The sequence below is a fragment of the Mesoplodon mirus genome (genome assembly GCF_964341445.2).
Source record: "Mesoplodon mirus genome assembly, chromosome: 7".
NCBI lineage: Eukaryota > Metazoa > Chordata > Mammalia > Artiodactyla > Ziphiidae > Mesoplodon > Mesoplodon mirus.
In genome coordinates, this window is record NC_138983.1 from 82195182 (window position 1) to 82326941 (window position 131760).

At 46.0% G+C, this 131760-nt stretch overlaps 1 protein-coding gene across 1 annotated transcript; it reads right to left on the reverse strand.

Annotated features, from left to right (window-relative positions):
- Positions 1-37536: 37536 nt before the first annotated feature.
- Positions 37537-117678, reverse strand: LOC309808833 (forkhead-associated domain-containing protein 1-like; the record flags this gene model as incomplete). Its single annotated transcript, XM_082629406.1, has 15 exons — positions 37537-37735; positions 38272-38492; positions 38916-39011; positions 41933-42057; positions 42743-42866; positions 44753-44854; positions 48620-48724; positions 49752-49841; positions 52093-52223; positions 55889-55997; positions 68470-68706; positions 71789-71898; positions 81057-81327; positions 97411-97617; positions 117586-117678. The coding sequence occupies 15 exons, from the start codon at positions 117676-117678 to the stop codon at positions 37537-37539; spliced, it is 2220 nt and encodes a 739-aa protein (XP_082485532.1).
- Positions 117679-131760: the final 14082 nt, after the last annotated feature.

Below are 131760 nucleotides of genomic sequence, written 5' to 3' on the forward strand. Positions count from 1 at the left end.
TTAAATGTGAAGCATCTAGAATGGTGACTGCTACACTAAACACCCATTTGTCCTACTGTGATTGTGACTGTTATTAATCTTGGGCTTCTGAACTTTGACTCAAGAAACCCCAACTTCTACAGAGCTTCTTAAAGTGTGGAAGAGTCAGTCATCGAGGAAATGGGCATTAGAAGATACTTTCTTTTTAAGTCACTGCATTCCTTCATATATTTAGGTTGAAAAAAAAATGATTTCCAAAGACAAAATATCAAGATTATAGCTTGGCTGTACGGTCAAGACTCTGTACGTATCTTTTGCTGGCATTTTATTACGAAAGTGTCAAACACACAGAAAAGTTGAAAGAAGTGGATGGTGAACTTCTATAGAACCACCACCCAGATTCTACAATCAACATTTTGTTCTATTTGCTTTATCACATATCTACCCATCTATACATTTTATATTTTAATGCATTTCAAAGTAAATCCTATACATGTTTTTAAATTTTATTTATTTATTTTTGGCTGTGTTGGGTCTTCGTTTCTGTGCGAGGGCTTTCTCTAGTTGTGGCAAGTGGGGGCCACTCTTCATCGCGGTGCACGGGCCTCTCACTATCACGGCGTCTCATGTTGTGGAGCACAGGCTCCAGATGCGCAGGCTCAGTAGTTGTGGCTCACGGGCCTAGTTGCTCCGCAGCACATGGGATCTTCCCAGACCAGGGCTCGAACCCATGTCCCCTGTATTAGAAGGCAGATTCTCAACCACTGTGCCACCAGGGAAGCCCTATACATGTTTTTTATTTTTTTTATTTTTATTTATTTATTATTATTATTATTTTTTTAGCGGTACTCGGGCCTCTCACTGTTTTGGCCTCTCCCGTTGCGGAGCACAGGCTCCGGATGCACAGGCTCAGAGGCCATGGCTTACGGGCCCAGCCGCTCCGTGGCATGTGGGAACCTCCTGGACCAGGGCACGAACCTGTGTCCCCTGCATCGGCAGGTGGACTCTCAACCACTGTGCCACCAGGGAAGCCCATATATACATGTGTTTTAAAACATAAAAATTTCAGTGACTTCAGCTGGTTCCAAGATGTTGATGATAATTCACATGATATTGGAATTCTGATCCATCTCAGTGCCATGTCAAACATAGTCTCTTTTCTTTTTTTTCCTTTTTTTTTTTTTTTTTTGGCTGTGTTGGGTCTTCGTTGCTGCATGCGGGCTTTCTCTAGTTGCGGCGAGCGGAGGCTACTCTTCCTCACGGTGCGCAGGCTTCTCACTGCGGTGGCTTCTCCTGTTGTGGAGCACGGGCTCTAGGTGTGCAGGCTTCAGTAGTTGGAGCACGTGGGCTCAGTAGTTGCGGCACACGGGCCCTAGTTGTGGCTCGCAGGCTCTAGAGTGCAGGCTCAGTAGTTGTGGTGCACTGGCTTAGTTGCTCCGAGGCATGTGGGATCTTCCTGGACCAGGGCTTGAACCCGTGTCCCCTGCATTGGCAGGCGGATTCTTAACCGCTGAGCCACCAAGAAAGTCCCCAAAGTCTCTTTTCAACTGAAAGGTCACTGAAGTGTGAAGTTGTTAGACTGTGGATAAAAACAAAAATCATCTAGGTCTGACCGTAGAGGGTCTCCGGTCTGGCTCTGCTTTCCATCAACATCTCCATCATCATTCCATCACTGAATCCCTACTAAGTGCCAGGCACTGGGCTATCCTTTTACACACATGGCCTCTTTTCATCCTCAGAACCACCCTGCGAGGCAGGTGTCAGTATTGTCCCGCTTTACAAATGAGGAAACTGAGACTCAGAGAAGTTAAGGTCACACAATAGTAAGTGTGTGACAACTCTGAGCCTTTGCATGTAACCAGTGTACAAACCTCCATTGCTGCTGGTGGGGCAGAGTAGGGGTGGGGGATTTGCACTGTCTGCTGACACTTGGGACATGTAGTAAAAGAAAGTCCTTGAAACCAGCATTCTATCCTCTGAAAGGAAGACGAGACCCTACCTGGGGGTAAGAGAAATAAAAATAAGCAGGATAGTTTATATTTGTAAACTTTGAGGCCTGTGGATGTCCCACAAATATTGATGCTTTCAGATAATGAGAAATACATTTGATTAAGTTCGCTGTCATGTATACAGGGGAAAAGACATTTCCTCTTCCCAAAGAACCATGCTCTGCTGCCTTCAGTTATTAATCTTCAATTGCAGAGGACCATGTTAGCACGCAACACATTCAAGTCTAATTAAGCTAAAATGGAAACTTCCAAGAAATGTCTCTTCTGCAGGAAAACCACAGGAAACGCCACTAATCGAAAACTTAAACTTGGATCATGTGCATATTTGTTTTTTAGCTCTCACCCCAGACGTCCCCAAGGCTGGGGTCTTCTCTCTGCTCAGACGTCCCCCCTCGGGGCAACCACCTAACTGACCACTCTGGCTAAAGGCACCCTCAGTCATGTTATTCCCCTGCTAGTTTTCCCCTGCTGTGTTTCCTTCCTTGTACTTATCATTCTCTGACATGTTCTTGTTCCTTTCATTAGTTATGCTTGCTGTTGGTTTCTCTTTCACTAACATATATGTTCCTGGAAAACCAGGACTGTGTTCATTTTGTTCAGAAGCGATTCTTCATGGGTATTTTGTGTTTGTACCCATCTTCAGAGCAAAGGCATTGAAAGATTTTGTCCTGCACTCACTTTCCGAGGATGCTTGTATGGCAAACAGCCTGGGAGGATAGAGGTAATGTTTCTAATAAAGATAACGGCTCCTTCTGGGGCAAAAGTTGGGCAGGTTTGCTAGCAGCCCCTTTCAAAGATTGCAGTTTCCTGAGTTTGGAGTTCCTTACCTGGGACACAGACCCACTGTGCGCACAGCATCCACACTGGCTGCTCTGCACCACCCCGAGGGACTTTCAGGGCAACAGGAACCAATGTGCATATGCAGATCTGCTGCCTGTTATGTCAGCTGTGCTGTGAGTCATCGAGTTCTTTGTTTCTGGCCCAGGAGTCTCTTGTCTTCTGCCAGGAACTATAAGCTGGGCAGGCTAACTTACTAACTTTCAAACAGGGTCAAATGTCAGACCCTTTGCAGTTCCTGCCAGTTCTGTGCATTACCCCTTCTCCAGGGCAGGGGGTGGCGGGGGGGCAGAACCTGACACATAGTAGGTGCTTGGGAAACACTTGCTGAGTGAATGAAAATACAAAGGACACCTCAAAGCAAGTCAGTACAGCCAGCTGGCTAGGAAGCTTTGATAGTAACTACCTTTCATTTTTCCTGTCAGTATCTAGCTTAGATGACTCCTTGGAAAACCTAAATTCTATCTCTTTAGCTTTTGGATTGGACAATATTTCTCCACCTTCATTTTGCCCTGTGCATCACTTCCTTGCGTGAAAACACTGTCAAAGTAATTTGAATGTGTGGAGCTCTGTGAATTCGTTCTTACTCAGCGCCATGGAGCACCAGCCACAGGAAAGGGCAAAAAGGGCTTCAGTCATCTGCGTTCCCCCGACCACTTTGGATGGCTCAGAATTGGGCTATAGGAGCAAACTTTCTTTTGAGGTTTACAGTGGCCTCAAAGTTCCTTAAAGAAGGGGAGTTCAGGTAAGGGGCGGGTGTGTGTGTGTGTGTGTCTCTGACCATTGGGTGGGTGTTGTCCATAAATCAGGGGAAACAGGGGTTCCTCTCTTAATCCCAGCTATACCCACAGGACATCCAAGAGCTGGTGCCCAGGAGAGGCTTAAAGCTCCCGTGCCGCCTCCCTTGGGGGGCGAGGTAGGGGCTGCACTTAGGAAGGAACGGCTGGTGTTGGGGCACTTTTTCTGGGGTGCTCCTGGCGACCCGAGCCTGGATCAGAGAGTTCGGACTCGGCTGGCGCCGGGTCCCCTGCCTATCCCAACACCCTTGACCTCGCAGGGCTGGCCTCCTCCGGCCCAGGTTTCCTCCCGCCGCCTCCTCGCGCGCCGCTCTCACCTGGCCTGAGGAAGAAGCCCACACCTCGTCCTCTGCCAAGAAGCCCTGACCTCCGCCCTGCCGCCCTCCCGCGGAGTCTCCAGGCGACAGCCCGCAGCCCGTGCGCCCGCCCGGCCTTTGTACGAACGTCGCCACGGCAACGCCATTCTGACGGCCGAGCTGGGGAGGGGCGTGGCGTGCGCGGCGCCCGAGGATGAGGGGGAGGTGCGCTGGCAGCACCCGGCCAATTACAGCCCGCTGCAGCGCTGCGAGCCCTCCCCGACCTGCCCCCTAGAGGTCCCCAGCCCCGTTTCCAGGATGGGGAAACAGGCTCAGTGTTCACAGAAGTAGCTCCAAGTCTTACAGCGGGGAAGGAGCAGACTCGAGAATCCTTCCTACTGACCTTAGCTCTAGGCTCGGTGCGTTGAGGAGGGGGTGGTCAGGCGTGGGAGGGTAATGGAGCTGAACCACGAGAAGCCTGGAGGTTGGTCCCCCCCGTCCCACCCGAATCTCTAGTTCTCTCTGTTGTGGAGGAGAAAACAGAGTAAGCTGGGGGACCATCACTTCTGGGGATGGGGGTGGAGATGGGAGATGGGTGCGGTGGAGGGAACGCTTCTGAAAGAATGGAAGATTCTCCCACGTGCTAGGGAAGGGGTATTTACAAGCCCACAGCCTTACTGTTCCTGTCCTTCCCTGTCAAAACTCGCGTTTATTCATTCATGTGTTCTTTACTTCTACAAACATCACCTGAGTCCCTACAAGGTCAGACGGTGGCCCCAGTGTTGACCTGGATCAGATCCTTAAGAAATCCCCCCGCACCCCCCATGGGCACGGGGCTGGGGGGATGGAGCGTGTGGAGAAGACATGCAAATGCCAACTATCTCCCCTCACCCCATGTCACCTCTTTTCAGATCAGCCCCTTCTGTCTGGGAGCAGAACAGACCTGCTGACTACCTACAGAATGCCTCATTTCCCTGCCAGGAAATGACTGACAAGGTGCCCCAAGACAAACTCAAAATATTCATCTGAGAAAGATGAAAGATGGCAGACTCCACTCTAGTCAATTAGAAGAAGATATAAGAGAGAAAAATCATGGAAATCGATATGGGATGGAATATATGGTAAAGATGCTCCCACATGCCTAGAGGCTCTTAGAAATGCACATTTCCTGGCACAGACCTCAGAGATTCTGATTAAGCAGCTCTGGAGCATGGTCCAGGAATGAATTTGTTGCATTCTTGCAAATTCCTTGTGCATTTGTTAAAAGCTTGGCAAAACCTCAGGACTTATTCAACCCTGCAGTTGAATGGCAGAGCCCTCCCAGAACTTTTCCCTAGAAATCTCTTCCAGGCCCTCAGTCAGCCTGGAAGGTTCTGCCATTCGACCAGAAAGACCTTAGGAATGTATGAGGAGTGACCACAGAGGCCGGGGCCCTGAGTGGTAACTTCAGAGGAACAGAGAGGGTCAGGCTCAACTCTCCAGGCACATTTCTGCCTCAGGGCCTTTGCAGTTACTGTTTCTTCTCCCTACCAGGCACTTCCCCCAGGGATCTCCTTCAGCTCCTTTAGATTTTTACTCAAGTATCACCCTATTTAAAAGGGTCTTGGAATTCCCTGGCGATCCAGTGTTTAGGACTCGGTGCTTTCACTGCCCGGTTCGATCCCTGGTCAATCCTGCAAGCCCCATGATGCCACCCAAAAAAACAAAACAAAACAAAAAACACCCCCCCAAAAACATGAATAACAAAACAAACACCTCACTCTATTGCTCTTCCCTTCATCTTACCACTCCTCTAACATGCTATTTATTTAGTTTTCTTCTCTTATTTGTTGTCAGTCTCCCCACTCCCAACTCCCCCCTGCCCCCAACTTAAGCTCCATGAGGGCAGGGATTTTTTTCTCTTTTGTTCACTGCTGTATCACCAGTACCTAGAACAGTGCCTGAATGAACGAATGAGTGAATGAACAGGGGCAGCCCTTGCCACCTGCCCACAGCCTTGCCTCCTACTCTTGAGCTGCTGAGCTGAACTGTCCTTACCCCAGGACCTAGGCTTCTGTAGCCTTGGCCCTCCCCAGCCCCACCCCCATCTCCATGCTTGTCTTCAGTCTCATCAACATGAGCACAGAACGCAACCCTGCTCACTGCCAGCCAGACCCTATGGAGCCCATCCAGGCCAGCCTGGAGCCGGAGCCGCTCATGGCCCCCTGATAGGCTTGGGAGAGCATATGTTGCCATTAGTCCATCTCTCCATGAGGAAATACTAAACGGAGAACAAAGCTGACATTCAGGCTCACTGGAGCAGAAATTGCCAAATCTTGATTGGATCCTGCCGCTCCCCACAGGATGCCACAGTCATCTCAAAGGGTGTGTGAAAGTCTAAAAACCCAGTTCCATGTCATCCACTTAAATTTCAAAAACAGAAACTAAAATACCCCAATAACTCATGCCTTTATCATAGCATGTCCTGGGCTGAGTGAGAGTTGTACTTTGCAATGATAGGGTGATCAAAATACTGCACCTGGGGAATTCCCTGGCGGTCCACTGGTTCGGACTTGGTGCTTTCACTGCCATGGCCCGGGTTCAATCCCTGGTGGGGAAATTAAGATCCCGCAAGCCACACGGCATGGCCAAAAAAAAAAAAAGAGGTTTCTAGCTTATATGGGCTCCTTGGTGATGCCTGTAATCAATCAATCTTATTGAGCTCTGGGTGGCTACCAAGGCTGTACTGTATCTCAATCAACATCAGGATGCTGGTGTCTGAAAGGCCTGGGTCCATGTCCCAGCTTTGTCATTCCCAGCTGTCCTAATACTGGAGCGAGTGATGTTAACTCCGGGCTTTCCACCCGCAGGGCACTGTCCCAGTCCTTCCTGTGGATCATCTCATTTAATCCTCACCATAACCTGGGGCAGTAGGTGTGTATGAAACACCTGGAACAGGGAGCTCTGCAGAGAAATGCTCAAAAATGTCGTGATGGGTATTATTTCTATCACATCACTCCCACTTGAACAGGAAAATAAGGCTCAAGAGACATGGAGGTATGTGACCAAGGTGACACAGCCAGAAAAGGATTTGAATCTAGATGACTGTGATGGGAAGGTATTTTCCCCGGGGACCACAGGTGACAGGTGTCACAGCCACGAGACACCCATGCTCACCACCTGCTTTCCCTCAGCCCTGAACAATCTGGGCTTCTGGCTGTCCTGAAGTTTGGGCAGTGCCTGCAGCAAGAGAGGGAGGGAGCTGAGGCCAGGAGGGGGTAGCTGGGGCTTGCCAGGGACCTCTCCTGCCACCCACTGGGCTTCTTTCCTGCAGGACCTCTGCCCCATAAAATCTCATTGGGCCGCAGTTACCTTCCCTGGGCTGTCCTTGACTGGGAGAGCCCATCCACTGTGCCCCCTCCCCAGATCTGCTTGTTGTCCCCTGCATTCCAACAAGAAATGAATGCTGGCCTCCTGCCTGGAAGAGGTAGGGGGCTTGCCCAGCCTTTAAGGGGTAAGAGAGAGCCAGGGAAAGAGCTGGAACAGGAGAAAGGGAGTGTAAAAGAGAGAGAGAGCGCTCAAAGATCAGGAAGTAGCTAAGCTGTTGAGTAGGTGTCAGATGGGAGAGCAAAGGGCCATTGGAGGCTCCACAGTCCATTCATAACCTGACGCTATGGGCTAAGGAAATGCAGGTTTTTATACACACACACACACACAGGTTCACAAAAATAAATTCAAACCACAAAATCACAGCTGGTCACTGAGGCCTTCTGCAGCCGTGCTCACCCCCTTCCCCTGTCAGTAAATGAGAAATCACCCAGGTGTTTTCTCAGATAGAGACAAGGCTGGTTGGGACATTCATCTCTTGCAAATCAGAGCTTTGCCAGGGGGCTTCCCTGGTGGCGCAGTGGTTGAGAATCTGCCTGCCAATGCAGGGGACGTGGGTTCGAGCCCTTGTCTGGGAGGATCCCACATGCCGCGGAGCAACTAGGCCCGTGAGCCACAACTACTGAGCCTGCGCGTCTGGAGCTTGTGCTCTGCAACAAGAGAGGCCGCGATAGTGAGAGGCCTGTGCACCGTGATGAAGAGTGACCCCCGCTTGCCACAACTGGAGAAAGCCCTCGCACAGAAACGAAGACCCAACACAGCCAAAAATAAATTAATTAATTAATTTTAAAAAATTAAAACAAAAACAAAAAACAACTCTCTCTAAAAAAAAACAACAACACAGAAAAAAAGCTTTGCCAGGGAGGTCAGTCTGTATGTTCTGTTTGAAAACTGCAGATGAAGGGTGCTGATCCCACCTCTGATCGGCCTGGTTTCGTTTGTTTGTTTGTTTTATTCTGTCTGTACCTCACTTCTCTCACCTGTAAAATGGAGGTAATAACAGCATTGACTGTAAAGACCACATGGGTTAATATGTGTGAAGTAGTAAACTGTGCCCGATACCACAGACTCCTTCTGTGAATGTCCGCGTTGCTGTCTGTCTCTTTGCTTGTTTTTGTTGTTTTCTTGATGATGTGGGAGGACAGCACCATCTCAACCCGATCACAGCCATCCTGGGGAGAGCTTTGATTTGCATCGTCTCAGTCCCAACCCAGAGCAAACTTGACCTCAGAACACTCGCATATCATCTTGCTTGTTGCCCAGGGACCTTTCTGGGTGTGGGTGTCAGAGGCAGGCTGAGCTCCCCTGATCGCTGCTAGAGGGATTCTGAGAATCCAGCTGGTCTCTGTGGGGTGGCACCTGCAGGACAACTCCATAAATTCGACTTGCAGGCATCCAGGCAAATCAACCTCCACTACTTCTTTTTTTTTGAGATTAACAATGAACCATTATGAATGAGGTGAACCAAACTAGCTAATATTTATTGAGGCTTGTTAGGTACCAGCCACTATGCCATGCACTGTTTTATTTAATTCTTAGCCCAACCCATTTTACAGAAGCGGGCTCAGAAAAGTCAAGTAACTTGAGCAGTTACAAATCTTGTAAGTGATAGGTCCAAGATTCGAACCCTAGCTGTTGGACTCCAGCATATTGTCTTTTTTGTAAACTTTTGTTTTCAAAACATAATATACATCTCGAAAAGAACACAACTGATAAGTGTACGCTTGAAGAATTTTCACAAAGTGTATGCACCCACCCTAACCAGAACCCAGAACAAGAAGCAGAACATCACCACCCGCCCCCGCCCCTCCGAGAAGACTCCCTGTGCTCACTTCTGGTTACCCCCTCCCGCTTGTCTGACTTCCAATCATAGATTAGTTCTGCTTGGTTTTGAACTTCATGGAAATGGAATCTTACAGATTCCATTTGCTGCCTGGTTTCTTTCACTCAACTATGTGAGGTTCAACCACGTTGTCTGATGTAGCTGTGGTTCATTCATTCTCACTGCTGCATTGCATTACACTCTGTTATCTATTCCTGCAGAACAAATTATGGCAAACTTAACGGATCCAAAAAACACACACTTATGTCACAGTCTGTGCGGGTCAGGAATCCGGGCACTGCTTAGCTGGGTTCTCTGCTCAGGCCCTCTCCCAGGCTGCAATGAGGGAGGTGGCCAGGGCTGGGGTCTCATCTGAGGGTCAGCTGGGGAAGGATCCTCTTTCCAGTTCATGTGGTGGTTGGCAGGATACAGTTTCCTGAGGGTTGTTAGTTAGTCTGAGGGCCTCACCACCTTGCTGGCTGTTAGCCAGAGATTCTGCACTGTTTCTTGCCATGTGGGCCTCTCCATAAGGTGGCTTGCTTCATCAAAGCCAGTGAGAGTCCATAGAGAGAGTCTCCAGGCAAGATGGAAGTTACAAACTTCTGTAACATAATCACAGAAATGACATGCCCATCACCTTTGCAGCATCTACTGATTAGAAATAAGGTACAGTTCTGCCTATTCTCAAGGGGAGGGGACACAGAGGTGTGAACACCAGGGATAATTGGGGGCCGTTGTGTATGCCTTTTGGTATGCACATGTGCACATATCTCTTGGGTATATATCTAGGAGTAGAATTTCTGGGTCCCACATACGTCCCGCTTTACGAGATTCTGCCAAACATTTTTCCAGAGTGCAGGTACCCTCTACACTCCCTCAGCAGGCTATGAGCTTCCCAGTTAGAGCACATGATTTTAATACACTCCTCCCCTCTCTCCTTACAGAAGGGGTGTTTGAGCTGGGGCTCTTTGGGACGACAGGTCCTAATTCTAGCCCCATGTCAGAATCACTGAATTCCCGGGCCGCTTCGCCAGACATTCTGATCATTTGAGGGCTCAGATACAAACTGGAAGGTCCACTCCATGAAGCGAGGATCCCTGTATCCTTGGTGACCGGAGCAGTACCCGGCAGCAGTACCTGGCAGGTACCAGGGAGCTGGCACTCAATAAATGTTTTTTTGATTAAGTGAATGAGTTTAGGAAATATTGTTCAAGAGATGGGCCCCAGGGCGGGTATAAGCTGCTTAAACGGGAAGGAAACTTTGTTGTGTCTGAGGCTGTGTGCATTTTTCTGGGAAGAGGGCTCAGAACCTCAACCAGGTATGTCCCCAACAAAGGTTAAAGGCCGCTGTGATTGGCTACTGTCCGGCTTAGGTATTTTATCACATGAAGAAAAAACTGGTCCCACGGTAGGAGGCATGGTAACTGTGGACAAGGTCCCATGGTCCTTAGAAGTAAAAAGCGAGACAGTGCTTGCCTGGGGTGGCTCATAAACTGAGACCTTGCTTGTTTTGACCTTTGACCCATGGTAGGTCTTTTGGTACATCTAGCCACTGCCTGGCCTCCTGGGACCCTCCCTGTGTCTGTCTGTTGAACAGAAAATTCCAGAAGGCCTCGGTGCCCTGAGTTTCCATCAGGGGCAAGCCAACATGAGCCCTAGCTTTTGAAAAACCCCTTTCAATCCATAGAAAGCCTCCCAGTTTATCTGGTTTGAAATAACCTCATCCTTTGTCACCTTCTCTCTTGTTTTCTGGAGGTTGCTCAGCGTCTTCCTGCTGTCTGCATTCTTTTCTCATGTGAACAGTGCATCTATTTTGGGCATTTTGTCGTTGTTGTTTTGGGTCATTCCCTTCACACATTTTTTGTATTCCTTTACAGTCAGATCAATCTCATGCCTCTCTAGACATTTCTTCTCAGGTTTCCTCTGAATCATTTCGTTTGGTCTAAATATGTCCAGTGGTTCCTCCTTCCTCACTACACTCCACATAGACCCTCTCTTTTCCCCGGAACAACTGTTCTTTTCTTTCGAATCCCTGACCCAAATCCTCATCTTTCACCATGTTTTCTGACTTCTCCTAAGAACTGATTGTTTTTTGAAACTTAAGCCTCAAATATCATCCCTTCTAATCTGCGTCTGAATTTGGATCACGGTCAAGAAGTAGGGGAGACAGGAACGTGGCTGCGTAATTAGGATCCTCAGCAGAAGGGCTGAGTGTTCATCGGGGGGGTCAGAGGGGCCTGGGGATGGAGGGAGAGGTATCTTCTTCTGCCTCGGGTAGGGCTTAGGGTGGGGTTGTCAGGAAAGCGCTAAGAAAAAAGGACCCATTTGACTTGAGTTCTGAAGGATGAGTAGGATTTCCGGAGGCAGAGCAGGGAGAGAAGAGGATGGTCCAGGGCAGGAGCAGTGGGAATGGAGGCTAGAAGATGAGTCATCAGAGAAGCTAGGGACAGGAGTACAGAAGGAGAGGGGTGGCCAGGTGCTGAGACCGCAGACTGAAGGTCCATGGTTAGCCCTCAGATATGTTTGTCTAGCTTTCCCAGCGTGTTAAAAGACTTTTAATTAGTTGCTGAATGGAGAGGCCTCTTTCTGTGGAGTGACAGAGAAACCTATTCAAATTGTCTTCAGCATGAATGCAAATTCACTGGTTACCAAAAATGAAAAGTCTAGAGGGAACCTCTGGGTTCAGGCTCAGATGATTTCATGAGGCCTTGGCCTCTCTCCAGCTCTCAGGGTATCTTTGAACCATGTGGATCCAACCTTAGACAGAATCTCTGTATAATGGTCACAAAAAGGCGGCCGAAGCTCCAGCCCTTACATCTTCTCAGCTTTGAATTCCATAGGGAAGGATAAGAGTCTTTTTCCTAAGCTTCCCCCAATGGCCTCACTGCTTCTCATTTTCTCTGGATGGGTCACAAGCCCATTCCTGAGCCAATTATTGTGGCCCAGGAGACTGCTCTGATTGGCTGAGCTTGAGCCAACGTGCCCATCCCTGAAGCCAGAGGTGGAATCAACACCATCTCTGAGAAACTGGACTGAGACTAGGAGAAAGGTGTTGTCCCCAAAGGGGGATCATAATACCATAATATTTTAGAAGAGAGGTGAATTGTTATTAGGTGACAAAAACCAGATGTCTACCACAGTAGCCAACATGTACAGATCATTGACATCTGGATTTATGCCTTTTTTTGGGAAAATGGGAATATCTGGCAATACCTGGACTCTCTTCTTGTATATAGATCAATAATCTGCTGGCGTTGAGAAGAGGCTCCCTCTTTAGATACAGCCTATGTTCTGCCTGCCCAATGCACTGCTCATATTTCCTCTCTGGCTCCTGGAAGCACTTGAATTTTTATTGCCAGCATAATTTGATTCTGTAAAGAAATCTGTTTTTCCCACCAGAATGGAAGAGGCAAATGTACAGGGGTCAAATAGCTCTCCTGTGCTCCCACAAACTCCTGAGGACAAATGCCTGGCCATTTTGATAGTCTCATTCCTTGCTCATTTTAAAAGCCTTCTTTAAAAAAAATATTGAATACATAGTGATTTTAGAATCTGTTATCTGATAATTCCAACATCTGAAGTCTTTGGGTGGGAGTGGCGGGGGGCGGGTCTCAATGTCTTGTTTGTTGTGTCTGCTTACTCTGGCTCATACTGACTTATTGCTTGGATGTTTAGTAATTTGACTGTGATCTCCTTCTTGATTGAACTTAATCTGTGGGAATCCTGAGGGGTCTGATTCCTGGCTGCTTTGCTCTCGGAAGTCTTTTTTGTTTGTTTCAGCTGGATGCCAGGGATGCTAATAACCTCTGAACACTGACATTTATTTCCTCAACTTGGAGTTTTCCCACTGAATACATGGAGTGTAAACTTGAGCCCCAGACCCACGTGGTTACAAACCTTCAGGGTGATCATCATCATCATCAGTATTGTGGCCATTATTAGTTTTCCCCTCCAGAGCCACATTGAAAACTTCAGGTTTTCATAGGCTCCGCTTTCTGAAAGACCAGAAAAAAAAAATTTTAAGCCCTCCTCTTGCCAGGGTGTGGAGCATCTTTGAGGGTGCCAGCTTAATACAGGCATCTTAGACTTGGTTAGCTCACTTTGCAAGGCCCAAGGCTTAATCTCCCGTTTCCTGCACTTATTAAACGCAAATGGCTTCCTCATTTGCTTACGCTTTGGTTGTAGCTCACTCTGTTTGTGTGTGTGTCTGTATGTTCCTTTGAGATTGCCTACATAAAAATTGTTTTTTATTATGGGATTTTGGAAACACACACAAAACTAGAGAAGCCTGCGATTAACTCCATGTATTCATCATCCAGCTTCAACATTTTCTCAGTGTTCTTTCATTCTTTTTTCTTCCTTTATGAGTTTTTTTCTAGGTTAATTTAAAGCAAGTTGTGTCATTTCACCCATAAAGACATCCTAACTGAAAGGACTTTTTTTCCTTTACATTATCCCCGCCTTGACATGATCACAGCTAAAAATACTTATAATCATTCCTGAATATCATCTAATATTCAGTCCATGCTCACATTTCCTTGATTCTCTCAGAAATATCTTTTTTACTGTTGGTTTGTTAGAATCAGGATCCAGACAATGTCCACACATTACACTTGGTTGTTATGTCTCTGACATGTCTTTAATTCTGTAACAGCAACTCCCCGCCCCTGACCTTTTTTATCCCCCAGCCACTGATTTGTTGGAGAAACTGGGTCTTGTGTCCTGGAGAATATTCACATCCTGGATTTGGCTGATCACTTCCTCTTGGTTTCAGTTAACTTGTTCCTCTTTTCCCCATGTTTCCTGTAAACTAATAGTTAGATCTAGAGGACTGAGGAGATCAAAGTCTTTTTGTTGTCCAGACGCCTTCATAGGCGGTACTGTGTGATCCATCCTGCATCACACAGTGAGCACATAATGTCTGGTCATCCTGTTTTTAACGATATTGAGATTGAATGGTAGGTCCAATGCTAACAGACTGAGCCATCCATTACAACGTCTCCAACGGCTTTTTTTCCCCCAATAATTAACATTTTTAATTTTTCATTATGGTAAAATATACATAACATAACATTTACCATCTTAACCATTTAAAAATATACAGTTCACTAACGTTAAGGATATTCACATTGTTGCTTAACCAACCTCCAAAAACTTTTCATCATGTAAAACCGAAACTGTGTACCCCTTAAACAACTACTCTGCATTTTCCCCTTACCCCAGCCCCTGGCAGCCACCCATCTATTTTCTACTTCTATGAATCTGGCTATGCTAGGGACCTCATATAAGTGGAATCATATGGTATTTGTCTTTTTAGTGACCGGCTTCTTTCACTTAGCATAATATCCTCAAGGTTCATCCATGTTGTAGCATGTGTCAGAATTTCCTTCCTTTTTAAGGCTGAATAATATTTCCTTGTGTGTATATACCTTGTTTTATCCATTCATTTGTAAATGGGCACTGGAGCTCATCCATCAACTTTTTACCTAATAGGTTTAGCATCCTTTGAGGATCATTCCCTGGATCCGTATTTCTTGTGGGGTCACAGAGTTGTGATTTTTTTCTGATTGTTATTCCTTTGGTAATTATTAGCTAGAATCCTTCATCAACCATTTGTTTATTTGTTTATCATAAAATACAGTTGGTTCAGGGAAGGCAGAATAAGAGATTGGTTCTTTCCTCCTATGTGTCATTATTCAAAGAAGCAACTGCCAAAGTGACCAGTGAGTTTTAAAAAATATCATTAGGAGTCTTTGATGTAAACAGTGTAGATGTGTTTTAATCCACTGAACTCATTATGTGGTTTGAGGCTCGTACTATGCCACCTCAGGGGTTCATGCAGGTTGGCTCCCGTGTTTTTGTTTTTCCAGGTGGAAACTACGCAGTATTTACTTGGAACCACCTATGTTTGTATTGCATTGGTGTGGTCTTTAGACAAACAACTCTGCCTCTCAGTTTTCCTTCGCTGTACAAGGAAGTTGGACAAAATGAGCTCGAGCACCATTCCTGTTCAAAACTCTCCCTTTTGTAGCATTTTCATTACATAGAACAGTATGGTTTAGTCATTGGATTCTTCCAGTTCTGTGACTGAATGCAGTTACCAACACCTTCCTTTCAGAAACATGAAAATTGCCACCCTGCTGATACTGCTTTTAGTCTACTTCTCCATACTGCATTTTCCCCCAGTAGACTTAAAGCTGTATCTCTCAGTTAGGGATATTTTGCCTCCCAGAGGACTTTTGACAATGTCTAGAGACATGTTGGATTGTCACACCAGGGAGGAGCTACTGGTATCCAGTAGGTAGAGGCCAGGGATGCTGCTAAACATCCTACAGTGCACAGGACGGCCCCCCTCACATAAATGCTCTCCGGCACCAAATATCATTAGTGCCAAAGCTGAGAAACCCTGACTTGAAGAAATCCATAGAGATAAAATCATATTCCTCTTACTTATATGTTTCAGTGAAAGGAAGTACATATAAAAATGTACACATCTGAGAATTCGGCTTTCCATGACGTAGGACAATGAGATCGTCTGTTTTTAACCTACCCTTAGAATTTAGTCATTTGATGTGCATCTCCTTACTGTTTCCCCTTCAATCTTATTTCTGGCTCCTATTCTACCCCTTGAGACCTTTCTATTATTGGCCTGAGGGAAGGTTAATGGACAATTTTTACTGCTTTCAGGTCAATGGAAAAATCTTAGGTCTTAAATTTTTTTTTTAGACTCGGGAAATAAACATCAAAATCAACTTTTATCGTAAATAGCAGTTAGATATTTTTGGTCCCAATTCCTCTTTGCCATTTTAATTCATTGAGTGGATATTTTCAATAAACTTAGCATTACCTTTCAAATTATTGCTCTCTTCTGCTCACAGCATCTCCTGTGAGATGTGTATTCCTGAATCTTTCTCTCTCATGCTTTTGTGCTGATTTAAAAGAACCCACTTGGTGCTAAAATGAATTTATCATTGGCAACTGCTAGAATGGTGTGTCCTTTCCTAATCAAAAAGTCAATTTGTGGGCTCATACTTTGAATCTGATTTTCAAAACAGACAACTAATTTGTCAGAAACAAAAAAAAATGCAGCTTTTATCTTTTTTGTGGTTGTTGTTCAGCTTTGAAAGAGGCAGCATTTAGATAAGGCAGGTACATTTATTTTTATTTTTGGCTGCGTTGGGTCTTTTTTGCTGCACACTGGCTTTCTCTAGTTGCGGCGAGCGGGGGCTACTCTTCGTTGTAGTGCGCGGGCTTCTCATTGCAGTGGCTTCTCTTGTTGCGAAGCATGGGCTCTAGGCACATGGGCTTCAGTAGTTGTGGCACGCGGGCTCAGTAGTTGTGGCTCACGGACTCTAGAGCACAGGCTCGGTAGTTGTCGCACATGGGCTTAGTTGCTCCGCGGCATGTGAGATCTTCCCAGACCAGGGCTCGAACCCATGCCCCCTTCATTGGCAGGCGGATTCTTAACCACTGTGCCACCAGGGAAGCCCAGGCAGGTACATTTATTCACTTGTTTATATCAAGTATTCACACAATTTCTCTTACCAACACATATATTCACAGCTTGTCAAGTTTTACCCAAAAAGTGAAGGAAAAAGCTTGCTATCCCATTATTATATGATTTTTCTCTCTTTTGTGTTTTGTTAAAGTAGATGCTGATGATTTTTCTTGACTGGACATATCATCAAGGATGCTTTCTGAAATAAGTCATCTTGATGATAAACACTAAGGACATTTTCTTGCATTTAAAGTTCCCATGCACCTCTCCAATTTTATACAGTATTGAGCCTAGGTGATCTCTGAGATGCATGCTGTATTGTTTGACATTGGTTCTTTTTTCTGATAAGGAAGACCTATAGCCCAGAAGGCATTTTGCCATAACTTTTGCTTCCCAAATTGTATTCTAGTTGGTTTTGTTGTGGTTATTCACCCTCCATTAGTTCCAAGTATGCTTTTAAATAATCTAAAATTTCTCCAAATCAATTTGAGTTTCTAACTACTACTGACTCTTTTCTTTCCCACAGTTTTTATATTACAATTAAATTCCAGGTTTTAATGCACAGAGTTGGGACTGGAGATAGAGCAAAGGAGAAAGGGAAGAGAAGTCTGTTTATATCATGCCATGGAGAATTTGATTTATAGTTCTGGACTGGGGAGGGATAGGAAAACAGTCTTTGTAAAAGGCTGTTTCTTTAAAGGAAAATGGTAAGTACCACACTCAGACTGGTCTCCAAGAATGATTGTTTCCTGCTTCTTTCTTATGGAACTGACACCGGGTGGCCAGGCTCTCTGATGGGAATCCTCACTGCCCAAGACAATGGATTTTCCTTTGTTCAGGGCAGCATTTTTCAAACTCGGCCCCATTGACTGTGGGGTAGAACAGTTCTTTGCTGTGGGGACTGTCCTATGCATTGGTGGGTGTTTAGCAGAATCCCTGCTCTCCTAGATGCCAGCAGCAGCTCCCCCTCCAGCCACTGTGACTTTGCCAAATGTCCACTGGGGGGCAAACCCAATCCTGGTTGAGAACCACTGATCTGAGGTGAGAACATTCAGTTCTGGCGTTGGCTTGAATCCTTAACAGTGTCACCGCAAGCTGAGAACGTTTTGTCACATGTTGCATCTGGGAGCTGGTCGGCTTGTATCAGCATGTCATCCACCTAACTGCCTTCCTGGAAAGTGCAGAGTTCCAGGGGTCTGATGAGACAGACACATGGCAATCAGGCGGGTTGGTCCCAAGGAAACTCCTGTTGCCAGGGCTACGTTTTAAAGGTGTCTGGTGCACGTGTATACATGTTCTCTCTAGTGGCTTTTCTGGAGAAATTTGCATCTGTGTATTGTGTGCTCGTATTTCCCTATCTTTCCCTCCCTCTCTGGGTCAGCTTGCTTCGCAATGTCCAAGGAGAGCAGGTTTCCTGACGACTACTCTCCTTCAGTTATTGGAGGATCTGAGCCTGATGTGCTGTGGCTCGCTGTCACGTACCATCCCATCTTCAGGCACTCTGGGACATCGCTTCCTAGGCCAGCTGCATTGCTACAAAGACACCGGGGAATGGCTTTCTCCTGTCGGCTCAGCATGAAAGGTGCTTCTGAATGGTCTGACGGTGCCTTGCGAACCACCACCCACACAGGTGGCAAGAACTTTGGAAAGCATCCACCCCTCTGCCATGAGGCTGTCATGAGGGGGTGCAGGCTTCCCATCAGAGGCACACGCTTCCCTGTCGGGGAGTGGACACAGGGGGGTCTGAGCTGGAGGTTCCAGGCGCCTGTGCCTGGCTCATCCTGCACCCATGAACTTGGTTTTACCCCGCTGCCCACCGCCACCACTGCCAGGCGCTGCTGGGCCATCTTAGTGGCTTGCCCTTACTGGTGATCTGCGATCTGAATGCCACCTAGCGAGAAAGCTGATGGACGACTTCATCAATGAGCTGTAGGACTATGGGCAACCCTTGTCTGCTCTGGGCCCGTTTCTCCCCCTGCAGAATATCACATTTGACTCCATTACCATTCCCTGCAGGGTGTTCTGTGAAAGCTGACCCTGGAAGATGCTCTGTGGGGAAAAAGAGTTTTGTGGCCAAATGGGTTTGGGAAATGTGACGTCATACAGCAACTGTTTGGAGATTCATAATGTGCACAAACATTTGAGACATTTTCTGGAATTCTCTGCACCCAGATGTCCATGTGGCTCACTCTTCACTTTTCTGCAATGTGATTTCCCTCGAGACTTTTCCTGATCACCCAGATCTGTGATCCCTTCTCATCTGTCCTTTACCCTGCCTCATTTGTCTTCACAGCACTTCTCATTTTCTGACATTGCATCATATTTTTATTTATTGGTTTATTTTATGTCCCCCCTCCACCCAAGATGTGCCCTCTGTGTCAGCAGGGACTTGATCCATTTGTTTGCAGATTATCCCTAGCATGTGACCCATAGTAGGTGCTCAATAAAAATGTGTTGAATGAATAGACTGTTTAACTTGGAGATTCCCAAATGGAGCTCATCAGGGACGTTGTCCCATTAAAATCCTGGGAAATGTGCTTGGGGACTCACCAGGAAGAGGGTGGCTAAACTCCTGATGGCCGTGGTTCCTAGTACCAGCCACTTAGTTCTGAGTACACAGACAACTCGGCGTTAGACTGAAAACAAACAAAACGGACGTCATGAGAGTTGCCATCACATGCCTTGAGGAACCAAGCCTTGTGCAAGGCTGACCCCAGGGCTGCCTCAACTGGTCTTACCTAGGTGGCCCTGCTGCCGTTTTCCTGAGATGGCTTTATGTGAAGTTTCCTTGCAAACTATTGGTGGCGCCTGGTGAATTTTCCCAAAACACGGTTTCAGAAATGAGTGTGAGGCTCACACTTGGAGAAGTGCTTGAATCTTCAAGTTCTCCATCAGGAGACTGTGGTCTAGTCACAGCCACCACGTGGCAACTCCCCCCCGCACCCCCGCCTCCACTCTGTGTCAGGTGTAGCTTAGGCACTTTGCCTGTGGTTTCCTCAGGGGCTCAAAATTAGGAAACTCCAGGGCTTCCCTGGTGGCGCAGTGGTTGGAGTCCACCTGCGGATGCAGGGGACGCGGGTTCGTGCCCCGGTCCGGGAGGATCCCACATGCCACGGAGCAGCGGGGCCCATGAGCCATGGCTGCTGGACCTGCACATCTGGAGCCTGTGCTCCACAACGGGAGAGACCACAACAGTGAGAGGCCTGCGTACCACACACACACACACAAAAATTAGGAAACTCCATTTTGGTGGTGTAGAGAGGAAGGCTCAGAGGGATCCAATTATTTGCTCACGATCATCCTTCTAGGAAGCAGCAGTGCTTGGATTAAAACAAAGTCCTCCCCAGTTGAAAGCCCATCTCTCGCCCTCTGCGCTTGCATACAGAACAGGGGCTGTCCTTTTGTACCTCCACACTTAAATACTCAGCACAATTTGTCCTAGGAGCTAAATGGGCCTGGCCAGGGCCCTTAAGGCCACAAATGAGACCAGTAATCCTCAGAAGGGCTCTTCGTGTACTGCCCATTTATGGCCTGTGGTCTGATTGATCCATCCATTTCCAGGGATAAAGCTGTGTCCCATTTTCAGTTTTGCTCCACAGTTGTGGGTTTAGTTTAGAGTTCCCATCTCACACGTGTTCATCCAGAGCCAAGGCGTCTCAGAACATTGGGCATCAAGCAACAGAAACCCACTGCAACTCGTTTAAGCCTAAGATAGGACTTTATTGAAAGTAGCCTGGGGCATCCTATAGGACAGTGAGTGAGGCCAGGCTAAGGAGAGCCCAGAACTGCCTCTTTCTCTGAAGGACTGTTTTCTCCGTGAACCTCTGCTTCGTGAGTCTCCTCTTGCAGAGCAGCTTTCTCTGTGCACGTGGCTCCCTGGTGGCTTTCAAGTTGATTAGATCCAGTGCAAGTAGCCAGTCCACAATGACCATGGTCATGGTCACCCAAGGCCACGGGACCCACTTTGGGAAACACTGTTCAAGCAAGGACCCTTCCCATGGAGAGCGGGGCTTCATGCTTTGTCCCCAGAACCCAGAACAGTACCCTGGCACATATCTGTGGAGCTCCATACTTACCTGTGGGTGGAAGCAGCTGACTTAGCTGCACACACACACCAGGCAGCGCTCTGCACTGCAGTCACAGTTGTGCTCCAACACGATCTTGATCTCAATCATCTGCTTGTGGCTCCCCTTTTCAGAACTGTAACTGGTCTGAGAAAAGTGAAAATCAAAATTGAGACCAGGTGGAGTATCCACTGTGGGCCCAGCACTGCCTGATATGATGTAAAGACAGGGCCCGCCTTCAAGGACATGGACTACATTTAGGATCCGACCTTAAAAGGGGAAGTTATTGGGAGGACACAGCATTTCTTGTGGAACCCAGGGGCAGAAGTACAGCTGGGCTTTCCAAGGCATCAGGACCAAAGACCAGAAAGTCATCAGGACACAGCTATGTCTGAGGTCTCATCCTCATGTCGGCCTCTTTCAGCAGTCAGCTTCTCTCTGTGCTGAGGTACGTCCCCTGCTTCACTCACCTGTGGCCCCTTAATCCCTGATACCACATTGCCCAACCCAGGACCTGGGAGAGATGAGCCTAGCACAGCCCAGCTTCTGATTGGTTCTCCTGGGTCAGGTGAACACATACCTATCAGCTGTGACTTGAGAGGGTGGAGGTCACATGGCACCAATATGGCTGCTGAGATTCCTCCTTTTGGGTGGGGTGGGAGTGCTGGGGGGAATTTTCTTTGCTCTTTCATAGCCCTGGGGCCAGTTAGGGCCCAAGAACAGGTGAGGTGGGTGGCTTTTGATTTTTCTCCCCTGTCTCTGCCTTTCTTATATTTAGTCTAAGAACAAAAACACGGCGGAGAGGAAAGGAAGGGCCAGGGTCTTCTGGTTTTTACCTTTTTAGCTTTTTCTGTAGTGAAAAGATAGAGAGCTCTGAGAAGTCTGAACCAGTGAACAAGCAGGACGAGTGTGCCTTCGGGAATTTTGAGGTGAAAGTGACCTCCTGCTTTGGTTTTAATTTACTCTTGCAGATAACTTCCTTGTCTTCCTAGGCACTATTCAGGGCTCCAGCCTATTGCTACCATTCCCAGCTACCATTCTCCCTGCCTTCCTTTTAGACGGAGGTGCATCCATGCTCCATATTTTACGTACTAAACATCCATGAGCTAGTCTCTGAACAACGTGAATAATTTTCTACTTGATTGTTTCCACACATACAAAACAACTAAGGTCCTTTGTGCAATTCCCACAGCACTCCTGCCGTATAGGAAGAGTCCAGAAGTGTTCAGATCAAAGTGGGGGGCTGGTCTCTAATGAGTTGAAGATTGAGCCCCGTGTTGGTTTGCTAAACACAGTGATGAATTCCCACAAGCTTAGTGGCCTAAAACAACAAACGTATTCTCTCATGGGTCTGGGGGCTGGAAGCGCCAAATCAGCATCAGCTGGGCTGCAATCAAGGTTTTTCAGAAGGACCAAACTCCCTTGGATGTTCTAGGGAGGAGTCCATCCCTTGCCTCTTCCAGCTCTGGTGGCTGCTGGCATCCCTTTTTTCTTTTTCTTTTTTTTCTTGCTATGTAGGATTCCCATCTAGGGAAATACAATAATTTATATGTGCATTTTCCTGTTGATGGACATTTAAATTGTTTCCAATTTTCAATATGATTTCTTTTAAAAAAAATTATATACTTTTTCAAGGTTACTTTACATTTACAGTTATTACAAAATATTGGCTATATTCCCTGTGTTGTACAATACATCCTTGAGCCTATCGTACACCCAGAAGTTTACATCTCTCACCTCCCCACCCTGTATTGTACCCTCCTCCCCCTCCGCGCTGGCAACCATTAGTTTGTTCTCTGTATCTGTGACTCTCCTTCTTTTTTGGTATATTCGGTAGTTTGTTGTATTTTTTACATTCCATATATAGGTGATATCCTACAGTATTTGTTTTTGTTTGACTTATTTCACTTACCACAATGCCCTCCAAGTCCACCCATGTTGCTGCAAATGGCAAAATTTCATTCTTTTTTAAGGCTGAGTAGTGTTCCATTGGTTATATGTACCACATCTTCTTTATCCATTCATCTCTTTTAAATTTTTTTTTTTTTTTGCGGTACGCGGGCCTCTCCCTGTTGTGGCCTCCCACGTTGCAGAGCACAGGCTCCAGATGCACAGGCTCAACGGCCATGGCTCACGGGCCCAGCCTCACCGCGGCATGTGGGATCTTCCTGGACTGGGGCACAAACCCGTGTCCCCTGCATCGGCAGGCAGACTCTCAACCACTGCACCACCAGGGAAGCCCCTATCCATTCATCTCTTGATGACACTTAGGTTGCTTCCATATCTTGGTAATTGTAAATAATGATGCTCTGAACATTGGGGTGCATGTATCTTTTCAAATACATGTTTTTGAAAACACGTGTTTTTGTTTTTTTCGGATTTATACCCAGGAGTTGAGTTTCGAGGTCATATGGTAGTTCTATTTTTAGTTTTCTGAGAACCCTCCATACTGTTTTCCACAGTGGCTGTGCCAGTTTACATTCCTACCAACACTGTACCAGGGTTCCATTTTCTCTAAAAATTGTAAATTTTCTTCCTAGGGGTAATTGAGATGGTAGTTCAATAATAACATAAGATCAGGTGAAGTCTAAAGAAATTTTAGAAAACCTGGATAAAGTAAGAAAACATCTGTTCTCTGGCATCTGAATGTTAGAGAGACACCAAGACATGTGGGCCAAGTTCTGGAGAGAAGGGAAACACAGACACAAGCTTGACATTGGGTGCAGCTTTTCTCCTTGGGGCATTTGCGGATTCAAATCTAACAGCCTAGGAGCTGAAAAGCCAAGGAGTTCAAAAGACTCTAACCACAGAAGCTGCTGGCATCCCTTGACTTGTAGGTGCAGCACTCTAGTCCTGCCTCTGTGGTCACTGCCTCCGCCTCTTCTTTGTATATAATCTCCTCCTGTCTCTCACTTATAAGTACACTTACAGATGGCACTTAGGGCGAGGATAGTCTCAACTCAAAATCCTTATATCCGCAAAACTTTACCTTGTAAGGTAACATTCTCAGGTCCCAGGGATTAGAGCCTGAGATCTTTGGGGCCACCAGTCAGCCCACTGTAAGCCCTAAACGTCTTCTCTCCTGAGGAGGGTCTAGGCTGGGCAGAAACCCCGACAGACATCTACCAGAGGCCAGATTGAGAGCCCTTTTAGAAGGTCAATTCTCAGCTCATTTGGAACCTTGCTATTGCCCTTTTTTTTTTTTCTTTTCTTTTCGGTACGTGGGTCTCTCACTGTTGCGGCCTCTACCGCTGCGGAGCACAGGCTCTGGACGCACAGGCTCAGCAGCCATGGCTCACGGGCCCAGCCACTCAGTGGCATGTGGGATCCTCCCGGACCGGAGCACGAACCCGTGTCCCCTGCACTGGCAGGCAGACTCTCAACCACTGCGCCACCAAGGAAGCCCTGCCCTTTCTTTTTTCCTCCTGTTTGTCCTCAACAGGGGGAAGCATTAAGAGTACATGAGGGGCTTCCCTGGTGGAGCAGTGGTTAAGAATCCGCCTGCCAATGCAGGGGACACGGGCTCAAGCCCTAGTCCAGGAAGATCCCACATGCCGCGGAGCAACTAAGCCCGTGCCCCACAACTACTGAGTCTGCGTTCTTGAGCCTGCGAGCCACAACTACTGAAGCCTCCATGCCTAGAGCCTGTGCTCCGCAACAAGAGAAGGCCATGGAATGAGAAGCCCGCACAACACAACAAAGAGTAACCCCTGCTCGCCACAACTAGAGAAAGCCCGGGCGCAGCAACGAAGACCCAATGCAGCCATAAATTTAAAAATAATAATAATAAAAAAATAGATGCATTAGCAGATTTTGTGTTTCCTCTCATCGTTAGTGTATTGCTTTCATTCCTAAGACCCTAAAAAATTGGAAACCACTCCACTTACCAGGAACACACTTTGCAACACGGTTCCAGGGGAAGCTGTTTTCTTCCGTAGACACTTCATGACCCCGGTTTCCACAACAGCAGGCACTGCTGGCTCTGCCAAGTTGCTGGAGAAGGGCACCTTATCTGCAAAGTCACGAATCCAAATGGGCCCCCACTGGCAAGGGTGGAAGGAAGTTGTTTGGCTTAGCTTCTTGGGGGATCAGAAGATTGGGAGTTCTGGGGGGGAACTGCAGGTACCTTGCTGTCCCTTGGTACAACGTCAGGGGAAAGAAAGGTCGCTGGTAGCTTCTCAGAGCTACCAGTTGGGGCTGTGCAGAGCGTCTTAGTAAATGCCATTTTGGTTGCAAATAACAGAAACTCAAACCAGCTGAAGCAAAAAAGGGGACATCTACGGGGAAGAAAAGATGGCTCCTGCCTGTCCAGACTCCTCCGCTTTGCTTGCCCGTTGATTCTCTAACCTTCCGCATTTCCTTTCAGTAAACTCCTTTTCTGTTTAAGTTAGCCACAGGAGATTTCTGTTGGTTGCAACCAGAGAATCTTGAGTGATACAAAAAGTCCTAGTGAACCCAAGGGCAGGCATTGGAATGGGCCTTTCCAAGGAAAGAAACCAGGAACCAGAAAGTCATCAGGAATCAGGGCAACTTTCTGCATCAGTTGGAATGCCTTCAGCTTTTTTTTTTTCCTTCATGGAGCTCATAATCCATTCATTTATTCAATAAACAATTATTGAGTATCTATCCTGTGCCAGGCACCATGGTAGGTCTTAGAGTTCCATACAGGTATAAAATATGCCAGGACCCCTGCTCTCAAGTAGCTCACATTCTAGTGAATATAAGACATGGAGCACATAGAGTATATTCACAACACAGAATAAGAAGAGCTATGCCATGGACACATATACACCAGCAAACATAAAATAGATAGCTAGTGGGAAGCAGCCGCACAGCACAGGGAGATCAGCTCGGCGCCCCGCGACCACCTAGAGGGGTGGGACAGGGAGGGCGGGAGGGAGGGAGACGTAAGAGGGAAGAGACATGGGAACACATGCACATGCATAACTGATTCACCCTGCCACAAAGCAGAAACCAACACACCATTGTAAAGCAACTACACTCCAACAAAGATGCAAAAAAGACGAACAAACAAAAAAAAACAAGAGCTATGCCAGAGGGATGAAGCATGACTGTCTTCATAGACCTAGAAAGCACAGATGCAATTATCCTGGTAGAGAGGGCCTGGGCAGAGAATCGCAGGTAGGTGAACCTGTGTGCACAGAGAACATGGTATGTATGAGAAGCTGCAAGTTTTCAACATCCGTGGAGCAAAAGAGTTCTTGCAAAAGTAGTGGGAGACGTGGCTGAAGAAATTGGTTGAGGATGAAGCATAAAAACCCCACTGAAGTGTGATCTTTTTTTCCTGAGGAGGCATGGGGGAGCCATGGAAGATTTTTAAGCTGTTTGAGGACATGGTCAATTCTCTGGGTTTCAGAAAAGTCTCTCTGGAGTCTGGGATGTGGTGAAAGCTGGGCTGGACCTTTCACCACCGGGCATGCTCAGTCGCTCAGGAAAGGTTTTCGCTCTGCCTTGGGAAATTTTTCACGCCACTCTGGCAGTGGAGCTCGCCCCGCCCACGGCTTCTCCTCACTGGATTGGTTGAACTCAGGGAGGCTACCAGGAGGCCCAGTTGACCTCCCAACTCCACACCCCCGCCCCCGCCCGTTAACGCTCTGGGCGCGCGCTGCCTTCAGCTTTAAATAACAGAAACCTGGATGTGGGTAGATGGTAAAAATTTGGAGCCCCTCCCAAATGAACTCTAGCCATGTGGCTTGCTTTGTCTGATGAGATGTTGGCAAACACATGGCAGGTGGAGACTTGAAAAGTGTGCTTTGGGGCTTTCTCTCTCCTCTTGCTCTTGGAAACCTGTACCCACCACACGTGGCCTGGTCTGGCCTGCTGGGTGATGAGGGACCACACCAGGCAGAATCCGACGTCCCAGCTGAGGCCTTTCTAGACCAGGGTTTCTCATTCTCGGTACTATTGACATATTGGATCAAATAAGTCTTGGTTGTGGGCAGCTGTTCTGTGCACTGCAGGGTGTTTAGCAGCATCCCTGGCCTCTACCCCTAGATGATAGGATCACCCCCACCCCAGTTTAACAACCAAAGTGTGTCCAGACATTGCCAAATGCCCCCTGGGTGGCAAAATCGCCCCCAGTTGAGAACCACTGTCCTAACCCAGCTTGCCTGGCAATGACCAGGCAGGCATGTACACGAAGCCACCCTAAACTAGCCCCAGCCAAACCAACCAGACCAGTACAAGTGGCCAGCTTGACGCCTGGAATCATGAGAACTAATAGTCGCCATTTTAAGTCACTAACTTTTGAGTGCTTGGCTCCACAGCACAAACAGGTACATCTGACTACAGTGGCTGAAACTGATAGGACTGATTTATTTCTACAACAGGATGTACAGAGGTAGGCAGTTCAGGTACAGTGCAGAGCACAGTGATGCCACTAGGCTCCCACCCAGGCTTTTCATGTCTTTCCACTCCACTGTCCTTTGAGGTGGGCTTTGGTCTCTGGCTTGTTACCTGGTGATCCCCAACATGGCTGTTCCAGCTCCAAGACCGAGCTCCAGGAGAGGAAAAGGAGACAAGGCAAGGGGACAAAGAGAAAAACTTTCTCCTAGCAAAGCCTTGCCTTTAATTCCAGAAGGGAAGCCCTGCCCAGGGCCTTCACCTGCATGTCACTGGCCAGAACTGAACAACACAGCCAGGTCTAGCTGCAAGGGAGGCTGGGAAATGAGGGCATTTCGCGTGCTGCTTATACAGTAGAGGGAGGCAATGACTAAGGGGCTTGTAGTGTCTGCTGCACTGTCTCTCTGGGGGTCGTCTTGGTTTCTTCTTCTTTTTTTTTTTTTGCCACACGGTGTGGCTTATGGGATCCTAGCTCCCTGATCAGGGATTGAGTCCAGGTCCTTGGCAGTGAAAGCGCAGGGTGGACTGCCAGGGAATTCCCTGGGTCTTGGTTTCTTGTCTCTACCTGTTGCTTATCTATCCTGGCCATCTCTTTTTAAGACTGGCTTTGTTTCTCCAAACACAGTGGGAGAAATGGCCACCCCAGCTGGGAACTGCATCAAGACTTTCAGCTCCGGGCCATTAATGACCTGTGTGGTAACTCCGTGTCCCACTTCCAAATATCAAGGGCACAGGTGCTGATTGGCCCAGCTTGGGTTAGAAGAGAAACCTGATTGGTCTGGCTTGGGTAGACTATCTACTGATCAGCCAGTCAGGTGTGGCCAAGAGAGCAGCAGTAGGTAGGGTAAACCTGGTTGGGGAATGTGCATTCTCAGAGAAAGGGGTGTGTGGCTGAGGAGACACCTAAAGAACCATCTAGTTCAAGGAGTGAAGAAAGGACATTGCCATTGTGGGTTGCAATGTTGATATGATAAAGATTAACACGTCCTTTGAAAGACCTCAAATACAGTGGAGTCACATAGGCATTACATTTAACTTATGCAAATTCAAATATTTGTATTCAACCAAAGTATTTTTTTCCCCACACAATTTGGCTTCCAAACATGAGCCAGCTACTTAACTACTGCCTGACCAAGTGATCTTTTCTGGTGCTGGAGATTGCTGTTTTGGATTTTGGGGATATGGTACAGTATAAGTAATATGTTCTTTATGGAAAACTGCTGGGATTTTCAAGATTATTTTTAAGGTCAGGTGATGCTCCCCCTTCTCACTGTGTAAGAAGTACCTTTAGTGGAAGATCATGCCAATCATTTTTCCCATTTCCTTCTAGTTTTAATCAGTATAAAGAATGCATTTGGTTTTAAAATATCAAAATACTTTTATTGTGCCTTTTTAAAAATAAAAAATAAATGATATTCATGGCTTCTGGCTCTTCCTCCTGTTTTGTTTGGTGGTCTCTGGCCATACAAGAAAGGCAGGGAGAGAACAGATGGCTGGAGAGAAGGCAAAAATGAGGGTCTCTTCAAACACCACGGGAAAGGGGTGTGTCCACCTGGGCAGTGTGTGTTCTTTGATGACTGGGTACTTGGTCTGTCCTGATGGCCTGGGACTTGACCTACTGGGCTGTCTTGGTGCGGCAGAATGGGCAGCGTGAGACGGAGTTAGAAACCTGGGTTCCAGACCCAATTCTTGAATTTACTAGCTGTGTGACTTTAGGCGGGCCATTTAACCTCTCTGGGCCTCAGCTTCCTCATTTGTAAAATGGGGAACATAATGCTATTTACCTCCCAGGGCTTGAGAGAGGATTAGACGAGAAGTGTTTTGAACACCGCAGAGCGCCCTATAAACATGACTCACTGTTATGGAAGCGATAAAACTGGTTGCTGTTCACACTTATTATAATCAATTCAGATATAAATGCACTATACCATGGCCCCAACAGCCCTGAGGTTACCATTCTGTCCTGTGGCCCCAGTACACGCCCTGGGTTTTCTCCACTGCGGGCTTCTCAGAGCTCCTTGGAGGTGTGACATTTGGGTTTGTCACTACCCAAACACATAATTGCATCTACCAGGCCTAGGAGTCTGAATTTCAAACTTATTCTTCATATGCCTGCGTATATTTACATTCATAATATCTGTGAAAAGAACCCCTCTCCTCACACACTCCAAAATACAGTATTGTGCAAAATACCAGTCTAGGAAGCAACACACTAGGGTAGCAACCTTTAATGTCCTAACAAAGCATCTTAGTAGTTTGACGCAGAAGAGTTACACTGACTCACGGAGGATCACGCGAGGCCCAGCGGGACGACGTTTCTAGTTCCTTCCACCAGGTTTAGAAAACAGAAGGCTCTGGCTGGATTTGCTGGACATTTCTCTCTTCAGCATCTCCCTTCCTTGGTCCATCTTTGGGGTGCCTTTTCTGGCTCCAACCTACAACAAGCAAGAGCAACAAATGCCCAAACTCTATAATTGTAGGGAGATCCCCAAATATTTCTCAAATGGCATTTTTTTTTTACTCAAAATAAAATCTTTGTTGTAAAAAATATTTATATACACACATAGACGTGAGCAAAATGAAGGAAAAATGATCCACCATTATCACACTACCCACAAGTAACCTTATTCACATTTTGGTGTACACTCTTCCAGATACACAGATAATGTTTTCTTCTGACATTTGCATCTCTTTTTGAACCAGCAGTTTCTGATTATAGGCAATTTCATTGGGATGGACTTTCTCTCGAAAAGCTGTTACTGAATTGAATGCCTTATGTCTCTGATGTCTTAGGAGGGTAAAATGCAGCATACTCTAGGGGGTCTGTCTCACCCTTTTCTGAGCACTACTCCTGGATCCAGGCAGCCATGTGTGTGACTCTGTCCCTGGTCATAGCTGATCGGGCACTTGGCACGGGCTGGGCTTTTAAGATGGTCACTCCCAGGATTTGGGGTTATGGGCTCTAAGATGCCACTTGCTTCCTGGGCTGGTCTTTTGAACTGGGGGACCATGAGGTCATTCCTTCCTGTCACATGACTGGAGAGAGCAGAGATCAGGGGAGCCACACAGAGACACAGAGAGGAGATACGGCCTGTGTGTGCGTGTGCGCATGCTTGTGTGTGTGTAAAAGAGATGATGCCTGAGATCTGATGGCTTACCAGTTCTATTTCGAGGCCAGGCTCTCTTTCAGCTCCCAGTTTTTATGAGGCACTCACCCCTATATCCTTAAAAAAGCCCCCTCCCCCCCTTTTTAATTTTTTGCGGTACGCGGGCCTCTCAGTGTTGTGGCCTCTCCCGTTGCGGAGCACAGGCTCCGGACGCGCAGGCTCAGTGGCCATGGCTCACAGGCCCAGCCGCTCCGCGGCATGTGGGATCTTCCCAGACCGGGGCAAGAACCCGTGTCCCCTGCATCGGCAGGCGTACTCTCAACCACTGCGCCACCAGGGAAGCCCAAGGCCCACTCTTGGGGAAGGAGTCGCCCAAGGTACACTTGGCAAGGAACCTGGAGGAAACCTTTCTGTACTGAGGAGATCCTAGACACCAAACTTCTAAGCTCAGGCTGGAGGGCAGGGAGAATGGGAAGCTGGCTCTTTGCTCTTAGCCGAAGCACCATCTGCCCCGCTTCTGTTAAAGCCAGAGGCAGCGTGAAGTTCCAGGGCGTCTCACATCTCAGAGAAGCACAATGTTCCCACAACATCCGGGACCCATCCCAATATCTCCTCTGCCATTTCACATCCGCAGGTGGTCCTCAGACAAAACCTAGATGTAGGGCAGTTTCTGCCTCCTCCCAGCTCAGTCATATATGTGAGTGAATAAGTAACAAACTTCCAGTCGTTTCCACTTTGCAGGGTGGCAAACGTCTCAGATCAAGTGGGGCCCTCAGGATGCTCTCTATCCTCTTAACAGCCTGCTCTGGGGAGTAACCACCTTCTGGTCTTAGCACAAGGATGCTGGTTGAGAAGCTTCTATTTTTCAAATATATCCCTCACCTAGAATATCTTCGTTTCTTCCCATGATAATTTGGTTGCCTCAGCATGACTGTGGCCTTTTATCAAACTTGAATGTCTCCTCTCTCATATTCAACCAAAATGTGTTTGGCTTTCTAGCTTCCTGAGAGCTCGCCTCTACTGTCTGCAAAGTGGGAACGTGGACTGGCTTAATTCCAGTTCCAGGGCTGATTTGTCAATGGCAATGTTTCAACATGTTCAAGATTTCATAGTCTTAATTCTCAACTTTGAAGAGAATTCTAGAGGATGCTTCCTTGAAATTTAAGAGAAATGCCATTGGAAATGTATCAGGTTTATTACCTGGAGGTTTCTAACCTAAAGGAAGAAAAGCTAGCACTCACCTGGGTGTCAGATCTGCACTGATTCCCAGCTCTCCTACTGAGCTGTGTGGCTCTGGACAAAGAAAGTCTCTGAGCCTCAGACACCTCATCTGTAAATTGGGTATAATAACAACACCCACCCCATAGGGTTGTTGTGAAGCTTAAAAGAGATACTGCACGTCGAGAGTTTGGCTCTGTGCCCGGCACATGCCAAATGCTCAGTACATAATAGATGTGGGATAACTGTCAACTGGGCTTCCTGTTGACGTTCTAGGGTTTTCTCTCTTCTCTCTTCTGGCTCACCTGGAAATGTGAGTTCTGCATCTTTGAGTTCTTCATCAGCTCTCCAAACATTTGTCTCTTTAACACAGAAAGAATATTGACAAAATTTAGCGTATGTTCTTCTTTGCCTTTTGCATCAGAGAAAAATGGATTTTTCTCAACTTTCAGATGCTACCCATTTGGATGGAATGTTGAGCCTTCCTAGGTGAGGAGGTGAGGATAGAGGTCTGCAGAAGGGGGTGTGGCTTTGGGGCAACGCTACACTGTCCTGCTGCACCTTTTAGGGAATCTCTGTTCCAGATTCCAGCAGAGAAGGAGGTGGTCAACCAAGAAGGCTACGAAGGATACTGTATTCTTCTTGGAGGACAGATCTGCTTTAGCTGGAAGCAGAGCCTCCTAGATCAGTGGAAGAGGCTGTAGATGTCCAGTGGCTTTCCACCCAGTGGAAATGTTGAAAGCCCCAGTGGCTAACCTCCCTGGCAGGGACTACAGGGGCCTGTTGGGAAGCCAGCATCACTGAAAACCTGGAGCTTGCCGCTCCCCTGGGGTTTGATTACTATTGCTGACCCTGATCTGCTCAAGACCCTGCACCTCAGGGGCAGCTCGTCAAAGAAAGAGCATCCCCTAGGCACTGGAGACACAAAAGTGAGAGGGAACTGGGGTCTCCCTTGCAGACTGACACTCCGCAGGTGAATGTGCAGTGGTGTCAGGAAGGAGACGTTCTCCTAGAGCCCTGAGCATCCACTGGGGTCGCCAACCTGATTCCTACAGCGGCCAGGAAAGGAAAAGAAGTGGGTGAAGTGAGCTGGGGTGGTGGTGGACAGCAGCAAACACACGAGCCCAGGGCCTTTCTAAGGGGCCTGGAAGATGGAGGCTTGTGATGGTGGCTTGTGGGTCTGTGGGCCTAGGGTCGCCAGATCTTCCAAGTTTCCCAGAGAAGCTGGAAATCCAGAGTATTCCAGGAAACTGCCCTATTTTGAAATGTAACTTAAAAAAAAATCCCATGAGCCAAATGGAATATATCTGTGGGCTGCCATCTTGCGACACCTGGTTCAGAACCTCCCTGCTTGGTGTCTAGTTGGTGCTCAGTAAATGTTGGAGGGGTTGCCAGATAAAATACAGGATGCCCAGTTAAATCTGAATTTCAGAATGAAGCCAACAAATTTGTGAGTGTGAATATGCCCCGTGTAATAGTTAGGACATTTATACTGAATAGCTTTTGTTGTTTATCTGAAATTAAAATTTAACTGGGCATCGTGTTTTTGGTTTGTTTGTTTTCCCCTAAATCTGGCAACCCTACCGGGTAGTCACAAAACTCAGGGAGGAAATAAGGCTGTCTTTTGGGACAGGGCATAGGTGCTTACAAGACTCTTCCATTCTCCCAGAAGGATGCTAACTCTACCCTCAGAGGACTGTCTGTGAAGGCTGATGGGCCCGTATTGAACTGACAGTTGCCCTCCAGGCATTTTCCGTGGAGAAGGCCTCGAGCCTGCAGCCACTCAGTATTTATCACAAACTCAGTTGAGACAATCACTATCCAAATTCCCAGATATTATAAAGCAGGGGTTAGTTTTAAACCAACAGCCTTCTTCTCTCCCACCCCATCCCCCGCCTTTTTTTTTGCAGAACCGTTTATCCAAGCAAAATCCCATGAGGAACTTGGGGTATAAGATAATGGAGAGCTTCTCTGGCGGGAGAAAGGTGTGTGTGCTTTGAGAGTCACACCTTTCCATGGCACCCAAAGGCTTCAGGGAACCCCCGTTTGAACATTGCTGCAAAATTCCTTCCTGGATTAAGTTCCGTCAGTGGGCAACTGGGCACTGAAGGGCAGAGCCTGGCCCCTGTGCACCTGCTTTTCCTGAACTTTACTGAACACACTGGGATGTGATGAAGGGGGTGCGGGAGGGTCTTTTTCTTTAGCCTTCTTCTATCCGTATGCTGCATAGGCCTGGCCACATGGTTCTACTTCATCATTGTGGGCGGAAGAGCACCACCCCAAGCCCCTCCCATCCCACGCTCCTCCTACACAACATCTACCAATTGTGGGGCTTCCCTGGTGGAGCAGAGGTTGAGAGTCCGCCTGCCGACGCAGGGCACACGGGTTCGTGTCCCGGTCAAGGAGGATCCCACATGCCGCGGAGCGGCTGGGCCCGTGAGCCATGGCCGCTGAGCCTGCGCGTCTGGAGCCTGTGCTCCGCAACGGGAGAGGCCACAACAGTGAGAGGCCTGCGTACCGCAAAAACAAACAAACAAACAAACAAAACACAGAAGTGGCACGGAGGAAGCCAGAATCTTGAGAATACCTGGGCCCAAGGAAATCTTGGAAGATAGTGAGTTAAAGAGAATAGTGAGGATAATGAGGATGGTAGGAGAGGGTGAATGCTTTGTGGTCCTATGTGCTAAGGCTTTTGTATACAAGCTCCCATTGGGAAGGCTACGAGCTAGGTGCCATTTTTATTCTCATCTTAAAGAAGAGGGATCTGAGCTAATTAAGCAGAGGGAAGGTTAGGGGCTTTTCCTGGCTGAGACCACAAGACAAAGCGGTGGTCACGCCCCCTAGCCAGGACTTGATTGGCTGCAGATTTGATTGGCAGGAGAGCTGAGCGGCTTCTCCTGCCAGAAGCAGCCGCTGCCCTTCAGCCTTTCTTACACTTCAAGCCCTGAGAAAGGGCTTGCGTGCTTCCCAAGTGGCAACTTCTGTGCATTTAAAAATTTCCTCTTGAAAATCCCAGCCTTAGCCCATTCACAAAAGGTATCTGGGTCCTTTCTTGGCCGTGGCCTAGTCGTATTCACCAAAGAGAAGAGCGCGTCCCATAAGAGCTGGCGGCTTTGGGAGGACCGGGGAAGGCGTCAGCTGGCAGGAAGCTCCCTGAAAGAAATAGAGGAATCCCCACCCATCCATGAGCTGCCTATTCTTCACCCTTAGAAACGGGGCTTGTGATGTGCCAGGCACTGCAGGCATTTTGCCATTTAACCCTCCCACTGCCCCACGGAGTAGGCCCCTTGCTAACAGTTTTGGTTGCTTTTGTTGAGGAACCTGCGATACAGAGGTCAAGCCACTTACTCAGGGTCATTCGGGGCAGTGGTGGGGCTTGACCCCTATTTGTTTGACTCCAAATCTGGCCTCTGAACTCTGAGAGACACTGCCGGCTTCTCGAGGGATGTGGGATGTGGATTCGAGTGAGCACGGCCTGGGCCGCGTTTCCCGTTCCTCTGCCACATGGACAGAGCCACAGGCCCAGTTCGCTGTGAAGGCCCAGCATCTTATACCAAGTCTCATTTTCACAGCCAAAGATATTAGTGTGGATATAGGACTTTTGATTCTTGAAAGGTCTGCTTGGTGAAGAGATGATCAAACATTAAAACTACAAACTCCATTTTTTTTGGGGGGGGGGCAATTCTGAAGCTTAAGATGTGTAATTTCATCTCAGTGCTTCAACCTTGCCACCTCTGTGAACGGGTGAAGAGTTTCAAAGTTTTATACAGGAGGCTAAAAAACTAAGGCTCCTTGTGAAAATACTAAGTGTAAAACTTAGAAAGAGGAATTCTACTTTCTGTTCATTTCTGCTTAAAGACAACGAAGATATACTCCCTGGAAGGAATGGATGCCAAGACAGATGTATACAAGTGCCCTTTAGGATCCAGCAAAACTTTAAAATGTATTATTGTTTTCTTCCTGACAAACAGGCTGGCATGTCCCTTGCATTGTGTATGAATGAGGCAGCCCATGAATAATGCATGTGAAGCCTGATTATGTAAATCCTCAGGTTTTCAGTACATGACAATGGCTTTTTTTGGGCCCTTCTCTGTCCCATTCTGTGGTCTGGTGTCTCTGCTTTGGGGCCTAGTCTGCCAAGCTCTGTGGGCGGGGGGGGGGCATTTCGGGGAGGGGTGAGCTCTCCAGAGGGCACATCAAAGGGAAAGTCACAACTCTGTCACTGGCCCAGCTCTCCCTGGCATTGCTTGGTGTGAAAGGAAACTGTCCTCTGCCTGAGGCAGCCCCATGACACATGCAGACTAAGGCCTGTGATGTTTAATTCACAGTGGTGAGCACTGGAAACACCGCATCCAGGCTCCCTCAGAGCAGGACAGCCACTTTTCATTTCTAGGGCTCTAAGTCAGAGAGCCTGCTGTCTGGAAACCTGTTGCCTGGAAGGTTCGCAGGATGGAGGGCAGGCTTCTGCAAGGAACTATCTGGCCATCACCTCCTGGTTGAGGAGAAGGGCACCCTTCTATGACCTTGGCCTCCTTAGAGCCCATGCAGGCAACAAACACACACATGCAAATACACACACATGCAAACACACAGCACATACTCACATGTACACACATACACGCAAGCATGCGTGTACAAATACACAGCCCCAAGTCAGAAAGACTGGAGTACTATTCTGGCTACTCAGAATAGCAAACCCAAATCTTTATTCTCAGAGAGCTTATTCCTCGGTGTATCCCTGGCACCTGGCAGAACAATGAAAATCAGAAGCGCCGCCTTTAAAAACACTCGGGCTGTTCACTCAACTGATTGTGGTCATCATTGCAGGAGGCAGGGAAGTCAGATCATGATGCTGGACACCCTTAAGCTCAGTACAGTGCTGTGTGTCACTTATGTCTCAATAAAACTGGTAGAAAAAATAGTTATCTGGATAGAAAAAACAAGATAAAATACACGAATTATCAAAAGTTAAAAAAATACAGATGAGCTAGACTATGAGTCTCAGAAAGCACTGTTCACAACAGCCAGGACATGGAAGCAGCGTAAATGTCGATGGAGGAGTGGATAAAGAAGATGTGGTACAAATATACAGTGGAATACTACTCAGCCATAAAAAAGAGTGAAGTAATGCCATTTGCAGCAACATGGATGGACCTAAAGACTATACTATGTGAAGTAGGTCAGACAAAGACAAATATCATATGATATCACTTATATGTGGAATCTAAAAAAAATGATACAAATGAGCTTATTTACAAAACAGAAACAGACTCACAGACTTTGAAAACAAACTTATGGTTACCAAAGTGGAAATGTGGTGGGGAGGGATAAATTAGAAGTTTGGGTTTAACATATACACAGTATTATATATAAAATATGTAATCAACAAGGCCCTACTGTATAGCACAGGGAACCCTACTCAATATTCTGTAATAACTTATATGGGAAAAGAATCTGAAAAAGAATAGATATATGTATATGTATAACTGAGTCACTTTGCTGTACACGTGAAACTAACACAACACTGTAAATCAACTATACTCCAATATAAAATAAAAATTAAATTTAAAAAAAGAAAGTTAAAAAAAATAGAGGCAAGCTAGACTATGAGTCTCAGAGAGGTTAAGCTAACACATATATATGGAATCTAAAAAAAAAAAAAAAAAGAATGTTCTGATGAACCTAGGGGCAGCCAGGAATAAAGACACAGATGTAGAGAATGGACTTGAGGACATGGGGAGGGGGAAGGGCAAGCTGGGACGAAGTGAGAGAGTAGCTTGGACATATATACACTACCAAAGGTAAAACAGATAGCAGCCGCATGGCACAGGGAGATCAGCTCAGTGCTTTGCGACCATCTAGAGGGGTGGGATAAGGAGGGTGGGAGGGAGACACAAGAGGGAGGGATGTGAGGATATACGTATGCATATAGCTGATTCACTTTGTTATACAGCAGAAACGAACACCACACTGTAAAGCAATTATACTCCAATAAAGATGTTAAAAAAAAAAGCTGCCTGAAGTCACACAGTAAATGGCAGAACAAGAGTCTAAACCTAAGTCTGCCTAACGCTAAAGCTATTCTGCCACCTTCCTTTGCAATGAGCGAATGCATTCTGTGCTGCCTGGATCCCACTGGGACCTCAGTTGGCTGTTTCTAAAGGGAGCTGAGGGGCAGCCTCAGAGGCTCTGCTCCGAGCAGGGACCTCTCACCTTCTGCTGCCTGATCGCCCTGGTGACCCTCTTCTCCTGGTGCAGCCGCTCTTCCATGTGCGCCAGGGCCTCCTTCAGCAGCGCCTTTTCTTCGGCCTCTTTGCAGATGTCGTCCTTCAGCTTTGCCACCTGTGACTGGTACATCTGAACCGACACTTTGCTCTGCCTGAGCACACAGGAGAGACAAAGTCTCTTTTCTCCTCAGCTTTCTCACTCACCACCAATGCTCCTGACCTGGGAGATCCTCAGAACACTTCCATATATGCCTGGCTTCGCGGTTTCCTTACAAGTGGGGGGAAGGCTGAAGATGTGGGGACTAGAGGGCAGAATAAATAGCCCATTGGCTGTGGACGTGCAGCATGAAGGGGGCAACGGTTATGCTACCAGCCCCTCCCAATTTCCCAGAGAGGGTGGGGGAATGGATACCACTGAAAATAGGATGGAATTATGAAAAGCACACACATGGTGAAACATCAGACACATTTATAAAAGGTGCACCTTATTCCTTAACAGTAGGGTACTTTAACTGCTGCTTTCTTGCCCAGAGACTTGGGTCCATCAGGCCCTGAGTCACCATCCCGCCTCCCCCCTCCACACCCAGGCCTCTGTCCTCTTGTCCTGGTCCCTACGGGTCTGCAGCTGCACCGAGGTTTAGCCTGGAGAATGGAGGCCTGGGCCTTTTGCCGGAGACATGGGCCATATTTGAGCTGTTCAATGTCCTTCTCGTATCGTCTCAAAAGCTCCTCTTTTCTCTGCAGCTGGTTCTTGAGTAGGGTGATCTTATCAAACACCAGGTACAGGTCTCTTTGTCGAAGCTGGTAGACTCTCTCCCTCTCTTTTGGGGAGAGGTGTTTCATGGACACGTGACCTGACATACCTTTGATGTTCATCAAAGTCCCGAGGGTGTTGCTCATGTCCATGTACTACGAGAAAGCATTTCGCAGGTAAGAGGCCTGGCCCAAGACCGCTGGTGGCCCCTTTGAGGAGGCAAACGTCTAATTCTGTTTCATTCGTTTTCTGCAGTTGCAGAGAAGAAACACATGCTTTGCAAATGAGTGCATTTGGGGTTTTTAGTACGACTTTCATTTTCCCCCGCATCCATTTACACTATGCCTTTTTGAGAATTGGGGGGAAGTGGGGAGGGGGAATGACAACAGACATAAACATTCATTCTTACTACCCAGTCTTGCAAGGAATTGGGCTCTGCAATTTCCAGCCCATGCTGGGATAGGAGATGGGTCTCGTGGAGCTACTGTAACAACTAAAATGTATGTGGAGTTGATGTTTAAACTACCTGCAGGGCACGCAGGTTTGGACAGGAGGGGACTGATGCTGGGTATACCTACCAGCTTTTCACTAAGATCTAAAGCGTCAGCCACATCCATTTTCCTTAACTTCTCAGAGACCATGATGGACCCTGGGCTGGAAAGGCCATTTTGAGGCTGAAATAAAAAAAAAGAAGAAAAACTCTCTTGGCATTCCATTATGATTTTCTACATCCAGAAGAATAACCCAAAGAATAATGGAAGAACTGGAAAGATACTAAAGAATAATTTGAGAGAGTTAATTTTTTTAACATCTTTATTGGAGTATAATTGCTTTACAATGGTGTGTTAGTTTCTGCTGTATCAAAAAGTGAATCAGCTATACGTATCCATATATCCCCATATCCCCTGCCTCTTGCGTCTCCCTCCCACCCTCCCTATCCCACCCCTCTAGGTAGACACACAGCACCGACCTGCTCTCCCTGTGTGATGCAGCTCCTTCCCACGAGCTATCTATTTTACCTTTGGTAGCGTGTGTGTGTATATATGTCCATGCCAAGAGAGTTGGTTTTAAATCCAGTCTGACTCTGTGAACTGCTTTCTTTATGACTGTGTTCCTACCCCTTCAGAGCACGACTGCCTTTGAAATGATGCATCACTTGTGCCGTCCTTTGGCCACCGTCTCGTCTGTCTTCCCTTTAGGCCAGTGGTTCTCAACCGGGGGTGACTCTGGACACCCTACCCCCTCCAGGACATTTAGCAATGCCTGGACACATTTGTGGTTGTCATAATTGCTGCTGGCGTCTAGTGGGTAGAGGACAAGGATGCTGCTAAACACCCCACGATGCATAGGGCAGTCTCCCAAACAAAGAGTTACCTGGCTCAAAAAATCAGTACCGCCGATGTTGAGAAGACAAGCTCCAGAAAAATGGGGACCATGCGGCTTTTGCTCACTATCTCCCTCCTTGTGCCCAGCATGGCACCTGGCACCGAGTGGTGCATAGTGGGCATGTTTGTGGAATGAACGAATGAAGGTTAAGTGGAAAATAGCCTCCCTCCTTTTTATTAAAGGAATCTCATTTCTGTGCAGCAGAAACCATACCCTCACAAAATTTGGCCCAACCTTCTCCTAGCTCTGGAACCTGGTGGGTGGGCATCACTTCAGACCCTTTCCAGAGACAATGCAGATAGTGTTTGCGGCTGCATCTCCCTAAGACCCCAACCAGCCAGCTGGCTGCTGGAAGCCCAAATGACTGCATGGAATGGCCACCAGTCTGAATAGGTTACCCGATCTGAACGACTACAAATAACCCTAATAAGCCTCCTTAAAAAATAAATTGGCTTTTAATGCTTGCCATGAGCATCTCTTAGCCCTAGCATTTGTTGGCACTACCCTGAAAACCTCTGAGATTAAAAACAAAACAACTAAAAAACTATAATGGCCCCCAAAGTGACTGTGATAGATAAGAGTGGACATATTTGTCTATGTATCTATGGAGATGAGAATAAAAGAGGGTATCTGAAGATGACAATAAACCGGGCAGATCTGCTGCAAAAAGAACCTGAGATGCTGCTCAGTGTCTTCAGCTACCCTGAGCTGCATCCTCTGTACCTCTCCAGACGCCCCCTCTTTTCCTGAGGGGAGGGTCACTAAGGAAGAGCCTGGGCTACAGGATCCAAGCACACAGTCCCCACCCAGTCTCTGCAGGCTAGCAGACACACCACCAGGGACACACCCCTGGTGTGTCTTCAATCATTATTCTGTGACCTTGGGTGAGGTACTTGACCTCCTGAAGCCTTGCTTTTTCTTATCTGTTAAATGGGGACAATAATAGTAACTATGACACAAGGCTGCTACGATCGTTCAATGACATAAGGCATGGAGCCGGCTGAGCTCAACGCCTGGCACACAGTAAGCAGTTCACAGATGTCAGCTATTCTTCCTCCTGCTCTTTCCTTTAATTACTGCCAACCTTGGAGGATTGAGAGTTGGGAGGTTTCCTGCTCTGTGGTGTCAGTGGTGGGATGAGGGCTTGTTGCCAAGGGGAAGGTCAATCTTGGAAGCAGGACCATCAGGACGTGAGATCCAGCTGAGCTCCCCACCTGGAGACGGTCCCTCTACTCCCAACCTCAGAGAAGGAAGGTTCGATTTTATCAGGAAGACCAACACGTTTCTGAAGACTCACACCTCTAGACGTGTGAGCAAATGTCTAGAAAAATTGTAGGAGAAAATGCTGGTACAGATAGGATGGCTTTATTATGTTTTCCCAAACCTGGTTTAGACCAGCTGCCACAGCAAGCCACGCTGACCTGAGCTGTCCATTGTCATGTTTCAGTCAAACACCCGATCAAACATCCATTTAGATTACAGGGCACCTTCAACCTAACAATCAAATTACTTCTGAAAATCCTGGAAAACACAAACTATGCTCCCTAAGAAAGGAAGGTTTTCTTGGATAATACTCTTTAAATACTGTTTGACAATAATAACTATCATCTATTAAAGTGCTCGCTATGAGCTAGGCACTGGGATAAGCACTTTACATAATGATCTCCTTTAATTTTTCCATCATCATTTTACAGCTGGGAAATTGAAGTCCCAGAAAGGTTAGGAGGCTGCCCAAGGTCACAGAGCTTGCAGAGCTGGGATTAGGACACAGGTCTCTGATTCTAGAACTTGTGTCTTCTTAATCATCATGGCTCCCTTCTGCTGCCCTTTATGTGTTCATGTTTTTCAGTTTATAGCAAAAAGCAAATGTTAGGCAAGCTCATGGCATAATGTTGTACATTAGCTTGTTGAATCTTTTCTGCAGAATACAACATGTGATGTGAAAAGGAGGGCCCAGAGATTGTCCGGGCCAGCATCAGTGCAATGTTATATCATGCTGTACACGATGGGAAGCCGCCTTTCTATTCAAACATTGGATCACTGGTACGGCCAGGCACCAACCAGTCAATACAGGTGTTAGCCCATCAGGGAGGACCTGGCCTCGAACCAATGATGTATACAGTGGTGCCAGGGCACACGGCTCGTGTCTGTCCTCATGCCCACCCTCCCCACGTGTCAGTCAATGCAGAGACAAAGTTTCTTTGGTTACCGTTCGGATCTCTACTCTTGAAAAAGTTGGCAAGTCAGGTTTTGCATCCAATATTTTCCGAACATTTTTTTCCATCCCGAGGGTCTTTAAGTCTAGAAATGATTCATCCATGTGGTCCTTGTGATCTATAAAAGAAATAATTTACACTCAAAAGAAAGGCTCAGGAAGAAGTTACTGCATGTAAAAGTCACAGCTGCTATTTACTGGACACTTACCCCAGGCCAGTACTAATTAGCTCACCATCCTCCCTTGGCAGGTGAGGCATCGAGGCCCAGAGAGGTGACATGACTTGTCCAAGGCCACACAGCTCATATGAGGCTGCAGCCTCCCAGGGCGGGGGCACTGAGGGGGAACCTTCGGCCACAGGTGTGAGGATGGACTTGAACCCAGGCTTCTGTGTCCTAGCCCAGGGCTCCACCCAGCAGCAAGCTTGGTTTCTTGAAAGCCCTATTCCCTCTAAACAGGGTATTTATCCTGGGAAGTTCCCCAAGGTTGGTCCTTGCACAGCATGCGTCTATGAAAAAGTTTCCACTGGGCCACAGTGAAATAAGAAAAAGAAGGACAAGGTTCTGAGTTTTTCATGAAATCCTGTTTATTTAATATCAAGGCCTGCTCTTGACTCTGAGCTCATGCCTACACATCTATTTTTTTCCTGCCCATCTTTTTTTTATAACTATGTTTCTTTAGTTATGAAATGATGGGGATAGAAGATGGTGGTCCTGGCAAATTGGTTAGTCCCTAAAGTGAACCCTCAAGTCTGGGGCCCATGGTTCTCAGCACAGAGGGGTGACTAGGCAGGAGGAAACTTACTTGACAAGCTGGCCTTCTCAAGTTCTTTAATTCGTGCACGAAGCTCAGATAAGGCCTTTTTCTGACACTGAATGACTTCCTCATGTCGGGACCCTTTGCACTTGGCTCCTAGATCACTGAAGGACTGCTCCTGTGGCCAGAATGGTGAGGACAGCAGCTTTATCAGTGATCACAATCTCCCTCTCTTGTATTTGAAGAAACATGAACAAATCATGGATTAGCAGAAACCCTGTCACTTACTTAGTACCTTGGAAAATATCATTACAGGGCTTCAGCAGAGAAGGAATTTAAAAATTTCATTTCGAATACAAAGTCACATCTAGGAAGATTTCCAACTTTCCTACCTACTTAGCATCATTATAAATAAGAGATCCCCCCATGTTCCCTCCCCATGTTTTATTTCTTTTTTTCTTCTAATGTTCTTCTAAGCTTGGGTTTCCACTTGTTGTCATTCTGGTCTCATCTCTGAACAATCACACCAAATTTGCTCCTGGAGGGGCTTTTTTTTTTTTTGCCTGCACCATGCGGCATGCGGGATCTTAGTTCCCTGACCTGGGATCGAAACCGCGCCCCCTGCAGCGGAAGCACAGAGTCTTAACAACTGGAACACCAGGGAAGTCCCTGGAGGGGCTTTATTTATTTATTTTTTTTCTGCGTTACGCGGGCCTCTCACTCTTGTGGCCTCTCCGGTTGCGGAGCACAGTCTCCGGACACGCAGGCTCAGTGGCCATGGCTCACGGGCCCAGCCGCTCCGCGGCATGTGGGATCCTCCCGGACCGAGGCATGAACCGGTGTCCCCTGCATCGGCAGGCAGACTCTCAACCACTGCGCCACCAGGGAAGCCCCAGGTGGTTCTTATCGGCCAACTTGGGGAAAACCTTCTTCTAAGACTTTGTGGCTGAAAATGTAGTCTGCAGAGCTGTGCTATCGGTACCAGCTGGGAGCTGTTCAGAAATGCAGAATCCCAGGCTCCCCCCACCCGAGACCTGCTGAGTCACAATCTGCATTTCAACAACATCCCCATATGATCCGTGGACACCTTTGAGTTGAGAGGTGCCACTGTAAAGTATCCTCTAATTGGCTGGTTTCTGGAAAAGTAAGTAGCCGTTTTGGCCATGTGTTTCCCCTGATATGCATGAAGAGAAAGCAAAAGACTGAAATACTATTGGTTGGTCTTGCACTCACTGAGACACAAACCAGGACCCGCAGTAACGACTGGGATTTGTATCAGTAAAATCAGCTGCGGTATATAAACAAAGTACCATTTCTAGACATTTCAATAACCTTGCCTCTTCAAGTTGATCTTCAAGTTGATCTCTGAGTTTTAGGATTCAAGCTTCATGTTAATTCCTCCTACATCATTCACCCTCTTTAATTAATTTAGTTCCCAACAAGGAGTTGCTGAGATTCCTCCATCTAAGTACGTGCCCTCTGTTTCTCATAGGAAAGCCCATTTCATCAGTTTCCAGTAGTAAAGAGAAGGACGGGGACCACCTTACCGATTTCTCTGCCATTAGCCGCTTGACTCTGGCTTTCAGCTTCTCCTCTTGCTGTAGCCTTTCTTCGGTCAGCTTCTCCTTCTCTGCCAGATGCTGGGGTAACTCTTCTTGCAGCAAATACTGCTGAGTTTCCCGAGAACTGTTGATCTTCATCTGAAATGAGGGGAAGGGGAACTGCAGCTGATGGGGGACAGGACTAACACAGGAGTCATTTCCACTACCTTTGGGGGCGGGACAAAGGTTCACGAAACTTTCTTCAAAACACAGAAAAATGATGCTTAGCTTAGTAACTAATAGCGAAGTAGTAGAGCATCGTGGTTAAAAGCTCAGGCTCTAGTTCTAGATAGAATCTCAGCTCTAGTTCTTTCTAGACACTTCTTCGTATAGAAAATAAGCGGGTGAACTAAGGCAGGCCGTCTTCCTCCTCATTCATCCCTGCCGGCCGCTTGGGTGCGGGATTCCGTGGAGAGCACGGGCTCGTGAAGGGGCTCTGCAGCACGCCTACCTGACCTACTGCCCTTTCCAAATTGGCTTTAATGAGGTTTGCTCTGTTCCTCATTTCTTGCAGCTGAAGCAATTTCCTTCTGGAATCCTCCCGAAGCTTCTCTTCAACCTGAAAGGATGATGAAACCGAGGGCTTGCTGCTAATGTGATCATCATGCCCTCTGGGGAAACTCTTCTGGGGGGGCTAATGGCAGTGGGGGAGTCCCTGAGGGGTAGGGACAGCTGCAGCCCAGCAGCAGGGGTCACAGGCATGCACAGGGTGGAGGCAAACTCACAGGGAGTTGCCCCCTACGGGAAAGGGCCGAGCTCTGCACCCGGGGCTCAACTATGTTCTACCGCACACTCCCATCCCAGCTCGGTCCCTAACAAGCCGTACGACACTCGGAAAGTTATTTCACTGCTCCGTGACTCAGTGTCCTCATGTGTCAAATGGGGATGATGATACTAGTATCACTGCATAGAGTTATTGTGGGGATTCGATGTTTGGAGTAGTGCTTAAGGGCTCTGTGAGAGTGTTAAGTACTGTTGTAACCTATGAAAGGTGGACGGGAATGTCCGCCGTACAGTCTCGTTCTAATAACTCGTGATGGGTACTTGGAAATGTTATGATTGGGTTTATTATCATAACTGTTTGTCGTCACCACTTTGAGCACACTCACTGGTGGTAACCTCTCTGGAGGCTTGCCAAAGCAATGTCTATTAAGAATAGCAGCCTGCAAACGAAGGCATTTAAAGTGGAGAAGCTTGCCTACTTTTCCCCCCTTGCTTGGGTAACAGTCAACGCACGGTAAGCTTGGGCGTGCTCCACGCTACCCTTGGCTGGCCAGTGTAGGCCTCGCAGCTGCTCAATTCTTGGATGCACCTGCTGAGCCCTGGGCCCTGGCACTAACAGGAAATGAGGCAAACTCTCATAAATAAATGGAACGTTTTTGTGCTGAAACAAATTCACAGGCTGTGTTTTTACGGATCTGAAGAGGGGGATCACAGGGATGTAATAAAAGACCCAGAAAAGCCCTTAAGAGCTTTCTTCTGAGTAGTGTGGTCCAGTGGAAGAGCCTCTACCCAGCTCCGTTACCTTGGAAAAGTCATCTAAGCTCTCTGGGCCTTAGTTTTCTCCCAGGTCTAAACATGCTCTGACTTCTATGTCAGCAGCCTTTTTCATATGCTGCAAAAGCCAAGTCCAGCCTTGGACTCTGCCCTTATCTGTGCTCTGCATGAACAGCCCCCGTTCCCGTCCCCAAGCCTCAGAGTCACCTTCAACAGCCGCCCTGCTCCCTCTCTCACACTCGGGGGTCTCATGCATGTCCTCCAACCCCTCTCACATGCAAGCTGGACTGTGACAAGTGGCCTCCTCGCCTCGAGTTTAGTTTCTTCCAGTGCAATCTTAAAGGTACTGTGAGAGTTACCCAGCTGTAAGGCAGCTCTGTCCAACAGAACTTTCTGCAACGGTACAGGTACTCTGAGCGAGGCTGTGTTGTCTAGTACGGCAGCCACCAGGCACATCTGGGGATCGAGCACTCGAAATGGGGATGGTGTGACGGAGGAACTGAACTAAAAATTTTAGTTAATTTTCATTAATTTCAGTGTAAACAGTAGCATGTGGCTGTTTGCTATGCCAGGGTAACTGAAGTCAGACGAACCTGGAGTCAGACAAAACTGACTGTGCCATTGGGCTAGTTACTTTACTAGTAACTGGTAGCCTTGACTTTCTCATCTGTAAAATGGAGAGGATGATTTCTAGATCACAGCGCTGTTGTGAAGATGAAGAGATGAAATGTTCAAGGTAACTCCTAGTACGTGAGAAATTGTAACTATCATTTTCACCCTGATTACTGTCCACGAATGTCATTGCATCAGTCACTTGTTCAGAAGCCTTAGTAGCTCCCCACTGCCTGTGTGGTACAGAGCCCAAGCGCCTGAACTAAGGCAAAACACCAAGCCAGGGATTCAAGAAGCCCCTACGAACTCAACGAGGTAAATAAAACTGAATCCACACCTAGATAAACAATAATAAAACAATAATAACAATAATAAAACTGCTGGAAATCAAGGGAAAAGACAATCTTAAAAGCAACCGGAGAAAAAGACAGATTATGCAAAGGTACAACAGTTAGGCTTACAGATGACTTCTAAATAGGAATAATAGGAGCCACAAGACAATAGTGACATATCTAATGCTGTATCTAATGTGCTGAAAGAAAAGAGTTGCCCTTGTAGAATTCAATACGCAGTCAAATGTGTTTTAAGAATGAAGGTTAAATATACATCTCCAGACAGACACACAGGCACATTTGAGAATTTGTCATCAGCAGAGCCACAATGAGGGAAAACATTAAAGGGTATTCTTCAGACACAAGAAAAATGAACCCAGGTGGGTGATCAGAGATGCAGAAAAGACAAGCAACAGTAAGGGTAATGTGTGGATATGATACTGACTATAGAAAAACACTAATAATGTCTTGCGGGGTTTTAAGTATCAAGAGGAGTTTAGAAAATGACAGCAATGGCTTATAAATCTGGAGGGGGTAAGTGAAGTTAAGGTGTTTGAAACTCATTGCACTGTCAAGGAGAAGGGCATAATTATCAACTACTATTGCCTCTTGGTAAGTTAAGAATGCAGGGCTTCCCTGGTGGCGCAGTGGTTGAGAGTCCGCCTGCCGATGCAGGGGACATCGGTTCGTGTTCCGGTCCGGGAGGATCCCACATGCCACGGAGCGGCTGGGCCCGTGAGCCATGGCCGCTGAGCCTGTGCATCCGGAGCCTGTGCTCCACTACAGGAGAGGCCACAACAGTGAGAGGCCCGTGTACTGAAAAAAAAAAAAAAAAAAAAAAAAAAGAATGCATATTGTAGTCTTCAGGATGACTACTAAGAGAATAGTAGAAGAGTGAAAAACTTAATTAATGTGTGATTTTGGTGAGTCAAGGACGAATGCTATTGTCTTACTATTACTAAGAGAATAGTAAAAAAGTGAAATATTTCCAAGCTAATAGAGGGGGAAAGTGGAATAAGAGAAAACCATCCACTCAGAAGGAGGCAAGAAAGGAGAGAAAAAGGAATATACCACAGATGGTACAACTGGTATTGAGCAAGAAGGTAGATTTAAACCCCAGGACACGAGTAATTACATAATATAAATGGACTAAAAGTCAAAATTGTCAAACTGGATTTTGTAAAAATGATACGCTATTTGAAGGCATATGTCTAAACCTTAAGACAAAAATTGACAGAGAACATATGAAAAAGATATGGTATGAAAACTCTAACCAACAGAAAGCCAGTGGTGAATCTGAATGACAAAGGAGACGTTAAGGGAGAAACACTACTAGAGATGAAAAGGGACATTTCATGATGATCTAAAGTTTTGCTCTACAGGAAGTATTAGGATTCTAAATTTATATGCACCTAGTAACACAGCCTCAAAATATATAAAGCAAAAATCGTTCATATTAAAAGAAGAAACACACAAATTACAAACATGTTGAGATTTTTAAAAACATTCTCAATGATGGAACAAAAAGACAAAAAAAATCAATATGAGAATTTAAGTTGGATCAACATCATTGGCAAACTTGATTTAATGGATCAATTCTTTCTTAGATAATTTCACAATTAAGATCTGAAGGCAGTCTAGGGTTTTGGTTACACACAGGAGCTTTGGAGTCAGGCAGACCTGGATTCAAGTTCTGCCACAACTACTTTATGCAAGTGAACTTGGATAACTTCCTTCACCTCTGTGAGCCTCAGTTTTCCCGACTGTAAAGTGGGGTTAATACCAGTATAGACCGCATGGGGTCATTGTGAGGATGAACAGAGATGATGCAGGTGGAGTGCTGGCCCCAGAGTGGTTCCCAGGCCGACCTGTCCCTGCCATACCTTGCTCTTTTCCCGCAGCGTCATAGAGATCAGGCTCTGCTCGGTACTGCTCATTTTCAGCTCCACCCTGAGCTTCCTCATTTCTTTTTCCATGTCATGGATTTGCTGAAAGAGTTCCAACAACAGGGAAGTCAACTTCACAACTCATTTCATCCGGTTCATTAAGGCAGAAACCTAGTCTGGGATTCGCTTAACTCCTTCCCTTGGGGGACAATTCCACGTATTTGAGGCAAAGTAGACTTTCTTTCAACAGATGCAATGAAAGTGCTGGGTGAGGGAAAATTTCAGTTTCTTTTGAAGATAAGCATGGATCCTGGATTAAACAGTACAAGATACCTATCCACTCATTAGAGTCTCTTTCCTTGGGGCACATTTTTGAGTTCAATCTAAATAAGGGCTGTTTGGAAGACACAATGGGCACAGTTTGGAAGAAAAGAACAATGACATTTTTCTTTTTTCTCATTTGAGGCAGAAAAGTGTGCTCCTCACAGAGAGAAGAACACATGTCTCCTGCCCCCGTCACAGGCACCGTCCTTCCCAACGGATGGAAAACGTATGCCTGGTGATGTGCACGAGGGTTCGGGCCGGTACAGGGGGTGAACATTTACATTGAGTGGTCATCTTTTCATTGTGTTAATTTTTATGTTCACCTTCCATACAAGGCCAGTGATACATTTGCTTTTTATTTTGTTTTTATGAATTGTTGTAAAATTGAATGTATTTAAGCAAAAATACTTCAAGAAGAGTTGTGTTAATAACAGTGTTCAGGGTTGTGATAAAACTTGTGACAGTGGATCATGAAAGTCTGGGCATCACAAGTCCAGGGGTAGGGACCACGGTGAATTTCTAGCAGCATACGGTGGCCACCTCCCGTCCCTTTCCCCAGGGGAAACCTGATGAGGGGCCTTGAGCCAACTGCCCAGAAAATCTGGGGAGAGTGTGTTTTCCATGGTCTTTTCACCCATCTCTTTGAGGCCAGCAAATCAAAGAATTAGGAGACTACATTAACAGACAAACACCCAGAAAGCCCCAGAGCTTGTGCTAGCTAATGGGCCAAGGAACCCCTCCAAAACCCTCAAGGCCACAATCTAGGCTTTCAGTGGACACCTAGGGGTCAGGAGGTTCAACGCACGGTTTTGCAGAGTTTTAACTCTTTCTCTTGGGCTTCCCACTTCTCCTTCTGGGCATCTTCCTTCTGTAACTCTTCTTTCAGCACTGAGCACTGTGGAGAAAAAGGACAAGGCCACGGGGGCTTGGCTGGGGGTCCCAAGTACCTGTGTTCATGCCCAGGAGTGTTTCCTGCTGTATAACCCAATCACACCTCTGAATTCTGAGAGGCGAGACCATTTGTGTGATGGGAGCACGGGATCCTGCAGTCCTTCCCAGTTCACCCCTCTCCTGAGTTCTGAGGAATAGAGCATCTAAGTTCCTCTTCAAAAGCCAGCAAACTTCACTGCAGGGGAAATCCAGCTTTGTAGAGTCTGGGTACTTAGGGTGCAGGAATTAGGATGTTTTCACGCTGTGACCGGTGAGGGTGGAGGGGGCCGAGCCAGTGAGCTCGGGTCCATCTTAGGGCTTTTGTGCAGGTTGCATCTCAAAGAAACAACTGCCCCGACTGGTGTGGAGGGGTAAACGGAGCTGTCTTGCCCGAGGGCGGCTTGGCAACAGGCATTAAGGGCATAAGGATGGATGTGCCTTCTTTTGACCCAGCAATTCCCACTTTAGGAATGTACCTTAAGGACAATGACTGGACAAATAAGTAAATCTGTAGTTTCAAGGATGCTCTTCACAGAATTGTCAGTAACAGTGGAAGAAAAAAAAAAAGAGGAAACAACCCAAGTGTTGTTTACAATAGCAGACCACTTTATAACACTGGGTACATCCAGGAGAAAGTATGTAGCTTTTAAGACGAATGATAAGAGCGTTGATTTATTAGCACGGGAAAATAGTAAGCATTTAAAAATTTAAAAAATGTGCATAGTATAAATTCACTATAAAATGATTGATTGATTGATTTCTAGGCAATATATAGAAATAAGACTGGAAGAACATACATGAAAATATTAACACTTATTTCTGAAGGTAGCATTTCCTCTCCTCTCTTTTTATTTTTTGTTCTCAATGTCATCTACTTATTTTTCTAAAATTAACACACATGATATATGTCATTAAAAAAAAGGCATCTCAAATGTTCACAAGAGCAGTACCCTTGGTGGTGACGAGCCCTTGTGCTATTGGGCAGCACAGTCTAGAGGAGAAGGGACCTCATTCCAAGGTCAACGAGGAAGGGGAAACGGGGACATAAATCATCCAAATGCACTTCAGGAGGTAGAAGAGCCAAGCAGGTGCTGTCTTTGCAGATTCCTTCTACTTAGCACCAGCTCTGCATCCCCTTCCCGTCCCCAACACACACACACACACACACACACACACACACACACACCACATTAAACAGCTATAGCACATGCCTGGGAAGACACTCTGCTTGGGAGAAACGAATGCAGAGGGCTTGGCCAGGCAGCCGACCTCGGGCAGAGGCAGAAGAGCACAACGAAAACCAGCCTCCCACTTCTCGCAAAACGATTTTGTCATCCCCATTTCACAGTTGGGGAAATGGAGGCCAAATAAGTTACAATAAAAGAAAGCTCTGGGATGGGACCCTGGTCTGTCTGATCCCAAAGCTCATGCAGTGCCTTTCACCAGCTCCAAACTGGGTATGGTACTACGTACCAGGTATTACTTACTGTGCCTTTTCCTTGGAACCTCAAGATCTGTTCTCACCCCACCCCCATGCAGACCTAGCTATCGGGTAGCCTCTGGGAATCTCTGAGTTGCCACATGAGATGAAAGCTTTGAGGTTTTACCTTGACTCACAGAAACAGGCACATCATGCAAATACTGAGAAATCTTATACTATAGAGGCAGGATTCTAAAGTTAGCATTGAAGGCAAGATTTGCAAATAGTCAAAGTTACATGTAAAAAGCTCTTTGCTTGCCTACCACGTCCATCTTCCATAGAGACATTCTACACACTAAAGTCTAAGGAAGAAATGAGCGTCTGCGTGTTTGCATCTGGATCTTCAGACGTTCTGCTGTGAAGACAGTTATGAGAACCAGCGGTGCTGGGACCACGATGCAGCCGTGTGGTCATCCTTGCTCACAGAGAGATCGTATTCTGTTTAATGTTAAACTTTGTACTGGCAGTATATGCTCATAGGTGTGTTTGTTGCTGGGATTAAACAAACTCATTTATAATAGGGGTTAGAAAATGTTTGCTGGACTTGAAAATCTATTATGCTTCTTCTGAGCCACATACACGCTGTCCTTTGAAAGGCTTCAGAGAAGTTGGCCACCTGCCCAGCAGCTACCCTCCCTGTGTCCTTGGGCACTGGCTTCATCTCACCACCGTGTGTCATGTGACTCCACTGTGTCTGCTTTTCGCAGCTACAATTTGCTGATGACCCGACACTCACTCTGGAGCTGAGGGCTTCGAGCTGGTGATCCTTTTCTTTGTTCTCACTTTTCAGTTGATTCACCTCCTGTTGTAATTGTTGAACTTGACCATCCTTTACTAACACGTCTCTTTGCAAAGATGACACCATCTCTGTAAAAGAACCAAACCAAACCAAAACAAAAGACTCATGGAGGTGAAAGAGGCAGGAAGGATTATTGGCAACACCATGGCTGTCAGCCAACGTTTGGACAAGACTTTCCAAGCCCGGGCCACCACCGGTGCCCTCCTAGGACTGGGGAGGCTTTTTCCAAGGGTCACAGAGCAGGAATGGGAATGAGAGCAAAGTCCACGGAACAGGGTTTGAGGCTTCAGTGAGAATGAGGGGCAGTCAGCACCAGCGAGAGGAGAAGCCGTTGGGGGCCCCTTGTGGGCACAGGCCAGGCACACCTGGGAGGAGAGGCCACACCATGGGCCTGGGGAACAAAGTCCCAGCACAGGGAAGTTCTAGGAATTCTGCTCCAGAGGCCAGGAGACGGGCGTGTGCCAGAGGGCACTGCTGGACACTATTGATGGGGTGGTTGGTTTCACAGTCCTCTGAGTTTGGAACCCTCTCTACCACTTATTAGCTTGGTGGTCTTGGACAAGCTATTTCACCTCCCACTGTCTGTCCCACACAGAGTTATTGTAAGGGTCAAATGATGCGATATGTCCCAAGAACACAAAGTAGCTAAATTATGTTTGTTACAGGGCGCGTATTGTTTTTCTCGGCAGCCAGCTTCCAAAATGGGCCCAATGATCCCTACCACCTAGAATTCATGCCTTGTGTAGCCCCTCCCAACCTGAATAGGGCTGCCATGGTTAACCAATATGATACTGTGGAAATGACGGACTGTTTCCTCTCAGGCTGGGTCATAAAACACACTGTGGCCTCCTCTTTGCTCTCTCTCGAATTACTCACTCTGGGGGAAGCCAACTGCTGTGTTGAGGAAACTCAAGCAGCCCTAGAGAGAAGCATGTGTGCTCGGGGACTAAGGCCTCCGGCCAATAGCCACATGAGCAGCCATTCTGAAGGGGGATCCTCCGGCTCCCCCCGAGGCTTTAGATGACATGACTGATGCCCCAGCCGACATCTTGACTGCAACTCATGAGAACTAAGTCACCCCCCGCTCAAATTCCTGAACTACAGATACTGGGGGAGATCATAAATATTAGTTGGGGATTTATCCATTACATTTTGGGGTAACTTGTTATGCAGCAATAGATAACTACTCCATTACTGTAGTATCATTTTTTTTAAAACATCTTTATTGGAGTATAATTGCTTTACAATGGTGTGTTAGTTTCTGCTTTATAACCAAGTGAATCAGTTATGCATATACATATCTCCCCATATCTCTTCCCTCTTGCATTGTAGTATCATTTTGAATAAAAGTGGGAAGAAGGGTGCATAAATGCAGTGGTATTGGGTTATCTCCTACGGTTCTTTTCTTAAAAGAACATCAGGCCCAGTTTTAGTGGTAGGTTTCAATCAAGAATGTCTATGAAATAAAGCACAAAATGCTCCAGAATTTCATTTTAAGAATGAGCTTTGCCTCCAGGACACAGTTCAGTTACTTGGAAATCCCTCTGGGGCTTGCCACACTTTGAGTGGGTCCAGCCCATCTCAAGCATTATCCCAACCCAGGTCTGTCCGACTCCCTGATCGGAGAAGGTGGGATCTGAGACAGGCTTGATGCTTGGATGAGGTTTCACTGGCCGACATACGGGAGGAAGGTGAGGACCAGCGAGTTCATCCTTCCATTCCTGGTGCCCAGAACAGCACCTAGCCTGGGGGAGGTGCTCAGAAAATATCTGAGGACATCCCAAGTGAGGGAGGAGAATAAGCAGAGACCTGGGGGCAGCAGGGGGTGGGGCTGGGTGTGATTAAGTTGCAGAGTGAGGCAGAAGAAAAGCACAGATTCATACAGAGATGGGGATTCACGTGTGACTCAGTGCTGTGCCTGGCTTCTACAGCTGTGGGCATGTTTCCTGCTACGCGCTGGCTGCCTTCAGAGTGATGTGCCCCTCCGAGGCTCACTGCCTCCTCCCTGTCACCTGCTTCTCTCCCTCCCCTCGTCTGTGAGTGGTCCCATCCTCTTCAGGTCTCTAGGCATGTCAGTTTCGGCTTAAAAAACTCCACTGGATTCCCAACACCCTTGGAATAAAAACCCAGACCCCCCGACCCTGCCCAGCCCCACAATCCCCTGTTCACTCCACGCAGCCTCGCTTGCCCTTGGCTTGTCCTTGCCCACCTGAATCAGGTCCTCTCTAAAAGAAGGACATAGCCGTGGAGGATACAGCATAAACTGGTTAGAATCGGCTAGGTCCAAGGGGGCATAAGATTCGACTTCCAGGGGAACTGGAGCCTCATTACAGGCTCATTGTAACACATGAGCGAAATGACACACGCACCAGCACCAGGACTGTTCCGAGGCTGACCATAAAGGTCAAAAAGTGGGTGGTGGGGCTTCCCTGGTGGCGCGGTGGTTGAGAGTCCGCCTGCCGATGCAGGGGACATGGGTTCGTGCCCCGGTCCGGGAAGATCCCACATGCCGTGGAGCGGATGGGCCCGTGAGCCATGGCCACTGAGCCTGCGTGTCCAGAGCCTGTGCTCCGCAACGGGAGAGACCACAACAGCGAGAGGCCCGCGTACAGAAAAAAAAAAAAAAAAAAAAAGTGGGTGGTGGCCCAATGCTTCGAAATCCCCGCCCCTTCCCCAAAATATTAGAGTTGTCCCAATCCTCCCACTCATTAGCCTATAAAATTACCCAGCCCATAAAAACTAACTGCCCCATATTTGGGGGCCTCTAGCCTTCTGAGATGGCCCACACTCTGTCTGTGGAGTGTGTTTCTCTCTAAAGAAATCCACTTCTTACTTTGTCTCTCACTGAATTCTTTCTGCGATGAGACATAAAGAACCTGAGCTTTATTAAGTCCCGAGACCAGATGCGTGATCTCGATTAAAAGATAGTGGGTTCTGACTGGGTTCGAGTCCCAGCCCACGGGTTCAAGTCCCACCTGAGTTCCATGGTTGCACACCCACTAAGCTGGTCCCCCTTGGCCTCCCCCCTTGAAGCGCTGGCCACCACGACACACAGTTTATTTTCTCCACAGCAGCACTGCTCTCTGAAGTGGGCTTGTTTATTCATCCCTTTACTTTTATTGTCTGTCACCCCCTCCCAAATCTGTGAGTACAGGAATCTGACTGTCTTGCTTGGCTCTCCCTCCCCGGAGCCTGGAACGGGGCCTGACACCTAGAAGGAGCTCAAGAAACATGTTGAAGCAATGAAGGAATCCAGGGAATCAAAGCTCAGTCACAGCTGTGCGTTGGCTGCCCCTCTCCCAACCCAAGCCCTTTATCAGGCAACAACCTCTGATCAAAATAGAAAATGGTTTCCTTTGGGCCCAAGTGCACTCGGCTGAAATGGGTGAGACTATGGGTGCCTTAAAGGAGTGACCCCATTTTGTCCACGCTCTAGTTTGCACTCAGGCTGCTTTGTGGAACCACCCAAGCCACAAGGCGACCTGTGTTCTCCCTGGTGGGGCCAGTGCTCAGGAGACCTTGTAGCCAAGAGATACCATTCTCTCAAATATTTACCAGGCCCTGCCCTCGGAACTGGGTGGCAAGAAACCTCCACTGAGGCAGAACTCTAATGCACCGACACGGGTGATCCCTGAGGCTGCACCCATGTCACGGGCACAGGTGCGCTGGTTGACTGGTGATGTCTGCAGGGGGAGGGCAGAAGCTCTGGGGCCTGAATGCAGAAGGGCCTCACCTGACGTGATTGCGGCGTCCCTCCTTAAGTTCTCGGCCTCGTGCTTCAGGGAGGTGATTTCCAGGGTCTGGCTCAGCACCTGGTTGTAGCCTTGCTGTAGGGCACTGATCTGTGGAAGGAGGCAACACACAGTCAGAGGGGGCCAGCCAGGCCTGCAGGACACGCCGGTACTTCTCCAACGTTGGGCAAAGAGTCGGGCTGATCTTGGATCGGGGTGTTGGGGAAATCAAGGTTTTCCGTTGTCACTAGTGGAAGGGGCAGGAGGGGGCCTGTTCCTTCAGTGACCACCATGTCATCGGTCCTCAAGACACGAACCTTATCTTTGTGGCCACCCAGGGGCTCCGGTGCTGCTGTCTTCCTATGACCTGTGGGTTTTCAGCCATAAATAGACCAGCTGTTGGTTCCAGATCATCCAGCACTGACTGGATGCACAGCAAAGTTCAAAAGCCAGGAGCAGGTTATGAAATGAATTCCCTCTAATGAGAATAGAGGGTAGTTTATACCTCACAGAACACTCCAGAGTTTACAAAGCCCGTTCACACGTGCTACACTGATACTCGTCACAGCGTTGCTGAAGGCTGACGTTCCCATTAATGTGCCCATTTTGCAAGGGAGCCAGGTTGAGACTCAGAGAGGCGAGGCCCCCTGCTCGGCATCACGCGGCTGGTCAGACATGGAGTCTGATTCAAACCCAGTCTTTAGTTGCCTGGTTCCTCCTTCCCAGGTGGCTCTAGGAATGAGCGTGAGAAGTTGGAGGCTGTAAAGCATGGCATGGACTCGGGAGCTGGACTGTGGCTTTCAAGTCCTGTCTCTGCCAGTTAACGGGCTTTGTGAACACAAGGAGGACGCCATATTCTGTTTCCTTTTGTTTAGTCTGCACACGGGGTGATGGTGGTCCCAACCTGATAGGATTGTTAGAAGTATTTTAATAAGTAAGCATGTGTACAAGTGCTCAGATCAAGCCTGGCACACGGCACAGGGGGAAGAGCTATTGACGGTCCTCTCCTCTGACTACCCACTGGGTGTTTTTTTTCTTTTGTTTTGGGTTTATTTTGGTTTTTTTTTTGCGGTACGCGGGCCTCTCACTGTTGTGGCCTCTCTCATTGTGGAGCACAGGCTCCGGTCACGCAGGCTCAGCGACCATGGCTCAGGGGCCCAGCCACTCCGCAGCATGTGGTATCTTTCCGGACCGGGGCACGAACCCGTGTCCCCTGCATCGGCAGGTGGACTCTCAACCACTGCGCCACCAGGGAAGCCCTCACGGTGTGTTTTAGCTTCAACTTCCCTTGTCCGTCTCTGGGGAAGGTAGTTGGTAATCTTTATGTGTGCATTTGTAAGCCTTGCCAGGCTCACTTAAACGCCAGTGTGGTTGTTATTAAGAGGAAATACAGGGGCTTCCCTGGTGACGAGGTGGGTGACAGTCCGCCTGCCGATGCAGGGGACGCGGGTTCGTGACCCAGTCCGGGAAGATCCCACATGCCGCGGTGCGGCTGGGTCTGTGGGCCATGGCCGCCGAGCCTGCGCATCCGGAGACTGTGCTCCGCAATGGGAGAGGCCACAACAGTGAGAGGCATGTGTACCACACACAAAAAAAATAATAAAAAAATAAAGGAAATACAGGAATCGTGGGTGGGAGCACCACAGGCCGGCTCTATCTATGGCTGCTGTGAGCACCCTCTAAGTCCATGGCTCAGAGCCCCCTCAAGGGCGGGCCCCCCTCCAGGGGTCTAGGTCTACACGTGGGGTGCGGAAGGCTCTCCATCAAATGCAACGTTGGTAAGGGCCTGAAAGTAGCTGCCAGGCCTCAGCCTCCACAGAGCAGGTACCCGAGAGGCCGGGAAAGAGAGCTGGGCCCAGAACCCCCTCCCTCTCGGTCTGATGTGGCCAGACTGCTTGTTCTGAGTGGCCCGGACATTCCCACCTCAAGGTGCACTGTGGGCCTTTGCCCTGTGATTTTTCAGATGTCAGGCCTCAGTACTCCCACAGGGACACGTTTATTGGGGCATAAATGTCAAGCAATCCGTAGACAGGACAAGAGCTAGCTTGTTTTGTTTTTTTTTTTTTTTTTCGCTGTACGCGGGCTTCTCACTGTTGTGGCCTCTCCCGTTGTGGAGCACAGGCTCCGGATGCGCAGGCTCAGTGGCCATGGCCCACGGGCCCAGCCACTCTGCGGCATGTGGGATCTTCCCGAACCGGGGCACGAACCTGTGTCCCCTGCATCGGAAGGCGGACTGTCAACCACTGCACCACCAGGGAAGCCCCACTAGCTTGTTTTGATAGATCAAAACGGAAGTGACAAGGAGAAGGATGCAATTTCTTTTCTTTTTTTAAAAATAAATTTTATTTATTTATTTATTTATTTTTGGCTGCGTTGGGTCTTTGTTGCGGTGCATAGGCTTATTGTGGCGCCTTCTCTTGTTGCAGAGCCTGGGCTCTAAGCACACAGGCTTCAGTAGTTGTGGCACGAGGGCTCAGTAGCTGTGGCGCACAGGCTTACATGCTCCACGGCATGTGGGATCTTCCCGGACCAGGGCTCGAGCCCGTGTCCCCTGCACTGGCAGGTGGATTCCTAACCACTGTCCCACCAGGGAAGTCCTGGGTGCAATTTCTTTGTTCTCCTAAGGTAAGGTTGCCAGATTTAGGGGAGGAAAAAAGGATGTTCACTTAAAATAGGATTTCAGATAACGAATAATATTTTAGTGCAAATGTGTCCCATGCAATATTTGGGACACACGCTAAAACGAAATTCTAAAATTCAAATTTAACTGGGTGTCCTTACTTTATCTGGCAACCCCACCCGAAGAGAGTTCCTAAACTTCAGTCATTCATATACCACTTTCACCATTTTTCCCATGTCTCTTGGCTAGCCCCACTATAATTTCTTAGCATTTTTCGTAGAAGCAGCTCCCTTTTTAAACTTAAAAACGTGCATTAAATTAAAAATAACTGTTATAAGAGTAAATAGAGACTCAGTGTCTTAAATAAAAATAATCCCTCCAAAAGAAGAAATACAGGAATTTCCCTGTTTACCATCAGACCAGGTTTCGGGCATCATGCTAAAAAAAAAAAAAAAAAAAAAGATTGGGGGGAGGTGGTGGGCATGCCCAGGTAATGGAGTTCGGGCGTGCTGATATGGCCACCAGATGGCGCTCACAGCCTTTGGTCTTGGTTTGTGTCCTTGGAAATCTTGTCATTATTACTCTGGTAGAATTAACAGATACGTCAAGGTCTCACAAGTTTTCTGACTCGTTTCATACACCATCATGGTTCAGAGTCTAGGACATTTGGGGCAGTTACACTTACTTTTTCCCTGGGGCACCTGAGACATTATTGGGGGGGGTCTATGCTAGAAGTTGCGGGGACACAGGCCACTCTGACCCCCACTCTCCCCAAGGCTATACTTTTGCATGTTTGTGCTTTGGAAACTTTCAGTGAAAAAATTCTTTCACATCTTACTTTTCTCTGTTGGGGGGAACTACAACTTTTCCATAAAAGGTCCTTGGAACACTGAAAGTGTTTGTAAGCTCTTCTCAGCTTAATGCTTTTATTTGCACGATACCAGAGATAGAACACACAGAGACAAACTTCCAGAAGGGAAAACATACGTTCCCCTCTAAGACTCCAGTGGTTTTGACAGATTGAAAATATTTCAATCTGAGTGTCAGAGTTTTAGGATTTCGGATTGCTGGAAAACTCCAAAGAGTCTTCAAACCTCTTTGATACTTTTACTATCAAAGTAAATATCCATATTGTTTGTAATGACATAAATTCCAAGATGTTTAATGTCTGTTAAGCTGTGTAATAAAATGGGCACTGAATCATAAGAAAGTTAAGAGTGCTAGGAGGAGTGATTGTTTCAGGATGATAATTTGGCTTCTAATTAGCACAGGCGTATAAGAGCACATGGAGGTAAGAATTTTCTACTGATATTGTAGCGGATCGAAGATCTCTGAGAGCAAATCATTATGCACACACCTTCGGGGACCAGGGAAAACACATAAAGTAATCAGAACCATAAATCAACCTGCCATGTGGCTTATACTTCTGGTGGAATGCTCTGCAGGCAGTAGAATAGTTAAGAAACTAAAATGTCAGTGGATGAAACTCGATTTGAGTTCAAACCGATGGAGCCTCTGGTTCATATATGCCTTGCTATAAAATATTCTTCTTCAGTTATAAGTGAGGCTCCAGTGGTAGGGGAGGCAAGAGCATGATGCATCAGTGTAATTATTTCTAGATAATTTCTTTGTAAAAAAACATTTTTCCCCCAGATATCGGCAGCCACTTTAAATAAAACTCAAATTGGGACCAGCTGATATTCAAAGATATGTGGAAATTATATAATATTCTATGTCAAATATATTTCAATTATTTAAAAAAAGGTATGTGGGGAATTCCCTGGCAGTCCAGTGGTTAGGGCTCTGTGCTTCCACTGTTGGAGGCCTGGGTTTGATCCCTGGTCAGGGAACTAAGATCCTGCAAGCCGCGTGGTATGGCCAAAAATAAAAAAGGTATGTGGGAATAATTCAGCCTCATCCATGTACCTGAAAAAGACATGTCATTTTCTCAGGAAACCTCTGAAATGGGAGAATAACTGAAAGGAATATTTCAGCAAAATTGGGTTCAGTTCAAGAAAAAGATGCTCATTAATGTGTCAGCTACCTGTCAAGGTAGCTGTTTGCACTAATAATTCCTACAGGACCTGTTACTTTCATTGTTTTTTCAAAACCAGGTTTGAAGGAGAGTCATTAGTTCATTTAAATATTAGAGCATGTATTTGTTAACTTGTTTTTTCTGTCTCCCTCACTAGAGCGTAACAGGGGGAAGGATCATGTCTGTCTTGTTCTCTGCTGAATTCTCAGAGCCTGGAAGAGGGCATGGCATGGGATAGGCCCCCCAAAATATTTCTTTGGATTAATGGACGGATGGATGGATGGATGAATAAAGAACAAACAAACAGACACGGTCCTAACAGAGTTCTAGAAGGTTACTGGGACCAACCTTTGCCTTCATGGAGCTTACAGTTTCCTGCTAGAATCTCCTAGGTTCACCATACACAATCTGTGTCCTTTCTACAGCACCATTTCTAGGATTGAAACTGTGTACCTAGAATCGGTTACAGAGGGAAAGACAGTAAACAGAGAACAAGAGAACAAGGGCCCCCAAGCACTGACTACGTTTTTTTTTTTTCTCTCTCTTTTTAAAAAATGTTTATTTATTTTTTTATATTTTTCTTATTAGTCACCCATTTTATACACATCAGTGTATACATGTAAATCCCAATCTCTCAATTCATCATACCACCACCCCCACCCCCTGCCGCTTTCCCCCCTTGGTGTCCATACGTTCGTTCTCTACATGTGTGTCTCCATTTCTGCTCTGCAAACTGGTTCATCTTTACCATTTTTCTAGGTTCCACATATATGCGTTAATATAGGATATTTGTTCTTCTCTTTCTGACTTACTTCACTCTGTATGGCAGTCTCTAGATGCATCCACGTCTCTACAAATGACCCAATTTTGTTCCTTTTTATGGCTGAGTAATATTCCATTGTATATATGTACCACTTCCTCTTTAACCATTCGTCCGTCGATGGGCATTTAGGTTGCTTCCATGATCTGGCTATTGTAAATAGTACTGCAATGAACATTGGGGTGCATGTGGCTTTTTGAATTATGGTTTTCTCTAGGTATATGCCCAGTAGTGGGATTGCTGGGTCCTATGGTAATTCTATTTTTAGTTTTTTAAGGAACTTCCATACTGTTCTCCATAGTGGCTCTATCAATTTACATTCCCACCAACAGTGCAAGACGGTCCCCTTTTCTCCACACCTTCTCCAGAATTTGTTGTTTGTAGATTTTCTGATGATGCCCATTCTAACTGGTGTGAGGTGATACCTCATTGCAGTTTTGATTTGCATTTCTCTAATAATTAATGATGTTGAGCAGCTTTTCATGTGCTTCTTGGCCAGCGGTATATCTTCTTTGGAGAAACGTCTATTTAGGTCTTCTGCCCATTTTTGGATTGGGTTGTTTGTTTTTTTAATATTGAGCTGCATGAGCTCTTTATATATTTTGGATATTAATCATTTGTCAGTTGCTTCCTTTGCAAATATTTTCCCCCAGTCTGAGGGTTGTCTTTTCATCCTGTTTATGGTTTCCTTTGCTGTGCAAAAGCTTTGAAGTTTCATTAGGTCCCATTTGTTTATTTTGGTATTTATTTCCATTACTCTAGGAAGTGGATCAAAAAATATCTTGCTGTGATTTATGTCAAAGAGTGTTCTTCCTATGTTTTCCTCTAAGAATTTTAGAGTGTCTGGTCTTACATTTAGGTCTCTAATCCGTTTTGAGTTTATTTTTGTGTATGGCGTTAGGGAGTGTTCTAATTTCATTCTTTTACATGTAGCTGTCCAGTTTTCCCAGCACCACTTATTGAAGAGACTGTCTTTTCTCCACTGTATATCCTTGACTCCTTTGTCATAGATTAGTTGACCATAGGTGTGTGGGTTTATCTCTGGGCTTTCTATTCTGTTCCACTGACCTATATTTCTGTTTTTGTGCCAGTACCATATTGTCTTGATTAGTGTGGCTTTGTAGTATAGGCTGAAGTTAGGGAGTCTGATTCCTCCATCTCCATTTTTTTCCCTCAGGACTGCTTTGGCTATTCGGGGCCTTTTTTCTCTCCACACAAATTTTAAGCTTTTCTGTTCTAGTTCTCTAAAAAATGCCATTGGTAATTTGATAGGGATTGCATTGAATCTGTAGATTGCTTTGGGTAGTAGAGTCATTTTCACAATATTGATGCTTCCAATCCAAGAACATGGTATATCTCTCCATCTGTTGCTATCATCTTTAATTGCTTTCATCAGTGTCTTACAGTTTTCTGCATACAGGTCTTTGTCTCCCTAGGTAGGTTTATTCCTAGGTATTGTATTTTTTGGTTGCAGTGGTACATGAGAGTGTTTCCTTAATTTCTCTTTCAGATTTTTCATCATTAGTGTATAGGAATGCAAGAGATTTCTGTGCATTCATTTTGTGTCCTGCAACTTGACCAAGTTCATTGATTAGCTCTAGTAGATTTCTGGTGGCATCTTTAGGATTCTCTCTGTAGAGTATCCTGTCATCTGCAAACAGTGACAGTTTTACTTCTTTTTTTTCAATTTGGATACCTTTTATTGCTTTTTCTTCACTGATTGCTGTGGCTAGGACTTCCAAAACTATGTTGAAGAATAGTAGTGAGAGTGGACATCCTTGTCTTGTTCCTGATCTTAGAGGAAATGCTTTCAGTTTTTCACCATTGAGAATGATGTTTGCTGTGGCTTTGTCATATATGGCCTTTACTATGGTGAAGTAGGTTCCCTCTATGCCCACTTTCTGGAGAGTTTTTATCATAAATCAGAGTTGAATTTTGTCAAAAGCTTTTTCTGCATCCATTGAGCTGATCATATGGTTTTTCTTTTTCAATTTGTTAATATGGTGTATCACATTGATTGATTTGCATATATTGAAGAATCCTTGCCTCTTTGGGATAAATGCCACTTGATCATGGTGTATGATCCTTTTAATGTGTTGCTGGATTCTGTTTGCTAGTATTTTGTTGAGGATTTTTGCATCTATATTCATCAGTGATATTGGTCTGTAATTTTCTTTTTTTGTAGTATCTTTGTCTGGTTTTGGTATCAGGGTGATGGTGGCCTCAGAGAATGAGTTTGGGAGTGTTCCTTCCTCTGCAATTTTTTGGAAGAGTTTGAGAAAGATGGGTGTTAGCTCGTCTCTAAATGTTTGATAGCATTCACCTGTGAAGCCTTCTGGTCCTGGACTTCTGTTTGTTGGAAGATTTTTAATCACAGTTTCAATTTCATTACTTGTGATTGGTCTGTTCATATTTTCTATTTCTTCCTGGTTCAGACTTGAAAGGTTATAACTTTCTAAGAATTTGTTCATGTCTTCCAGGTTGTCCATTTTATTGGCAGAGAGTTGCTTGTAGTTGTCTCTTAGGATGCTTTGTATTTCTGCAGTGTCTGTTGTAACTTCTTTTTCCTTTCTAATTTTATTGATTTGAGTCCTCTCCCTCTTTTTCTTGATGAGTCTGGCTAATGGTTTATCAATTTTGTTTAACTCCTCAAAGAACCATCTTTTAGTTTTATTGATCTTTGCTATTGTTTTCTTTGTTTCTATTTCATTTATTTCTGCTCTGATCTTTATGATTTCTTGCCTTCTGCTCACTTTGGGTTTTGTTTGTTCTTCTTTCTCTAGTTCCTTTAGGTGTAACGTTAGATTGTTTATTTGAGATTTTTCTTGTTTCTTGAGGTAGGCTTGTATAGCTATGAACTTCCCTCTTAGAACTATGGGATGCTTTTGCTGCATCCCATAGGTTTTGGATAGTCGTGTTTTCATTGTCATTTATCTCAAGGTATTTTTTGATTTCCTCTTTGATTTCTTCAGTGATCTCTTGGTTATTTAGTAACATACTGTTTAGCCTCTATGTGTTTGTTTTTTTTACAGGTTTTTCCCTGTAATTCATTTCTAATCTCATAGCGTTGTGGTCAGAAAAGATGCTTGATATGATTTTAATTTTCTTAAATTTCCTGAGGCTTGATTTGTGACCCAAAACGTGACCTATCCTGGAAAATGTTCCGTGCGCACTTGAGAAGAAAGTGCAATCTGCTGTTTTTGGACGGAATGTCCTACAAATACCAATTAAATCTATCTGGTCTATTGTGTCATTTAAAGCTTGTGTTTCCTTATTAATTTTCTCTTTGGATGATCTGTCCATTGGTGTAAGTGAGGTGTTCAAGTCCCCCACTATTATTGTGTTACTGTTGATTTCCTCTTTTAGAGCTGTTAGCGATTGCCTTTTGTATTGAGGTGTTCCTATGTTGGGTGCATATATATTTATAATTGTTATATCTTCCTCTTGGATTGATGCCTTGATCATTACGTAGTGTCCTTCCTTGTCTCTTGTAACATTCTTTATTTTAAAGTGTATTTTACCTGATATGAGTATTGCTACTCCAGCTTTCCTTTGATTTCCATTTGCATGGAATATCTTTTTCCATCCCCTCACTTTCAGTCTGTATGTGTCCCTAGGTCTGAAGTGGGTCGCCTGGAGACAGCATATTGATGGGTCTTGTTTTTGTATCCTTTCAGCAACCCTGTGTCTTTTGGTTGGAGCATTTGATCCATTCACGTTTAAGGTAATTATCGATATGTATGTTTCTATGACCATTTTCTTAATTGTTTTGGGTTTGTTTCTGTAGGTCCTTTTCTTCTCTTGTGTTTCCCACTTAGAGAAGTTCCTTTAACATTTGTTGTAGAGCTGGTTTGGTGGTGCTCAATTCTCTTAGCTTTTGCTTGTCTGTCAAGCTTTTGATTTCTCCATCGAATCTCAATGAGATCCTTGCTGGGTAGAGTAATCTTGGTTGTAGGTTCTTCCCTTTCATCACTTTAAGTATATCATGCCACTCCCTTCTGGTTGGTAGAGTTTCTGCTGAGAAATCAGCTGTTAACCTTCTGGGAGTTCCCTTGTATGTTATTTGTCATTTTTCCCTTGCTGCTGTCAATAATTTTTCTTTAATTTTTGCCAAGTTGATTACGATGTGTCTCGGTGTGTTTCTCCTTGGGTTTCTCCTGTATGGGACTCTCTGTGCTTCCTGGACTTGGGTGGCTATTTCCTTTCCGATGTTAGGGAAGTTTTTTTTTTGTTTTTTTTGTTTTTTTTTTTTTAATTTATTTTTGCTGTGTTGGGTCTTCGTTTCTGTGCGAGGGCTTCTCCTAGTTGTGGCAAGCGGGGACCACTCTTCATCGCGGTGCGTGGGCCTCTCAGTATCGCGGCCTCTCTTGTTGCGGAGCACAGGCTCCAGACGCGCAGGCTCAGTAGTTGTGGCTCACGGGCCTAGTTGCTCCGCGGCATGCGGGATCTTCCCAGACCAGGGCTCGAACCCGTGTCCCCTGCATTGGCAGGCAGACTCCCAACCACTGCGCCACCAGGGAAGCCCCGGGAAGTTTTTGACTATAATCTCTTCAGTATCTTCTCGGGTCCTTTCTCTCTCTCTTCTCCTTCTGGGACCCGTATAATGTGAACGTTGTTGTGTTTAATGTTGTCCCAGAGGTCTCTTAAGCTGTCTTCATTTCTTTTCATTCTTTTTTCTTTATTCTGTTCCGCAGCAGTGAATTCCACCATTCTGTCTTCCAGGTCACTTATCCGTTCTTTTGCCTCAGTTATTCTATTGATTCCTTCTAGTGTGTTTTTTTTTCAGTTATTGTATTGTTCATCTCTGTTTGTTTATTCTTGAATTCTTCTAGATCTTTGTTAAACATTTCTTGCATCTTCTCGATCTTTGCCTCCATTCTTTTTCTGAGGTCCAGGATCATCTTCACTATCATTATTCTGAATTCTTTTTCTGGAAGGTTGCCTATCTCCATTTCATTTAGTTGTTTTCTGGGGTTTTACCTTGTTCCTTCATCTGTTACATGGCCCTCTGCCTTTTCATCTTTTCTGTCTTTCTGTGAATATTGTTTTTGTTCCACAAGCTGCAGGATTGTAGTTCTTCTTGTTGCTGCTGTCTGCCCTCTGGTGGATGAGGCTATCTAAGAGGCTTGTGGAAGTTTCCTGATAGGAGGGACTGGTGGTGGGTAGAGCTGGCTGTGGCATTGGTAGGCAGAGCTCAGTAAAACTTTAATCTGCTTGTCTACTGATGGGTGGGTCTGGGTTCCCTCCCTGTTAGTTGTTTGGCCTGAAGTGACCCAACACTGGAGCCTACCTGGGCTCTATGTTGGGGCTAATGGCAGACTCTGGGAGGGCTCATGCCAAGGAATACTTCCCAGAACTTCTGCTGCCAGTGTCCTTGTCCCTTGGTGAGCCACAGCTGCCTCCCGCCTCTGCAGGAGACCCTCCAACACTAGCAGGTAGGTCTGGTTCAGTCTCCTATAGGGGTCACTGCTCCTTCCCCTGGGTCCCAATGCACATACTACTTTGTGTGTGCCCTCCAGGAGTGTAATCGCTCTTTCCCCCAGTCCTGCCAAAGTCCTGCAATCAAATCCCACTAGCCTTCAAAGTCTGAGTCTCTAGGAATTCCTCCTCCCATTGCCGGACCCCCAGGTTGGGAAGCCTGACGTGGGGCTCAGAACCTTCACTCCAGTGGGTGGACTTCTGTGGTATAAGTGTTCTCCAGTTTGTGAGTCACCCACCCAGCAGTGATGGGATTTGATTTTATTGGGTTTGCGCCCCTCCTACTGTCTCTTTGCACCTTCTCCTTTGTCTTTGCATGTGGGGTATCTTTTTTGGTGAGTTCCAGTGTCTTCTTGTCGATGATTGTTCAGCAGTTAGCTGTGATTCCAGTGTTCTCGAAAGAGGGAGTGACAGCATGTCCTTCTACTCCGTCATGTTGAACCAAATCTGACTACGGTTTTAAGCAGAATTATGCACTGAGGCCAAAATTCATCAATGACCAATTGCTTTTTTATCAACGTTGTTGAGATATAATTTATGTACAAGATCAGTGGCCAATTGTAAAGTAGTTCTTTAAAACTTAAAAAAAAATTTTTTTTTCTTTTGGATTTAGTTTCAGGAGGAAGGAAGTTGACTGGTAAACCCAGACATTCTGGGTGGAGATTTTTTGGTGAAATTCCCTATAAATGAACCAGCAGCTGCCTTCAGGGTTTGATAAAGGCCTCAGTGTTTGGAACACTGTGGGGTTCCTTCTCCCCATCTCCAGCTCTTTCTGGCTGGGTCTGGGTGGGTGTGAGAAGTGGTCACTGAAGCGACAGGAGTTGGGTGGAAATGCAAAGTGGATGTGAAAGCATGAGGTGTACAAGGTGGCAGAGCTGAGCCCAAATCACATCACTGTCTCTCACTTGCTGTGCAAGCTGTAACAAGCTTCTGGGCATCTCTGAGCGTGCCTCAGTCTCCTCATCTGTAGAATGGCATCTGTCAGAAGACTGAGGTTTAAATAGCTAATGAGGGGACTTCCCTCATGGTGCAGTGGTTAAGAATCCCCCTGCCAATGCAGGGGACAGGAGTTCGAGCCCTGGTCCAGGAAGATCCCACATGCTGTGGAGAAACTATGCCCGTGGGCCACAACTACTGAGCCTGCACTCTAGAGTCCGCGAGCCACAGCTACTGAAGCCCTCATGCTGCAACTACTGAAGCCCACGTGCCTAGAGCCCATGGTCTGCAGCAAGAGAAGCCACTGCAATGAGAAGCCCATGCACCACAGTGAAGAGTAGACCCTGCTCACTGCAACTAGAGAAAGCCCGTGCACAGCAACGAAGACCCAATGCAGCCATAAATAAATAAATTAAATAAATAAATTAAATAAGTAAGTAAATAAATAAATAAGCTAATGCACCCAAAGCACCTGCACCGGGGCCTGAACATGGTAGGCACTTAATCAAATCTAATATTGTTCTTACAAGGCTAGAAACTTGCCAACCCTGCACTCCCTGGAACTGTACTCCTCACCATGCTGTGCTCACTGCCCATTTCTAACTACCTGGGTGGCTCCCCCCAGGCTCTACCTGAGAGCTGTCACCCTGTGTTGTGACCCCAAGGCCCCGACCCACTTGTCTCTGAGCCCTACCTGGTTTTTCAAGCTCTGGATCTCTCTCTGTTGGGCATCGTCCTCTTCATGCAGAACCTGAAACTTGGGCGGGATCACCCTCTCCTTCTGCCTGGAGGCAGCTGTTTCCAACAGCTTCTGGCTCAGGTTGGCCACTTGGTTCTGCAGGCTTGCTATCACGGTGTCTTTGTATTTAGATTCAAGTTCAAAATCGGAGAGACGGCTGACTTCTTTTCCCAGCAGCCGAATTATTTCATCCTGGGTGGAGGCCAGATGGGAAATTTACTAGGTGTGGGTCTGGGTGTAAGGCTGAGCCCATTTAAAGAAAGACAGGAAAAATATGGTATCATTCTTTGGGAAGGTGAGGGCAGGCAGGGAGGGAAAAAGCAGACTTTCAAGGCTATCTCTGTCACTTCGAAAATCTCATAGAGACAAGAATTGGGTTAAAATGAGGTAATTGTATATAGACTCCTGTAATGGATGTCTATACCTCACAGGTACGGAAACTTTCCTCTCCCCGAGAATTAGACTTTCATATTAAGAACAACCATCCCACTTGGGAACTTTTGTTGCTAGAAAGTTTACTTAGAGTGTTTTCATTTATAATATTCAGCCTAGCACACTGGGGACCTAGGAAAGGTAGTTAGGAAAACAACATTCTGTTTGACCACATTCTGCCTATAATGAGGGTTATTTGTTTTAACTTAAAACATTCTTAACTATTTGTTTTCCCTTTCCTCTCTTCTAATATTTCCTGCCTCTTTTGGCTATTCATGTATGAATTTTTTCCAGGTAACTCAATCTGGAAAGTAAATGAGACAGGAATACTGATTTATTTGCATGGGCTCATGTCAACTTTCGGCTGGAAAAACAAAATTGCTGGTAGACTGTACCCACAGGTATAATTAACCCTGTCCTCCATCTCTCCAGTGATAAAGCTCTGCAGCCAAAGAATTGGTTAGGTTTTCCAAAAAAGGAAAAAAAAAATTCCCCCAAACTTCTCACCAGACGTTATCAATAAAATGTCAGAAAAACTGAAGAAGAAGAAGAAGAAGAAAAAATTCCCCAGAGGCCTTTTCCAAAGCAGTCACGGGAGGAGGTAAACGGGCAATTTCTGGGCCAGCTCATTCCCAGGAGAGCCGTCCAGTCAGCCTCACAACCTGCTAGCTCCGTGACCTGGGGAAGGACAGGGTCTTGCTCATGAGAAAGCCTGTCTGACATTGCCAGCTGCTGCCAGGGGCCTTCCTTTGGGTCCTTGTGAAAGTTGGTGGCAAAACTTCAAGAGAGAGCATCAGACATATTCCCTACTCCTGGGCAGTTTCCCCTGTTTCACCCTGTTATGATCAGCCAGGTGCTTATTCCTTTCTCATGCAACAAACATTCATCGGGCAGCAACTAAGTGCCAGGCCCTGTGCCAGTGCTGGAATATAAGAAGTTTGCAGAGGGCAGTGGACAGCTGTGGGTTCTGCTTTCCTGCTGAGGGTCCCCTTGCCCTTCTGGAGGGAGCGTTCCTCCTTCCATTTGGTCTGGGTAGGACTGTCAGTCATGTGCCCTGCTCCTTCCTGTCCCACCTCCCCATGTGCATGTGGCCCAAGCTGGTCAATCAGAGATTTCACACATCGATTACAGAGGGAGAGGATCTTGCCTCCTTTTGGATCATGTAGGCTTGTTTGCCTGAGTTTGTCTTTTCTAACACACAAAGCCAGCCTTATGAAGAAAGCCAGACACTGAGGGAAACAGAGGGGAGAAGTTGGTAGTGGGGAGGTGTTCTGATGACATTATTCAAGCTCCTGGATCTAGCCATACCTGAAGCTAGTGGCCCTTTAAATTTTCCAATAAGATGAGCTAATCGATGCTCCCCCTCAAGCTAATTTGTTTATTGTCACTTGAAGGAGTCCTGGCAAGTCAGGGTATAAACGACTTATAAAGAGAAAGAATTCTTTCTATTATAAATAGAAAAAATGATAAATGGCTTATAAAATTTTTCTATAAATAGAAAAAATTATAGTGGTTGCACTATATTTGCAAGTTAAAATTGAGGCAGGTTGAAAAATGGCTACAAATACTTTGCAGTTTTGCCATCCAGTCTATTTCCCCACCCTCTAGTCTGGGCTGGCCCCGTGACTAGCTTTAACCAACGGAATGGAATGGAAGTGATGCTGCATGATCTCCAGGCAAGTTCTTACAGGCTGTGCAGCTTCTGCTCTGGCCCCCTGGGAACCCCGAGACCACCGTGCTGTGATGAAAAACCACATGCACAAAGGGGCGCACCAGTCCAGGCGTCCTGGCTGAGGCCCTAGATGTGGGAAGGAGGCCAATGGAGACCGACCACCAGCCTGGCCCAGCCAGCGGCTGACTGAGGCCGCATGAGTAAGGCCAGGGGACACGAGCAAAGGAACCTTCCAGGTCAACCCATAGATTCTGGGGAATAATGAATTGCTGTTGGAAGCCGCTAAGTTTTGGGATGGCTTGTTACACAGCGATAAATACAGAATCTGAGTGTGTCTTCTCGCCTTTCTGCAACATTTTTCAGAGTCTGGTCCAGGATGCCTGGGTTGGAACCCCTGCCTTCTGAAGGTTTGGATTTCCGTGTCTGACAAGAACCCCAGGTAGGTCTGCTCCTCACAAACTCTGAGAATTGCTGCAGGAGCAGGCCCTGGCCCTGAAGGAAAGCGAGATATTATAGACTGCTTGTTTTAGAGTAACTTTCATGTCGTGTCTAAGTGGGGAGAAATTGACCTGGGCCCTTCCCAGGATGGCTTGAATCCTCCTGTTCTGCTCGCATCCCTGCTTTAAACCTCTCTGGTTCTTTAACGAGTCTCTCGGCCCACGCCTCCCTGACTTCAGGGCTCACGTCCTCCTGCAAGGAACGTGTTTTTGCATCACTGTTCCATCACTGAAGGTTGACCAAGTGATTACTGTGTGGGAGTTAGAAGTACCCGCTGAGAAGCTAACCAGACCTCGCTTTGAATCCTAACACTGCTCCTTGCACTGGGCAGCCGTGAACACATCACTGAACCTCTCTGAGCTTCAGTTTCCTCATCTGCAAAGTGAGGCTGATAAAATCTAGTTTGAAGATGGTGAAGATTAACGAGCTAATAAATGTCAAGTGCACAGGACATGGCCCAGCACACAGTAGGTGCTCAGTACCTTGTAGTTGTAGATGTTATTTGGGATAAAATGAGCAGTGGCCACTGGCTGAATGTCTTGGGAGGAAGAGGTGGTTTCTTGGAAGTAGGAAAAAGGGACAGTCCTTGAGACACAGAGAACAAGAGGCAGTGGCAATCTCTCCATGGTCCCTCTTGCTGCTGTAGCTCTGTGCTTCCCTGAGACCCCTCACCTTATCGTACTGGGCCAGGTCCTGGTCCACAAAAATTTCTCTGTAGGGCTCTGCCCCAGGAATTTCCTCGGCCACTGATTGTTCCGACAGTTCTGCCGCGTTGGTCCACACTAACACACAAGATCAACAGAGAATGCAGAGGAGACTGTGAGTTTCCCCAAAGTCTTAAAAAATATTTTCAGATTAACCTTCACATTCATGAGACTTATGCACTGAAAGCATTACAGTAGGACTGGAAAGGGTAAGAGCTGCCTCATTTCTCTTCCCCAGAGTTAACTGCACTGATGCACTGTGGTGTGTCTCTTTCCAGACTTTTTTCTATGCCGCATAAGAGCTGATGACCTTGGGCAAGTCATTTGCTCTTTCTAAGCCTTCGTTTCCACATACATAATTTAGGATCACTGATAGTCTCGGCTATAAAGGGCTATCTGGAGATTAAATAGAATAATGATATAGAGCAGGGGTTGGCAAACTATGGCCCTGCGGCCCAATCTGGAATTCTACCTATGTTTGTAAATAAAGTTTTATTGCAACATAGCCACAGTGATCATTTACATATTATTTATGGCTGCTTTCCAGCTACAAAGGCAGAGCTGAGTAGTTGCAGCAGAGACCATGTGACCCACAAATCCTAAAGTATTTACTATCTGGCTCTTTACAGGAAAAGTTTGCTGACCCCTCAAGTAGAGCATTTAGCACTAAACATTAGCTATATATTTTTTATTGCAGTCATATCTTTTCAAAAAACAAAAACGCATTTACATGACAGAGATTCTTATCCAGCTTACTTTTCAGCTAACAATATCAAAAACATCTTCCCATGTCAGTATTTGAGGCTGTACTTGGTTCTTTTCCAGGGTAGCATTGTGGTCCATTGTCCAAGTGTGCCAAACGTGTTTAACTAGGATCCACTTGATAGCCATTTAAGCTTTCCTATATTTTTTCTTATTTACCCTAGTATTACAAGGCCTTTTTATATGACTTTCAGGGATTATGGCATTGTGTTTGGGGACCCCACTCTGTATCACATCAGACATCTCGCAATTCACTCACATCAACACTGAATACATTTCTTTTTATTGGTGTAGAAACGTTTGTAAAGATTTCTATAATTCTACGTGTGAGATCACTTGGGCCCAAGCAGCATAGTTTAAATTTCCAAGTGACTATGGTTTTTGGACAGTCACTGCACATTCTTATCTTCTTGTGAAGTGAGAAACTGAACAAATTGTTTTCAGTGGTGATGAGACTTTAATGAGTATTAACATTAATGATGAATGAAGCACGCACTGTCATGTTTGTGGACATTCATCATTTATTCATTTTGCTTCTGCCTTTTTTATTTATGCATTTTAGAATCAAAGATTCCTGCCCCCCAGCCAGGTCTCAAACCTCTTTGTGGACCCCAGAACCTCTAGTGGACATAGCTGATGGCCTGTGGTGCCCAGAGAATGCACAGCCTTGCGTGTTGAATGAGCAGCCCTGGCCACAGTGTTTCCTGGGGCACGAGGAACACAAGGGCCTGGAACTTCAGCAGCTGCCCATTTTCTCTCCCTCCACCTCCCAACAAGGTCCATGATTAGAAAACTTTTATTTGAAGCTCACTGCCCCCATCTGACTCTCTTGGATCCTGAGCAGCAAAGTCCTAACTGACTACAGCAGCAGTGACTGATAGAGAAATAAAGGGAGCTACAGAATGCAATTTTCAATGTTCTCGTAGTCACGTTAAAAAGGTAAAAAGAAGAGAGGAATTTTTAATGATCAATTTGATTTAACCCAATACATTAAAAAGCATCATTTCAACACGTGATCGACAAAAAATATGGAGATATTTTATATTCTTTTTCTTCGAGGCATGAAGCCTTTGAAATCTGGGGTTTATTTGACACTGACTGCGCATCTCAATTTGGAAACTGAGTTTTCAGGAGGAAGACTTGATCTGTTTTCAGATTCCTCAAGAAATCGGCTCCCACTGGAGGAAGGTACTGACGGGCCTGTGTCCCCAGGGAGGGCCTCGGGGTCTGACCCTAACTGGGCCCCTGTCCAGTCTCAGCTTAGAGTTCTGGCGTCTGATGCCATCTCTAGGGGTGACTCCGGCTGCCTCTGCGACCCTGTCGTGGCTGTCTTGAGGGACGCTTCCCTGCAAGATGATGGCCGGAGGGGGGACTTCATCAAACTTACAGAACAGGCTGATCGATGGGGTCCCTTTACTGGGGAAGGTGTGTTTACTCAAAGTCTTTGTGGGGCTAGAATTTGCTCTGAGACTTGCTTTCCTTACACCCAGGCAGGGAGGTGCTGGAGCAGTTACCCCTCACCTGCCCCAAACTTCTTTACCGGCTACTGTTATTTATCAAAAAGAACCTAAGGGCCATGTATGACCAAACCGGCTTAACTCTAGATGCTGGATCCTTCGGAGGTCCCAGTGGGGAGAAGCCCCAGGGAGAGTCGGGAGGGCTGGGGTGGTGGGATGGTGGATATGGGGACGCAGGCACTTTAAGAATTTTCGGGCATGAGCTGTTGGCCAAATGGCAGGGGAGTTACTTTAATATTTTAACAACCCCCAGCTGTCCTGGTGCGCTCCAATAATCACCAGTCTGCAGCAGGGGCAGTATGTGTGCACCTTAACTGTGTCTTTCAGACATTGTAAGTTGTAAATAAAAGTTAAATAACAATCATGGTTAGGTAATAACTTAATTTTTAAATTTTAATATTTAAAATTTAAATATTAAAATTTTAAAATATTTAAATTATTAAGATTGTAAAATTTAAAATTTAAATATTAAAATATTAAATATTTTAATATTTACTGAATGTTCGCTGTGCACCAGGCGCTGTGCTCAGCACTTACAGGCAGGATACGATTTCGTCTTCATAACAACCCAGTGAGATAGGCATTATTATTCCCATCTCCATTTTATACGTGAGAGATATGAGGCACAGAGACGTCAAGTCACCTGCTCAAGGACACACAGCTGGTAAGTGGTAGAGTCAAGGGATGAACCTAAGTTTGTTGGATTCAGAGCCTATGCTTTTAACCACTATGTAGTCAATGTATTGAAGTGGGAAGATGTTTATGACATATTATTGAATTTTAAAAATCAGGTAGGGAATTCCTTGGCAGTCCAGTGATTAGGATTCTGTGCTTCCACTGCAGGGGGCACAGGTTCCATCCCTGGCTGGGGAACAAAGATCCTGCAAGCTGAGCGGCACGGCCAAAAAAAGAAAAAAAAAGGGTACCTATGTTAGGTTCATATGATCCCATTATTGGGAAAAAAATATATATATATATATGAATCAAGATGCTATTTTAATAAGTCACTCCACATATTTTCTTTTCTCAGTAATTCTTCCCCACCTCCCATGAGCTCTTGCCATTAAGATTTGGCCTTGGAGCTGACGTTTTATTGCCTTGTGGTAAAGGAAGGATGAGTATTAAGTAGAACAGGGTGAGTTTTCCCCCAGGCAAAATGACGTTTTCATTTTTGACAATGTCTGGAGACATTTTTGAGAACCACAGTTAGGGGTGGTGGTGGTGTTGCTACTGGTATCTCTGGTGGGTAGGAGTCAGGGATGCTGCTAAACACTCTACAGTGGACAGGACAGATCCTTCAACAAGGAGTTATGCGACCCACCTGTCACTGTGCCAAGATTGAGAAACCCTGACCTGATCTGCAGTAAATAAATCCTTGGCTTTGGGTTTTCAAATAGAATTTTTCAAGTCTAAAGCAAGGTGACAGTCTAACAGTAAACCAATTTAATTGGAAGAGCCCAGCTTTGCTAAGAGAGGAAAGAGCTTTCTCGGAACCCTTAAAAAGAGGTGTTTTCTGTCAAGAGACAGCGTGGAGGACTGGAGCACAGAGTTTTCTCTAAAGCGTGGAGTAGAGAGGCCCAGACACAAAGGAACTCCCCATGACACAGGAAGATGAAAGTCCTTTTCTGAGGATGGGGAGAGTGTCAGGGGAATGAGGACAAACGTTTGGAAACATGAGACCTGGCTGAGAGGCTGAGGAGATAGAGCCCAGGTAGATGTGAAGGACTCTAAGCCATAGGACTCATCCTTCATTTCTCCAGGGGGAATGCAAGTCCTTTAGAGAAGCCCCAAGTTCAACATGGCACTGGAGAAACCGGTGATTACAGTGGAAAAATTTAAATGGCGGAGTGAAAAAAAGAAAAGAAACAGCCCATGTGCCATGTGTCCAAAGGACACATTAAAAAAAAACCCCAAAAACCCTGTATATATGTTCATAAGACAGAACATGATGCATACAACAAAATGAATGAATCTCAGAAATACTATGCTGAGTGAAAAAAGCCTTCCACAAAGGAACATGTACTACATGGTTCTGTGTACTTGAGATTCTAGAACAGGAATATCTAATCCATGGCGGGAAGAGAATTCAGAAGAGTGGGTGCTCTGGGGCCTGGGGCTGGGAATTGACTGGGCAGGGACACGAGGGAACTTTCTGGGGTGATGGTAATGTTCTATATCTTGATAGGAGTTTGGGTTACATAAGTGTACACGACCGCCAAAACTCAATGAGCACACTCAAGATCTACACCTTTCATGGTGTGGTAGCCAGTCTCCAAGATGGCCCCACTGATTCTTGTCTCCTGGTATTCAGACCCTTGCATCATCCTCTCCAATACTGGATGGACTTTATATTAGTTAGCTGGGGCTGCCATAACAAAACACCACAGGAGGTCTTAACAAAAGAAATTCATTTTCTCACAGTTCTGGAGGCTGGAAGTCCAAGATCAAGGTGTGGGCAGGGTTAGGCCTCTCTCCTTGGCTTGCAGACGGCCACCTTCCTGCTGTGTCCTCACATGCCCTTTTCTCTGTGCACGTGCATCCCTGGCGTCTCTCTCTCTCTTCTTACAAGGACACCAGCCCTTGGATTAGGGCCCACCCAATCATCTCATTTTAACTTACTCATCTATTTCAATACACTATCTCCAAATATGGTCACATTCTGCGATATTGGGATTGAGGCCTCAGCATATGCATTTTGGGGGAATGCAATTCAGTCCGTAACAAAGCTTCTCTATGTAACCAAGGATATTGCAGAAATGACACAGTTTGATTCCTGAGGTTAGATCCTAAAAGACATTGCAGCTTCTGCCTCACTCTCTAGGACCACTTGTCTGGAGGAGCTGGCAGCTTGAGGATGCTCAAGCAACGTATGGAGAGGTGCACTTAGTGAAGAACTGAGGCCTCTTACCAAAAGCCATGGGAGTGACCCATCCTAGAGGTGGGTCCTCCAGCCCCAGACAAGCCTCCAGAGGACCACGGCCCAGCCACCACCATTACTGCAACCTGATGAAGAATCCTGAGCAAGAATCCCCCAGCTAAGCCATTCCCAACTTCCTGACTCAGAGAAGCTATGAGATAATAAATGTTTACTGTTGTTTTAGGCCATTACATCCTGCAGTAATTTGTTATGCAACAATAAGTAGCAAATACAGGTTTGGGCACCAGGAGTGGTGCAAAATTTAACAAAAACCCTACGATGTGGAGTGGTTTGGGATGGAACAGTGGCCAGAAGCTGGAGGACTTTGGCCAAGAGTCTTTGAGAAAGCCTCAATAGTCTTAGTAGAAGCCCAATGGCCTTTGAGGAGGCAGTGAGGGAAGGGTTCCAGGAAAGTGAGGAAAATGTTACTGGGGTTAAGGGATCCTTGTTAGGTGGTGGCAGAAGGTTTCCTAACACGTTGCCTGTGGTCATGAGGAAGGTAGAAAATGTTTGTGATGAGGCTGAGTGGTCAAGCTAAAGAGAGTCCCAGACAGAGTCTTGGAAGGTGCTGCCTGGTTACTTCTTGCTACTTATAGTGAAATGTGAGGGGGAGAGACAGTTAAAGGAAGGGCTGTTAAACCAGGGCAATGCTCTGGGCTTGAAAATTCCCTGCCTCTCCAGGTGGCAAATGAAATGTAAGAAACAGGTTCTGGGCAAAGATCAAATCAAGGGCGCTCTCAAGAAAACACAGTCTAAAGAAGAAGCTGAGGGTGTGGTTGTAAAATCCTTTGTTAAGAATACAGGTCCAGGGCAGTGTCCAAGAGAACCGTTCGGTCAAAGAACTAGGCTTCTAAGAAGCTTCTGTCCTTTGTCAGTCTTTGCAGAAGCCCATGGTGGAAGGGCTTGTGACAAAAAAGTCTGTGGGCGTGGGTTTTGCCTAATAGGATGAACCCCAATAAGAAGCACTGCCAACTCAGACTGACAGAGACCCACAAAAGTAAAAGAAGCGTCTGGACCCCCAAGCTTCTACAGGCAGGAAGCAGGCTATAAAACTATGCAGCCACATCCATGGGACACCTTTCATAGGAAAGGGAGGATGACTCCGAAGGCAGAACTCAGGGACCAGGGGCAGAGCCAAGAGCCCTGGAAAGTCATTTCTGGGCAAGAGTTGGACTGAAGCCCAGTCAAGGAACTGCCGATATTTTCCCAGCTGGACTTCAGAACTGCTTTGGGCCAGGGACTCCTGTGTGTTTCCTGTTTTTCTTCTTTTGGAACAAGAGGAGTGTATGTAGCAGTGATGCTATGTCTGTCCCACCAATATGTGCTGGGTGTGTGAGGGACAGACCCTTTGTTCAGAGGTCTTCAGATTTCTGGAAGTAGTACTTGATGAGCTGAACGTAACGTACTACACCCATGAGCCCCATCTGTACCTGGACTTGATTTAGACGAGATTCTGGAATTTGAGCCGATGCTGTTACTGGGGTGAGATTTTGGGGGGCCTCGGGAGAGAGGAGGAGGAGTGTGAATCATTGAGGACCCGAGGGCAGGCTGTGGTAGCCGGCCTCCAAGATGACTGCTGATAATCCCCGCCTCCTGGTCTTCAGGCCCGTGTGTAGTCTTCTCCCACACTGGAGGGTGACGCCCTGTGTAACCAGCAGGATATTGCAGCAATGACAGAGCATGACTTCTGAGGCTTAGTCACAAGAGATGTTGCCATTTCCATCTTGTCCTCCAGGATCACTTGCTCAGGAGGAGCAGCTGCCTTGTCATGAGAACGCTCGAGCCACTCTCTGGGGAGGCCCATGTGGTGAGGAACCGGGGCCTCCTGCTGACACCCATGTGAGCAGCCGTGTTCGAAGTGGATCCTCTGGCCCAGGTCAAGCCTTCAGATGACTGCAGCCTTACAAGGGACCCTGAGCCACAGCCGTCCTGCTAAGCTGCTGCCAAATTCCTGACCCCACAGAAACCGTATAGATGATAACACATGTTTGATTTTGCTTTAGGCTGCTACGTTTGGGGAGAATTCATTATGCAGTCATGATAACTAATACACATTGTGTGTTCATTTTACATGAAGGAGACAAAAAATGTTGAGTTCTAGTTAATGGTGTATGTGCTAAAACATTTAGGGGGAGGACTACAGATGTGTGCTATTTATTTTGAAATGCATCCAAAAATTAAGATGGATTAATGCAGGACAAGAAGGATGGGTAGACAGAAATGTAATAAAGAGTACAGCAAAGTGTTAGCAGTAGAATTAGGAGGAGAGCTGTCTCTGTAAAATTCTTTTTGCTTTGCTGTATGTTTGAAAGTTTTCACATTAAAATGCTGGGCGGGGGGCTTCCCTGGTGGTGCAGTGGTTGAGAGTCTGCCTGCCAATGCAGGGGACACGGGTTCAAACCCTGGTGTGGGAAGATCCCACATGCCACGGAGCAGCTGGACCCGTGAGCCACAACTACTGAGCCTGCGCGGCTGGAACTTGTGCTCCGCAACAAGAGAGGCCGCGATGGTGAGAGGCCCGCACACCGCGATGAAGAGTGGCCCCTGCTCGCCGCAGCTGGAGAAAGCCCTCGCACAGAAGTGAAGACCCAACACAGCCATAAATAAAGAAATAAATAAAATTAAATTTAAAAAAAAATGCTGGGGGGAAATGGCTGAGTAATTTCTTAACTTGGGTGGTTGGTACATGAGCGTTCCTTAGATGATGATGATGATGTAAACTGCAGAGATACATTTCATTTGCTCCTTAGTCTGTTTATTTCAGAATAATAACTATTATTTGAATGGCTGAGGGAAGTGACTAGGTGAGTGGTCCTGAGTGAGACCAGGGAAGGGTGTGGAGGCATCGAGAGACCTGGGGACTCAGAGGGGTCTGGGGCTGGGACACAGAAAACAGAGAATGGGACCTTCACACCAGTGGCCACAGAAGAAACCTGGGAATCATGCCAGGGACTAAGTCGACCCAGCTACTCTGCCAGTAAGCCTGGCAAGGCCAAGAGGATGGTGACAGACAGGAAGTCTCCTCCCCAAATGCCATGAGGCCTTCTGGGGGGGAGGGGGGAGAAGGAAACCCTGATGGCTGTGTGTCCCCAAAGTGACCAGGCTGTGAGTGACAGTCACTGAGATAACCAGCCTTAAATTTGACTGAAAAGCGTTATTTTAGATTAGATTGAATACATAACCTCCGGAGAAGTAATTTTCTCCATAAGCCTCAGTCTCCTCTTACCTGTGAAATGGTAATAAAATATTTAAAAACCTCCTAAGGCAAGAGGGATTTCAGTTACCAATATGTCTGTACATCTGAGTCGAAGTATATAAATTTAGATTCTGATACACATTCATATATATTCATATATATGTACAAACACACACACACACAAACACACACACACACTCACCACAGAGGTACTGACGTGTGCAGATGGGCAGAGCACAGTCTTGGAGGAGTTTGTACCAAAAAGTCAACAGGGAGAATTCTGGTGATAAGGGTGACAGCTTATCTTTTACTGTTTTCTAACTTTCTGCTTATCCCAATTTTTTCACATTTGATTATGTTCTACTTCAGAACCAGAGAACATAAGCAAAAGCCAGAGAAAGACAAATATCATACCATATTGCTTATATGTGGAATCTAAAAAAAGGTACAAATGAACTTATCTACAAAACAGAGATAGAGTTACAGATGTAGAAAATAAACTTATGGTTACCGGGAATGAGAGGGGGGAGGGATAAATTGGAAGAGAGGGATTGACATACACAATACTATACATAAAAGAGATAACTAAGAAGGACCTACTGGATAGCACAGGGAACTCTCCTCAATACTCTGTAATGGTCTATATGGGAAAAGAATCTAAAAAAGAGTGGATACATGTATATGTTGAACAGATTCAGTGTGCTGCATACCTGAAACTAACACAACACTGTAAATCAACTGCACCTCAATAAAAATTTTTAAAAAAAGGGGAAAGCAGAAACTGAGACCCATCCTCCTAGCAAAAGCCCCTCCCCTAAGCCGCCAAGGAAGCACCCATGAGTACCTTGCCTGATGATGGGAACGCTGTGGGCGGCTCTGTCCACCCCGAAGGAGAACATCTTCTTGCTGGCACTCACGGGCCGCCTGTGGGAGGCTGGTGGGACCATGGGGGGCTCGGGGGACCCCTGCGACCAGCTCCTCTGCACTGGCGCTGTCCAGATGCCCGGGTAGAAGGGGGTCTGTGTTGGTGAGGGTGACTGGTTCAGTTGCTGGGTGGCCCAAGGTGGCTGTGGCCTTGGCCAAGGTGCTGGGGCCCTCACCCATGGGAAGGAGACCTGCAGGGGCAGACAAGAGGGTCAGGGGAGGTTACGAGCAGCTGGGGTGGTCTTCACTGTTCTGTCCTGGCGACCTAATTGCTGCCCTAGATTTCGGCGTATAAGTCACTTCTCCCAAGAATCCCTCCCAGACTCTCCCCAAATTTGGGATGGCGGTCCCCACCATGGGTCACCTTGCACACTATCACACCACCATTTATTGGGTGCAGCCTTCGTGCCAGGCACCCAGTCAAGAGATTCACATGCATTACCTCATTTAATACCCCTGATGCTCTGTGATGAGCCCGAGGCTGAGCAAGACATAGTGACTTTCCCAGGATCACAGATTTGGCAGTGAGCGTCTGAGCTGGTACAACGCCACCTCTGAGCTCTGAGAGGCTGACAGCTTTTTGTCTACCTTGCTCAGCACCGTATCCTCAGCTCCTAGAATAAACCCTTGGCACATACACAGTAGGTCCTTAAATACTGGTTGAAAGAATGAATGAACACATCTCCGAGATTCAAGCCCAGCTCTCCAGGACACACACATCCACACTGTGTGTCTCCCTGGCACTCCCATTCCACCTGTTCCCCGAAGCCGAGAGCTCTGGGGTGGCAGGCACCCCAACTGGCTCGAAACCCAGCTGGCTCATTAGCCTGTGATCCTCAACATCTGCCACATCTGATTCTTGGCAGACGCTCCATAAATATCTATCGAGGGAACCTTTTTTCATCTGACCCGGCGGAAGATGTCTGTAGCTACTTTCATTAGAGAGCACATCAAAATCCATCTACACCGGGAGAAGCAAATGCTGAGAGGTGCTGACACCTGGCTTTGTCTTGGTTAATGCTGTTGTGGCCGTCCCTCCCCGAGCCTAGTGGTTAAACCGTGACATCGTGAATGCTACCATTTACTGTAATTACTCACCGATTTCTCGCGATAGCCCTGAAGGGGAGGAGCTCTCCTTATTCCTAGCTTACAAATGAGGCTTGGAGAGGTTAAGGACTTCACCAAGCTCAGGTGGTGGTGGAGAGGGTGGTGGGACTGGGGTTCTGGAAAGCTCTTTCCCTCTCTGTCTCTCTCTCCCTTCTCTGCCCCGCCCCCAGTCTCTTGGCAGAAAAAAACACACTTTTCAAGGAAGAAGCTAAGTTCAAAGGTTTGCCGCCTGTGGCGGTCACGTTTCTCTTTCTGCAGACTGCAGACACATAATGAGAAACAGGACAGAATGCTTCCGAAATAGGAGCACTGGCAGACAGAACTTCCTATAGCTCCAGCTGGATTGTATTCAAGAGGAAGGTTCTCCACTCACTCAGGTTCCCAAACCAGTCTTTTAGCTACAGTCTTTCCCAGCCAAGTCAAGAATCCGGTGAATTCCCCTGAAGACTTTTTTGGAGTCAGGGAGAACACTGTTCGGGAAAATCAAACTCCAGTTGCCTGGTGACACCTGGCCCAGCATTTATGATGACACTGACCCCGTTGAAACCTGTTTCAGGAACGGACTTGGCAGTGTTCCAGAACTCTGTTACCTTATGTGAAGATTCGAATTTCTCTCCACTGTGGGCACCTCGGTCTCCACCTAAGCTTTCTTCCTTTCTCTCCTTTCAGAAGCTGAGGTGTCCTGCTCCTGCCTTGCACTCACTTCTCCATCCATCCGATCCCTTCCCGTCCTCTCCTCTGGGGCTGTCTTGCCTCAATCATTCCTACAACCTTTCCTCATCGATTTAATAAAGATTTATCGAATGAAAGGGCTGAAGGTGGGAAGGGGGAAATTTGAATATGTTTTACCCCCGCCTGATAGAAAACAAATCGAGAGACCACGGGTAGTGTGGAGGAATTCCCTTTTGTGCTGGGATGCTCAGGTAGATGTGCCTCACTGCCCACTAACTGCCAGGGTGCTAAAGGGAGTGCTCATATCTCATGCCTCAAATGGTTCACTGCCGTAGTGGACAGGCCGCAACCCACCTGGCTCTTCTGGAAATTCCAGGAATCTCCCTTCTAATCTGTCCGCCTATTGCTGTGGGTGTGGCTAAGCAATCAACCAATCACACTCCTTGGACATACTGATTGGTTCAGTGGTGGGGCAAGTGATCCAATCAGAGCCAAGGAGAACCAAGAAGACTTGGCTGGACACCAGGATCTGGAGTGACCTGGTGGGACTTCAGAATGCAGCCAGCATGAGGGAGTGGAGCCCAGACATGGAGAGAGGGAAGCTGTTTATTTATTTTTCAAATTGTGGTAAATAACCTGCAACATAAAATTTATCATCTTAGCCATTTTAAAGTATACAGTTCAGTGGTGTTAAGTATAGTCACATTTCTGTGAGATGGATCTCCAGAACTTTTTCGTCTTGCAAAACGTAAACTCTATTAACCATTAGACAACAACTCCCCATTCCCTCCGCCACCCAGCCCGTGGTGACCAACATTCTGTCTCTATGAATTGGACTACTCTAAGTACCAAGTACCTCAAATAAGTGAAATCACATAGTACCTGTCTTTTTGTGACTGGCGTATTTCACTTAGCATAATGCCCTCAAGGTTCATCCATGTTGTAACATGTCAGAATTTCCTTCTTTTATTTTATTATTTTTGTGTGTGTGTGGTAGGCGGGCCTCTCACTGCTGTGGCCTCTCTCGTTGTGGAGCACAGGCTCCGGACGCGCAGGCTCAGCAGCCATGGCTCACGGGCCCAGCCGCTGCGCGGCATGTGGGATCCTCCCGGACTGGGGCATGAACCCGTGTCCCCTGCATCGGCAGGCGGACTCTCAACCACTGCACCACCAGGGAAGCCCTTCCTTCATTTTTAAGGCTAAATAATATTCCACCATACAGTTTAGAGTGTATTCTGTTTATCCATTAAGCGTCATGGGCACTTGTGTGGTTTCTACCTCTTGGCTATTTTAACTATGCTGCTGTGAACATGGTGGGGAAAATAAGGAAGCTGGTTTTGAGCCCTGGCTGGGGTGCTACCCTGAAGTGCTCCATCCCTGAGGCTGGCTAGAGCTGGTTTCTGTTGCTTGCAGCACACAGAGCCTGAACGATAGGGCCCCTAGTGGGAAGGAGCCAAAGATGTATAAAGGCAGCAGAGACTCCAAGCTCTTCGGGTATAAAATTTAAAAATAAAGTTTTTTTTTTTTTTTTTCCTCTGAAGCGTGTTGGTTGAGGGTAGCTTTAGTTGGATGGTTAAAGTTGGTTTTCTCTAGTTTCCCGGCTTGCTTTATCAAAGGGAAGGTCAAGGTTTTCTCAGAAATTGCTGCTGGTAACTACAACGAAACAGGCAGGGAGAAAAGCAAACATAAGAAGAAGACTCACATTAAAAGCCAGCTCAGGGCTGTACAGGAAGCATGGGGTCAAGGTCAGTTATCAACAAGTTTGTTTTTATTATTTATTTATTTTAGATTTAATTCTATTTATTTTTGTCTGTGTTGGGTTTTCGTTGCTACGTGCAGGGTTTCTTTAGTTGTGGCGAGCGGGGGGCTACTCTTGTTGTGGTGCGCAGGCTTCTCCTTGTGGTGGCTTCTCTTGTTTCGGAGTGTGGGCTCTAGGCGCATGGGCTGCAGTAGCTGGGGCACATGGGCTCAGCAGTTGTGGCACGTGGGCTCTAGAGCGCAGGCTCAGTAGTTGTGGCGCATGGGCTTAGTTCCTCCACGACATGTGGGATCTTCCCAGACCAGGGCTCGAACCTGTGTCCCCTGCACTGGCAGGTGGATTCTTATCCACTGTGTCATCAGGGAAGTCTTCAAGTCTGTTTTTAGAAACTTTAGTTTAAAAATACACGCTAATGCCTTTTCTCTTTCTTTGTGTCTGTTCTCTGACCATAAGGTATGTTGCCATGGTTGGGTTTTTTGTTTTGTTTTTGAGGTAGCATATGTGATAGTCCTGATTTCTTTTCCATACTACCTTTAAAATAGCAGGTTGGGGCTTCCCTGGTGGTGCAGTGGTTGAGAGTCCGCCTGCCGATGTAGGGAACACGGGTTCGTGCCCCGGTCCGGGAAGATCCCACATGCCACAGAGCGGCTAGGCCCGTGAGACATGGCCACTGAACCTGCGCATCAGGAGCCTGTGCTCCGCAACGGGAGAGGCCACAACAGTGAGAGGCCCGTGTACCGAAAAAAAAAAAAAAAGCAGGTTGTCAACCACCTGGATTAACCATGACCACATCCACGGCTGAATTTATATTAGCTTTAATAAACACAGATCAATGATTTACTCAAGAAGTCACTATCCATTTTCTTTCAAATTATCTATTTGTTCTTTGTGTTATCTCCCCAATATCTGCTTCTAACCGTGAAAAGAGTGTAAGTTGAACGGGACACACTAAAAAACATTCGAAGTAGTTTGCACATCGAGTGCCTACAGTACACATGAATTCTGCCAGGAAGCCCTGGAGCCTGCAGAGAAGGTGGAAACTTAGACCTTGCCCTTGGAGAGCTTGTTATGTGCTCTGCCATTTGTAAGTAATTGTGGACAATACAACGGCTATGAGCCACTGTGTAGAGAAGCCACAGATGTGCCACAGACTGTGCTGGGCACTTAATGCATGTCGTCTCATCTGATCTCCAGAATAACCTTTCAGGAGGCATTTTACCCCTCATTGTGTGGATTAAGAAACTGAAGCTCAGAGAGGTTAAATGACTTGCCCAACGTCTCACGGCCAGGAAGTGGTGACACAATTTGACTCCAATACCTGTGCTCTTAGGACTTCTAGGTTACTCGAAGTCATGATTTATTACCTGCTTTCCATACTCACAAACGGATCTTAGATGATTGGTTAGTGAATGATAGGATATTTTCCAAGTTAAAAAAAGGAAATGAACATTAGATGGTGTGAAAAAACACAAGACATCGCATGGGCTACTTAGAAATGGGATTTTCTAGGAACACTGACAACTGTCTTATGGAAGTGTTATTCTTTCTGGTACATGCCACGCCCTGGAAGCAGCTCAGAGGACCCCAGCCTCCATCCGGGAAGACCTGTGGTATGTTTACTGCTGTACCAGAGGAGTGCTGGGGCCAGCTGGTACCCGCCCACGAGAACTGATTGTTAAATGTCCAGGAATTTTGCCAACTGCTTGATGAACACAGCCATTAATAAGAATTAACTTACATAAGTTTACAATTAAATTATATCAGAAACAATTGGTATACAAACTTAAAACTCACCGCTTCCTAATTATTTTACTCTATTTTATTATTACCTATGCTCTTGAGGTTATTTCACTCTACTATATGTTTCTGTTGGAAATGTTACATAGTAATGTGTTTACCACACCTCTTTCCTGCTCTGTATTCAGGGATGTGTCATTGGGAGCTTGAAATTGACCGTGGAGGGCGTATTACACCATAGAAATCAGGAAATGTTATAAATGAGGGCTTGGTTTTTAAAAAGTTTTATAAATAGGTTTAATAATGGTGGTTCATATAGAGCTTGATTTTGTTTGTTTGTTTGTTTTGTTGATTGCCTAGACTTAAGACAGTAATGGAGAAAATGTTAACAATGCAGATTATACCAAAGCATGTTGTGTCTTAGCCATTATGTTATGAATAGAGCAAAAAATTGGGGAAACGTTCTTCCAGTATTTAAAAATTATTATCTGATGCAGCAACAAAGTCACTCATGTCACTGATGAACATGTGAAGTTCTAACGTCTTTCTTTTTTCACTTGTATTATTCATAAATCCAAAATATCCAAAAATACCCACGAGTGCTCAGGTTGGGAACTCTCTCATTCGTCAACTGCAATGAGAAATTGGCTATGGATACAAGAGTTCACCTAAAGTCAATGAAAGCATGCTGTGAGACTTAGCTGGTTATATAGAATTTACAAGAAAGAGTACTGTATATTTTGTTACATGGATAGACTGTGCTACACATTCTTTATATCAGTAAACCTTATGCTATGCATCCATGTACTTTACTTTTTCCAGAGAGCTGGTCATTAAATATTTACCAGCCAATTGCTGGCTGTGCTGGCACCCAGCAGAGTGCCTGCTACTCATGGTAGGTGTTCGCTGACTGAGCTGAACAGTTGGCAAATGGAGTGTAAATAAAAAGCACTTTGATTCTGGGGCTGGGATGGGGAAAACACATGCTAAGCCTGGCGCATCTTGTAACAGCAGAGAGTAAGGAAGTGCCCAAAACGAAAAGGTGGGGAGATGCTCAAGGACACAGCAAGCAATCTGAAAGAGCTCCCAGTGGCCAAGGCTGGAAGAATTTGAGCGATGAACAAGTTAATGAGTATTGGATTATAATTCAAAGTGTAAAATCAGTATACATGGATCCATACTGACATAGATACATTAGTGAGTAAATACATAAAGGAGGGAGAAGAGACCGGCTTCCTTACAGAAGAATTTAACATACATAGATGTGGAGCTTAATTCCCACAGTATGGAAGGGCCTGGGGGGTAGGGGTGATGGTGGCGAGCAGGCACACTGACCGCAGCATGGAGGAGCCATGGACCTGGAAAGACAGAATGGAGACTAGAAAACATGGCCAGTAGAACTCAGAAGCCAGGAGAGGGGGCTACATGGTGCCAGGACAAATGGCCTTTATCTCAACAAGTCCCGGGATGTCACCATAACTCAGAGACGGATAATAATTCTATGTCCCCAAGAAAAGGGTAAATCATGTATGGGGTTTCAGTGTGAGAAATCAGGGTTATACATTTAGAACACAGAACCGCCAAGTTATACATTATTTTTAGGTTTTGGAACTTAAGAGAATTAAGTCCCTTTGAGCTGTTCAGAAAAGCCATTCGTTTGGGTTTTTCCCAGCTGTGTTAAAGGAGATCTGGCCCATCTAATTTTCCCATTTTCTTGTAAATCTTCAACCTTACGGTTTTTCCTTTCCTTTCAAGTTCTAATCAGCTTCCTGGTCAGTCCATAAAATGGGAAATAGAATCTAATGAGAAAACAGCCGGATTTTTGCAAATAGCTTTTGCTACCCCTAGACTTGGCCTGCTTCAATTGGGTCTTGCCAGATAGAGAGACGGAATGAATGAATGAATGAATGAATGATCATCAACTAAGTTCAGAGAAGGAGCAACGTGGTTCTGATTTGGTAACAAAGGGTGTGGTCTGCCAGAGGAAGCAGGACACGGCCCGGTTCCTGGCCGGGTACGGGTTCTGTCTCAGCAGGATGCTAAGGGTTCAGCCCGCGCTCCCGTCTCCACCTCCCCCGATGTCATCTGCATCGCCTGTAGACATCTGGTGATAACACAGCCTCAGGGGTCCTTTTGTGTGAGTTTCTGCTGCGGAGGCCGAGCCTGAGGCTGTCTGCTGCCCCGTGCCCTCCACTTCACTGGTCTCGGGAAATCGCCTTTGATATAAAACACCCAGCCTCAGGAGTTCTCATCACATAAGTAAGTCCCCACGGGACCTGTAAGAGCACAGGGTAGAGGAAATCCTACAAGGTCAGGTAGGAGATGACAAAGCTTGACCAGAAAGAGGCTTTGTTCTGAAGGGCACCATACTCTCTGGTCATTCACTCAGTTGCCGGCTTCTCAACTCCCGGTACAGTAAAGCCACATCCTCCTCAACAACGGGCCCTATTCAGAGGTCCCAGGAATATGGAAACACCACCCTTCTTGGGGATGGACAACTAAGGCCCCGACTCTGAGCTTCTCATCACACCTGTTCACCACAGGAGAGAAATGAGCAACTCTACTTCCTTGGAGACTGGCCTGGGACTTTTCCAATGGAAAAGTGGATTATTCATCATTTTCCTCCCCCCAGATCCCTGGTGGCAAATCCCGTTAGGAAGGCTCCACTTAGGCAATAAGAATGCTTCCTAATGTCATGGACATCTTCTTTGTTTTTGCCTCCCCCGCATCCATTTCTTCCATCTTCTGGATGGGCACCTTAATTTTTTTGCAGGGAAGACACCCTTTCCCTGACAATCCTGAGTCCATAGAACTCTGACCCTTCCACCCCAGGGGTGAGACCATAACCCAGGCCTGGCCAATCAGAGCATTCCTGGCCCCTGGCCTCAGTGATTGGTTCAGGGGAAGCCACGTGATCCAAGCCACTGTCAATGAAGATGCTGGCTCTTTCCCTGGAACTGCTACTTTGTAGGGTGCTGGGGCTGCTGCTGGCCACTTTCCTACAGGTGAGGCAAGAGTCTGTCTGAGATTGGGAAGCTAACAGGGAAGAAGGAGTCAGATTCCTGACCATGATTTGGGCGCCTGGATCCAGCTGGGCCTTAGCTGCAGCTTTTGGCCTTTTCAGTTCCATGAGCTTTTTTTTTTTTTTTTGCCTAGGCTAGTTTTAGTGGGTTTTCTGACACTTGCAAACAATCAAATTTCCTGGACAGTATGCTTATTGAGACTTTAGCATAAGCATCACTATGTACTCAGAGTGAAAGTTGTTTTAAAGGTTATGACATGCTCAAATAAAACCCACCAGACTGTCATCATGCACCAAATTTACCTTTCAACTTATAAAAGTAAAGCAGCATCTCCAGAGAAGAATGATTTAAGACCAAGGAACCAATCATAAGACAAGTAGTAAAACGCTGCTTAGAGAAACTTTGATAGATAAATAGTTCTCTAGCTACAGCAGGCTTCAGACTACAAACCCCAAATTTCTGCTTCAAAAGTGACTCAGGGAAGACATTCCATAGTTTCATTTATTTCGTTTTTTGGACTCGCTGTGCACTTGTGGGATCTTAGTTACCTGACCAGGAACTGAACCCAGGTCCTCAGCAGTGAGAGCACTGAGTCCTAACCACTGGACCACCAGGGAATTCCCAACATTCCACAGTTTTAAAAGAAAACTTTCCAGTTGAAGAAACAGGTAAAATTTATAATATGCATCTGTTGTATATATAATATGTTAATGTCTAGTATATTTATCAGATCCATGTCAATGTAATTATATTATTACTATATTTGCAAATGCATATCTATGTGTATGTATACTTAGAACCACATATTTCCAGCTCTTTTTTAAAGAGGTATTGAAAAGACTGTTCAAAATTTATTTTTCCAGCTTGTCTGTTTCTTCTTATTCCTCAGTAAACTTAAGCAATTAACCAGCACATTTCCTGGCACACAGTAAGGCTCAATCTGAGTGAGTTCTTTCTCCCCAGCTCCCCCGTCTATTTTAAGTTCTTCTTTCAGAAACCAAGTCAAATGAAAGAGGCAGTACTGCATAGTGTTTCAAGCAGAGGCTGGTGAACGTTTTCTGTAGAGCCAGACAGTAAGCATTTCCAGCCCTGTGGGCCATAGGATCTGCCCAGCTTACTCTGCCATTGTAGCCGACAACACAGGCAATACTGAAATGAATGGGACGGCTGTGTTCCCAGGAAACTTTACAGAAACAGCCGATGGCCCGCACTTGGCCCTGGGCCATAACGTGCCGACCCCGGGTTAAGACCTTGGGATCCGGCATCACACAGACTCTGGTCCAGCTCCCGGCTCTGCTCCGTCTCTGGGACCCTGACGAGTGTGTCATTTCTGTGCCTTGTCTGTAAGACACAGGGATACCAAGAGCCATTTCTTAGTCTGTGAGAAGTGCGTGAGATAGTGCACGTGACATGCTGGGAACACTTCCTGGTCCATAATAAATGAGCATAAAACATTAGCCATCAGGTATGATCACCATCGTCAAAATAGAAGAAGAATGGGGGCAACTGAATTTGTCCAGGAACGGCAGCAATATCCCTGGTAAAGAGTTAGTGGGTGGACTTCCCTGGGCGCACAGTGGTTAAGAATCCGCCTGCCAATGCAGGGGACAGGGATTCGAGCCCTGGTCCAGGAAGATCCCACATGCCGCGGAGCAACTAAGCCCATGGGCCACAACTACTGAGCCTGTGCTCTAGAGCCCGCGAGCCACAACTACTGAGCCCGCGTGCCACAACTACTGAAGCCCACGCACCTAGAGCCCATGCTCCGCAACAAGAGAAGCGACCGCAATGAGAAACCAAGCACTGCAACGAAGGGTAGCCCCCGCTCGCCGCAACTAGAGAAAGACCGCGCGCATCAACGAAGACCCAACGCAGCCAAAAATAAATAAATTAAATAAATAAAATAATTAAAGAAAAAAAGTTAGTGGAGCCAGGGACTTCCCTGGCCGTCCAGTGGTTAAGACTCCACGCTTCCAATGCAGGGGGTGCAGGTTTGATCCCCGGTTGAGGAACTAAGATCCTGCATTGGTGTAGCCAAAAAAAAAGTTAGTGGAGCCAAAGAAGCAAGGAAGCCAGGTAACTGAAAATGCATTTTCTTCTATTATCAGTGGCTTTCGTTTTTACCCACATAATGAATCATCCCCTGTAAGCGTGTGAAATTACAGGTTGGACTGGGAATTGCAAGACCTTCCTTAACCGCTGGGCAGTGAAGGACCTGCCTGGGCTCTCACGGCCCCACGATGCTTCGTGCTATTAGGAAAAGCCTCCAAAAGACTCAGGAGAGCTGGCTTTTAATCCTGTCTCTGGATCTATATGACTGATGCCTAACCTTGGGGAAGTCGCTGAAACTCTCTGAGCCTCAGTTTATGCCATGATAGGGGTGGTCCCAGGGACCTCTATAAAAACAACTGAAGGGGGAAAGGGGACCTGGGATTAATGAGTAGCTCCTTGGCAGAAATTGGAAATTGAAGCTCAGAAAGGTAAAGTCAGTTGCAGCTGGCATTTCAACTTGGGTCCATCTAACTCCAAAGGCCTTGCTTTCTCGATTGTGTTCTGCAGAGCTTCCCCATTAAAGCAGCAAGGAATATTGGCCGACAGAGGGCGCTCTTCTCGCAAGACAGGACGTCATGACATTGCAGGGACAGAGGACAGTATCCAGGAGCCACGTGGGAGAGTCTGGCTGGACTGGGAACAGGGCAGAGCAGGCAACAGGGAAGGCCAGACACAGGCCGTCATGGGGATGGGGGCTGCCGCCAAGGAGCTGTCAACCCCCTCATGGAACAACTCGGCACGTCATTTGTGGCGCCTGGCTTCCTTTTTCATTCTGGCCATTTCCATCCGTTTTGCCGTATTTCAGAACAGAGAAAGACATGATGGATACATACGGGTGACGTGGGTTTCCTTACTCAGCTGCCTTGTAAGAACGGCGCCACTGTGACTAGCACAGCTTGTTTCCACACCTCCTTTCCCAGAGCTCAGAAAGCACGAGTAAAGGCAACAACCAACAAAACCCACAACACGGCAGCACACCTGACTCTAGGACTTCAATTTCCCACACCTGGTGCCAAGACTCTATGGGATTAATTAACGGTTGCTTCAGGGCATTGCAGATGGCCCTGCGGGTTTTGTCCTGCACAGCTTCAGTGGGCGCCATCCACATGGACTACGTTGTGAATGGTGACCCTGGAGTTGTGCAACATGGCAGCCCTAGGTAATACTTTGATGAGAGAGCTATAATTTACAAAGTATGGTCCTGGGGGCTTCCGTGGTGGCGCAGTGGTTGAGAGTCCACCTGCCGATGCAGGGGACACGGGTTTGTGACCCGGTCCGGGAAGATCCCACATGCCGCAGAGCGGCTGGGCGTGTGAGCCTTGGCCTCTGAGCCTGCACGTACGGAGCCTGTGTTCTGCAACGGGAGAGGCCACAACAGTGAGAGGCACGCGACCGCAAAAAAAAAAAAAAAAAAAAAAGGATGGTCCTGGGCACAACCTGCCTGCCAATGCACTTTGTCAAACAAGAGTTTTTCTTTATATTTTTCCATCTTGTATGTTATTCTATGGGTAATTTATCTGCAAATATATTTATCTGCTAGCGGGGGCAGGTCTTGGGAGGTTTCCCTGTCCAAAAGGACACTTACAAAGGAGGCATCTTGGCTGCTCCATGCTGGTTTGCTTGACTCTAAAGCTGAGGGTTATCATGTGCTTATTAGGTGCCAGATGCTGGACTAAGCAATTTACGCACTTTGCCCACTTAATACCACAGTCACTCAAGGTGGTAGGAACTACTGTTACAGGAGTGGGGACCGAGGCCCTGAGAGGTAGATGATTTGTGCACGTCCAGTATAAAAGCCGGTCAAGAGCAGGGCTGGGACGGCGCTGGAGTCAGCCTGACCTCAGGGCACGTGCTCTAACCACTGTGACACCTGCAAACACATCTGGATTCCTAAGCGCCCCGCACCTCACCCCCCTCCCCCAGTAAAATGCTGTCACACCCTCCTCTATTGGTTAGGGTCACCACAAAACCTGAACTAAATGCTTTCATTTGGGAACTCTTTGTCGGGAGAAGAACAGTTCTCATCATACTTAATCTGTATGATATCAGGGCAGTCCTCCGTGGAAACTCCATCCAAGGAGGAAACACAGCGCCCTCACCAGGGACCCCAAAATCAATTGGAAACAAGAATAGGCCGGAAGCAAGACGGCCACGAATTTTTTAGAAAAACTGGGCTTCAAAATATTTGATGACAGATGCTCTTCAATACCTCTCCCTTTTCCCCTCTTCCTTTCTCTTCTTTTAAATAGCCAGCAGGTTGGGGTCATCAGGAAATGGAATTTGTAGGAAGGTGTCAGTCAGTCCACAGGCTGCCCTCACACGGACGCTGCAAAGGACCCCTGCATGAATATGAGCATCATGGATGGAAGCTTCTCAAGCTGGGGACGCCCCGGCAGAGAGCACTTTTGAGAAGATGGGGTTGGGGAGAGTCCTGCAAAGTGCCCTGGGCACAGGCCAGGGGAACACTTGTGCAGCTGCCTGCAGTCAACCAAGGAATGAAGCAAGGTGCAAGTGCGTGTAGGAATAAGAATTGAAAAAATCCGTGTATATTCGAGTGACCGTGAGAGTATGCTTTCCTCGGTGTGAAAACCAGTCAAGGCTACTGCTCCAGCTAGCATCAGACTAAATGGTTTTCTCCCCTCCTTTTTCCGCAAGTGGGGGTAGTGTTTAATTTGCACTGACAAGCTGTGTGGCCCTGGGGAAATTACTTAACCTCTCTGAGTTTCGGATTCCTTGTCTGTAAAATGGGGATCACGGGAGAACCCATCTCATAGGTTGCTGTGAGCGTGAAATAAGGGAGAGCAGGTGAATTGCTTAGCACAGTGCTGTTCACGTCAGTGATTCCTCCTGCTGCTCTCCTGGTTTCTCTTCTTACAAAACATCTTCTTCCGTCTTATCTGCTCAAGGTTAGAGGTCGTCATCACTGTTTCCCACAATTATATAAGAAGCACCTTGTAAAATAAAGTCCCCATTCCATAGTTGTACACCCGTGTTCATAACAAACTTACTCAAAATGGCCAAAAGGTGGAAGCAACCCAAGTGGCCATGGATGGATGAGCAGATAAACAAAATGTGGTGAATCCATACAATGAAATATTCAACTGGAATGAACCATGAGGATATCATACTAAGTGAAATAAGATGATCGCAAAAGGACAAACAATGTAAGATTCCATTTATATGAGGAACCTAGAATAGTCCAATTCACAGACACAGCATGGTGGGAGGGGAGGAAGGAAGCAGGGGGTTTGATTTGATGGGCTTAGAGTTTCAGTTTGGGAAGATGAACAAAGTTCTGATGATGGATGGGGATGATGGCTGCACAACAGTGTGAATAGATTTAATGCCACTGTGAACTGTACACTTAAACATGGTTAAGATGGTAAATTTTATGTGTATTTTACCATAATTTTGAAAATTAAAAGTTAAAAACAAACCCCAAAATGATATACCTCCAAGGTTTCTCCAAGGTTTGGGGTGATAGAAATGGATGAAAGTGTTCTGAAAGCAGGTTGTGGTGATGGCTGCACAACTCCATCAATATATTCAAATTGATTGAATTGGACACTTAAAATGGGTGAAGTTACTGTTATGTAAATTGTACTTCAGTGAAGCTGTTAAGAGCAAGCAAGCAAACAAACACTTGCTGTGATCCGGAGGAAACTTTGGAGGATGAAGGAGCTGTTCACTGTCTTGATTGTGGCTATGGTTTCACAGGTGTACCCATATGTCAAAGCCCATCCACTTACAGACTTTAAACATGTGCCGTTTATGGCATGTCAATTATATCTCAAGAAAGCTGTGTTTTAAAAAGGCAGAACAGTATTCCATATATAAACAAACTCCTTATAATATATTAAACTCCTTAGAATATATTAAACAATATAATTTATTAAACAATGCCTCCTTTGGATGGAAATTTAGGTTTCAAATTTTATGCCCCTATCAATAATATTTCAATAAATATCTTTGTAGGAAAAAAAAAGAAAAAAATGCAGATATTATTTGCTGCTCCCCTATTCTTCTCCCCACAGGCAAGCCACAGAGTCAGAATTTCCCAGGGAGGGGGCCTGGGAACCTGTAATTTTACTGAACATTCCTGAAAATTCCTTGGAATCAGACATGTTGGGGCACATTGATTCAAACTTCATGAACTTGGATTTTCAGGCTTGGGAGTGTGAAATCCCCTTTTCTTTGATCCCTAAAAAATTCTGTAAGTGTTCCATACAAATGATTCTAAATTTCGGTTTCCCTCCTATTGGCGGTGCATCAGAATCATCAGGGAGCTTGTGAGAATGCATATTCCCAGGCCCTACTCCCAGGGAGGATGTGTATGGTTGCCAGATTTCGCATAAATAAAGAAATGAATAAATCAATATATAATAAACTATAGGGTGTCCGTTAAATCTGAATTTCAGATAAACACCAAATAATTTTTTTAGCATAAGTGGTTCCTTGCAATAGTTGGGCCACACCTGCACATAACAATGATTTGTTGCTTCTCTGAAATTCAGATTTAACTGCGTGTCCTGTATTTCATCTGGGAATCCTAAGTATGAGTCCTCAGGCCTGGGGTGAAGCCCAGATCTGCACTGTGGGTCTGCTCCCCACGTGCTTCTGACGAGGGGGATCCTTAGAACCCATGTTGAGAACCCCTGATCAGGTCAACACCTTCTATGTCAGGAGCCCCTCCTCAGGGCGGCCAGTGGATCCCAGTGCATCCCACAAGTGAGCACACTTTAATGTTGGTCCAAGGAGGTAAAGGGGGCTGAGAAGCAGCAGGAGAAAACTGTCCCAGGTTTTCAAAGCCAAACGTGGTGGATGCGGTGTCACGGGCCCTGCAGCCTGAGGGACGGTGCTCATCTTCTCTGAGTGGGTATTTAGGGCTGCCTAGGGGACCCACACCCAGGATTCTGCCTAGATTCTCTAAACTTTATTTATTTATACCCAGCCTCGTCCCCGAAAGGACTTTAAGCCTCGGAGGTCTCAGTCCATGCAGCGTTCTTGGTGCTGGGGAGTGAGGTTAACACGCCGTCTCTCTGGGACACACACGACAGGTATTAATTGTGTGCTCACCACGAATGGGCATTATTCTGGGAGTTTTACAATTAGAACCATCTCATTTAGCCCTCGAGATAAGCCTGCAAGGTCATTGCTGTCGTTGGCCCCATTTTGTAGATGAGGAAACCGAGGTTCCGAGGGGTCCAATGGTTTGTGCAAGAGTGCACCGAGTAGGCCAGTGGCAGAGCTGGGGTTCTGACCCAGGACTGTGTTGCTAACCAGCCCCCATCCTGCCTCCCTACTGAACCAGATACTTCTGGTCACTGAGCTTTGCTGGGCGAATTTTGGCTTACGTTCCGCTTAACCTGGGGCCATACCTTAGGTCCTGATCCCGGGAACATTTCTGATCCGGTGTGATAACAGCTGGCAGGCCTTGAGCGTCTACTCTGGCCAGAGACTTTGACTTTTTATACATAGATACTCTCTCAACGCCCTGCACCGCTGAGAAGACCCAGACCCAGGCATACAGAGAAGCCTGGCCGAGGTCACAAAGCTAGGAAGTTGCAGAGCACTGATCTGCCTAAAAAGGAAGCATCCATCTCTGCATCTTCAAAAGCACACACTTGCTTTCCACCTCCCCTCGCCAAGCTTCACTTTTCAGGAAAACGCTCTCCCTCGGGGCTGGTCGCTAGGCAACCCTTGCATGTAATTCCACGAAATGCCCAGAAGAGGGCGCGAGGACTCGCTCTCCCCGGGCACCCACGCGATGGGGCTGAACTTCGCAGAATCGCGAAAGGAAGAGTGACGCGCTCCAGACGAACTCCACCTGTGGCCGTACCCGAGCCCTAGGCTGCACGGAAGGTGACACAACACGGCACCTCTGCACCCCACCCCACCCCAACCCCGCAGGGGCCTGGACTCACCGAGGCTGGGTTTTCGATGACCAGTTCGTAGGTCAGCCCTCTGGACCCAAACCTCAGGGTGTCTCCGGGTAGGAGCTTCACAGCCACGTTCTGAATGTGGCACTCATTGACGAACGTGCCGTTGCAGGAATTGAAGTCGTGGAGAACAAAGCTGCTTTCGGCCTCATTATATTCAATGAGTGCGTGATGGTTGTCGACGTCTGCAGACTGAAATGCAGAAGGGGGACAGTCAGAGCCAGGAATAACAGGAATAACAAGGAATAACTAGTGCCACTGACACTGGGGGCCCCAATGTGCTAACCACTTCATCTGGCTGGACAGTCACTGCAATCCTCATTTTAAGAGGAGGATGCTGAGGGTCAGAGAGGTTAAGTGACTTGCCTAAGGCCACACAGCTAGTGAGTGGAGGGTCACCAGACCCTGACAGCAGACCCAGAATAGATGCCCAGTTTTGGGGTAGGGCGTCAGGCAACACAGAGGCAAGAGGGAACTCGGGGGGAATTGGCCAGGAATTGGCCACGTGATAGTTCTCTGATCCCATGCAAGTATCCTTTTGGTTGTCCCGAGTGGCAAGACAGCAGAAATGGTCCAACACAAACCAGAAAGGTCAGTTGGCAAGTGACAACTGTCCATTTACTGCAAGTGTTAAAGTTCAGGGGAGGTTTTGTAATAATTGTTGTTTTCATTTGTTTGTTCTATTCATTTTTAAAATAACATGTTTTTTCTAATAATGCAGAAAATGAGAACTAGAGAAAAACACAAAGAAGACATTAAAATCACTTAGACTCCCGTCCCCCAGAGGCAGGCACTGAGAACACGGTGGTTCACATCATTCCAGTCTTTTCTCTATGCTTACAATCTTTTTAAAAAGTTTAAACACGGGCCTCCCTGGTGGCGCAGTGGTTGAGAGTCCGCCTGCCGATGCAGGGGACACGGGTTCGTGCCCCGGTCTGGGAGGATCCCATATGCCGCGGAGCGGCTGGGCCCGTGAGCCATGGCCGCTGAGCCTGCGCATCCGGAGCCTGCGCGTCCGGAGCCTGTGCTCCGCAACGGGAGAGGCCACAGCAGTGACAGGCCCGCATACGCAAAAAGAAAAAAAAAAAAAAAAGTTTAAACACAATTGAGCTCACACCACAAAACATAGTTTTATAACTACCTTTTAAAAGCCTTGGTGTATAATGAAAGTTTATCCCATGTGATTAATTATTACTGTTGCTTCTTAAAAGCTACTCAGAATTACCAAAGATGATCTATTTTTCAATAGGGGCCCTGGTGTGACCACATTTCCCTCAAAAGAGAGAGACCCCAGACAGTGATTTGTCAGTGGCGTCAGAAACCTCCTGTGTAACCACTTTAATAAGAAGAATGAGCAAAACTCGGCACCAAGGAGGAAATATCACATCCCCCCCTGGCCCCGGCGCCCTGGACTATGGGCTGCAGGGCACGTGCGAAGTCCTCTGTCTTCTCAGGACACTGCCTATGAGCCATCCACTCCAGCCTGAGACTTTGCAAATATTTTCTAAGTCAGTCTTCTCAGAGTGCCTCATCCAACTTTCATAGAGAGTACTTGGACTTAGAAATCTATACTAATGTCCCACCATATAATTATAACCAATAGCTTTTATTAATAATAGCTTATAGTATATGAATAGATAATAATATAACTGCATATATTAGTAGAATATATTAATGACACATTATGTGTAATTACACAAATGCCAGGAAATTTGCTAAGTGCTTTACTGCATTATCCCGTTTCATCTTCACAATAATTCAAAGGGATACTTCCTCATTTCAAAAAAAATTTAATTTTTTATTGAAGTCTAGTTGATTTACAATGTTGTGTTAGTTTCAGGTGTACAGCAAAGTGATTCAGTTATACATATATATAATATCTATTCTTTTTCAGATTCTTTTCTATCACAGGTTACTGCAAGATATTGAATATAGTTCCCTGTGCTGTACAGTAGGTCCGATAGTTACTCATTTCTTAGATGAGGAAACTGAGGCATAGAACGATTAAGTGTGCCCACAGTCAGCCACTTTGACTTGCTTGGCTTGTTCCCAGGTTTGCCTGATTCAAATGACTGTGCCTTTACCCACTTTTCAAATTCCTACCAAACACTTTGGCACTTAAAATACTGAAACACAAGAAGAAAGCAGGAGTAGCTCTATTAATTTCAGGCAGAGCCAACTTCAGAGGAAGGAAAGTTATCAGGGATAAAGAGAGGCGATACATAGTGATAAAGGGGTCGATTCTCCAAGCAGACATAACAGTCCTTCATTGTATGTACCCAACAATAGAGCATCAAAGTATGGAAGGCAAAAACTGATAGGACTGCAAGGAGAAGCAGATGAATCCATCATGGTAGCTGGAGACCTCAACAGCCCTCTGTCAGTGACGGGCAGACCCACCAGGCAGAAAATTAGTAAGAATGAAGTTGAACTGAACAGCACTACCATCATCTGGATCTAACTGGCAACCACACAGCTTCATCCCACAGCAACAAAACACACATCCTTCTCAAGCTCCCATGGAACATTCACCAAGCAGACCACATTCCAGGCCACAAAATATACCTCAACAAATGTAAAAGAATAGAAATTATGCAAAGTACGTTTTCAGAACACAATGGAATTAGGCTAGAAACCAATACCAGAAAGACAGCTGGAAAATCCCCAAATATTTGGAGATTAAACAACATACCTCTAAATAACAGATGGGTCAAGGAGGGAGTCTCATGGGAAATAAAAATTTATCTTGAGCTAAATGAAAATGAAAATACAACCTATGAAAATTTGCAAGATGCAGTGAAAGCAGTGCTTGGAGGGAAGTTTATGGCATTGAAGGCATACATTTGAAAAGATCTAAGCTTCCACCTTATGAAACTAGAGAAAGAAGAGCAATATGAGCCTACCACAAGCAGAAGAAAAGAAGCAATACATGAAATAAAAAGCAGGAAAACAAGAGAGAAAAGTCAGCAAAATAAAGAGCTGTTTGGTCTTTTTTTTTTTTTTTTTGTAAAGATCAATAAAATTGACAAACCTCTAGCAGGATAACCAAGAAAAAAAGAGAGAAGATACAAATTACTCAAATCAGAAATGAGGGCTTCCCTGGTGGCGCAGTTGTTGAGAATCCGCCTGCCAATGCAGGGGACACGGGTTCGTGCCCCGGTCTGGGAAAATCCCACATGCCGCAGAGCAGCTAGGCCCATGAGCCATGGCCGCTGAGCCTGCGCGTCTGGAGCCTGCGCTCCACAACAGGAGAGGCCACAACAGTGAGAGGCCCGCGTACCGCAAAAAAAAAAAAAAAAAAAGAAATGAAAGCGATGGCATCACTACTGATCTCATGGACACTGAAGGGATACTAAAGGAATATTATGAATAATTCTATGCCCACAGATTTTATAAGTTAATGAAGTGGACCATTTCCTTGAAAGACACAATCTACTGAAACTCACACAAGGAGAAATAAATACTCTGAATAGACTCATATCTAGTAAAGAATTTGAATCAATAATGAATAACCTTCCAAAATGGAAAGCACCAGGCCTGGATGGGTTCACTGGTCAACTCTATCAAACATTAAGGAAAGAATGATACCAGTTCTCAATAATCTCTTCCAGAAAATAGAAGAAGAGAGAACACTTCCCAGCTCATTCTGTGAGGCCAAGCTTATTCTAATAGCAAAACCAGATAAAGATATTGCAAAACAGGAAAATTGCAGACCAATACCTCCCATGAACATAGATGCAAAATCCTCAACAAAATATTAGCAAATTGAATCCAGTGATGTATAAAAAGACTTATACACCACAGTCAAGTGGGATTTATTCCAGGTATGCAAGGCTGGTTCAATATTTGGAAATCAATTAATGTAATCCATCACATCAACAGCGTAGAAAAGAGAAATCGCATTATCATAACAGTAGATGCAAAAAGAGCATTTGACAAAATTAAACACCATCCATGATAAACTAACAAACCACCGAACCACCACAACAACTCTTGGCAAATTAGGGATGGAGGGGAACTTCCTCAACCTGATAAAGTACATCTATAAAAACCCTAAAGCTAACGTCATATTTAATGGTGAGAAACTAGAAACTTTCCAATTAAGATCAGGAATAAGGTGAAGATGTCCCCTTTCACCACGCATTTTCAACATTGTACTGTATCTCCTAGCTAATGCAACAAGGCAAGAAAAGAGAATAAAAGATAGATTGGGAAGGAAAAAGAAATCTTCTTTGGTGAGGTGTTTGTTCAGATCTTTTGCCCATTTTGCAGATGGCATGATTGTCTATGCAGAAAATCCCAAAGAACCGACAGAAAGCCCTCCTGGAACTAATGAGCAATTGTACCCAGGTTGCAGAATACATGATTAATATACAAAAGTCAATTGCTTTCCTATATACCAACAATGAACAAGTGGAATATGAAATTAAAAACACAACACCATTTACATTAGCACCAAAAAAAAAATGAAGTACTTAGGAATAAATCTAACAAAATACTTAGCTATATGAAGAGGTATATGAAGAAAACTACAAAATGTTGATGAAAGAAATCAAAGTAGTCTAAATAAATGAAGAGATATTTCATGTTTATTTGAAATTCCTTAATGATATATGATGTTTAACATCTTTTCATATGCTTATTTGACATCTGTAGATTTTCTTTGGTGAGGTGTCTGTTGAGCTCTTTTGCCCATTTTTAAGTTGGGTTGTTTGGTTTCTTATTGTTGATTTTTAAGACTCATTTATATTGTTTATTTATTTATTTTATTGAAATGTAGTCGATTTACAATGTTGTATTAATTTCTGCTGTACAGCAAAGTGATTCAGTTATACATATATATACATTCTTTTTAAAATATTCTTTTCCATTATGGTTTATCACAGGATATTGAATATAGTTCCCTGTGCTCTACAGTAGGACCTTGTTGTTTCTCCATCCTGGATGTAACAGCTCACATCTGCTAACCTCAACCCCCCACTCCATCTCTCCCTCAACCCCCTCCCCCTTGGCAACCACAGTCTGTTCTCTATATCCATGAAGACTCATTGATTTTGGATACATGCTTACAGCATCTTTATTCATAACTGCCAAAAACTGGAAGCAACCAAGATGTCCTTTAAAAGGTAAATGGATAGACAAATTGTGGTACATCCATACAATGAAATACTAGTGATAAAAATAAATGAGTTATCAAATAACAAAAAAGACATGGAGGAATCTTAAATGCATATTGCTTAGTGAAAGAACCTAGTCTGAAAAGGTTACATACCATATGATTCCAACTGTATTAAATTCTGGAAAAAGTAAAACTATAAGGAGAGTAAAAGATCAGTGCTTGCCAGGGGCACGGGGGCTCTGGGGCTCAGAATGAAGAGGAGGGGCACAGAGGATTTCAGGGCAGTGAAAATATTTTTTATGATACTGTAATGGTGGATACTTGTCACTATACATTTGTCAAAAGGAAAGAACGTACAACGCAAAGAGTGAACCCTAATGTAAACTATGGACTTAGTTAATAATAGCATATCAATATTGGTTCATCAGTTGTAACAAATGTACCGCACTAATGCATGATGTTAATAATAGGGGAAACTGTGTGTATTGGAGGGGTGGATATATGGGAACTCTCTGTATTCTCTGCTCAATTTCCTGTAAACCTAAAACTGTTCAAAAAATAAAGTATTTAAAAAAATGAAAACACATTAGTTCTTTGGAAAATGTCACCCACATCATCTTCATCACCATTGCCATTGATCTTTGTGTCCTTTGAACCTTTGATAACCCATGAATGAGAGAAATTCTGTGTGTTACATTTTGTTTGTCTCTTGCCAGGCTTCACTGCTTTCAGTTCCTCAAAACCTGTCAAGCCATTATTAAGAAATCAAAGCAAGCAGGAAGTTTTAAATGACTCCACAAATTTGGGTGAGCCTCTACCACATGTTAGGCCAGGAGACAGCTTCCTAGTTTGGCCCTATAATATCACTCGCTCCCTTTACTTGGAAAATTGCTAAATGCTGCTACTGTACAGACGCCCTGCTGCTAATACAGACTGACTCTATAAGCCCCAGCCTACTGAGCTGTCCAACTATGAGATGAACTGTTATTTATTTATTATTATTTTTATTATTATCCTTATCATCCTCTAACATATTTTGAGGGCTTCCTGTGAACTGGGCCCTGCTGAAGCATTTTGTGTGCATTTTTATCATTTAATCTGCATGACAGCCCTAAACAGGGACTCTATTATTATCTCCATCTTAGAGATGAAGAAGCTGAGACTCAAAAGGTGAAGTGAGAGGACAGCATTACCTTGATACCAAACCCAGACAAAGACACTACAAGAAAACTACAGACCAATATCTCTTATGAACACTGATACCACAATCCTCAACAAAATAGGAGGAAACCGAATTCAACAGTACATTAAAAGGATCATACACTATGACCAAGTGGGATTTATTCTTGGAATGCAGACTTGATGGTTCAACATATGAAAATTAATCCACGTAATACATCACATTAACAGAAAGAAGGAAAAAAATGATCATCTCGATTGATGTACAAAAAGCATTTGACAAAATGCAACACTCTTTCATGATAAAAGCACTCAACAAACAGGGAATAGAGGGAAATTACCTCAACATAATAAAGGTCAAATATGAAAGGCCCACAGGTAGCATCATACTCAAAGGTGAAAGACTGAAAGCTTTTCCTCTAATTTCAAGAATAAGATAAGGATACCTGCTTTTGCCACTTCTATTCAACAAAGTACTGGAAGTCCTAGCCAGAGCAATTAGGCAAGACAAAGAAATAAAGGCATCCAAATTCGAAAGGAAGAAGTAAAATTATCTCTGTTCACAGGCAACATGATCTTACATGTACAAAATCCTAAAGAGTCCATGAAAAACCACAACCCTCCTAGAACTAATAAATAACATTCACTAGCAAAATCGTAGGACACAAAATCAACACACAAACATCAGTTGTGTTTCTATATGCTCACAATGAACAATCTGAAAAGGAAGTTAAGAAAATAATTTCATTTACAATAGCATCAAAATGAATAACATATTTTGGGATAAATTTAACCAAGGTGGTAAAAGATGTGTACACTGAAAACTACCAAGTGCTGCTGAAAGAAATTAAAGACACAAATAAATGGAAAGACACCCTGTATTCGTGGGTTGGAAGACTTAATATTGTTAAGATGTCATTACTACACAGCAGGATCTACAGATTCAAAATCCCAACAGCAGTTTTGGCAGAAATAGAAAAATCCATCCTAAAATTCATATGGAATCTCAGTGGGCCCCAAATAGCCAAAAGAATCTTGAGAAAGAAAAGCAAAGCTGGAGGTCTCACACTTCCTGATTTCAAAACTTACTGCATACAAAGGTACAGTAATCAAAACAGTGTGATACTGACATAAGGTCAGGCACATAGGCCAATAGAATAGAATAGAGAGCACAGAAATAAAACTTTGCATGTATGGTCCAATGATTTTTGACAAGGGTGCCAAGATTATTCAATGGGGAAAGAGCAGTATTTTCAACAAATGATGCTGGGAAAGACTGCAAAAGAATTAAGTTGAACTCTTACCTTACACCATGTATAAAAATTAACTCAAAGTGGATCAAAGGCTTAAACATAGTCTAAAACTATAAAACTTTTAGAGGAAAGCACAGGAGGAAAGCTTTATGACATTGGATTTGGCAATGCATTATTGGATATGATACCAAAAGCATAGGCAGCAAAAGTAAAAATAGATAAATTCAACTATATCAAAAATTAAAACTTCTGTGAATCAAAGGACACAATAAACAGGGTGAAAGGCCATCTAGAGAATGGGAGAAAATAGTTGCAAAACACAAATCTGAAAAAGGGTTAATATGAAGAATATATAGAGAACTATAACTCAACAACAACAACAAAAAAGAACCCCCAAATAACTTGATCAAATATGGGCATAGAACTGGAATAGACATTTCTCCAAAGAAGATATATAAATGTCCAACAAGCATATAAAAAGATGCTCAACATTACTAGTCATTAGGGAAATTCAAATCAAAACCACAGTGAGATACCACCTCATACCCATTAGGATGGCTACTATCAAAAACAAACAAACAGCAACAGAAAATAACAAGTGTTGGCAAGGATGTAGAGTAGGGGAACACTTATGCACCGCTGAGAATGTAAAATGGTGCAGCTGATATGGAAAACAGTAGAGCGGCTTCTCAAACAATTTAGAATAAAATTATCATATGATCCAGCAAGTCCACTTCCGGGTATATACCCCAAAGAATTGAAAGCAGGAACTTAAAGAGTTATTTGTACACTCATGTTTATAGTAGCATTATTCACAATTGCCAAAAGGTGGAAGCCACCCAAGTGCCCACTGACTGATGATTGGATAAGCAAAATGTGGTCCATCCATACAGTGGAATATTATTCAGTGTAGGAGGAAGGAAATTCTGACACATGCTACAACATGGATGAACCGTGAGGACATTATGTGAAATAAGTGTCACAAAAAGGCAAATTTTGTATGATTCCACTGTGTGAGGTACATAAAGTAGTCAAGCTCATAGAAACAAAATAGAACGGGGGTTGCCAGGAGCTGGGGAAGCGGAAACGGGGAATTGTTGTTTAATGGGTACAGTTTCAGTTTTGCAAGATGAAAAATTCTGAGGCTGGTTGCACAACAATGTGAATAACTTACAACTACTGATCTGTACACTTAAAAGCGGTTAAGACCGTAAACTTTATAGGTATTTTACCATGATTTAAAAAATGGCTAAGATGAAGGGACTCACTCAACATCAGGATGCTGGCACAGGGCAATGTCAGGGTTTGAACCCAAGGCTAATTCCAAAACTTGTACCTTTGATTTGTACCCTGTGATTTTCAGAGTAGAGAGTGATTTAATAATGAGAGAGGAGACAGGCAGGACCTAATATACAAAACAAGTGCATTTTTTAAGGCTCCTGCATTGAAAATGTCTTTAAAATGTATATAGTGAGTCCATAAAATATTGAGACGTTTAAACTTCTATTAACAATGACCATCTGCTCTGATGACCCCTGTGCTTTAAGGAAGCCTCCTCAGGAAGCTGACTTAGTTATGACATTGCCCTGAGGTTCACTGACATTGTCGCTGAGGTTCGACGTGTACCTGGAACCGTCCTTTGGAGCTAGGTTTCAACCTTGCATCACCTGGCACTGGGAAGCCCCATCTCAGACCATAACCTCCCACTCCCGGCCTTCCTTATCCTCTGTCTCGTCCTCTCCTTGAGTCACGTAGCCTTTGCTCCCTGTTTGCTCCCTATGGGTAATGCCCTATACTCACCCAGCCTGGGCCCTGCTCAAGCTCACCAGCTCCTTCAAGTCCATCCCGGCCCCTAAACCCTCCTGCCACCCTCACACTTCTGTCCTGAGGCTGGCCCAGTGCCCTTTGGGCACCCCAGACAGCAGGTCCCTGCTCTCAGGCTTTTCATTCTACTTTGACAACAGCCTCCTAGGTCTTCACCTCCTGCACCTGCCTGCATCCTCTGTCTGCTTCTCCCGACCCTCCTCCATCCCTTTACACGGCGCCTTCTGCCCAGCAGGCCCACCTGTGCGGCTACATCCATGGGCTGATGGGCTCCTTGTGTCTGGTTTCTTGTTGGGTTTGGCCAATGGGGGGGTTAGATATCAGAGCAGGGAGGAGAGAGCTTGGGGTACTTACTCCCCTGGCTTCCATTCTCTGGGGCCACACAGCTTCCCTCAGAGGACTCTACCCAGCCCTCGGGGTCTCCGGGTCCCAGGAAATGCCCCTGCCCCTCACCCCTCAGCTCTGGGGGTGGGAACAGTCCTCACTCATACTAGCTCTGGGCCCTGCACTATCCTTTGAGGTTTCTCTGAGCCCTGCCCACTCCCTATGGAGTCCCTTCAGGAAACTCCCCTCCATCACTCCACACCCCTTTGAATGTGCCTTCAGCTCCCTGCCAGGACCTGGACTTCCCAGGCATGGAGAAGCTCCTAGATGGGACCTTCAAGGCTTCTCCTAGCTGCCAAGGGCCTCTGGGTGGTCCTGCCTTCATCCCACCCTGGTCTGGTCCCTCTCCTCAACCATCTCCTCTTCTGCATCCTCACCTTGACAGTGTAACTTCCGTCTAACCTGTGAACATGCTCACCACCCCCTCGGCCTGGAAACACCGCCTCTTCCCCCTTCCTTTCCTTTATTGTCAAATGGCTTCAAGAGGGTCCTCTCCCGCTGGGTCCTCAACCCACTGCCATTGCCCTCGGGGGCCTCCTCGGGCTCTCGGCCTCCCTGTGACATGTGACACAGTTGTCAGAGAGAGGCACATGGCCTGGTGGTTCAGGGGTTGGGGGAGCAGGGCAACGTGGTGGTTATTAGACTGGGCTAGAGTCCAGCTCTCCTACTTCCTAGCAGGGTGACCTTGGGCAAGTGATACCTCAGCTTCCTCATCTGTAAGGTAACAAAAGGACAGTCTTATAAGCTACTGGTGATGTATAAATGATATAATACATACAAAAGCACTTAGAAGAGAACATAGGGCAAATGGGAAATGTTCTCTATTATGAGCAAGAGGATGGGCTCTGGAGTTAGAAAGCCTTGAGTTCAAGTCCCACCTCTGCTACCTTCCAGCTGTGCAGCCTGGGGCACGGTTCTTTGCTTCTCTTTGGTTGCTCCCTGAGCAGCAAAAATGAGTTTGATAAGCTGGGCTTCGTAGGATTGACAAAAGGTACTGCTTGGTGACATGTTCAAAGGAGTGGGATAACATTTTTGAAATTAACTTGTGTGTGTGTGTTTGTGTGTGTGTGTGTGTGTGTGTTTTATCTATTTCTTTTAACCTTTTGGTTCTAGGCTATCCCATCCCCCAGCCCCATCCCCCCACTGCCTCCAGAAAGGGATGTAGTGCAGAAATAGTAAAAAAAAAAATGGGGTTTTCAAAAGAATAAGGATATGAGGAAACGGCCAGGCGCTGGTGAGACGACGAGTCTGGGATTGGAAGGAAAGAAGAAGCTTCTCTGCTTCCCCGTCAGCTGGATCCTTCCTCCCCGGTCTCCCCGGGAGAGCCCTGTGGACCGGCAAGGCCTCAGGAGAGGCTGGTCCTGAAATCAGACTGCCCGAGCGTGGTGCCCAGTGCCCCAGCCTCCCTCTGTGACCTCAGGCAGGATACTCAGCCTATCTGTGCCTCAACGCCCTCATCTGTAAAGTGGGGCAAACAACACTAACCTCCTAAGGATGAAATGAGTTAATACACTCGAAAGTGCCCAGAACAGTACCTGGCACAAAGCAAGCTGTCTCTGTGATGAATACCCTCAGCCTGGAAGCAGCTCTCTGGCTCCCTCACCTCTCTGACTGCTTCCAGGTCTCCACGCCGGGCTCCTCTCCCCTCAAATGTCCGTTTCCTCCGCACTCTGTCCATGGGCTGGGGCCACTGTGCCACCCCGTCGATTCGCAGGTGTGTATTTCCAACCCCTGGCTCATCTCCAGGCCCCAAACTGCCTGGCTGCTTCCGGGATGTTGAGGTGCTCACTCAACCAGTCCTGCTTCCTCCCCTCTTGGTAACGGTATTATCACCTGCCAGCTCATCCAGCCATCTTTCTCCGTGGCCTGTGGCATTGATTCTACTGATTCTTCCAGAAAGCTCTCAGACCAGTCCCAAAGCAACGGTCCAGTCAGGTGGTAGTATTAATGTGGTGGGCAGAATGGTCTCCCAAAGATGCCCATGCCCTGATCCCCAGAACCTGGGAATATGCTCCATGACGTGGCCAAAGGGACTGTGCCGATGTCAAGGTTACTAATCAGTGCTCTTAAAAGAGGGAGACTAAGGACTTCCCTGGTGTTGCAGTGGTTAAGAATCCGCCTGCCAATGCAAGAGACACGGGTTCGAGCCCTGGTCCGGGAAGATCCCACATGCCATGGAGCAACGAAGCCCGTGTGCCACAACTACTGAGCCTGCGCTCCAGAGCCCACGAGCCACAACTACTGAGCCCACGTGCCACAACTACTGAATCTGCGTGCCTAGAGCCCGTGCTCTACAACAAGAAAAGCCACTGCAATGAGAAGCCCGTGCACCGCAACAAAGAGTAACCCTCACTCGCTGCAACTAGAGAAAGCCTGTGCTCAGCAACGAAGACCAAACCCAGCCAAAAACTTTTAAAAAAATTTTTTAAAAGTGGGAGGCTATCCTGGGTTATCCAGGTGGGACTAATTGAACTCCACCAGTCCTTATAAGCAGAGAACTTACTCTGGCTGGATTGGAGAGATAAGTGGTGTTTCTTGCTGGGCCCCCACTTAACAGCCCCAATGCTCCTCTTCCTGGGAAAGCACCAGGTCAACGTTTCCTCTTTACCCAAATCCCCCCCTAGATGGCAACACCTCAGTCTGTTGCATGAATGAGGATCACTAGAACATTGATCTCACATTTCACTGACAACCCCCATTCTCCATTCCACAGGGTGGAATTTCCCTAGCTTACTCAATTCTCTTGTTATCTCAGTTAACTGAGAATTTCCCATTTAGATATTAGATGTTCCCAAAGCTAAATTTACACTCAAAAAGTGAAGCTTCTGTTTTTAGAAGCTTGAGTCAGCTCAGTCTGAAACTCAGCCCCACCTCCCCCGTCTAGCTGTGTGATTTGGGCCAGTTCCTTAACCTTTCTGAGTCCCATGTCCATGTCATCAAATGAGGATAATAATGATAATAGTAGTTCTCACCTGCACAGGATTTGTTTTGTGGATATAATTCTATAAATATATATACAGAACATACATAGATGATGTATAAAGCCATGTGAGATACAGTAAGTAGTCCATAAATGTATGCTGTAGCTGTTTGCATTATGTATGCTATTCAAAAGATTATGATCGAAAATTTCTTTCATCTCACATCCATCAGAATGGCTACTATAAAAAAAAAAAGGGAAATAACAAGTGTTGGTGAGGACGCAGGGAAAGTGGAACCCTTGTGCCCTGTTGTGAGAATGTAACTTGGTGCAGCCACTATGGAAAACAGCATGGCAGTTCCTCAAACAATTAAAAATAAAATTATCATATGATCCAGCAAGTCTACTTTTGGGTATATATCCCAAAGAACTGAAAGCAGGGCCTTGAAGAGATATTTATACACCCATGTTCATAGCATTGTTTGCAACAGCCAAAAGGTGGAAACAACCCAAGTGTCCATCAGTAGATGAATGAATAAACAAAATGTGGTGAATCCACACAATGGAATATTATTCAGCCTTAAAAAAGGAAGGAAATTCAGACACATGCTGCAGCATGGATGAACATGGACATTATACTCAGTGAAAGCATATTATACTCAGTGAAAGAAGCCAGTCATGAAAAGACAAATACTGTTATGATTCTACTTATATGAGATACCCAGAGTAGCCAAGGTCATAGAGACAGAAAGCAGAACGGTGGTTGCTGGGGGCTGGGATGGGGGGACAAGGGGAGTTGTTGTTTCATGGGTGCAGTTTCAGTTCTGCAAGATTCAAAGAGTTCTGGAGATGGATGGGGGTGATGGCTGCACAACAGTGTGAATATATTTAATGCCACTGCACTGCACACTTAATAAAAGTGGTTAAGATGGTAAATTTTATGTTATGCATATCTTACCACAATAAAAAAAAATGAGAAAAATGAGATCACGATCTAGCCCTTTCCTCTGAACTTTTTCCTCTTGGAAGCCCTCCATCTGCTGGTGAGAAACTAGTCCCATCAGTTGCTGTGGTGGGTACTGACCAATGAAACCAGCCGCCAGTTCCCAAACAGGGGACAAAACATTCCCTGAGGACTGGTGAGACCAAACAGGTGAACCCCCAGAGCAAGGAGCACTTGGGGAGAAGCCAAGGGTGAGGTGGGGGTGAGGGGGGAGGATGGGAGCACGACCCAGGCAGGAGGACAAGCGCGATGCAGATGGGGAGCCAGCAAGTGCACCCTCCCAGGCCTGTTTCATTCCGTGTATTTCCCCACAGAGAGTCCACCTGTCACCTTCTGTCTCAAAATGCAGGTGTTCGCTTAGAATAACAGAAATGTGAATTAAAATGACACAGGTACCATACTTCACCCCGTAGATCAGTGAAGATCCAATGGGGGGTCAGCACCCTAGGCTGGGGAGGGAGTGGGAGACGGGCGTCCACTGCTGGCAGGACACCACATCCGGAAACCTCTGGTGGGCAATTTGGCCATGCCCATCAGAGTTACAGCTGTATGTGTCCTTTGACAGAGCAGACATACCTGCACGTCCGTGAAATGATGCAAATAATAGGAGAATCCCAGCAGCCTTGTTTAATAATAATAAACAAGATTATGGTGTAGGCTCTGGTTCTTTTCTGAGAGGGAGCCCAGAACTGGCAGGGGCCAGGAAAAGGGACGAGAGTCATCCGGCTGGATGGGATCTGGGGTGTGTGTATGAGATCAGTCTGGCTTCACGACCCTCAGATCCCACGCTAGAAGGGCTGACACAGGCTGGAGAGATGGCTCCACCCATGAGAAAGGAGATGGCTGGCAGGACACTGATCACCGAGGGTGAGGGGTGGACACCAGCATTTCATCCCCCTGTCATGTCTGTTCTTTCTTTTTCTCTTCCATCTCCACCCTCGTAGCTGCAGCCCTGCGCTGACTTGGGCTGTCCTAGAGCTCAGTCTTCTAGGGATCCTGGGACTTCCCCAGGGTGGGACTGAGGGAGTCCCTGGGGAGGGGTAGGGTCAGTCAGCCCTTCATTGTTTACCCTTCGCTTCTCTTTTCCTCAAAACAAAGTTTATTGAAAGAATACACACACACACACACACACACACACACAAAAGCAGGAGCTCTGCTGATCAAGAACGGAGAGGGAGGGAGCACTGATGGTGGGGTTCTCAAAGTGTGGTCCTGGAGCCAACTCCAGGGGACTCCATTCCCCCCACCTGAACCTGGGGAGCATATAAATGTGAAGATTCCTGGGCCTTACCCCAAACCCACGGGGTCAGAATGCCTAGGAGTTCATGTTGAACAACCACTCTTAAACATGCGGAAAATCCAAAAACCACTGGCTTTGGTGTTTCTTCATTCTGGAAGAACTGAGTCCCTTTCTCAGCAGAGTTTAAATAACAGCCACATCCAACTCTAAAGATTACAGTTTACAAGGCACAACAAATCATATAAATTATAACTTGCAATGTTTAGCTGTGAAATGAGCAAGGCTGAGGCTTTTGAGCCATGTAAAATGGGAGAGGGGAGATTGTGAATAGAGCTCCTGATGGCTCGCCTGCACACAGCAGCTGGGATGTTCACTGGCAGGTCTCCCCCTTGTTTACAATCCTTCAAGCCTTCTTCCCACTGCTTTTCAGATAAAGATCCAAACCCTTATGGTGACATGAAGGAGGCCGACTTGTCCCTTAGACCTCCTCCTTCCCACTCTGACTTCTGGACGCCCTGGTTTTCTCTCAGTCCCTTGGGTTCACAATATGCTCTTCCACCCCAGGGCCCTTGCACATGCCATTCCCTTCTCCTTTTGTCTAGTTAAGTCCTCCTTGTCTTCCATATTCCTTTCCTTTACAGCCCCAATGTTGGAATGGAATTAGTCACACCTTTGTGGGATCATTTGACTTATTTCTCTCTCTCCTGGCAGCTTCCTGATGGCAGGGACCATGTCCAGTTCTGACATCACTGTACCCCTAGACTTGGCTCGGTGCTGAGGCTCTGGGTAAATACTGGGCAATGAATGAGTGATAGCAACAGTTATCACTGTTGACTATAAACAGTTCTCACTAGCCTGGCTATAAACAGGCTTCCTATTGCCTTAGGGAACCAAACTCCTTACAGGATATAGAAAAAAGTCTGGAAAGTAAAACCCTGCAAATATCAATATTGATATTTCCCTGAGCCAAATGATTACAAGTGACTTTTATTTTCTTCCTTATATTTTCCTTTCTCCCAATTTTTAAAAACAAGAAGCATGTAACTACCTTCCATTATCGGAAAGAGTAAATGATGTCGAAATACTACGATACCAATAGTCAAAACAACATGTCAGCCTTGCTGATGAGTAGAAATCTTTAGAAGCATGACTGCCTATTCTTTAGGATTGATCCAAGCAAATAAAACAATCTTTTTTATTTGCTAGATGTAACCTCTGGGTAAATGCAATGATGACTTTTTAGTAATATAAATCCCTGAATTTTTTTTTTTTTTTTTTTTTTTTTTTCGGTACGCGGGCCTCTCACTGTTGTGGCCTCTCCCGTTGCAGAGCTCAGGCTCCGGACACGCTGGCTCAGCGGCCATGGCTCACGGGCCCAGCCGCTCCGCGGCATGTGGGATATTCCCGGAACGGGCACGAACCCGTGTCCCTTGCATCGGCAGGCGGAATCTCAACCACTTCGCCACCAGGGAAGCCTAGTGACGTATTTCTTAAGCTAAGTCCGAGGACCAGTCAGCAGTGAATTATTTATATACAATGAACGCAACTCAATTTCTGTCTAGTTAATAACTGTCCTCATTAGTTCCCTTTTCCAAATGGCTTATTAATGTCAGTGGATCCTCATCTCAACCCTGTGCACCTCTGAGGATTCTTCTCAGTCTCTGTTTTAGGAGACCATAATAATGATCATTGTGTCATTCACTGAGCACCACATGCCAGGCTCTTTATATGCATTTCTCACTTAATCCTCAGAATAACCCTGTGAGGTAAGAGGTTTACAGACAGGGAAAAGGAGCTCAGAGTGATTAAGTAATTTGGTTGAAGTCACTCAGCCACAAAGTAGCCTAATGAGATTCAAACCCAGCTCTGTCTATCTCCAAAGCCTGTGCTTTTAAAAATTACTACAGTTTTCTAATATCATAGTCCGGTTCAAAACAGAGATCTCTGTCTCTACTTTAGCCAGACAGGAAATAAAACTACCCCAAATCTATGCCTTGTTAGGATAAAGAAGAAACTACAGTTCTTCTTCTTCTTCTTTTTCCTCCCACTTTGCACACTGAACAGATGTTCTGTGTCCTTGAAGGGAGACCATATCATGGAGGAGAATCTCACGGGGACGTTCATGGAGTTATCTTTAAATCTGTTGCGTTTACAATAAACATTCTCAGAAAACTAGGAATAAAGGGGGAAATTTCTCACTTGGTAAGAACATGTATAAATACCCTACAGCTAACCTCGTACTTAACGGTTAAAGACTGACTTTTTTCCCCTAAGGTCAGGAACAAGTGAATATAAGGATTTATACACTGCTCTTGTTCAGCAGAGTCCTGGAAGTCTTAACCAGGGAAATAAAGCAAGGAAAAGAAGATTCAAGGCATTCACATCTCCTTTTCTGAAAGGAGAAATAAAATTGTTCTTATTTGCAGATGACATGATTGTTTATGTATAAAATCCCAAGAAATCTACAAAAGCCCTTATATAAGAAAGTGCAGGGCCTCCCTGGTGGCGCAGTGGTTGAGAGTCCGCCTGCCGATGCAGGGGATACGGGTTCGTGCCCCGGTCTGGGAGGATCCCATATGCCGCGGAGCGGCTGGGCCCGTGAGCCATGGCCGCTGAGCCTGCGCATCCGGAGCCTGTGCTCCGCAACGGGAGAGGCCACAACAGTGAGAGGCCCGCGTACGGAAAAAAAAAAAAAAAAAAAAGAAAGTGCAGTTAAGGTTCCAAGATACCAAGAAGCATACAAAAATCAACTGTATTTCTATATACTGTCAATTAACATGTGGACACCAAAATTAAAAATATAATACCATTTACAATCACTCAAAAAAAAAAAGAGAGATATACTTAAGTGTAAATCTAACAAAACATGTTCAGGACTCGTATGCTGAAAACTACAAAACACTCATGAGAGACACTGAATAAATGGAGAAATATACCATGATCATGAATTGGAAGACAATGTAGGAGTATATCAATTATTCTCACATTGTTATATAGGATTAAACACAATTCCAATCAAAATTACAGCATGATATTTTGTATATACAGACAGGCTTACACTAAAATGTAAATGGAAAGGCAAAGGAACTAGAATAGGTTAAAAAATTTTTTTAAAGAAAAGTGGGAGGAATCACACTACCTGATTTAAGAGTTACATAGCGACAGTAATCAAGGCTATCTCATAATGGTAGATCCATTATGACAAATAGATCCATGAAACATAATAGGGAACTAAGAAGTAGCCCCCATAGAAAGTATGGCCAGATTATTTTTGACAAACTTGCAAAAGCAATTCAATGGAGAAAGGATAGTCTTTTCAACAAATGGTTCTGGAACAACTAAATATCCACATGGAAGAAAAATGAACTTTGACCTAAATCTCACATCATAAACGACAGTGAACCCAAAATGGTTCATAGATTTAAACATAAAACTATAAAACACTTAGAAGAAAACATAAGAGAAAATCCTCAGGGTCAGGGACCTGGTGGCATGTTCTTAGACATGACACTAAAAGCATGATCTATAAAAGAAAAAATAACTACCTGGACTTCATCAAAAGTTAAAGCTTTTGCTCTGTGAAATACTCTGCTAAGAGAATGAAAAGACAAGCTACGGATGGGAGAAAATATTTGCAAACCATCTATCTGACAAGGGACTCATATCTAAAATACAGAAAGAATTCTCAAAACTCAATGGTAAAAAAATTAACAATTCGATTAGAAATACTTAAAAGATATGAAGAGATATTTCACTGAAGAGGATATGCAGAAGGCAAACACGTACATGAAAAGACATTTAACATCACTATCGATTTGGGAAATGCAAGTTAAGACTATGATGAGATACCACTACACACTTACTAAAACAGCTAAAATGAAAAACAGTGTTTAGGCTAATTGCTGGTGAGGATGTGTCTCACACATTGCTGGTGGAAATGAAAAATGGTACAGCCACGCTGGATAAGCCTGGCAGTTTCTTTACAAACCGAATCTATATAAACACATATGTTAATCCATGCAATCATACTCCTGAGCATTTATCACAGAGAAATAAAAACTTATGTTCACACAAAAACCTGTACACAAATGTTTATGGTACATTTATTTGTAATAGCCCCAAATGGAAACAAAATGTCCTTCAAAAAGTGAATGGTTAAACATAGGTGATACGTCCATACCGTGGACTATTACTCAGCAATAAAAGAACAAGCTAATAACCTAAATGGATGTCAAGGGCATTACAATGACTAAAAAAAAAAAAAAAAAAATCAATCGCAAAGGTCATAGATAAATGATGAAAATTATAGAGACGGAGAACAGATTAGTGCTTTTCGGAGCGTGGGGACGATGGTGGGAGGAGGAATTGTGACTATAAAAGGAGCATCTCAAGGGACATCTCTGATGATGGAATACTCCTATATCCTGAGGGCCACACCCAAATCCACACGTGGTAAAATGGCACAGGACTCCACACATGCTTCGTGCCATTCTCTCTACCATTTGTGCATCTATAATTATTTCAAAATAAAGTTTAAAAAACTCTGTTGAGTGAAGTCTGAGAGTGGTCTGCCTTTCACAGTCCTAAAGGGATTCCATTGCATTTCTCTTTCTGCTTCAATATTTTAATCCCTTTCAAAATGTTAAAAGGCTCAAAGCCACTGTTTTTATAATTCCTTACTTACAATTTCTTCCAACTTCCTTGGCTGTCAATGAGCTGGGACTGTGGACCAAGCCACAGCTAATTCAGAGAATGGAATGAAATGAAGTGAGAGAGCGCTGAGGCCATGCGCAGGGCTTACCCTGATTTACTACTTGGAGGTACGTGGGCGGGGGAGGGCTCTGAGGGGCCCATAGTCTCCAGAAGCTCTGGAAAGGGCGAGAGGCCATTGCTCAAGCTGGGCACTTCAGGTGGCCGTGGCTGCCACACGCGGAGCAGGTGAAGGTCAAGCATCAGCTCTAAGCCCACCTTCCAAACCACGCCATCAGGGTGGGACACTGCACACACAGTCAGCAAAGGACACAGGGCCCATCGCACTTTGCACTGTGCTCATTCTTACCACATGTGCCAGGGAGACCCAGCACATGCCGGGATTGGTTATTGGTGGCACACCGAGGAAGGCTGGGACTGTTAGCCAGAGGCTGTGCTTTACAAGAGACTGGAGTCCACAGAACAGTAAGGACTTTTGGTGGTGTGAGGGGTAGGGAGGGTCGGGGACTGGCTAGGAAGAGGTCTTACCTCTAAAACAAGGTCTGAATTTTCATGCCTTCCAATCGTAGTGCTTTTATTCAGGACAAAATAGCCTTCTGCACTCTTTAGATAGGCTTTCATATTCTCTGCTTTCCCTATAAAAGGTTTTCAGAAAACAATTTTGTTAGAAAAATACAGTCCTCTAATTATTCAATGTCATATTTAGAATGAATGGAATACACCATAATGTCCACAGGAGAAGTCAGCAGAGGTAGGAGTGGATAGCTGGATTTAACAATGATCACAATGATAATTCCGCACATTTTTAAGACTGTCCTTTTAACAGTGATAGCCGGCATAGATGAGCTTGCTTCTGATCACAAGAGGACATCCTTTATGTAACTCAGAGCACAAACAAGCAATAGCAAAAAAAAAAAAACCAAACAAATCTGAATTCCACTGATAACCGCTCTCCACCTCCCGTTAAGTTTAGTTTGGGGTTAGTTATCTGACAGAATCAAATACTCAGTGTTACTAACCCACCACTTACTAGCTCTGTGACTCTGAGTGAGTTACTTATTCTCTCTCTATGCCTCTGTTTCCTCATCTGTAAAATGGGGCTAATGATACTCTGTATCCCAAAGAGTTTTGTGAGGATTAAATGTGAAGCATCTAGAATGGTGATTGCTACACTAAACACCCATTTGTCCTACTGTGATTGTGACTGTTATTAATCTTGGGCTTCTGAACTTTGACTCAAGAAACTCCAACTTCTACAGAGCTTCTTAAAGTGTGGAAGAGTCAGTCATCAAGGAAATGGGAATTAGAAGATACTTTCTTTTTAAGTCACCGCATTCCTTCATATATTTAGGTTGAAAAAAAAATGATTTCCAAAGACAAAATATCAAGATTATAGCTTGGCTGTACGGTCAAGACTCTGTACGTATCTTTTCCTGGCATTTTATTAGGAAAATGTCAAACACACAGAAAAGTTGAAAGAAGTGGATGGTGAACTTGTATAGAACCACCACTCAGATTCTACAATCAACATTTTGTTCTATTTGCTTTATCACATATCTACCCATCTATACATTTTATATTTTAATGCATTTCAAAGTAAACCCTATACATGTTTTTAAATTTTATTTATTTATTTTTGGCTGTGTTGGGTCTTCGTTCCTGTGCGAGGGCTTTCTCTAGTTGTGGCAAGCGGGGGCCACTCTTCATCGCGGTGCACGGGACTCTCACTATCGCGGCCTCTCTTGTTGTGGAGCACAGGCTCCAGATGCGCAGGCTCAGTAGTTGTGGCTCGCGGGCCTAGCTGCTCCGCGGCACGTGGGATCTTCCCAGACCAGGGCTCGAACCCATGTCCCCTGTATTAGCAGGCAGATTCTCAACCACTGCGCCACCAGGGAAGCCCTATACATGTTTTTTATTTTTTATTTATTTATTTATTTATTTATTTTAATTTTTTTTTTTTTTTTGCGTTACGCGGGCCTCTCACTGTTGTGGCCTCTCCCGTTGCGGAGCACAGGCTCCGGACGCACAGGCTCAGAGGCCATGGCTCACGGGCCCAGCCGCTCCGCAGCATGTGGGATCCTCCAAGACCGGGGCACGAACCCGTGTCCCCTGCATCGGCAGGCGGACTCTCAACCACTGTGCCACCAGGGAAGCCCATATATACATGTTTTTTAAAACATAAAAATTTCAGTGACTTCAGCTGGTTCCAAGATATTGATGATAATTCACATGATATTGGAATTCTGATCCATCTCAGTGCCATGTCAAACATAGTCTCTTTTCTTTTTTTTCCTTTTTTTTTTTTTTTTTTGGCTCTGTTGGGTCTTCGTTGCTGCATGCGGGCTTTCTCTAGTTGCGGCGAGCGGAGGCTACTCTTCCTCACGGTGCGCAGGCTTCTCACTGCGGTGGCTTCTCCTGTTGGGGAGCATGGGCTCTAGGTGTGCAGGCTTCAGTACTTGCAGCACGTGGGCTCAGTAGTTGTGGCACACAGGCCTTACTTGTGGCTCGCTGGCTCTAGAGTGCAGGCTCAGTTGTGGTGCACTGGCTTAGTTGCTCCGAGGCATGTGGGATCTTCCTGGACCAGGGCTCGAACCCGTGTCCCCTGCATTGGCAGGTGGATTCTTAACCGCTGAGCCACCAGGAAAGTCCCCAAAGTCTCTTTTCAACTGAAAGGTCACTGAAGTGTGAAGTTGTTAAACTGTGGATAAAAACAAAAATCTCTAGGTCTGACCGTAGAGGGTCTCCGGTCTGGCTCTGCTTTCCATCAACATCTCCATCATCATTCCATCACTGAATCCCTACTAAGTGCCAGGCACTGGGCTATCCTTTTACACACATGGCCTCTTTTCATCCTCAGAACCACCCTGCGAGGCAGGTGTCAGTATTGTCCCGCTTTACAAATGAGGAAACTGAGACTCAGAGAAGTTAAGGTCACACAGTAGTAAGTGTGTGACAACTCTGGGCCTTTGCATGTAACCAGTGTACAAACCTCCATTGCTGCTGGTGGGGCAGAGTAGGGGTGGGGGAATTGCACTGTCTGCTGACACTTGGCACATGTAATAAAAGAAAGTCCTTGAAACCAGCATTCTATCCTCTGAAAGGAAGACGAGACCCTACCTGGGGGTAAGAGAAATAAAAATAAGCTGGATAGTTTATATTTGTAAACTTTGAGGCCTGTGGATGTCCCACAAATATTGATGCTTTCATATAATGAGAAATACATTTGATTAAGTTCGCTGTCATGTATACAGGGGAAAAGACATTTCCTCTTCCCAAAGAACCATGCTCTGCTGCCTTCAGTTATTAATCTTCAATTGCAGAGGACCATGTTAGCACGCAACACATTCAAGTCTAATTAAGCTAAAATGGAAACTTCCAAGAAATGTCTCTTCTGCAGGAAAACCACAGGAAAAGCCACTAATCTAAAACTTAAACTTGGATTATGCACATATTTGTTTTTTAGCTCTCACCCCAGACGTCCCCAAGGCTGGGGTCTTCTCTCTGCTCAGACGTCCCCCCTCGGGGCAACCACCTGACCACTCTGGCTAAAGGCACCCTCAGTCATGTTATTCCCCTGCTAGTTTTCCCCTGCTGTGTTTCCTTCCTTGTACTTATCATTCTCTGACATGTTCTTGTTCCTTTCTTTAGTTATGCTTGCTGTTGGTTTCTCTTTCACTAACATATATGTTCCTGGAAAACCAGAACTGTGTTCATTTTGTTCAGAAGCAATTCTTCATGGGTATGTTGTGTTTGTACCCATCTTCAGAGCAAAGGCATTGAAAGATTTTGTCCTGCACTCACTTTCCGAGGATGCTTGTATGGCAAACAGCTTGGGAGGATACAGGTAATGTTTCTAATAAAGATAACGGCTCCTTCTGGGGCAAAAGTTGGGCAGGTTTGCTAGCAGCCCCTTTCAAAGATTGCAGTTTCCTGAGTTTGGAGTTCCTTACCTGGGACACAGACCCACTGTGCGCACAGCATCCACACTGGCTGCTCTGCACCACCCCGAGGGACTTTCAGGGCAACAGGAACCAATGCGCATATGCAGCTCTGCTGCCTGTTATGTCGGCTGTGCTGTGAATAATCAAGTTCTTTGTTTCTGGCCCAGGAGTCTCTTGTCTTCTGCCAGGAACTATAAGCTGGGCAGGCTAACTTACTAACTTTCAAACAGGGTCAAATGTCAGACCCTTTGCAGTTCCTGCCAGTTCTGTGCATTACCCCTTCTCCAGGGTAGGGGGCGGCGGGGGGGCAGAACCTGACACATAGTAGGTGCTTGGGAAACACTTGCTGAGTGAATGAAAATACAAAGGGCACCTCAAAGCAAGTCAGTACAGCCAGCTGGCTAGGAAGCTTTGATAGTAACTACCTTTCATTTTTCCTGTCAGTATCTAGCTTAGATGACTCCTTGGAAAACCTAAATTCTATCTCTTTAGCTTTTGGATTGGACAATATTTCTCCACCTTCATTTTGCCCTGTGCATCACTTCCTTGCGTGAAAACACTGTCAAAGTAATTTGAATGTGTGGAGCTCTGTGAATTCGTTCTTACTCAGTGCCATGGAGCACCAGCCACAGGAAAGAGCAAAAGGGCTTCAGTCATCTGCGTTCCCCCGACCACTTTGGATGGCTCAGAATTGGGCTATAGGAGCAAACTTTCTTTTGAGGTTTACAGTGGCCTCAAAGTTCCTTAAAGAAGGGGAGTTCAGGTAAGGGGCGGGTGTGTGTGTGTGTGTGTGTCTCTGACCATTGGGTGGGTGTTGTCCATAAATCAGGGGAAACAGGGGTTCCTCTCTTAATCCCAGCTATACCCACAGGACATCCAAGAGCTGGTGCCCAGGAGAGGCTTAAAGCTCCCGTGCCGCCTCCCTTGGGGGGCGAGGTAGGGGCTGCACTTAGGAAGGAACGGCTGGTGTTGGGGCACCTTTTCTGGGGTGCTCCTGGCGACCCGAGCCTGGATCAGAGAGTTCGGACTCGGCTGGCGCCGGGTCCCCTGCCTACCCCAACGCCCTTGACCTCGCAGGGCTGGCCTCCTCCGGCCCAGGTTTCCGCCCGCCGCCTCCTCGCGCGCCGCTCTCACCTGGCCTGAGGAAGAAGCCCACGCCTCGTCCTCTGCCAAGAAGCCCTGACCTCCGCCCTGCCGCCCTCCCGCGGAGTCTCCAGGCGACAGCCCGCAGCCCGCGCGCCCGCCCGGCCTTTGTATGAACGTCGCCACGGCAACGCCATTATGACGGCCGAGCTGGGGAGGGGCGTGGCGTGCGCGGCGCCCGAGGATGAGGGGGAGGTGCGCTGGCAGCACCCGGCCAATTACAGCCCGCTGCAGCGCTGCGAGCCCTCCCCGACCTGCCCCGTAGAGGTCCCCAGCCCCGTTTCCAGGATGGGGAAACAGGCTCAGTGTTCACAGAAGTAGCTCCAAGTCTTACAGCGGGGAAGGAGCAGACTCGAGAATCCTTCCTACTGACCTTAGCTCTAGGCTCGGTGCGTTGAGGAGGGGGTGGTCAGGCGTGGGAGGGTAATGGAGCTGAACCACGAGAAGCCTGGAGGTTAGTCCCCCCGTCCCACCCGAATCTCTAGTTCTCTCTGTTGTGGAGGAGAAAACAGAGTAAGCTGGGGGACCATCACTTCTGGGGATGGGGGTGGAGATGGGAGATAGGTGCGGTGGAAGGAACACTTCTGAAAGAATGGAAGATTCTCCCACGTGCTAGGAAAAGGGTATTTACAAGCCCACAACCTTACTGTTCCTGTCCTTCCCTGTCAAAACTCGCGTTTATTCATTCATGTGTTCTTTACTTCTACAAACATCACCTGAGTCCCTACAAGGTCAGACGGTGGCCCCAGTGTTGACCTGGATCAGATCCTTAAGAAACCCCCCCGCACTCCCCATGGGCACGGGGCTGGGGGGATGGAGCGTGTGGAGAAGACATGCAAATGCTAACTATCTCCCCTCACCCCATGTCACCTCTTTTCAGATCAGCCCCTTCTGTCTGGGAGCAGAACAGCCCCGCTGACTACCTACAGAATGCCTCATTTCCCTGCCAGGAAATGACTGACAAGGTGCCCCAAGACAAACTCAAAATATTCATCTGAGAAAGATGAAAGATGGCAGACTCCACTCTAGTCAATTAGAAGAAGATATAAGAGAGAAAAATCATGGAAATCGATATGGGATGGAATATATGGTAAAGATGCTCCCACATGCCTAGAGGCTCTTGGAAATGCACATTCCCTGGCACAGACCTCAGAGATTCTGATTAAGCAGCTCTGGAGCATGGTCCAGGAATGAATTTGTTGCATTCTTGCAAATTCCTTGTGCATTTGTTAAAAGCTTGGCAAAACCTCAGGACTTATTCAACCCTGCAGTTGAATGGCAGAGCCCTCCCAGAACTTTTCCCTAGAAATCTCTTCCAGGCCCTCAGTCAGCCTGGAAGGTTCTGCCATTCGACCAGAAAGACCTTAGGAATGTATGAGGAGTGACCACAGAGGCCGGGGCCCTGAGTGGTAACTTCAGAGGAACAGAGAGGGTCGGGCTCAACTCTCCAGGCACATTTCTGCCTCAGGGCCTTTGCAGTTAATGTTTCTTCTCCCTACAGGGCAATTCCCCCAGGGATCTCCTTCAGCTCCTTTAGATTTTTACTCAAATATCACCCTATTTAAAATGGTCTTGGAATTCCCTGGTGGTCCAGTGTTTAGGACTCGGTGCTTTCACTGCCTGGTTCGATCCCTGGTCGATCCTGCAAGCCCCATGATGCCACCCAAAAAAACAAAACAAAACAAAAAACACCCCCCAAAAAACATGAAGAACAAAACAAACACCTCACTCTATTGCTCTTCCCTTCATCTTACCACTCCTCTAACATGCTATTTATTTAGTTTCCTTCTCTTATTTTTTGTCAGTCTCCTCACTCCCAACTCCCCCCTGCCCCCCAACTTAAGCTCCATGAGGGCAGGGATTTCTTTTCTCTTTTGTTCACTGCTGTATCACCAGTACCTAGAACAGTGCCTGAATGAACGAATGAGTGAATGAACAGGGCCAACCCTTGCCACCCGCCCACAGCCTTGCCTACTACTCTTGAGCTGCTGAGCTGAACTGTCCTTACCCCAGGACCTAGGCTTCTGTAGCCTTGGCCCTCCCCAGCCCCACCCCCATCTCCATGCTTGTCTTCAGTCTCATCAACATGAGCACAGAATGCAACCCTGCTCACTGTCAGTCAGACCCTATGGAGCCCATCCAGGCCAGCCTGGAGCCGGAGCTGCCCATGGCCCCCTGATAGGCTTGGGAGAGCATCTGTTACCATTAGTCCATCTCTCGATGAGGAAATACTAAACGGAGAACAAAGCTGACATTCAGGCTCACTGGAGCAGAAATTGCCAAATCTTGATTGGATCCTGCCGCTCCCCACAGGATGCCACAGTCATCTGAAAGGGTGTGTGAAAGTCTAAAAACCCAGTTCAATGTCATCCACTTAAATTTCAAAAACAGAAACTAAAATACCCCAATAACTCATGGCTTTATCATAGCATGTCCTGGGCTGAGTGAGAGTTGTACTTTGCGATGATAGGGTGATCAAAATACTGCACCTGGGGAATTCCCTGGCGGTCCACTGGTTCGGACTTGGTGCTTTCACTGCCATGGCCCGGGTTCAATCCCTGGTGGGGAAATTAAGATCCCGCAAGCCACACGGCATGGCCAAAAAAAAAAAAGAGGTTTCTAGCTAATATGGGCTCCTTGGTGATGCCTGTAATCAATCAATCTTATTGAGCTCTGGGTGGCTACCAAGGCTGTACTGTATCTCCATCAACATCAGGATGTTGGTGTCTGAAAGGCCTGGGTCCATGTCCCAGCTTTGTCATTCCCAGCTGTCCTCCTAATACTGGAGCGAGTGATGTTAACTCCGGGCTTTCCACCCGCAGGGCACTGTCCCAGTCCTTCCTGTAGATCATCTCATTTAATCCTCACCATAACCTGGGGCAGTAGGTGTGTGTGAAACACCTGGAACAGGGAGCTCTGCAGAGAAACGCTCAAAAATGTCGTGATGGGTATTATTTCTATCACATCACTCCCACTTGAACAGGAAAATAAGGCTCAAGAGACATGGAGGTATGTGACCAAGGTGACACAGCCAGAAAAGGATTTCAATCTAGATGACTGTGCTGGGAAGGTATTTTCCCCGGGGACCACAGGTGACAGGTGTCACAGCCACGAGCACCCATGCTCACCACCTGCTTTCCCTCAGCCCTGAACAATCTGGGCTTCTGGCTGTCCTGAAGTTTGGGCAGTGCCTGCAGCAAGAGGGGGAGGGAGCTGAGGCCAAGAGGACGTAGCTGGGGCTTGCCAGGGACCTCTCCTGCCACCCACTGGGCTTCTTTCCTGCAGGACCTCTGCCCCATAAAATCTCATTGGGCCGCAGTTACCTTCCCTGGGCTGTCCTTGACTGGGAGAGCCCATTCACTGTGCCCCCTCCCCAGATCTGCTTGTTGTCCCCTGCATTCCAACAAGAAATGAATGCTGGCCTCCTGCCTGGAAGAGGTAGGGAGCTTGCCCAGCCTTTAAGGGGTAAGAGAGAGCCAGGGAAAGAGCTAGAACAGGAGAAAGGGAGTGTAAAAGAGAGAGAGAGCGCTCGAAGATCAGGAAGTAGCTAAGCTGTTGAGTAGGTGTCAGATGGGAGAGCAAAGGGCCATTGGAGGCTCCACAGTCCATTCATAACCTGACGCTATGGGCTAAGGAAATGCAGGTTTTTATACACACACACACACACAGGTTCACAAAAATAAATTCAAACCACAAAATCACAGCTGGTCACTGAGGCCTTCTGCAGCCGTGCTCACCCCCTTCCCCTGTCAGAAAATGAGAAATCACCCAGGTGTTTTCTCAGATAGAGACAAGGCTGGTTGGGACCTTCATCTCTTGCAAATCAGAGCTTTGCCAGGGGGCTTCCCTGGTGGCGCAGTGGTTGAGAATCTGCCTGCCAATGCAGGGGACGTGGGTTCGAGCCCTTGTCTGGGAGGATCCCACATGCCGCGGAGCAACTAGGCCCGTGAGCCACAACTACTGAGCCTGCGCGTCTGGAGCTTGTGCTCTGCAACAAGAGAGGCCACGATAGTGAGAGGCCTGTGCACCGTGATGAAGAGTGACCCCCGCTTGCCACAACTGGAGAAAGCCCTCGCACAGAAACGAAGACCCAACACAGCCAAAAATAAATAAATTAATTAATTTTTAAAAATTAAAACAAAAACAAAATACTACTCTCTCTAAAAAACAACAACACAGAAAAAAAGGTTTGCCAGGGAGGTCAGTCTGTATGTTCTGTTTGAAAGCTGCAGATGAAGGGTGCTGATCCCACCTCTGATCGGCCTGGTTTCGTTTGTTTGTTTGTTTTATTCTGTCTGTACCTCACTTCTCTCACCTGTAAAATGGAGGTAATAACAGCATTGACTGTAAAGACCAAATGGGTTAATATGTGTGAAGTAGTAAACTGTGCCCGGTACCACAGACTCCTTCTGTGAATGTCCGCGTTGCTGTCTGTCTCTTTGCTTGTTTTTGTTGCTTTCTTGATGATGTGGGAGGACAGCACCATCTCAACCCGATCACAGCCATCCTGGGGAGAGCTTTGATTTGCATCGTCTCAGTCCCAACCCAGAGCAAAGTTGACCTCAGAACACTCGCATATCATCTTGCTTGTTGCCCAGGGACCTTTCTGGGTGTGGGTGTCAGAGGCAGGCTGAGCTCCCCCGATCGCTGCTAGAGGGATTCTGAGAATCCAGCTGGTCTCTGTGGGGTGGTACCTGCAGGACAACTCCATAAATTCGACTTCCAGGCATCCAGGCAAATCAACCTCCACTACTTCTTTTTTTTTGAGATTAACAATGAACCATTATGAATGAGGTGAACCAAACTAGCTAATATTTATTGAGGCTTGTTAGGTACCAGCCACTATGCCATGCACTGTTTTATTTAATTCTTAGCCCAACCCATTTTACAGAGGCGGGCTCAGAAAAGTCAAGTAACTTGCCCAGTTACAAATCTTGTAAGTGATAGGTCCAAGATTCGAACCCTAGCTGTTGGACTCCAGCATATTGTCTTTTTTGTAAACTTTTGTTTTCAAAACATAATATACATCTCGAAAAGAACACAACTGATAAGTGTACGCTTGAAGAATTTTCACAAAGTGTATGCACCCACCCTAACCAGAACCCAGAACAAGAAGCAGAACATCACCACCCGCCCCGGCCCCTCTGAGAAGACTCCCTGTGCTCACTTCTGGTTACCCCCTCCCGCTTGTCTGACTTCCAATCATAGATTAGTTCTGCTTGTTTTTGAACTTCATGGAAATGGAATCTTACAGATTCCATTTGCTGCCTGGTTTCTTTCACTCAAGTATGTGAGGTTCGACCACGTTGTCTGATGTAGCTGTGGTTCATTCATTCTCACTGCTGCATTGCTTTACACTCTGTTATCTATTCCTGCAGAACAAATTATGGCAAACTTAACGGATCCAAAAAAACACACACTTATGTCACAGTTTGTGTGGGTCAGGAATCCGGGCACTGCTTAGCTGGGTTCTCTGCTCAGGGTCTCTCCCAGGCTGCAATGAGGGAGGTGGCCAGGGCTGGGGTCTCATCTGAGGGTCAGCTGGGGAAGGACCCTCTTTCCAGTTCATGTGGTGGTTGGCAGGATACAGTTTCCTGAGGGTTGTTAGTTAGTCTGAGGGCCTCACCTCCTTGCTGGCTGTTAGCCAGAGATCCTGCACTGTTTCTTGCCATGTGGGCCTCTCCATAAGGTGTCTTGCTTCATCAAAGCCAGTGAGAGTCCATAGAGAGAGTCTCCAGGCAAGATGGAAGTTACAATCTTCTGTAACATAGTCACAGAAATGACATGCCCATCACCTTTGCAGCATCTACTGATTAGAAATAAGGTACAGTCCTGCCTACTCTCAAGGGGAGGGGACACAGAGGTGTGAACACCAGGGATAATTGGGGGCCGTTGTGTATGCCTTTTGGTCTGCACATGTGCACATATCTCTTGGGTATATATCTAGGAGTAGAATTTCTGGGTCCCACATACGTCCCGCTTTACGAGATTCTGCCAAACATTTTTCCAAAGTGCAGGTACCCTCTACACTCCCTCAGCAGGCTATGAGCTTCCCAGTTAGAGCACATGCTTTCAATACACTCCTCCCCTCTCTCCTTACAGAAGGGGTGTTTGAGCTGGGGCTCTTTGGGACGACAGGTCCTAATTCTAGCCCCTTGTCAGAATCACTGAATTCCCGGGCCGCTTCGCCAGACATTCTGATCATTTGAGGGCTCAGATACAAACTGGAAGGTCCACTCCATGAGGCGAGGATCCCTGTACCCTTGGTGCCCGGAGCAGTACCTGGCAGCAGTGCCTGGCAGGTACCAGGGAGCTGGCACTCAATAAATGTTTTTTTGATTAAGTGAATGAGTTTAGGAAATATTGTTCAAGAGATGGGCCCCAGGGCGGGTATAAGCTGCTTAAACGGGAAGGAAACTTTGTTGTGACTGAGGCTGTGTGCATTTTTCTGGGAAGAGGGCTCAGAACCTCAACCAGGTATGTCCCCAACAAAGGTTAAAGGCCGCTGTGATTGGATACTGTCCGGCTTAGGTATTTTATCACATGAAGAAACAACTGGTCCCACGGTAGGAGGCATGGGAACTGTGGACAAGGTCCCATGGTCCTTAGAAGTAAAAAGCGAGACAGTGCTTGCCTGGGGTGGCTCATAAACTGAGACCTTGCTTGTTTTGATCTTTGACCCATGGTAGGTCTTTTGGTACATCTAGCAACTGCCTGGCCTCCTGGGACCCTCCCTGTGTCTGTCTGTTGAACAGAAAATTCCAGAAGGCCTCGGTGCCCTGAGTTTCCATCAGGGGCAAGCCAACATGAGCCCTAGCTTTTGAAAAACCCCTTTCAATCCATAGAAAGCCTCCCAGTTTATCTGGTTTGAAATGACCTCATCCTTTGTCACCTTCTCTCTTGTTTTCTGGAGGTTTCTCAGCGTCTTGTTGCTGTCTGCATTCTTTTCTCATGTGAACAGTGCACCTATTTTGGGCATTTTGTCGTTGTTGTTTTGGGTCATTCCCGTCACACATTTTTTGTATTCCTTTACAGTCAGATCAATCTCATGCCTCTCTAGACATTTCTTCTCAGGTTTCCTCTGAATCATTTCGTTTGGTCTAAATATGTCCAGTGGTTCCTCCTTCCTCACTGCACTCCACATAGACCCTCTCTTTTCCCCGGAACAACTGTTCTTTTCTTTCGAATCCCTGACCCAAATCCTCATCTTTCACCATGTTTTCTTTTTTTTTTTTTTTTTTTTTTTTATTTTATTTTTTTGCTTTATAACAAATTTAATCAGTTATACATATACATATGTTTCCATATCCCCTCCCATTTGCATCTCCCTCCCACCCTCCATATCCCACCCCTCCAGGCGGTCACAAGGCACCAAGCTGATCTCCCTGTGCTATGCGGCTGCTTCCCACTAGCTATCTACCTTACGTTTGGTAGTGTATATATGTCCATGCCGCTCTTTCACTTTGTCACAGCTTACCCTTCCCCCTCCCCATATCCTCAAGTCCATTCTCTAGTAGGTCTGTGTCTTTATTCCTGTCTTACCCCTAGGTTCTTCATGACACTTTTTTTTTCTTCTTAAATTCCATATATATGTGTTAGCATACAGTATTTGTCTTTCTCTTTCTGACTTACTTCACTCTGTATGACAGACTCTAGGTCTATCCACCTCATTACAAATAGCTCAATTTCATTTCTTTTTTCACCATGTTTTCTGACTTCTCCTAAGAACTGATTGTTTTTTGAAACTTAAGCCTCAAATATCATCCCTTCTAATCTGCGTCTGAATTTGGATCACGGTCAAGAAGCAGGGGAGACAGGAACGTGGCTGCGTAATTAGGATCCTCAGCAGAAGGGCTGAGTGTTCATCGGGGGGGTCACAGGGGCCTGGGGATGGAGGGAGAGGTATCTTCTTCTGCCTCGGGTAGGGCTTAGGGTGGGGTGGTCAGGAAAGCGCTAAGAAAAAAGGACCCATTTGACTTGAGTTCTGAAGGATGAGTAGGATTTCCAGAGGCAGAGCAGGGAGAGAAGAGGATGGTCCAGGGCAGGAGCAGTGGGAATGGAGGCTAGAAGATGAGTCATCAGAGAAGCTAGGGACAGGAGTACAGAAGGAGAGGGTTGGCCAGGTGCTGAGACCGCAGACTGAAGGTCCATGGTCAGCCCTCAGATATGTTTGTCTAGCTTTCCCAGCGTGTTAAAAGACTTTTAATTAGTTGCTGAATGGAGAGGCCTCTTTCTGTGGAGTGACAGAGAAACCTATTCAAATTGTCTTTAGCACGAATGCAAATTCACTGGTTACCAAAAATGAAAAGTCTAGAGGGAAACTCTGGGTTCAGGCTCAGATGATTTCATGAGGCCTTGGCCTCTCTCCAGCTCTCAGGGTATCTTTGAACCACGTGGATCCAACCTTAGACAGAATATCTGTATAATGGTCACAAAAAGCTCCAGCCCTTACATCTTCTCAGCTTTGAATTCCATAGGGAAGGATAAGAGTCTTTTTCCTAAGCTTCCCCCAATGGCCTCACTTCTTCTCATTTTCTCTGGGTGGGTCACAAGCCCATTCCTGAGCCAATTATTGTGGCCCAGGAGACTGCTCTGATTAGCCAACGTGCCCATCCCTGAAGCCAGAGGTGGAATCAACACCATCTCTGAGAAACTGGACTGAGACTAGGAGAAAGGTGTTGTCCCCAAAGGGGGATGATAACACCATAATATTTTAGAAGAGAGGTGAATTGTTATTAGGTGACAAAAACCAGATGTCTACCACAGTAGCCAACATGTACAGATCATTGACATCTGGATTTATGCCTTTTTTTGCGAAAATGGGAATATCTGGCAATACCTGGACTCTCTTCTTGTATATAGATCAACAATCTGCTGGGGTTGAGAAGAGGCTCCCTCTTTAGATACAGCCTATGTTCTGCCTGCCCAATGCACTGCTCATATTTCCTCTCTGGCTCCTGGAAGCACTTGAATATTTATTGCCAGCATAATTTGATTCTGTAAAGAAATCTGTTTTCCCCACCAGAATGGAAGAGCCAAATGTACAGGGGTCAAATAGCTCTCCTGTGCTCCCACAAACTCCTGAGGACAAATGTCTGGCCATTTTGATAGTCTCATTCCTTGCTCATTTTAAAAGCCTTCTTTAAAAAAAATATTGAATACATAGTGATTTTAGAATCTGTTATCTGATAATTCCAACATCTGAAGTCTTTGGGTGGGAGTGGCGGGGGCGGGGTCTCAATGTCTTGTTTGTTGTGTCTGCTTACTCTGGCTCATACTGACTTATTGCTTGGATGTTTAGTAATTTGACTGTGATCTCATTCTTGATTGAACTTAATCTGTGGGAATCCTGAGGGGTCTGATTCCTGGCTGCTTTGCTCTCGGAAGTCTTTTTTGTTTGTTTCAACTGGATGCCAGGGATGCTAATAACCTCTGAACACTGACATTTATTTCCTCAACTTGGAGTTTTCCCACTGAATACATGGAGTGTAAACTTGAGCCCCAGACCCACGTGGTTACAAACCTTCAGGGTGATCATCATCATCATCAGTATTGTGGCCATTATTAGTTTTCCCCTCCAGAGCCACATTGAAAACTTCAGGTTTTCATAGGCTGCGCT